Here is a 121,690-nt window from a genome sequence, read left to right as displayed (position 1 = left end):
AGCTGACGTAGTTCATCAGACGACCAGTAAGGCGTGTCTTAGATATAAAGAATGGATCGTCCGTTTTTGATCAGATGCTGTTTAATCCCGGTGTATTCACGTCACAACAAATTAGCCTGTGAGGGTAAGCGTCTCTTTCTTTTTAGCGCTAAAAAGAATAAAATACGTAAAGTCTGATTATTTGTGTTTGGCTGATTTTCTGCACGTGTGATCACATGCTTCCGATTCATCGATAATACATATAGATCAACACTTGTTAGTTTCTTTTCATCCACTTATTAATATGCTTAAATTCTGCGGGTCGTCTCGTCTGATCTGAGGTCGTAGCCGAGTGTGGTGCGGGGCGGAGGAGGGGGGGGACGCGACGGGAGGCGGCTGCGTGCCGGGCCGGTTTCCGCTTTGCATTCTGCTGGAGATGTCTCGATACAGCAGTCCCACCCACTCTACAAACCTCCCGGTGGGGTCTCATAACTAAATATTCATGGCATATATATGTACCCAAAAGGGAGAAGGCAGCTATCAGTAAAATATATTGTAACCTCTGTTAAGGGCTCAATGAAAACACACACACGGTCAGATAGCCAGAACATTCAGAAACTTTAATGGCGAACACACAGGTCTTTTCATTCGGACAGATAGCCTTTTCGCTCATGGTTCGCTCTCTTCTCTGCCGCTAAGCCTCATGGGAAAACACATAACAACATAACAGCACCCTCTAACCGCTACAATATTTTAGTAAATACGCTGAAGAACGGCAAACACTTGGAAGGCGACGCCTAACAGCTAAAGGCACTGGAGCCTCATCATGGTGGGTTCGTCCAGCTGAGTTTTGATATATTCCACTTGTACTTATATGAACTTGTAAATGCTGGGGATATTTGTATAAATATTGTTTATACAGGTAGTATCTCCAGGTAGTATATTTGAGCATTGCACTTTCTTGCACTCAATCTGTTTTATAGTTTGTGTTGAAGTCCAGGCAACAATAACTATTCAGTGATTTTATTTTGTGATGCAAGCATCATATTCTAGTTTCAACCCCAACATGTGGTTTAGTCTTTCTAGAAAAGAGTTCAGAGTTGTTTGTAGTTTGTGACAACTGGCTTATTAAAGTTGTAGGTTGTCAAAACTTACTGTCTGGTCATTTTCTGCTCATCCTCTAAAACAAAACAAAACATATATATATTTATATATATATTTTTTTTTTTTACTCTAGCCCAGGGGCCCCCATCCTGACTCCAGCCCAGGGGCCCCCATCCTCCTAAATCCGGCCCTGGTGTGGGCTGCGTTATATTTATCAATAAATCGTCAGCAAACAAGGATAGTTTTTGCTCCCCAGATGTCGTTGAAACCCCTTTTATATCTGGACTCTGCCTGATAAGTTGACTCATGGGCTCAATATATAAGGCAAAGAGAAGCGGCGACACACAACACCCCTGTCTCGTTCCTCTCTCCAAAGTGAATGAATTGGTCAGATCTCCGTTAATTTTGATTCTAGCTGTTGGTTTATTGTATAAAGATTTAAATGTGTCAATTATCGTTGTATGAAACCCAAATTTTGAAAGCACTTTATATAAGAATGACCACCTCACCGAATCGAATGCTTTCTCTGCATCTAGACTTAATATCAGTGCCTCTAATTTTTGTTGAGTAAGTTCCTTCATAATGTGTAATGTTTTTCTAATGTTATCTTGGGTCCGTCTCTGCCTGACAAAACCAGTCTGGTCTTTATGTATTAAATCTGGTAATATGTTTTCTATTCTTTTAGATAGTATGGAGGTGAAAAGTTTGTAGTCATTGTTTAGAAGACTTACAGGACGGTAGCTCCCACATTCCAATTTGTCTTTTCCTTCCTTGGGTATGACTGAAATCACGGCCTCTTTCCATGAGGGTGGAATAATTTTATTTTCCAAAACCCAGTTGAAGGTTTTCTCTAATGTTGGTATTAGTTGGTCTTTACATATATACTTTAATTTTTTAAAAGATCAAAGTACAGACTAGTGTGCAGCATTTGTGATTCCAAGATTTATTGGAACAATGAAAAGAATCTCAGCAATATCATCAGCCTTAGAATGGTGAAAAGTAAGTTCAAAAACACTTACTTTTCTATTGTGAATAATTATCAGTATATATTTAAAGTATCACCAGCCCACTGTCAATTACATTGTTTAAGATTTAAGATTATGTGTGCAAAATTAAACCATAGCAATCAAGTGGATTCCTGAACAGGAATAGTAAGAAAAGAAAGGAGAAAAGATATATGTATACATATATATATATATATATGTATACATATATGTATACATATATATATATATATTTATATACATATATATATATATATATATATATATATATATATATATATATATATATATATATATATATATATATATATATATATATATATATATATATATATATATATATATATATATATATATATATATATATATATATATATATATATATATACTAGAAAGTATATACTAGTATATACTAGAAAGTATATACTAGAAAGTATATACTTTCTAGTATATATATATATATATATACTAGAAAGAATGGATAGTTTTAAATATTTGGGTCTATTTTATCGTTTGATAAAAGACTCACATGTACCCTTAATATCCTGTTTTGTCACAATGTGAAAATTCAGGTGGAACAACAGTAGCTCTCAAGTGGCTCTTTTACTTCACTTGACCTATTAAATGATGAAATATTGTCCTGTTTTTTGTTAGTTTTGTTTCATTAGTTATTTTTTTCTGTGCCTTGATAAAAAAACAACCACTGGCTCTCCAGGTAAATTTGGTCTAGTGGATTCCTGAACAGGAATAGTAAGAAAAGAAAGGAGAAAAGATATATACATATATATCTTTATATATATATAATTTAGGATCCGATTTTTAAAGATATGTTATTTCAATAAACTAACACTGAATTGACAACAGTTTTTCGAAAAATATTTACCTTGTAGAAATGTGTAGTAGAAGTGTAATGAACATTTGACCCAGGGGAGGCGATAATGCAACAAATTGAATGCAAACTTCCGTAAAGAAGAAGAAGAAGAAGAAGTTGCTTGGTATCTCGCTCTTCACAAGTTTTAGCTGTGATCAATTTGAAAAAATAATATATATTTATAACACTTTTGGCGGCCGACACTGTTTTACTACTTGACTTTTGCACAATTTTTGTGTTTTTGGGTCGGGCTGGTAAGTATTTGTGCGAAGAAAATGCTGCGTCACATTAGCTCTGTTGGTTGGCCTGTGGCTAAACACAAAGGCTAACTCAGGCACAGTCAGGGAATTTCTCGTTCGTAACAGGCTTTCATTACACAGAGTTACCACATACCACATACTCTTAACTCGTCGTATAATGACTTTAGTATACCCAAACTAATGCTATAGCATCGTTTTTTATCATTAGCTGGTGCTAATCAAAAGCGCGGGGAAGCTAACGCGGCCCATATTTAGCCATAGAGGCTCGATAGCTTACTTTATCGAGTAAGCTCGATAGCAATAAGGTTAATACTAAGCACATAATGTGTTCATTATTTGTTTATTCTTTAAAAGAACATACTTTAGAAGGCAGTTCACGTATAAAATGTGACTTTGTGGCATATTAGGGAAAGTTTGCAGAGTTTCCAACGTTGGTACAACGTTAAAGACATGCGTCATTTGTATCACGTGGCCGCGCTAACTGAAAGGTCTAGGTTTCATTTCTTATATAAACCTGTTTAGAGCACTTCATGCAGTTTACAGTCAACGTGTTTATCAAAAACAATATTTTATTGAGGTGATTTTAAAGGCCTTGTTTTAGATTATATGTGCAAGAATTACTAACGTTTTATTGGCAGTATGTAACTGAAAGGCAAAAAATATACAGTTTTTTTATATAGGGAACTGAGGGATTCTAGTTAAACATTTATCCTGTTTTATTGAAAGACCTGGAGATTAAAGAATTGACTGATTGAAAATTGTTTGTAATTCATATCTGCTTTATCTGAGTTTATTTGCAAGATTTAATAATGCAGCGTTTTGTTTCCACAGAGCCTCTTTATTCAACGTCTTTGTGATCTCGTTGGCACAACACGATGATCACAAGGAGAAGAAGCCGTGCCATGGAGATGCCGTCGGTAGACATGGAGGAGGTGGATGTAATGGAAAATGTTCACGATCTCCCCAGCCCTTCTGATGCGCTTGCTGCTGATGACACCGATCCTTCAGGAATCGAGCTAGACGACCTGTTTGAAGATTTAAAATGGACTCTAGAAAAAGATTCTTCCTCTCTGCTCTTTGGCGTCGATCTTGCCAGTCTAGAAGCACACAGCGACATAAACCAAAACTCGGGGTTTGACGCTTCATCCCGCTCATCTCCAGACAGAACGTCTTCTGGCTCCAGGATGAAAAACCGACAAAGCCAGTCAAACCACATCATCAACAAAAACGCCATCGCTGCCAGATTGAACCGTCTCAAGAAGAAGGAGCACGTCAACACCCTGGAGAAGCAGGTTGGCGTTCTGTCAACGGAGAACGCCGTGCTCAAACAAGAGAACTGTCAGTTAACTAAACGGGTGGAAGAATTGGAGGATGAAACCAGGTATCTGAGAGCTGTGCTGGCCAATGAGAGCATGTTAGCCCAGCTCTTGTCCAGACTGAGCGGTGTGAATGGGATGAAATTATCTTCCTCGCTTTTCCAGGGGCCTCGCTCTAACGAGCACGATTATGCGTTGCCCAGGAAGCGGGTGAAGGTGGAGGAGAAGGAGACGTCGGGCGGCGTGTGCCTGCATGTAGACAAGAACCACGTGTCAGTGGAATTCTGCCCAAAGTGTGCAGAGAGCGCGAGCACGTCGCTCAAAATGTAGGGTCAAGTACTTCTGTTTTCTCATATTGAGACTAAAACCGTATGCGACTCTGTACTGAACCTTGTCAGGATGGATGAACACCGAGTTAATTAGAGCTGCCTAAGAGCCGCAGAATGTGCATGTGATTTATGTTTTTTGTGTTCTGGTGGGATAAGTACACGTTACTGCTAAACCTTGTTGACAGTTTCTTCTAGGTAATGGTTGCTCCGCCATGGGGGATGAGTGGCTTTCTGAACTCCCTTTTCCTGCTTGACGCCCTGGTAAGGAATAGACAGAAACTTCTCACTGGCTTCAGCACTCAGCAGCAACATCAGTACTTTTTTTCTTTTTATTTTAATATACCAAATGTTCCCAATTAATGGATGTTGAGCGCTTTGCTCAGTTTTGTTTTTGTTTTGTCATAAGAAATAATTTGATAAACTGTTAGGCTTCAGTTTTCTTAGTGCTTGTTTGATAAGATAATGGTAAAGGTCCACAAAGAGTGATCTGAAATCTGCCAAACTGTAAAGTAATTGATCTTAAAAGGAAAAGAGAAAACAGAAAACGCATCCTACCTATCGGACGAAAGAAAAAAAAATCTCTTTGTGAACCATTACCTGTTTACCGAAGAATACATGTATTTAGCGCCACCTTTTTTCTTTATGCTGAAGTTCTGCTGATGGGAGGTGACGAAGCTGGACACGCAGCTGCAACGTGGGCTGGTATTTTTTTAAAGGTAGTATCGGTAACAAATGGTATATGTAATTTAATTTTTACCCACATTCTGCATCACCTGTAGCTGTTGGTTGTATCAGCAAAGCTCCTACAGCAGCCGGAGCAATTTGTATATTGTTTGTATATTGAAATGTACATTTAAAAAAAAGAAGAAACTGATCACAGTTAATTTTTTAAATCACATCTAATAAACTGTAAATGTTTAATTTTGAATATATTTTCTTTTGAAGTAAATGCTCTGAGAAATGTTGGACAAATAAATCCCATTCTCTGTGTGTAAAATACTAAATATCTGCTGAGTCTTGTTGTGTACTGTTGATATTAATGCATCTCTTTTTTCTTTCTGAACAGCAAGCTCTGCCGATAAAGGTCTTAACTTTTCCTGAACATTGGGTCAAGTCTGGTAATGGTTGTCAGAACAGATAACAGTCCCCATTGGATGGAATTATAAAGCATAGAAAGATTCATTTCATTTATCTGTCCAACTACAGTGCATCCAGAAGGTTTTCCCAGCACTTCACTTTTTCCACATTTTATGTTCCAGCCTTATTAAAACAATCTTCCCTCAAAATTTTACACACAAATACCCCATGAGAGGAGGAATGTGAGAAAAAGTTTGAGATTTTTGATAAATTCTTAAAAATAGAAAACCAAGAAATCACATTTACAGTCTTCTTCCATTGGCTGACGATGGAGGCGGAGTTCATCGGTCCTTCAGAGCACCAGGAGTGTTTCTGGATCCTTCTTCAGATTTCTGCCTCAAGACCATCCGGTCTCTGAGGTCTACAGACCATTCCTTTGATTTCATGTTTGGTGTTTGCACTGTTAACCGTAGGACCATATATAGACAGGTGTGTGCCTTTCCACATCAAGTCCAATCATCTGAATTTACCACAGGAACATTTCATGGATGATCAGTAAAATTCTCAAAAAGTTTTTCCACGTTGTCATAATTTGGTGTCTGTTTTTAGAATTTTGCGGGAAGATTAATTTAAAGGTAGGGTATTATGTAAAATACCTTTAAAAAAAGTTTTACATCATGTTATGTTATTCCCTCATCAAAGACACTCCTTGTAGTGTTGCTTTGAATTTGTCATTCATGTTTGAGAAATTGTAAAATTTCCCCCAGCATTTGGGTGTCCAGAATACGAGTGTGGAACAAGACTTGTAATCACACAGTTCACTGACTTGGTTCAGTCAGTTAACTTATTGTGGAAATAATGAAATAAGTAGAAAAGGTGCTACATATTTCCATAAAGCTTCCACCTGACAGAGCACCCCTCACCTGCAGTTCCCCCACTTGGCTCCTTCTGACTAGCAGCAGCAGCAGCTGTTGGCCAACGCCTGGTGGAACTGCACTTCTGCTGAGCTCACACGAACTACTTAGTCCAACACTTTTCAGAACGGTTGTAAATGGCAGCATGGAGGAGCAGTTTTGTGGCGATGTGGTGGAAAGAGGAGGAGCTTCTTAAAGAAACGGGACAATTTTAAAGTGTCAAATTTCTTTTTTATGTTTCACATCCACAGCAGTTTTATTACTGAAGTTGTAGTTATCAGTGCTGTTTTATAGCACAATGTGCTTGGAAACAACATAATACCACCCTGGCAATGTGGAAAAAGTGAAGAACTTTAAATATTTCTGAATGTACTGTGTTTTAGCTCATTTAGCTGTAAGTGCTTTAGTATTCATTTTGTTTCCTGGGAGAGTGGAGCAGAAAAGTAAACTTACTGCCCCCTGTTGGTATATCGGTTAACCTTCAGATGTTCCCTGTTGTGCTTAAAGCATTCAGTGGTTTGACAAATCCTCTGGTCTGTGCTCCCACCTCAGTAGCTGTTACAGCAAGGCAAGTACATGAGTGGATGACATTCAGCAACATTGTACTTTACAGTGTGGATGCATAAAACCTTACACTGCAGGAGTAAATAAAAGAAAGTAATAAAGAGTTGTAAAATGACAGATTATCCACTTCTTATTAATCAAAAGCAACTCTAAGCAGGTGGGGTTTTAGCCTTGATTTAGTAAACTCAGTGTTTCGGCATCTTTACAGTTTTCTGGAACATTGTTCTAGAGTAGAGCATAAAAACTGAATGCTGCTTCTCAATGTTTGGTTCCGATTCTGGGGGGTAAAGATTGATTAGTTCACTTCCAATATGGTTGAGGATATTTTTATCAGGGTTTGGTGGAATTTAGCATGTATTAAACTTAAGATGCTTTCATTTAGTCAGGCCAATATTTGGCACAAATCAATACATTTAGTCAGTTAACATCATTGTTCCAGACACACACTGGAGCAAGACTCAATAATTTTACAATCTCACTAATGAAGGGAAACCATTTCAGTTTACGGAGAAGAAAAACAGGATTTTGCTTCACTTGGCTCCATCAGTTAAAATGGGCTTTTATTTTGTACTGAGCAATGTACTGCCCCCTATTGGTGTTGCTTGTTCAATGCTTCAGACACTCGGAAGTATTGTCAATTTGTATGGTTTGTCCGTATTGTGAAACTGATTGAAGTCTTGTTTTTACACAGTGCAGGTACTGAATCTTAGCTCAGCATAATAAAGGTCGTCAGATGCGACTACATCTGCCAGACGTGTAGATGTAGTCACAGGTGGACCGTGGTCTGACCAGGAAGTGGACTTTGTCTAGAATCCCCAGACCAGCTCATGGCGCCTCTGGTTTAAATAAGGCTTCTTTTCCATAATGGTTATAACTTTGTAAAATTTGACAGGGTTTCTCAATGAGAAATGAAAACATATGAATAATTTTCCATTAACTCCTTCCAATAAAATAAAATCATTCTATGAATCACATTAATATTCCTATGATTTTAATGTTATTAGACAAATCACACTTATGTTTTAAATTATCAAAGATATTTTAATGTGTTTGATTTATTATAAAACGTTTTCCAAACCAACCTGGTCCTGTTTAAAATTATAACAGCAATTAGCCACATTTTGGATTCGACTTTAGATCTTGACCTCTTGAATCACAAAGATAACTCATCTGACAACATGGAGGTGGTTAAAAACACTCAAAAGCAACACATGAGCTAAAGAAATTATGCTCTGAATGAAGTTAGAGCCATATTTCTAAAGCTTCCACAAGTGAAGAAAACATGGAACAGTGGTGAACCTTTCCAGTAGCGGCCGACCCACCAGAGCACACAAACGACTAACAACCAAACCAATCACTGCAGGTCTCATTTGTCTCGGTTAAAGTCAGTGTTCATGACTCTGCAATAAGAAAGAGACTGAGCAAATATCTATGGAGACATTCAAAGGCAAGGCCAGTGCTGACCAAACGGATTGACAAGGAACATCTCACTTCCAAAAAAACATCCCAACCAGGGCCGGATTTAGGAGGATGGGGGCCCCTGGGCTGGAGTCAGGATGGGGGCCCCTGGGCTAGAGTAAAAAAAAAATATATATATATAAATATATATATGTTTTGTTTTGTTTTAGAGGATGAGCAGAAAATGACCAGACAGTAAGTTTTGACAACCTACAACTTTAATAAGCCAGTTGTCACAAACTACAAACAACTCTGAACTCTTTTCTAGAAAGACTAAACCACATGTTGGGGTTGAAACTAGAATATGATGCTTGCATCACAAAATAAAATCACTGAATAGTTATTGTTGCCTGGACTTCAACACAAACTATAAAACAGATTGAGTGCAAGAAAGTGCAATGCTCAAATATACTTTTACAAAGCAAAGCGAGTAAAACAATATTTATACAAATATCCCCAGCATTTACAAGTTCATATAAGTACAAGTGGAATATATCAAAACTCAAACTGTTTCTTTGGTTTTAAAGTTCTTGGTAAATAGTGGAGGAAATAAATGTCAAAAAAGTGCTTCTCTGCCAGTCAGACAGAACATGGATATAAACAATATCTTCTAGAAAAAAGAGATCAGGCATACTGTAGTTTTCAGAAAATATCCTGACCCAGGTAAGTCCAAAGTGCTGCCCTCTGAAGGATTTTTAAAGTTTAGGCATTTGCTTTCAGTTGCGTGCTTCCAGTCACTGAAACCAGTTTCAAAGTTTGACTGAGTATTAGCATTGCTGAAAATGCGCATGCAAAACAAAATGCAGCTCCGGTGGATGGAGAGTAGAGCAGCCACGGTCTTCGATATACTCACCATTTAACATCTTGCGTTTAAAGTGAGATTTGGAGAAGTGACGCTTTTGATGCTTGTACACCCGTTCTGATGCTTGAAAGCCAACATTCATATTTTGACAGCTCTCCGGTCCTCGCTCAGCCCAGTAAGCTCGCACGGACTCGTCAATTTCCCCCCAATGCGCCGGATCGGTACTGTATGCGGATCCACAGTCGCCTTTCCATCTGCGGAAGAAGATCCGCTTCCACCGACTCTGACTCCACAGACGCCAGTCCAGCCACCGACTCAGTCACGGTTAAAGGTTCTGGCGGGATCTTAGTGCCGGTGTTAGCATAGCTAAGGGTTTGAGGAGCGGGGATAATGAGGTTTCTGCTCCATCTCCGCTAACAGGTTTAAAAAAGCCTGTCAGTTTAGGCATTTTGATTGTCGCCTCTTTGGCGCGATGCTCTTTTTCTTTTCTCTTCCTTCTTTTCTGCGCTCCGCTGTCATATTTTCGGTTGTCCGCCATTGTAAAATAATATTCCCTTGACGCTCCTCCTCCCCAATGCGTAAGATGCGTCAAAAGTGGACCAATAACAAGCAAGCATTCAAGACGGACGTTTGCCAGAACAAATTGGAACATTTTTCATCGGTGCTGTCAAAATCATGCAGTGATTGATTAAATTCTGACACTATCCATTCACAAAATATAAAACATCCTTCGGGCCCCGAAATGCCGGGGCCCCGGGCTGCAGCCCCGGTAAGCCCCTGCTAAAATCCGGCCCAGCATATATATATGTATATATCAGACCATAGACCAAACGTCTGACAAGCATTTGGTCAGACCAAACAAGCTTGTGTGCTTTCTTTGTTTGTGCCTTTAGTAAACTGGAAATAAAAGTATTGTAATTTGTAGGTTTTTAGGAGTACATTGGCTCATTAGTCATTAGAAGTGAAAGCTTAAAAAATTGAATGATGAAAATGAAAATAAAGTGGTTATGGTTCTCATGCAACTGAAACTGAAACACCAAACTTTGGTTTCAGAAATAGTTGAAGTCAAATCTGTCTGGTTGTTCTGAATACTGGACTGTAGTTCTTTGGAAATGAAATTCTTGTGATGTGAAAGCAGCAAAGAAAATGTAATGCTGAAAAAATTCCTTCCTCTTCCCACTTAATTTGTTTCACTTTAGAGGCACAACCTTTTTTTATTATTTATTTATTTATTTATTTATTTATTTATTTATTTATTTATTTATTTATTTATTTATTTATTTATTTATTTATTTATTTATTTATTTATTTATTTATTTATGTTAACGGGCTCCGGCCCGGTTTCCACCACAACCGGAAACCGGTTGTGCAACTGTGCGGAAACCGGAGCCAGTTTCCGCACAGCCGCCCTCCCGTCGCGTCCCCCCTCCTCCGCCCGCACCACACTCGGCTACGACCTCAGATCAGACGAGACGACCCGCAGAATTTAAGCATATTAATAAGTGGATGAAAAGAAACTAACAAGGATTCTTACTGAAGTCCTTACTCCTGTCAGGGAGCAACACGAGCAAAATCAAGACACATTTTTTACAACAGACAGAGATGCTGCTGCGGAAACAATAATTCCAGAAGAAGAGACTGCTGTCATTGAGGCAGAGAATCGTGACATCAATCGTGAATTTTATAACATCTCTTTTGGCCAATCTGAGGAAACTGATGAGGTAACAGAGAGTACATCATTGGGCTTGTCATTCTCAGAAACTGAGGACGATGTGTTTGACAAATATCGGCAAGACCAACGGATCCCTTCTGAGCCTATTTGTTCGACTTGTTTATTAGAGAGATCAAGTTCTTCAGATGAATTAAGACAAGATGATAGAGTCCAGGAGACCCAACAGGTCAGGCGGCGGACCATGCGTTTTGGAAGTCACTCAGCTGGACGAACCCACCATGATGAGGCTCCAGTGCCTTTAGCTGTTAGGCGTCGCCTTCCAAGTGTTTGCCGTTCTTCAGCGTATTTACTAAAATATTGTAGCGGTTAGAGGGTGCTGTTATGTTGTTATGTGTTTTCCCATGAGGCTTAGCGGCAGAGAAGAGAGCGAACCATGAGCGAAAAGGCTATCTGTCCGAATGAAAAGACCTGTGTGTTCGCCATTATATTTTACTGATAGCTGCCTTCTCTCTTTTGGGAACATATATATGCCATGCATATTCAATTATGACACCCCACCGGGAGGTAGAGTGGGTGGGACTGCTGTATCGAGACATCTCCAGCAGAATTATGGTTAACGGCAGGGCCGGATTTAGGAGGATGGGGGCCCCTGGGCTGGAGTCAGGATGGGGGACCCTGTGCTAGAGTAAAAACAAAATATATATATATAAATATATATATGTTTTTTTGTTTTAGAGGATGAGCAGAAAATGACCAGACAGTAAGTTTTGACAACCTACAACTTTAATAAGCCAGTTGTCACAAACTACAAACAACTCTGAACTCTTTTCTAGAAAGACTAAACCACATGTTGGGGTTGAAACTAGAATATGATGCTTGCATCACAAAATAAAATCACTGAATAGTTATTGTTGCCTGGACTTCAACACAAACTATAAAACAGATTGAGTGCAAGAAAGTGCAATGCTCAAATATACTTTTACAAAGCAAAGCGAGTAAAACAATATTTATACAAATATCCCCAGCATTTACAAGTTCATATAAGTACAAGTGGAATATATCAAAACTCAAACTGTTTCTTTGGTTTTAAAGTTCTTGGTAAATAGTGGAGGAAATAAATGTCAAAAAAGTGCTTCTCTGCCAGTCAGACAGAACATGGATATAAACAATATCTTCTAGAAAAAAGAGATCAGGCATACTGTAGTTTTCAGAAAATATCCTGACCCAGGTAAGTCCAAAGTGCTGCCCTCTGAAGGATTTTTTAAAGTTTAGGCATTTGCTTTCAGTTGTGCTTCCAGTCACTGAAACCAGTTTCAAAGTTTGACTGAGTATTAGCATTGCTGAAAATGCGGCATGCAAAACAAAATGCAGCTCCGGTGGATGGAGAGTAGAGCAGCCACGGTCTTTCGATATACTCACCATTTAACATCTTGCGTTTAAAGTGAGATTTGGAGAAGTGACGCTTTTGATGCTTGTACACCCGTTCTGATGCTTGAAAGCCAACATTCATATTTTGACAGCTCTCCGGTCCTCGCTCAGCCCAGTAAGCTCGCACGGACTCGTCAATTTCCCCCCAATGCGCCGGATCGGTACTGTACGGATCCACAGTCGTCTTTCCATCTGCGGAAGAAGATCCGCTTCCACCGACTCTGACTCCACAGACGCCAGTCCAGCCACCGACTCAGTCACGGTTAAAGGTTCTGGCGGGATCTTAGTGCCGGTGTTAGCATAGCTAAGGGTTTGAGGAGCGGGATAATGAGGTTTCTGCTCCATCTCCGCTAACAGGTTTAAAAAGCCTGTCAGTTTAGGCATTTTGATTGTCGCCTCTTTGGCGCGATGCTCTTTTCTTTTCTCTTCCTTCTTTTCTGCGCTCCGCTGTCATATTTTCGGTTGTCCGCCATTGTAAAATAATATTCCCTTGACGCTCCTCCTCCCCAATGCGTAAGATGCGTCAAAAGTGGACCAATAACAAGCAAGCATTCAAGACGGACGTTTGCCAGAACAAATTGGAACATTTTTCATCGGTGCTGTCAAAATCATGCAGTGATTGATTAAATTCTGACACTATCCATTCACAAAAATATAAAACATCCTTCGCCTCAAATGCCGGGGCCCCGGCTGCAGCCCCGTAAGCCCCTGCTAAAATCCGGCCCAGCATATATATATGTATATATCAGACCATAGACCAAACGTCTGACAAGCATTTGGTCTGACGCTTGTCAGACCAAACAAGCTTGTGTGCTTTCTTTGTTTGTGCCTTTAGTAAACTGGAAATAAAAGTATTGTAATTTGTAGGTTTTTAGGAGTACATTGGCTCATTAGTCATTAGAAGTGAAAGCTTAAAAAATTGAATGATGAAAATGAAAATAAAGTGGTTATGGTTCTCATGCAACTGAAACTGAAACACCAAACTTTGGTTTCAGAAATAGTTGAAGTCAAATCTGTCTGGTTGTTCTGAATACTGGACTGTAGTTCTTTGGAAATGAAATTCTTGTGATGTGAAAGCAGCAAAGAAAATGTAATGCTGAAAAAATTCCTTCCTCTTCCCACTTAATTTGTTTCACTTTAGAGGCACAACCTTTTTTTATTATTTATTTATTTATTTATTTATTTATTTATTTATTTATTTATTTATTTATTTATTTATTTATTTATTTATTTATTTATTTATTTATTTATTTATTTATTAATGTTAACGGGCTCCGGCCCGGTTTCCGCACAGCCGGAAACCGGTTGTGCGGCTGTGCGGAAACCGGAGCCCGGTTTCCGCACAGCCGCCCTCCCGTCGCGTCCCCCCCCTCCTCCGCCCCGCACCACACTCGGCTACGACCTCAGATCAGACGAGACGACCCGCAGAATTTAAGCATATTAATAAGTGGATGAAAAGAAACTAACAAGGATTCTTACTGAAGTCCTTACTCCTGTCAGGGAGCAACACGAGCAAAATCAAGACACATTTTTTACAACAGACAGAGATGCTGCTGCGGAAACAATAATTCCAGAAGAAGAGACTGCTGTCATTGAGGCAGAGAATCGTGACATCAATCGTGAATTTTATAACATCTCTTTTGGCCAATCTGAGGAAACTGATGAGGTAACAGAGAGTACATCATTGGGCTTGTCATTCTCAGAAACTGAGGACGATGTGTTTGACAAATATCGGCAAGACCAACGGATCCCTTCTGAGCCTATTTGTTCGACTTGTTTATTAGAGATCAAGTTCTTCAGATGAATTAAGACAAGATGATAGAGTCCAGGAGACCCAACAGGTCAGGCGGCGGACCATGCGTTTTGGAAGTCACTCAGCTGGACGAACCCACCATGATGAGGCTCCAGTGCCTTTAGCTGTTAGGCGTCGCCTTCCAAGTGTTTGCCGTTCTTCAGCGTATTTACTAAAATATTGTAGCGGTTAGAGGGTGCTGTTATGTTGTTATGTGTTTTCCCATGAGGCTTAGCGGCAGAGAAGAGAGCGAACCATGAGCGAAAAGGCTATCTGTCCGAATGAAAAGACCTGTGTGTTCGCCATTATATTTTACTGATAGCTGCCTTCTCCCTTTTGGGAACATATATATGCCATGCATATTCAATTATGACACCCCACCGGGAGGTAGAGTGGGTGGGACTGCTGTATCGAGACATCTCCAGCAGAATTATGGTTAACGGCAGGGCCGGATTTAGGAGGATGGGGGCCCCTGGGCTGGAGTCAGGATGGGGGCCCCTGGGCTAGAGTAAAAAAAAAATATATATATATAAATATATATATGTTTTGTTTTGTTTTAGAGGATGAGCAGAAAATGACCAGACAGTAAGTTTTGACAACCTACAACTTTAATAAGCCAGTTGTCACAAACTACAAACAACTCTGAACTCTTTTCTAGAAAGACTAAACCACATGTTGGGGTTGAAACTAGAATATGATGCTTGCATCACAAAATAAAATCACTGAATAGTTATTGTTGCCTGGACTTCAACACAAACTATAAAACAGATTGAGTGCAAGAAAGTGCAATGCTCAAATATACTTTTACAAAGCAAAGCGAGTAAAACAATATTTATACAAATATCCCCAGCATTTACAAGTTCATATAAGTACAAGTGGAATATATCAAAACTCAAACTGTTTCTTTGGTTTTAAAGTTCTTGGTAAATAGTGGAGGAAATAAATGTCAAAAAAGTGCTTCTCTGCCAGTCAGACAGAACATGGATATAAACAATATCTTCTAGAAAAAGAGAGATCAGGCATACTGTAGTTTTCAGAAAATATCCTGACCCAGGTAAGTCCAAAGTGCTGCCCTCTGAAGGATTTTTTAAAGTTTAGGCATTTGCTTTCAGTTGCGTGCTTCCAGTCACTGAAACCAGTTTCAAAGTTTGACTGAGTATTAGCATTGCTGAAAATGCGGCATGCAAAACAAAATGCAGCTCCGGTGGATGGAGAGTAGAGCAGCCACGGTCTTCGATATACTCACCATTTAACATCTTGCGTTTAAAGTGAGATTTGGAGAAGTGACGCTTTTGATGCTTGTACACCCGTTCTGATGCTTGAAAGCCAACATTCATATTTTGACAGCTCTCCGGTCCTCGCTCAGCCCAGTAAGCTCGCACGGACTCGTCAATTTCCCCCCAAATGCGCCGGATCGGTACTGTACGGATCCACAGTCGACTTTCCATCTGCGGAAGAAGATCCCGCTTCCACCGACTCTGACTCCACAGACGCCAGTCCAGCCACCGACTCAGTCACGGTTAAAGGTTCTGGCGGGATCTTAGTGCCGGTGTTAGCATAGCTAAGGGTTTGAGGAGCGGGGATAATGAGGTTTCTGCTCCATCTCCGCTAACAGGTTTAAAAAAGCCTGTCAGTTTAGGCATTTTGATTGTCGCCTCTTTGGCGCGATGCTCTTTTTCTTTTCTCTTCCTTCTTTTCTGCGCTCCGCTGTCATATTTTCGGTTGTCCGCCATTGTAAAATAATATTCCCTTGACGCTCCTCCTCCCCAATGCGTAAGATGCGTCAAAAGTGGACCAATAACAAGCAAGCATTCAAGACGGACGTTTGCCAGAACAAATTGGAACATTTTTCATCGGTGCTGTCAAAATCATGCAGTGATTGATTAAATTCTGACACTATCCATTCACAAAAATATAAAACATCCTTCGGGGCCCCCGAAATGCCGGGGCCCCGGGCTGCAGCCCCGGTAAGCCCCTGCTAAAATCCGGCCCAGATCCCAACACTTTGGTTAAGTTTTCCATGGATTCATGAAGATTGTTGCATCTTTAGCAACTACATTTAAGTAAAACCTTAAAGCATTCAGAAAGGAACGCTACACCAACAGGCAAACATGAGATCCTCAGGAACTTGTTTTCATTGCTTTTTGTCTGATCTCTCTTCCTGAAGTTGAATATCTGCCCGTCAGTCTATGACCTTGAACTTAGCAGCCTGATGATCTAAAGCAAACCAGCGAGTCCACCTCGAAAAGGCTCAGATAAAAGGTAATTGAAGGTTTTGCAGAAGTCTAGTTATAGTTGGGACTCAAATCTTTCAAAATCCTCTAAATTAGATGAACTGAAACAAGTATGCCAAGAAAAGACACCCAAAAGATGTAAAAGACTTTCTGCTGCTTACCGCAAACATTGGATGGGAGTTTTTGCTGCAAAGTGTGGCAAAAACTGTTTTTCGGTTCAGGAGTAATACGTTTTTCACATTTTGAATATACTCAAAAATCATTTGAAAATGCTTCTTGTATTTACTCAGATTATCTTTGTAATCTGAGTAATGTATTAACATTTTGTTCGAATTTAAGAAACATTTACGTGTGACTTAGAATAAATCTCTAAGGAAGCAATTGGTTTTTCACAGTGCTGCATCTTCCCAGGCTGACAAAACAACTGAATCTTTACAGCAGGCGACCAAAAGCAAGAATATATATAGATATAAAAAATATTATTCAGGTTGTTTTGGTTCAGGGGAAGGAGTCACTGTGTTACCTGAACAAACAACACAAGACCAAACAGAGTTTGTCAAAGTTATTATTGTAGAATACTTTGATGGATTTTTTTTTCTTTCATACAGACAAAAGGTGTTGGACTTATTTCCCAGTAAATTCTCTTAGATTTCAATACAGATTTAGTCTACAGTATACAGGTGTGTTCTTTCTCATATATAGATATTTATTCGCTTAAATAACAGGCAGGTAACTCTTTAATATATTCAATAGTCTTTAGATTTTTTTTGTTTTGCTTTTGATCTTGTTTTTTTTTTTTTTTGTATATTTTTTTGCAACTTTTTTTTTGCTCTTTAAATGTCATTTCAGCACAGTTAAGGCTGTGGTTTCTGTCCGCCAAACGGCACTGCCGTTGTGCAAGAAGTGAGGGGGGCGGAGGGGAACCGTTCTACACAGAATATTTACAGCAATATGTATAATGAATAATGTAAAACTTTAACTCTGACCCCCGCGTACCATGGCAGTAAACACTGGTGGCAGATCTAAGAGAGCAGCCTAAACAATGCGAGGACGCAGTGCACTTCTGCAGACTCTAGCTCTGCATGGCGCCTCCCGTTCCTCTGTACGGACCCCCCCTCTAAACCGCCCCGTCCCCAAGTTTTTGTCAGATCCCTCAGGTCGTAATGAGGTACATTTCTGTCTCCAGTTCTCTTATTTACAGAGTCGGTGTCTTAAAAGACCTGAAGTTCCTCTGCGCACCTCAGGGAGCTGTTCAGTGGACAGAAAACACAGCCCTCAGAATATGCTCAGGAGAATGTGCAACTGTCTTGTTCCATCAGTGGGAGCACCGGTGGAGAAAAATTAATAATAATAATTAATAATAATAATAATAATAATAATAATAATAATATAATACAAGCGCTTCCATGTTGTTGTTCCTCTCTTTATGAAAAGCAATAGGATTTTAAAGAAAGAAACAACTTAAAAAAAAGTGTAACAGGAACATGGTACCTGTAAAATCAAAGATGCACATTTGGGCGATCTGTACAGTTGTGGTGCAGTCGTACACTTCATGATTTCAATAAATAGACTATTTTTTCCTTCATCTTCTTCTTCTTCTTCACATTGTGGTTTTCGCCTTCTGTGAAACTGTCTCACAACATCATGTGACGTGGCTGGATGGACGCTTGGATCCGACGGCCGAACGGAGAAGCCCGGAGCTGCACAGTCACATTACACACACCCACCCCCTCTGCACATTCTCCCCCGTTCAATCGGCGCGCTGCACGTTTCCTACAAAAAGCACTGATGTCGCTGTGCTCAGAGGTGCTGGAACAGATTAAACTCCAAATGGGATGTAAGGATGTGTGTGTGTGTGTGCGTGTATGCGTGTGTGTATGTGTGTGTGTGTGTGTGTTTTTGCGTGAGAGGTAAAGAGGAAGAAAGCAGATGTGGAGAGATAATAGCACACAGAAGTGACAAGTAGCCTAAATGATTTACCAACACATAGAGTGACATTAATGATACCAAATGCATGCTTCAAAACAGACTGACCAATACAGAGTCGCCACCGCTGTTCGGCGGGTCGGGCGATGATGATGAGGATGAGCATTCAAGAAGACAAAGAGTTCTTTACAGGTAAGGGTGTTTCCCAGAGAGCTCTGCGAACATCCTGGAAACACAACAGGCAGGACAGACGTGTGACTCGCTGTGTCTGAGTGTGCTGACATGGCAGTCTGTTGCATATTGTCTGCCTTGCTCTTGTGGAGTGATCAGGTCAGGAGGCAGGAGGGTTGGTGGAGGGGTGGGGGAGAGTCAACGGAAGCGGGAAGCAAAGGGAGGACCGTTAGGGAATGCTTGCATTGTTTAGCCAAGTCCTGCTCTGAGGCAACATGAACTAAGCTTTGTACTCACACCATGTGCTGCATGGTGTGAGTGTGTGTTGGGGGGGGGGGAAGATGAAGCGGGGTGACCTCAACATCTGGCATGGAATGCTGTTTGGAATGTTTAATGGGAATGTTAACTGGTGACGGTGCCACAGGCTCTGCACCGGTACCTTGCGTAGGTGTCTGTCTGCTGACTGGCTGTCCAGCACGTTGAGCCCTTTTACACTGGACAGCTTTGACAGAGATGTGTCACAAAGGGAATATTTGGGAAAATATTTTTGCTTTTATGCAAGAAGTTGGATAGAAGTCTTTTCATTTACGAGAGACAAAACTAACCCGGCAACACTTTTCAGATGTTGTCTGGACACTAGCATCAGTTTAGAGGGTAAAGTGTGTGAAGAGTGTGTTGGGCTTCTTGGTATCCTCCGTAATGTCTGTATTTATAGCAGAAGGACCCTGTACACACAGAGATGAGTGCTGCAATTCTTTTGCAAGATTTAAAAAAAAAAAGCGTGTCCACACCAATGGTGCAAAAAGTGGGTGTGTACTATAGAGGCATAGGGGTGCTATGTCAGAAGGGGCGCCAATATAAAGGCAGAAATGTTTTTCCTAGAGGAGAAAGCACTGGGGTGCAATTTCCCTCCATTTGAATTGCATTGTTGTCTGATGACAGGGAGCTAAAGATAGAGAGGCAGAAAAGAAAGATCTCTGCAGAAAAACAAAAAAGAAAGAAAGGGATGACAAAAGCTTTTCAAAGTGGTTGACAGACAAGTAGGTAAGTTATTTCAGTCTTTAAAGAGAGAATGTACCTGTGCCCCTCGTCCACACAGCAGGTTGCAGAAAATGATGGAAATTCAACTAAAATCGTCTCTGTGTGGACAAGCTCCTAAATATGACATTTCTTTTCAAGAGTTAACAATGTTGAACTTAACATTTTGACACACAAGCTCCCACTGGTTGGATCTGATTGAACCGAGCGAACTCTGAGCCTGAAGATAAAACCGGTAACTGACTTTGGATTTGGGCCCGATGTGCTCTGGGAGCTGAGGGAGAACTTGGACTTCCCTTCTGCGGAAAACAACTGGATCAAAGATCCGACAGATCAAATTAAACAACGTGTCAGAGCGGGAGCGGAAGTAGGTACAAGTGAGTCTTAAAGGGACGTCGCCTGTGAATCGTGCATGTTTAATGGCGTTTTAAAGGGTTAATGCTTCACTAGCGATCAGCTTCTTCCTCAGAAAGGAAAAAAGCCCTCTTACGTATTTCCATCACAAAAGTAGCGAGAGGGACGACACAAAATGAGCAAAGGAGGAACAGCAAGAGAGAAGATCATGAGACAAAACAGAAATATGTGGACATGGGGGGAGATCCCGTAGGATTTATGAGTCATGGAGAAATCCCTATGAGGTCATGTGACGAACATGAAGAGTGTTGGGGGGTTGTGGGGTGACCCTAACCTGCTTCCCAAACATGGAAATTACTTGTCCACACTCTGTATACATTTGTGATACCCCCACCTAGTTCTGCATCCAGTCAGTTTACTTATAGATTTAAGTAAATAGCTTTTTTTTTTCTCTGCAATTTCTGTTCTTGTCAGTTTTTTTTTTTTCATAAGTAGAGAAAAGAGAACACACGTACACAGACTGAAAAACAGAGGGGCGAACGAAATCTGTTAAGTAAGGAAACAAATGAACACCAGCATGGGGGGAAATAAATGCAGGCGAGATGGAAGTGACTGAGGTCTAGGTAAAGCTTCAACAAAGCGCTTCACATATATCGCAAGCAGAGCAGTGACCTTAGAGTGGCTGTATCCAGAGAGGTGTGGGTGGGTGGGTGGGTGGTGGGTAAGTAGGTGGCAACGACACTAAGAATGAACACTGTTAGAATCAGAGTGAGTCAGCCCCCGAAGTCACATGACCGGTCGTGTAAAAGCTTTTATGGTTTTTTTTTGTGGGTGTCCCACCTGCCCCCCCAACCCCAATGCCCCGGCAACACAACCACCTTCCCTCCCCATCCGAACCGTTGCTCAGGACGACACGGTGAGTATGACAAGACTGGGAGGGGCCCGGGGGTATCGAGGTGGAAAATCAATCAAACTGAGGGCCGGAGAGAGGAAAAGGGAGGAAAAGTTGTTCTCAGAGAGCTGCGAGCAGAAGTCTCCAGCCATTCTCCACCCCCCGCCTCTCCGCCCGTCCTCTTTTCTGTGAGCTTGTTTTGAGGGAGACTGGATGAAAATGTCACTGTGTTCTCAGCCCTCTCTCATGCTCAACCCTTTCATCCCTCCCCTCATCTTAGTGGGGTTTGGGATTCCCTTTCTCCCAGTTATAAGGACGTCTCCACGCAGAAGAGATGTGCTGGGTGGGGGGCGGGGGCTTTCACGGGCCTGGGCCTGCCGTGATGGCTGTGGTGATGTTTGTGATGGTGACTCTGGTTGTCAGGGGAAACTTTGATGTTGTTCTTGTTGCTGACCGTGGAGCTGCTGCTGCTGTTGTTGTTGTTGTTACGGTTACACGGGGTCACTGGAAGGCTGTACTGGCGATAGGGCCGGGTCGGCCTGGTGCGGGCCGGGGGCTGGGCCGGGGGGGGCGGCGGCTTGCGGAGGGCCGGGTGCAGGTGCTGGTATCTGCTGAGCTCTGATTCGTCGTCCACGTCAGTGTCGTCGATCAGTGGGATGTTGTGGATGAGGTCGTTGATGAGGAACTCTGGGTGGGCCATGAAGTTGTGGATGGAGTTGCGGGATTCTGGTCTCTCCCGGCCCTCGTACAGCGAGCTACGGAATGCTTTCACCACTCGCATCTGCCAAGGCGAAGGAAGACGAGGGAGAGACCACAAGAGAGGAAAAAGAAGGACAAAGTCAGAGATAAGAACTGGAGGAAGGAGGCAGGGGAAGACCCAGAAACAGACTCGTACCCTCCAGAGGACAGAAAGAGACAGACTGACAGATGGAAACTCAGGACCAGGTGGATAAAGTTCAGCATTGCTCAGAGTTATTTTCTTATTTCTTCTGATTTTAAAATAGCCTCACAAGAGTTTCTTAGAAGAAGAAGGAAGAGGCCATTGTTTCTAGCTTTATTCAACATTAAATATGGAGTTAAAATGCTTTCCCCAGCTGGATTCATCTATGAAAGCAGGTAATCCTGACAGACTAATAAATACATATTTACAATAACTATATTTTAAAGTAAACTCATCAACGGATGTGCCACAATCGGTGGTGTGCTTCATTAGTCATACTAATAAACTCATAGAAAATGAAGCTGTCTCCACAATAATCATCATTTTAACATTCTTTATTTCATATAACTAGGTTTTCTACATCCAATACTTGAAATCCATTAGCTAAATCTTATTCTAATATATGACATAACCAACGCTATCCACAAAATATGCCATTAAGTTATGCGTCATGAAACTATCTATCTATCTATATATATATAGATTCCTCTTTTCATCTGTAAACATCAACAAGTTATAAGTTTTATAGCCATCAGATAAATGGCTACAAAGCTTCACCTGATACCTATAAATCACAACATTAATATATCTTCATAGATTTTAAAAACGTTGTGATTCCTTGATTATCTATTAAGGTTGATCAATTAAATTAACTCAAGTAGTATACATAACATTTTTATTCAATTTAATTCACAAATTATAGCAACATTTACCAACATGAGTGATAGTTGGAATTAGTTAACATGACAATCAAAAACTAGAAATATTGCTAGCAAAGTCTTAAAAATATTCTATGTGGCTCACAGGCAGTAAATATGATCTGACTTCGCAATGAACAAGAAGCTTTTTCTCCACATATCTCATTATATCCCAAAAGCAACATTACGATTATTGCAAACAAGTAGCTGCTGCACAAGCTGGCGCCAGAAGAATAGAGCTGAACAGCTAGTGCTAATGCTAATAAAATTTAGAAGAAAAATCATGCTATGCTATCTTTTCTTTCTTTATTTCCTGTTTTTTTTTACTACTTATTTCTAATGTGAATGTATCAATGGCACCTGAAGCTATTGCTGGGGATTTTGGGTTGGAACTATGTGGAACGTTCTTTCATTATAGCTAGGGTGACCAGATTTGGGTTTCTGAAAAGTAGGACACTTCTTTTTGTGTTGGGGGCGGTGGGGCGGGGGTAGAATCGGCGGACACACATGCTACCGACTTCTTTGCCATACAAAGAAACCTGGAATGGAGTAGTGGAACGGAGTGGCAATGTAATCACAATGCACTGTAAGCTATGTAATGTGTTTTGAGGCAGTTGACCAAAATCCCGGACGATTTTTAAATTCCCCCCGGACATTCTTTTAGGTCTGAAAAGTAGGACATGTCCGGGAAAAAGAGGACGTCTGGTCACCCCAATTATAGCCGATAGACTAATACTAAGCTAAATAAAAGTCAGCTAAAATTATGTTTCCTTTTTGAAGTGTTTAAGTTCACAATACACATTTTCTTTACATTTTATTTTGCAGTATTTCTCAGTAACATTTCATTTATTTCCAGGGTGTTTCCTTTTGTTTTTGGTCTTTATGATGTAGCTTGCTCTCAATTGAGGTTTGTAACTTTATAGACATTCCAGAAAACATATATGCTCATTAATAAAGACACTTTTTTGTGTGTCTCTTTTTGGAAGTAGCCTTATGATTGGATTTTTTATTTTTATTTTTATTTTTTAAAGAAACACACAGAAACTAATCTTGAATTGCAATGTGAGGTTTTCAGTGTCCATCTAAAGCAACTACAGTGTAAATAAGTGGGAATAAAATCATCATGATTCTGTTTACGTGAGTTTTAAATGTTATTAATAAATGCAACATAAATAAACTGTTTATTGAATATACAAGTGGACATGTCTCAAAATGTGCATGTTAATAACTTTGACCTTGACAGCAAACATATGTTGCTGAATGCCAGCACAACATCCACCTGATCGTGTCCCAAAAGTGGCAAAAATAAAAATGAATAAATAAACAAATGTATTTCAAAATTAGTTGGATGATGATAGGTTTGTCAGTTCTCACACATCAATCAGACATCAAAAGACAAAACGACTCAGTTGCCACTACCACAAAAACCACAGAAGCATCATACGCCCAAGGGTAATGTGTGTGAGTGTGAGTGTGAGTGTGTGTGTGTGTTGGGGTGGTAATACAGTCACACCACTGCATCATATGCATGCACAAAGAGATGGTTGTTAGGCACTAATGGAGAAAAGCAGGATGGTCAGTGTGTTAGTTTCACATAGAGTGACAAAACAAAACAAATAAATAAACAAAGCTAGCAAGAACCTATGGCAATTAACACACACAACGACACGCAAACGAACACACGCATACATGGAGAGAACACAGAAAGACGCATGCAGCAGAAGTGAGTAACCAGAAGCTGAAGACGTCTCCGGATTGTAAAGCTCGGTGGCTGATGTCTGCATGCATCACGCAGTTTGTCTGTCATTTAGGCTGTTTGTGAAAGAGAGTTGGTTCAAACACGCACAACACATGGAGAGCCAAACAGTGAGTCAGTCAGTTATGCAGTCAGCATCTTTTCTTGCTCACACGCACGCATGCACATGTGCAAACTGTTCTGCAGCCATGCAAGCGTCGAGAACCAGAGGAGAGCGGAGTGACTTAAATGATGAGGATGATGCTGATGATAAGGTTGCTGCAGGATAATAATAATAATTACAAAAAAAATTAAATACACTGCAAAACAGAAGAGTGACCATCACAGAGATTCAGCGGGTTAGAAGAGTGTGTGATTCGCTAGATCACTAGAAACAGAAGGAGATTGGTTCAAAGGCCGGAGTGCAGCTCGGGCGTCAGCCCTGTCACATACAGAGAGGCAGCCAGGTCATGCTGAATCAGAGCCGTGTCACGAATGCTCTTTTCCACTCTCCTACACACACACACAAACACACACAAACACACACCAGAGCGAGTTTCATGAGTATACTTTAAAGTACGTTATGCAGTTTATGGTGGCTGCGTGCAGGAACGTGTTCCTTTGCCATGGCAGTTGGTCCATGCAACCATCCCTCAAACCCAAACAGAGGAGAAGAAGCAGCATGAGCTCAAAAGAAATCAAGACAGGTCAGTGCAGATATACAGACAGACAGACAGACAAACAGAGGCAGGCAGAACCCTACATAGAGACAGTTTGGCCAAAAGAGCTCGAAATAATGAAGCTTTATGTTGACCGCAACACTGACTGGAGTCCAAACGTGGTTATGAGAGGTGGATGGTTAGACAGCTCAATGGAGATCAGTGCTGCAGTTGACGTCTCTATATATGACTCTGGCTCATGTATACAGACAGACAGACAGACAGACAGACGGTCAAGCAGTAGGTTCAGTGCTTATCTGTATTTTCCAAAGAGCCTTTCAGACGGTAGAGAAACACCTCATGCAGACTGACGAGGGTTCCGAATGTTACTGCCTCACTTCTTCAGCGCTCGCGTGTTTTCATTTTGTCTTCATGGAAAGAGTAAACATTCGAGTATATGACGCCCACAATGTGACCGGAGAGGTCAGAAGGTCAGGGCACTGCTGGGTTACGTATTTTTCTCACACATCTCCGTTTCCTTTCTCTCTCTCTTTCTCCCTGTTGGCTCTTTCAGCGGCGCTTGATGGAAAAACAACGGTGGTCAAAGATCGAGGAGGAAACGGGTTCTGCAACATGAGAGGCTGCAAAACAACTGCAACACAAACACAGGGAGAAGCTTTGAGGTAGATGACTGGTTGATGGAGCAAGTTCCCCCACAGCGTCGCCTCGCTTCAGGATCTAATGACTGAGCTGCCATCCACTGAAACGCCCTCGCTGACTCTCCTCGTCCTCCCCAGCTGAAGGCGGACACCAGTTCAGATCTGAACATCAAACTCATTCACTGTCTTTCCTGTCCAAAAACAGTCAACAGTCTGCATTTGGTTAGCAGCCTGAAACGATCAGCTCCACAGATTCAAAATGACCAACAGATGGAGACATGAAACGGTCGACCTTGTACGTCTACCTGCATCGAACATCAACATCTTCCTCAAACGTCACAAACCTCCTCTTCCTCTACCGACTAACATCAACAGAACCACAAAGACCGCAAAGCTAAGGATTTCATAGCCACATGTTTTCTTGTTAAAACGTAATGCATATGAAATATGATTTAACAGAAATCAAATGTGAATAGTTCTTTTTGAGTTTCCTCTTTTCTGGTGTTGCAGGGTTTTCCCTTGTGTTTATTTAAATCACTGTTGGTTTAACTTCTGACCTGCTTGGCACCTGGTTCCTGTTTGCTGATGACTTCCTCTACAGCACATAATGTCATTTACTGCCATCAGTGGATCTCCTTACAGGTATGCTGATGCTTCCTGTCAGATGCACATCCTCATCCATCCATCCATCCATCCATCCATCCATCCATCCATCCATCCATCCATCCATCCATCCATCCATCCATCCATCCATCCATCCATCCATCCATCCATCCATCCATCCATCCATCCATCCATCCATCCATCCATCCATCCATCCATCCATCCATCCATCCATCCATCCATCCATCCATCCATCCACTGTCCATATCTGCTTGTCCTTTCAGGGTTGGGGGAGCTGGTGCCTCTCTCCAGTTGTCAAGAGGCAGGATACACAAAGGACATTCATTGTATTAAACAGTTTCTTAGTTACATTACCTATATGTATTTGGTTCCTTAACTTTTCCAAAAAGCAAAAAACAAACAAACAAAAAACAAACAAACAAAAAAAGGCAACTGATTAGACTACAGTAAATTTTTTACTTATGGCATACTTAGTTTACAACCTATAAGGGTTTTTAACTAGTCGAGATCCTGGTTTCTCTAGAATCAATAAATTAACTGCTGACCTGTGGGAGTGTCAGAGCTGGACATTAAACAAACCCTCACCACAGGCGAATCTTTTCAAACAACTTGTTTGGTGGAACCATGAATCTGAAACAGTGAGTGAAAGCTCTGTTCTAAAGAATCACTTCCTGAAGCACAATAGTAAATTTGACACATATGACACACGGTGGGTACCAACTTGGTTGACTTTTGCGCTTTAGCATTAGCTTCTGATGAACACCATGGTGATGAAGAGCTTTAACCTCAGTTAGAGTTAGCACAACCAATTTTTTAGGGCATCACAAAAGAGGATGACTGCAAACAAAGTATCAAACTCTCTATCAATACATTTCGGTTAATATTTTTGAAAGTCATGTTCTGAAAGTTTAGCTTTCACAACAGCATAAAAGCTAACATAAATGAATTCCTAGAAAGTTGTGCACCTCCTTCAGGTTTGACTGTCACAAAGAAAATATTTGACTCAGTACTGAGCTGAAGATAAGCTAATGTTTACTGTGAAAAAAGTCATAAAAGATTCCCCACCATTTATTCACTACTAATTACAGTGCAGGGATACAGAGTACATCACACTCTTACTACTGCGGCAGTATTAAGGATGGCAGAAAATGAACTTGGCCTTCACAGTTTCTTTAGCTGGACTCAAACATTATGTGTTTAAACAGAATTAAAATCAGCTCACAGAGATAGAGAGGCTGAATTTATTTTCTTGTGTTAAACTGGAAGTGTAAAACATGTTGTACCTGTGATCTTATAAATCAGTTCACACATTCACAGATTTTATCTCCTTATTTTTCAGCCTTTCTCCTGCTATTTCATTGTGATTGGCTCTATGAAACCAGCTCCAGCCAGTAAGCACCCATTCAGAGACAGAAACGCTGGGCTAACGTCCCAGGATGATTGTCAGACTAGAAGCAACACCATTTTTATGGTTTAGTCAAGTTACGGGCAACTTGAACTAAATGACCGCACTTTGCAGCATATCCAAATTTGACCAAACATGAAAACCTGGAATATCAGGTAATGAAGCCCTGATAGTGACCAGAAGTTCAGAAACTGAAAACATGATCTTCAGATCAATTAGCGCAACATCAGGACTATCACAATAGCAAATTTTACTAGACGATAAATTGTCCAAGACACTATTATGATAAACAGTAATATTGTTGTTTTGAGATCGTTCAAAACAACAGATCAGTCCAAAATAGCAGCTGGTTGTCTTTGACATCCTCCATCGTAAACCTGATGTTATTCTCCACTGAGTTCAGTCAAGGTTTCCATTTCTTCGGATTGGATTTTCACCCATGTGTTGTCCACATGTTTAGGCATTTTCATCCAAAGCTACTTACAAATGAGGATATAACAGTTTAGCTAATATGAAAGCAGTTTCTCTCTGACTAAACCATAGGCTTGATGTCGTAGGATACCGATGCTCTGCTTTCTACTTCCTCCATACAGAGCTTTAGGTTACAAAGGATGAAACTCTCAGACAGAAACTGTTCTTGTATTCTGACTACATTAAGACGCTTACATGCACTGAGCTGTTGCTATGTGATTGGCTGATTTGCTCTTCACGCTAACAGTCAGTTTGAACAGGTGCATTGTTATTTGAATTGAAATTATTAAAATAACCTAAACAACTGTAAGATCCAACGTTTGGTGAAAACCCTTTATATAAAGATCAAATACTTTCATGAGAAATGTTTCTGTAATTTCCAGCAGGATTTTTATTGCCAGTGTTAATTAAAGCAGGACTTAACAAACAGCTTTAGCTTTAAACGTGAGGCTCTGGGGGCTGTAAGCGTGTTTGCATGCTGACCTGAGCATTAAGCATGAATCAGAAAGCTCTCAGAGCTGCCGCATGGCTGCAGACTCGCCGTTCGGATAAGAGTTTTCTATCCAGAACCTATAAATGAATAAAACAAGAGGGCTGCACAAACAGCACGATGCTCGTCACCAGCAGGAAGTCCTCTCCCTCTAAGCCCCGCTCTTTGAAAGGGATTTGTTGATCATAGCAAATTATCACAATCTCAACTGAAGATATTGTTTAAAGATAATCGAGACTGATCAGCATACATAGATGTCCAGCTACCCTCCTTTTCAAACCACAAAATAAATCTGTGTTTTACTCGGCCGTGGGCTGCCTGGCAACATGATTCAGAGAGAAGCAAACCTGCGTCACGTAAAACACAAATTTAGTGCTTGCTCCTTCGCGTTCCCCTCCTTGTTTGTTTGTCTGAGTACGGGACTGAACCACAAGACGGAGGCTGTAAACTATGTCGCAGTCCAGAACTGAGTAAAACAATCGGAACCAAGCCTTTTGAAAACACACTCAAAGAATTAAAACAGCAAGCAATGAGCTGGCAGAGGCCCGACCTGAGGCTAAGCTCCACGCGTTGACTGAACATCCCTACTTCAACGTTTCTTGTATTTTCTTTCATTCGGCAGCCAATTTTTTACAAATCTGAACCCATTTGTTGTTTATGATATTACAAAGGGCTGAAGTGAAGGATGTTTAATCTGAACATGAAGCCCAGGTGTGTCCTCATGACTGTGCAGGATGACAACAATCGACCCGGGCCTTTCTATTTCTACCACCGCAGGTGATGAAGGGAGGAGGGGTATGGGTGGTGGAGGGTCAGCGTGGGGTAGAATGGGGTGGGGAGGGGGGATGTGACGAAGAGGAGCAAGGAAGGTAAGGATAAGCAACTGAGAAGGCAGATGAAGACAACCAAATGAAGAGACAGCACACATGCATGCACACACTTATTCACAGGCATACAAGCACTACTAAGGCAACTGCACGGGTCAAGCTGCGGCTTGCCGACATGTCTGCATATGCACGCACATCTTAGCACTCTTCCAAACAGACGCACGCGGAACTGACATTCAAAAATAATAATAAAAAAAAAAAATTAAGAGGAAAAAAAAGATGAGGTGTGGTAGCTATATTACTAAGAACAAGGGAGGATGACAAAAGGGATGAGGTGAGATCCAAAAAAACGGATGGGGAGGGGGAAACAGGATGGAAAAAGGAAGGAAAGTGGACTAAATAAATCTTATCAGTATGCTACACATAAGAGCCTGCATTTAGATCCGTTACAATCTAAATAGCTCTACAACAGAACAGCTCTACGTATGAAGAACAATCAGAAGACATTTCGAGGAGTGCTTTTCCGCAAACGGGGAACCTGTATCTTTTCATGGACAGAGAACAAAGAAGAAAGAGAGCTGTGATGGTGAGAAAGAGAGGGAGTGTGAAACCCCCCCCCCCCCAACAAAACAGATTGGGACAGAGAGGAAGCAGTCGGGGCTTTCTGAAGACATCGGGGCAGGGTTGGGGGGCGCGGGGTACCCAAACGTGTGGCGTCAGAGCTGGAAATACTGTTACATAATTAACCAGTTGAAAACATTGCAGAACCAAACAAAAGAGAGCAGCAGAGGAAGGACAGAGGAAGCAAGAGTGAGAGAGGAAAAGGGAAGTGCTCCTTACGTTTACTCTTAGAAACCGCAGCGAAGCATGGGCTTTTATACTCGAAGGTTTACAGCTTAACACAAGCCATATGGAAGCCATTTGGTGAAGAATATGAATTGAATGCAGTGAGATATAATGTACCATTATTAAAATGTCATCACATGATTGTTACAGTATACTGTCTTATTTTCTTGTTTAAGAGTAAAGAAATGACACCACTTGTTAGAGATGTTAGGAGTAAACAAAACCAAAAGAACTACGCTTGACCTCATATGCAAACAGAAGAACAGGTGGTGCAGGAGGAGCTGCTGCTCACTCCCTGAACTTCAGGACGCCTGGTGACATCTGAAAATCAACCGTCTTCTTCTTCTTTTAATTTTTATTAATGATCAGTCCCAATCCGTGTTTGAAGATTGTGTCACGGGACGCCTCGTACAGAGAGAAAGAGCGAGAGAGTGAGCGGTCAGCCGCCTCCTGCACGAACCAACACTCAACGACAAAACAAACTCTGGCCTGAGAGCCACACTGGGATTGGACCAGTCCAGATCAGACCAGAACCACACAGCCGGTCGGGACTGAGTGCTGTTCCAACGGGAGAGTAAGAAGGAAAAAAACCAAAAAAACAGAGGAGACATTGCACACACACGAGCAGCGAGCGAGCCGGAGGGGACACAACCAGAGAGAGTAAAAATACCGCAGTCCACGTGCCGTGCAGCAGTGTGTATACATGTGTTTCTGTCTGTGGATGAGCGTGTGCAAGTACGTGTGTGTGCGTGTGTGTGTGGGAGATGTGTGTACATGCTTTCGGCGAACTCACTCCCAGGGGCTGGGCTGGTATTGGCTGTTGCGGTGGAGAGAGCTACGTGAGAGGGGGTAGAGATAGTGTTTACGTCGTGGAGCTGACTGAGCACGGAGGAGCGCCGTCTCACCGCTCCCTGAAACGAACCGCTTCGCTTGAATGTGCTCACTACCTCCATCTGCAGGACAGAGACAAAACAGCAGCATCACTCGGTGAGGGCAGGAGGGCCCGGCCTGCGAGTGTGTTCGTGACTAGGGAAATGTTTTATGGGGCCTTGGTTTTTCCCTAACCTCTCTAAAAATACTGCTGCGCAAAAGTCTTGGGTCATCTCTTGTTTGATTATATTTTCCTGCCAAGCAGCTGCACTTTCTTCAAATCTTCAAAAGTGGTCTTCATCAATAGTTCTCCAAGTTTTTAGACGATAAAAAATAAATAAATAAATAAATAAATAATAATAATAATAATAAATATATATATATATATATATATATATATATATAAATATATATATATATATATATATATATATATATATATATATATATATATATATATATATTGTTTGGAATCTTTTTTTTTTTATTCATTAATTTTCAGCTTATTCATTGTTTTATTCATTTAATTCATTAATTTTCTGACCATAATCAAATAAGAATAAAATGGCTCCTTCTTAAAAATATGGCTGTTAGATTGAAGTCAGGTAACTTATTTGGTGTCAAATATCTGAGAAAAAAAATATCAATATCTTGATCAAACAGTTTAATTAAAACTTCCAATAAAGAACAAACCAAAACTGAAAAGTTAAAGGATTGTGAAAAACTCCTGGCTGGGAAAGAAGCTGATGCCATGAGAGCTTTTATTCGGCTTCAGAGAAAATTATTTTTCGCACTGATTCAAAACATTTTATCTGCAAAAAAAAAAAAAAAAAATCTCCACCCACTGATTTGGGTGGAGAAATACGTTCTCTCAAATATGTTCTCTTATATTTAAAAGACATCTAGAGATAGTGCACCGAAGATGCATTTATTCTCTTTTAAAAGATGCGGGCCAATGGCAGACACACCCAGCATGTCTGAAGAACTATTGAGGCCTCTTTACAAGATTACAAGAAAATCTAGCTGCTCAAGTGGAAAATATCAAAGACTTGGTTTAAGGCGGTATATTTGCATACTTCTGTGTTCAGACCAAACACTCTCATTGACGACTGAGCACATATAAGGGAGGCACTTGAGAAGCTCTGAGAAGAGCTCGCATTCATGCAGGTCAATGTTCATCTTCACATAAAACAGTGAGATAATTATATTAAAAACTCAAGCACCTTGGAGACTAAGAATTGTCCTTTCCACACACACACATGCACACACCCAACATTACCCCCCCACCCCCCTCTCTCTCTCTCTCTCTCACACACACACACACACACAGGAACACATATAAACATCCACAGCATTTATCCCCCTCATGGTGACCATGTGCTTCTACGGTTCCACTTCCAAGATAGAGAAAGCCATTTCGAGAGGATTTAGGTAGAACAGAAATGTCAACTGTGTCGGAGAGAAAAGAAATTATTATGTTTGGCACAATACAGAAGAACAGCAGAGACTGGATGAGATAGACTGACTTTTGAAGAGTAAGAACAAGTCAGATAAAGACCATAAAGTTTTCTAAAATTGCTCAAAAATAAAGAGAAGTTCTAAGGAGTTCTTTATCTCTTTACAAAAGTCTGCTTCGTTAGCATGAGAAGACCATGATACTGGCAGTTTATTTGGGTTAGTGCTGCATTACACAAATAATGCTGAATGATTTGCATTCATTTTTTAACAACTTGATGAAAGTAGTGCAAACATCATGCCCAATAAATTGCTTTGGCGCGGACTTCCTTTTTCGGTAAACCTCCTCAAACAAACTGCACACGTGTCATGACCGAGTGAAGGTTCAGGTTGAAATGTCTGGGTGTCCGTGTGTGCTCCTGTGACAAAGTAATGGTTACGGCTTGAACTGGAGGCCCGGTCATGTGGTACCTGAGTCTGGATACGGTTGAGCCCTCTGAACCACAGGATCTGTCCGCGACGCAGCTCTCGCTCAGCGCAGTCAATCTCCTCCTCATCCTCCGCCAGCTCCTCCCCTTCCTCCTCCCCAGGCTCCAGGCCAAGCCCAGCCTCTTTCAGACATGGCAGCCGCTCCGTTGGCACGGTGGCAATCACCTGGGAAACACGTTTGTTGGTATTAACACAGTCAGTTTGGGGATTATCAAGGAGAAACGAAGCAGTTTTAGATAAAGCCAAATTATGGTCCTGCCAATTTCAGAATAAATATTCAAGGTTCAGTATTTGTGTATTCAACTATTTGTGGATTTTTGTGTGGAGCACAACTGCAAATTAAATGTGAAAAATTTGTCAAAAACAAATGCAGATTGGGGAGTATAACCAATCTTGCGCTTGCAGAGTAGCCGGGAGTGAAAATAAGGAAGACCGTGAATGTTAGCTGCTTGGCTAAAACAGTTTCCATTGCATGTATGAATGCATATTAAGGTATCTTCGATGTTTGAAACAATAAAAGAGTTAGAAGTATTTTTAGTGGCGGTCTCAAGTGTCAGCAGGTTTTAGTTAATCGGGGGCAATTCTGGTATCTAATCACAGATACCAGAGATTTTCTGTACTTGGGTTCAAACGATGAAGTTTATGAAAGAGAAGATTGAAAATATCAATGTGTGGGAAAATAGTCAAAACTTTGTTTATCTTATTATATTTTTTCTGATCGCTGACTCTGGTTAAAGTGCTTCACATCTCCAAATTTGAGAGACCAACAGAAAAGACTATTTGTGTCACTGTTTTGAATACCTACAAAATGCAGTTTATGAATAATGCCTGTAATATTAATGCCTGAATGTGAATGTATTTCTGCAATGACCTTTGAAATTTTATGCTTATGGTAGTTTAAATGTATTTTTAAGTGCCCTTTTTGTGGTTGAAGGACTTTGGAGGCATCTCTGGGGGCTGGGATGAAAAACGTTTCCTCCTTGCTGAAATGTGGTTAGTGTGAGAGAGTCAGAAAACACATTCCTGCTTGTAGCATGACGTGCCATCCACCTGGTCCCAGTCCGGAGTCTATTGGGTCAAATCCTTCATTTATCTCATTGTATCTGTTCCTGCAACACCTGAGAAGAAGACCTTTTCTGCAAAACCCCTTGGAAACAGTGTTTCCGTACACAAGGCAAGTATCGTCTGTTTGTATTTCTGTTCATCAGATCTAGATCCATCCAAACACTCGACTGTGCACAGAACTGCGTTGCCAGGGGCGGGAAGTATGAAATCTATTTTGATGATCCGAGATGCGGAAATGGCAGATTCTGACCCAATTAACAAATGTCAAAACTCAATTATCTTAATGTTAATTCATGACCTAATTTTTAGTAATGCAGATGGCAGAACTCAGTAGCCAGACAGTTCATATACGCAGGATCCTGTTTCCTCTGCACGAAGGAGAAAATGACGTGGAGAAAAGCCACACCACATGCAGGCTATGCAAACTAAAAGGAACATTTCAGAACACAAGTATACGGGACTTTATAAAAAGTTTCAAACAGCTGAACCAACCTGAGGCAGTAAACTGGAAGACCATTGAACTAGCCATGTCAAAGTTCCCCTTAATGCAGCGTGTCGATATAATAAGCAGGTAAGATGGATATACTGTGTTGGCTCTTGACACAGAATGCTTTGACACTATAACTGGTGAGGAAAAGACTCCAGCAACACTTGACATACTGGGAAAACAATTTGATGTAGATAAAGTCAGAGTCGAGGTTTTAAAGATGCCAGGTTCAGGTTCTGGTTCTGGTTCTGCAGGAGGTTTCTTCTTGTCAAAGAGAAGTCATTCCTCTCCACCAGATTCTCTGGTGGATTTCAGTAGTTTAAAAAGTTTGAACTTTTGAAACTAATAAACTAAACTCAATGAACTGTTTGATAACTAGGACTAATTTGAATGTATGTGTAATTGCTTGGAAATATATATTTTTTAAATAATTTGTACTAGTTTCAGTTGTTTTTCTCACACTAGGGACTCACATTACAGCACATATGTCTTCTTCTTATATTATATTTTTTTAAAGATGTGTGAGAAATTCTAAAAGAGTTTAGGAAAAGACAAGTTGACCAACTGGACAAAATTTTCTAACTCAGGCCATCACACTGGGACTGAATCCGTCTGGCTGCTTGCGAGAAGACTCTAAGATTAGTTTATGAATATTTCCTCTGAGGGAAACCCAGGCTGACCACTACTGACTGATAAAACACAGCAGGCTGAGAAGCTTCCTACCTGCCCCCACAGCAGCTCTCCAACACCCACAAACAGACACCAGAGCCACTGCTCCACATTGAGAGGGGCGCAGCTGAAGGGCTTCCCTCCCCACTGCACGATCACAATCTGCAGCAGAAGCACAAGGAAGGAGAATGTCATCACTCTGACACATGGAAGCACACAGCAGAGCTGCACACAGCAGAGCTGCACACAGCAGAGCTGCACACAGCAGAGCTGCACACAGCAGAGCTGCACACAGCAGAGCTGCACACAGCAGAGCTGCACACAGCAGAGCTGCACACAGCAGAGCTGCACACAGCAGAGCTGCACAGCAGAGCTGCACACAGCAGAGCTGCACACAGCAGAGCTGCACACAGCAGAGCTGCACACAGCAGAGCTGCACACAGCAGAGCTGCACACAGCAGAGCTGCACACAGCAGAGCTGCACACAGCAGCCGTTCCCGTAATAATTATGAAACACAAAATGCCTCGTCTGCTTTGCTTGTTTTAGACCCTGTAGATTTCTGACAGTATTTGTCAAGTGTGTCACTACAGACAGACAAAATGTTGTTCTCTGAGCTGCATGTAATACTGTAAGGTGAAGAGAAGTTTAAATATTTTCCTATTGCAGAAAAGGAGCAATTATTCCAACTGAAGCTAAAATAATATTTATAATATTGTCACAATAATTTTTATACTGTAGCAAACATTTGTTATTTAAAAATTCAGTACGTCTTCAAACTCAAATTTCCAGCATTTTTAAGTCCTTGAGATTCCTTTTAAAGCATGAGAGTAGCACTGAGTACCTGGCAGATATTTCTACAAATATTTCTTAAAATATAGCCAAAACTAGGAAGAGAAAGGACGCAAAGAAGTAATGAGGAAAGAGTGATAGGAAGGTAGCAAAGGAAAAAAAAAACACGAGGAAGGAAAGAAGAAGGCTCACAAGAAACGAATTAAGGAAGGTGAGATATAAGGATGGAAAGGAAGAAATAATTTGGACGTTCAACACAAGAAGTGAAGAACAGTTGAAAGGAAGAAAGAAAGGGGAGTAGAAGAAAGACAAGGAAGTGAGACAAGACTCAGGAAGTGGAAAAGAAAGGGGTACATTGCCTTGAGACAGTAAGTGCTGTGAATTGGGGTCATAAATAAACTGCATTAAAATTGAATTGAATATCACAAAAAAGCAAAACATTATACAACAAACAGAGCATTGCAACATCTCTTTTTCTGACCATTGAATGTGAGTCAAAGGGTTAATATGACCTGCACTGCAAAGGTCCCCAAAACAATGGAGCAGAAGATGGGATTGCCAAATATGCCGTCAAAGACATTTCTCTCTCCGTGGATCTTGCGAGCGTTGATCTCGTTGAAAAGCTGCATGAGGACGAAGGTGTTGAAGATGATTGTGTAGTGCTCGGAGGGCGGGGAGTGGAGCGGCGCGTTGCGACCGCTGTCGATGTTAAACATGCGCTCGCCTGGTGGGTGAGAGAGAGGAAACATTGTGCTGCGATTGTCTGATTTTTGCCACATCTAGAAGTGGTTTGCAGTTCAACACTTTATTTTGCATAAAAATTGTCCTTAGACAGAAAACGTCTTACACTGATTTAAACAAGGAACTGAACTTAATACACTGTTTGATATCTATCATTTGGATCGTTTGTATAATTGTACCGAAGGGATTATTTTTGATGTATTTAGATGACGTGTTGTGAATTAGTGCTATATAAATAAACTGAAAGGAAACTTAAACTGAACAAATGAACTAGTATTGGCGACCAAGCAAATCAGTTCAGTTTTAAACTGGATCTATAGGTGCTTCTTTTTACCAGCTGCCTCCCAGAATTAATTATGTCAAAACACACAAATACAATTTTAATAAGATTTTAATATTTTATATTTTACTTGAAAATATGTTATCCAGTAGATGATCAACAGAATGAGCTTATTAAGATATTAAATAGCTTCTGTGTCCAGTTGTTTTTCTAAATCGTAAAAACATGATTTATTTGCTCATTTGCTGTAAAAACATTTTTCACACACAATGCAGAGAAATGCATTCAGCTAAAGGCTAACCTAGTGTTATAAAAAAAATACTAACCTGGAATACAATGTTTTCTAAAAGCAGCTTAATTCTCAGAAGGCTTTAGGAAGCCTAGATAACTACTCTAGAGGTCACTTTGAAATCCTGACTCCTCTAAAAAAACCCACAGAGTTTGCTGCACTAATAAAGGACATAACTCTTTATTTTTATTTTCCTGTAGTCCTTGGACATCTATCGTCCTTGAAGTTACACATCCAGAAAAGGACCTTTATGCTCACTTGAAGAGAAGTCGAATAAAAACAGCCATGTTGCCTGTAGCTGTTCGTTTGAGCATTCTCAAACAAGTGTAACCAGGCCAATTACCAACAGCAGACATCCGGTGAGTCAGACAACTGCTTGGCTGGCTGGCTATTTGTGTGTGTGTGTGTCTCTACTAGGGCAGAATTATGTTCTGTTGCTTTCTTTGACAAAAGTAATCTGACATTTTCAGTTGCACAAACAACATCCATGTTTGAACTTGTAAATATGTCTTTTCGTGGACCAACTTTAGCTTGAGCGGGGAAATTGTTTCTCCCATTTGGCCAGTTACTGTCACTTTCAGTACTCCCAGGATAACTTTCTATGAACTGCAAGAAGGTTTAGATTTGCTACGTGCTTAGATAGATAGATAGTTAGAGTGGATTAGGAATTTGGTAGAAAATGCATTCGGTTGAATACGTACCTATAAACAGCAGAGTAAAGATGATAACCAGTTGATACACGCCGTGGCCGAGGATGTTCTTCATCATGGTGAGAGAGATGAGCGGGTTGTTTCGACCGTAGGGTTTTCGTAGCAACAGGGCTTCAGTCGGGGGCTCGGTGGCCAAAGCGAGCGAGGCAAACGTGTCCATGATCAAATTCACCCAAAGCATCTGCACCGCCTTCAGAGGAGAATCCTGCAGAGACATTTTCCTGTTTCATAAACCGTGATGATGACACAGAGATCTGTGGCTGTTGGACTCATTGTTTACAGGCAAACTACACGAGTTTAATGTAGGGGTGAAATGATCAATAGAATTAATCGGGATTAATTGATTATTCAAATGATCACTAAATAATTTAGGAATCAATCATAAAATGGAGTATTCATACTTTAAATTTGTTTTAAATATTGGGCCTTTGTCTTTGTTTTGGAGACTTCATGGAAAAAGGGACGGTGACAGAGCACTGAGAATCTCACTGTCTCCTTCCTGGAAATGCTTTCAAAAACCACTCCCTCAAAATCTACTTAGACTGATCAAACCTCGGCCAGATTATTCTGCACTGAGCAGCAATTCCTTCAAATACAATTTCAGATTATTGTGAAACCTTTTTCTTTTAATATTTGTGAAAGTACACAAACTTTGGCATTAAAACCAACTCTGAATTAGACAAGCGTAGAAATGTAAAAATATGGACTGGACAAACCTGGAGCTGATGGCAGTTAATTAAACACACAACTTGTAAAGTTTGAGACATTTACTCTAAAAGTCTTGATTAAAATCTGTATTGCCTCGTGTCCCACATTACCACATACAGGTTGCTCTGTTATGTTGCTTCTGTCACATATTCAGGGGTTTTCACTGGTTTATTTGGGATATACCTGTCATCTAACTTTATTTCAATCATAGTTATGTGAAGAAAAGTCTATGCATTTTTAACAAATACATCCATGTGTGCAGTTTGACATTCCTTTCAAATGAATGAATGTGATTCGCTGCAAGTGCCAGGACATCTCTGCTTACACAGGGTGGTTTAAAAATGCAATAAAAGCATTTCCTGCTTTGCCTTGTCATCCCAGATATAAGGTGAGTGAATCTTCCAGAAGTGACAATTATGTGTCCGCATTATGTATAGGTGTGTGTGTGTGTGGTGGGGGGGGGGGGGGTGTTGGCGTGCGCGTGTGTGTCTTTGCATGTGTGTGGAAATTTGTCAGCATGTTTAAGTGTTAAGAAATGTGTCCACCTGAGTGATGCATGCCCCGGTGAAGGCCACGATGACAGCCACTACGTTGACCGTGAGCTGGAACTGCAGGAACTTGGAGATGCTATCGTAGACGTTTCGTCCCCACATCACGGCCTTGACAATGCTGCTGAAGTTGTCATCAGTCAAGATGATGTCGGATGCCTCTTTAGCCACGTCTGTCCCGGCGATACCCTGGCAGAGATGGAGACGGAGTGAGAGGAACGCGACTCATGACATGATTCATGCGAGCGTTCAAGCATCCAAATTACTTTGGAATGCCACTGTCTCGATATCGTGTCGTTCTGCCTCTGAGCGCTGCCACTTGGCGTGAGTAAGAGCATTGACTGTAGAACCGGCCGGGCCGGGAGGACCCACGACCTCATGTGTGTTTCAGCCTCTTGTGTAAAATATAAACATGCAACAGAGAACAACACCACTGTAAAGGCAGTAGCCTCTTTTAGCCACTGACAGCACCAGTGGCTCTAAACCACCTACCAAATTTAACCAACAAGTCATTTCAGAAATCCATTGTCTGACAGAGGGATGTGACAGGAGTCAAGGGTCACTTCAGTCAATGTGGAGGTCTTCCTCAGACAGCAATCAGCTGGTTTACAAAATGTGTAGAGGACAGAGAGATAAACCCTCCAATTTCTAAAACTTTTATCCAAAAAAAGCTCAAGTCTGATCTCTGAGTGCTGGTTGACGCTGGATGTTTTAGAAGTGACTATCAAGGAGAAAGAGGTCTTTTACGCTGCAAAGACAACTTTTTACCAAGCATTGTGATTCATCTTGATTGTTTTTGCTGATACCAAATCATGGAAGGCCCTAAATTGTTTTTAGGGCCTTCCTTTTTGGGACTGAATAAAACATTTTATTTTATTCAGTCCCAAAATCTTCCCCCCTGAGCTGATCTCTCTATTTTGATCCCTCATTTGGAGATTGTCGTCGCCAACTTAGGTATTAAGATAGTTGCCTCTAGGTTTGATAACAACATCAATGCTGTGGTAAAATCATCCTATTTCATTCGTAATCCATCCTTTCAAAACCTTCCAGTTGGATTATTGCTACTCTTCTTATTAAGAGAAATTAGCGAGGTCACTTCCAATCCAGCAGCATGATTTTTAACGGGTGCAAACATACAGGAGAACATCAGTCCGGTGTTAGCCTCTTTGCACTGGCTGCTTGTAAATCTGAAGGTCAGTTATAAAGCTCTTTTACTTGTTTCTTAATTCTCTTAACGCACCAGCATGTTTTCCCAGTCTGCTGCACCCCTAAGCCTCCTGCCTGGGGTTACCTGACCGGATTCTGCTGGAGGTTCTTAAATCACAGAGGAAACTGAGACGTGATCAGTTTTTCTCTCCCAAAGCTCTGACGCGGGATGCCTCGACACATAAGACAAGCTCCCTCAATTTAAAATCTCGCCTGAAAACTTACTTTTAACTATTTAGCTTTTAACATAATGTCAATCTGGTATTGATTGCACTGTTTATTTAGATTTGATTGTGCTATGTTAGAGTTATCACGATTTTAATTGTGTTTGCGCAAAAGTACTATTTTGCAGGACTTTGGCCAACCATGTGTCCTTTTTTCAAAAGTGTTACATAATAAACATTAGCATGGTAAAGTTTTACAAAACCTCCAGTGCAGAAAATCAGCTGCAAAATTATAATTGTTGCATCTCCAGATTTTAGATGAAAAAACAATATAAAATAAACAATATTTTGTATAATTTACATAGATTATATATGCATTTCTATATTTAAAAAATGCAAAGTTCATATGTATATAAAAAAGGCAGAAGTAATGTTTTCCTTCACATTTTTGTAAATGAATAACCTGATTTTCTGAGTTTGAAACAAATTAACCACATAATTTGAGTTTTGTAACTTAGAAAAGGAACATAAGGACGACTGCCATTCTGCTGTGGCAATTCTATGCACATTTGCAGGAAAAGCCATTTTTCCTGTCCACAAAATGCCAAATCCACATCAGGCTGGCGCAGCACATAAAGAGCCACTTAAAGCTTCAGCTGTAAACACACCAACACAAATGGAGGCATAGTGGGCCTTTAGCAGCTCATAAACATTATAGGTGAATAATTATGGATCAGCTTACCATGGCAAAGCCCACATCAGCCTTCTTCAAAGCTGGTCCGTCATTAGTCCCGTCTCCTGTTACCGCGACAACCTGCCTCTGTTCCATGATGCTGCTGTCAATGATGCCTAGAGGAGGGCAAAAAAGGCTCAAAATGTTCTTGTGATGTCTAAACACACTCGCGCTTCAGTGAGCAAACCCTGGAGCCTCACCTTTAACCAGTGTGTGCTTGTCTGTCGGCGAGGACCGAGCCAACACGCGCAGCTTGGGCCAGATTTTATCTATACGTTCCTGTTCAATCTGCAGACGAGAAGGAAGCGCGTGTGATGAAGATTAACACAGAAGAACCAACTCAGCAGTGCTTCGCTAGATGTCACTGTTAATCCTGGGCTCTTTGGAGGAGCCAGGATCAGAGAGACACTGTGCTCTGCGCTCCCATTCAATCAGCCGCAGACTGCTGGCATAATTAGGATTTACACCTACGTTTTAGGGAGTATATTTAAATTCACACTCCTTAGAAAAGCAAAGCCACAGCACTAATCAGCTAGCTATCTCATTAAGCATTCTGCTAAATTCAAATTATACAGCGAAACGGGCTGGATGAAAGTATTCTGAATGAATGTTGTTTTTTTTTATTCTGTGCTCTGACCTCAGTGGATTCAACCACTTCAGGACAAAGGTGCAATAGAAAACCTCATCATGGTGAATATTTCATTCTATTTCCATTTCCGTTTCTTAGAGTAATCAGTCTGTCTTTGTGCTGCCACCGTTTATACATTTTTCAATAGAAAAAGAAATGAAAAGCTGTAAATTTAAATGCCTTTATTCATAATAACATTTTAAGAGAATCACTTTCCCAGAGCACCAATATACAGACAAAAAATGGCTAACATCTACCGATACTGACGCTAATGCCGATAAAACCATTTTCTTTGTCTGGCGACTGACTGGTCATCAGAATCTCTTACTGAAGAGATTCTGTAGGAGCTGTCAAGTACAGTCTTTTGTGTATATCTTGTTACAAATAGAAGAAATCTTTAAGTTATAAATTGTGAAGGTTATTTTGTTTGAAGTTTTAAAGACGAAGCACTGATTTGTCAGAAGTTGTTTAAACATGTTGTCCTCAACGTGAAATGTTTGGAGTTTATTCAGTGAGACTTTCCGCTGACACAAGAATGCTGGTTTGGTTTATGTTTTATGTTATCAATTCACAATCAATCTGAGGATGTTTTAAAATAATCTTTGAGTCCTATTTTACAAATCCCATCCCCCACACAGTGTGACGTCGCCTCTGCTTCTAATACGAAGGACTAAAGACCGCTCAGAGGACGAAGGCTAGAAAAAGCTTTTGAATGTTGTTCTGGTATCTTCTTATGTCATATTTTTTTAAAACTAGAGCATCAAAATCAGCTAAATTCAGCAACAAGAGGCCAAAACTAAATGTAAAACTTCTCACTGGCGAAATGGCAAATTACAATGAAGAGACACTTCTAGTTGTTTTTAAATTAAGCTTCATATCAGTCAGACTTTCTTAAATGATTTCAATCAACAGTCAATCAATCGAAAAATTGTTTTTCTTCGGCTGCTATTTTTTCCGTTGCAAATTTTGATTATTATAAGAAGTCATACAAACTATATACTGGCAATTTATATCTATCAGAAATTTAATTTGAATTTATTTAATAAGTGACAGTGTTTATTAATCAACATGAGTCCATTAGAACAACCTTGTAAATATGCCAGATTTAGCTACAAGATATAATTTTCATCTGCAGTCCCCTGGTGGTTTGGTATTAATATAAATAGAATCTACCTGTAATTACTTTAAGTAAAAGGAAACAAATCTAGTTACGTCCTGAAAGAGGAGCTGAGAGGAGCTTCATCCTGCATCTCCAACAGCTAAAAATGAGCTTTGAAACATCAGAAAGGACATGATTGATCTGAGCAAATTATGAAGAAACTAGGATTGTTTTTAAAACGTTTGTATTGTACAAACAGAATGAAATGCTGAACATGAATGAAATTTTTGGAACATTGAAGTTCCTTTTAACTTGACGGAGACCCAAACTTGCCTCCCCCTTCTCGTTCCTGATTCGCCGGTTAAACTCTTTTCCATCCAGACAGATGAAATCGTCTCCAGGGTGTATGATGCCGCACTTGGCAGCGATGGCCCTCGCTGTATTAATGTTGTCACCAGTTACCATCCGCACTGTGATGCCCGCGCGCTGACACTTCCGGATGGCTTCCGGCACCTCGAAAAGGTCAAAGGAATTTATTTACACAGAAACAAAATGCCAATCACGCTTCAGATGGACGGTGTAAAAGATTTCATGTACTGCAAAGCTTCAGCATCCCTTCAAAGCCGCATACCTCGGGCCGAACAGGGTCCTCTATTCCAACCACAGTGATGCAGGTCAGTTCTGTCACTATTTCCGCCTCGTTGTCCCATTCTGGCTCCGGATTTGGCTGCAGATCACGGTAGGCGATGCAGATGGTCCTCAAGCCCTCACAGGCCATTGGTTCAATCACCTAGCAGTCAATTAATAAAACACATCACAATGCTGACTACACCAGTCATTTGGATTCCGATATGTAAAGCAGAAATGAGGTCTGAGGTGAATTCATGATGGATCCAATGTGACGCCGCTGAAGGGAAAGACCCCCGGCCTGCCGCAGACGGCGCAGCGTGACACAGAAACGAGGTGACATGAAGCTGCCACAACGCAAACTCAACTACTGAGCTGGAATCAAGTTGTGGAAGGAGCAGTTATTTTTCTCACGGCACAAGCTGTGTTTATCACGAGCCAAATTTAGATCTGTCCGCCCGTCAGTCAATTACACCGCGCTTAGGCTGCAAACTCTCAGAAAATTCACAAATACATAAGTTTGTTTGCTAACGTTTGTATTGCAGTAGAGCTGATAGAGCTATTTGCACGTCACAAGTTTGTAAAAATGTAAGTCTGCCAAAGCTGATGTCACATTTTTGTTTAAATGTCATGCTTGTGGAGGGTTGAAAAACTTAGTGTAAAATTTAAAGCATAAACTGTTAATGTGGACAATAATTTTGATCAAGGTAATCAGACGGAGTCAGCAGCAGTGCACTCTTTACAACATTATCTTCATGTTGTTCCAATGGCAGCTCACTTAACAGATCCTAATTACACAGTAAATGTGCATGAAAACATGGGAGCTTATCTTGATATTTTAACTTTATCAGCAGTCTGTGTATTTAGAAGGATTTTTAATGACTGGCTGTCTTATAAGAACTACCATTACTCATGTTTCTAGCATAAAATATCAACGCTGGGGATGAAAATCATAATATATGCCTCATAAAACAGTAATTGTACAGCAGAGGAGGAAGAATTTGTTCACACGATGAAAAAACTTGAATCTAAGCAGAATACAGACTAGAAGAACAAATCCAAATCCATAACAGCAGCATTATGGGTTTTAACAATAAACTATTTACTTTTTTTATTTTTTTTTTATTTAACCAGAAAAGTTCCATTGAGATTAAAAACCTCATTTTGAAGGAAGTCCTGGGAGATTGTTTTCTGCTTTTGGTTTTTTGTTGCATTTAAATATTTTGGATCAATGTGGATTAATATAAGACAGTTATAAATTAACACAATTATAAATTATGTGATTAATTGTTTAGGTTCAATTTGACCTAAACAATTCTAAACGATTCAGACACAGATTAGAAACTAAGTCACAGACTCAAACTAGAAATGGTTACAGAACCGTTTGGCTCGGGGAATCCAGTGAAGCACAGAGGAATTATCTACAAATGGTGAAAACATTGAAAACATTCCTAGAAGTGGCTGACGTACCAAAATTACTCCAAGAGCGAATCAGTGACTCATTCATTAGTTCATTCTGAAGGTCACAGAAGAAGTCAACATCTACAGCTCTGTAGGCCTCACCTATCCGACCTCAGTTAGTTTATGATTCAGCTATAAGAATGAGACTTGACAAAAATGGGATCCGAGTTTTAAGGTGACGAGAAAAAAGAGCAAAACAACCGTTAACGATTACTAAAAGAAACATGTTGGTGTGATTCCCAAGAGTTTTCATAAAAAAACAATCTAGTAGACTGATGAGACAAACGACTTTGGAAGGAGTTCATGCTGTTGCATCTGGTAGAACCCAAACACAGCATTTGATGGGTTGAAAGACAAGACTGCTTTTATGCTATTCAAGCAATCATTAGAACCATAAATGTGCTACCAAATTTGTATTTGCTATGTTGCTAAGTTTAAGCTGAGAAGATCAAGCTGTTCATCTTTCCAGGAACTTAATTTAAAAAGAAAAATGAAATCTAGTTAAAATGTAGCAGCAATGTGGAATTCTGAGTCACAGCATTTCTTTGAAATTATTAATATGATCTGCAGAGCCTCTCACCTGCTTCCCCACTAAACAACTTTTGATCAAAGTTCAGCTAGGGTTTACCACCATGAGATTCACTTTTACTGTTCATCATTGTCTCCATCTCCAGAACTATTGTCTCTGATTATAGAGTCAAATCATCAAATATGCACCCATGAATCAGCCTCACCTGTTTGATCATCTCATCTCTGTCGCGTGGACGAAAACTGCGAGGTTCTCCATTGGCATCCAGGACGTAGGAACACCTGAGAGGGAAAACAAAGAATGACATCTTTGGTGCTGCATTAAAACTTGAACACAATCTGCTTTTATTCACTGCTTTTGGACGTCTTTGATTGATGGGAAAGCATATCAGTGAGACTGAATTTTAAAACAGCTGCAATAAAAAGGAAATACTTGAATTGAAAGCACGACTCACTTTTTCAACATGATCTCAGAGGCTCCTTTGCTGTAAAGGCGGAAGGTGCCATCAGGCAGCTTGATCACAGTACTCATAGATTTGCGCACTGAGTTGAATGTGTACACCTGAGAGAGAGAGAGAAAGATGAGTGATAAAGAGGAACACCAACTAAATCTGCACATAGTATCAAATTATAATTATTATTTTATGTGTCAATATCTACGTGTCACATTTTCAAAAGACCACTTGGGCGTAATAAGATATATTTCAAACACCAGGCGATAATATATTTAGGCCTGTTGGATGAGGGTTTCCTGCCGTTGATCCCACACATTATGTAGTTTTCTTTTTTTGTGGCTGGGATGCTAAAGCTAACAAACAGAGGTGGGGACATGGTGAAGAAGGAAATGAAAGAAAAGAACCTGGAAAACGTGGGAAAATCAGTATTATCATTTAGCAACTACATGGCCAAATACTGCAATACATTATATTATGGTGTTCCTCATAATCTGAAAAATACAGATTTTTCATGGAGCCATAATACAAACTACTTTAAACATCCCAGAATGAGATAAGTTTGGGGATAAATCTGTTCACAACTACATAAAAACTACTTTTTTCTTCAGATGCAACAGGTTTTAGTTAAAGAGTTTTTCTTCCATTTTCATTTTAGTTGTTTGAGTCAAAAACAAGACATAAGTTTGCATGGTGTGAGGAAACTGGAGATGTTCTGATGAAGCGGAGCATAATTTATGGTGCATTCTAAAACTGAATACTGCTTAAAAGTCCTGCAAATGAAAAAGGAGGGCGCAAAAAGAAAAATCTAGAAGAAAATCAAATGCTTTTTCCATCTACTGGATGTCTTACATACTTGTTATCTAAGGGAAAATGTTAAAAACTGAATTTGGTTTGTGATTTTCTACCTTGTAGAGTTTCTCCTCAGGGACCTGCTCTCTTACAGGGGCGTAGTCCCGCTGAAGGCCTAAGACAAGTCCCAGCAGGCCGCACTCTGTTTTGTTGCCCACCTGCTTGGCTAGACCCCCCTCCACGTCCGGTGGCTGTTAAAGAACAGGGGTGATACAAATTAGCATGATAGAGGTGGAGAGGAAGATACAGAAAAGAAAGGAAGGATGAGTGAAACAGCAAATGATTTAAAGGTGAGCAGTTATGCTTCCTTGAACATGTTAGGATGTGAAAATGGCCGCAAAATGAAACTATTATAGAAACTTTGAAAAGCAAAGGTGGAGCCTCCAGCACAACCAGCCATAATGAAGCAAGTGGTTACAGGTATGTCAACAATAAAACACTTGTCTTTAACCATCAGTTATTGTACAGTGCATACAGTGGTAAAACCAGCTGACCAAATGTGTTGGAGCTCTGCTTGGGTTGCTAGGTGACAGGCAACATGCGCTGGGGTTGCGAGGTGAGGGAGAGTGCCTGCTGATTTCCATAGGTTTTTGAAATGGCTCATAACTTATTGCTAATAACTGTCTGGGTGGGTTTTTTAAGTAGTTGGGTTGTTTTCAGAAGCAGTAGAAACCCAAGTGGAAATATAGAAACATGCAAAATGTGAATTTTAGATAATTCCCTTTTAAAGAAGACATCATTATTCCCAGGATCTGATTAATTTTTTTTTTTTAAATGCTGCTTTAAAGAACAAATGTTTGTATTTGTTTGAGGATTACTCACTAAGATCTTGGAGGTGTAGGCGCTGTTGATGGCGATTGCATTGACTAGCAGATCCAGCGTCTGAGGATTGACCAGTCCAGGATCTGGGATCACACGATGGTGCACGTCGCCTGAAACAATAGTCACACTTTCATCACCTTGAATGATAACCTCTAAACTAAACCCTCCAGGGTCACTCTGTATGACAATTGCTTGTTTGAAAAGCAAAGGTGGAGCCTCCTGCACAACCAACCATAATGAAGCAAGTGGTTAAAGGTATGTATGTATTTATGTTAACAAGTTATATTGCTTGTTAACATAAATACAATCAGTTAGTGACAAGGCAGGAACTCCGTACATTGAGGCATATCAGCATGATAAAGAAGACTTACTGGAGTCCAAAACAAGTGTTAAAATGGAGGAAAAAAATTGGAATTTGGTGACTTTAGCCTGGTTTTTGGTGCCAGACATAAATGTCTGACTGTTTCACAACATTGTTGGTCTACAGAGAGCCTTATGCACCACCATCTCATGTGTTTGGAAAGTATGGTCAGAGAAAGACATAAACTATCCAATAAGCAGCAGTTGTGTGAAGAGAATGGAAACCACTCATAGCCACTCACTACACAGTAGGGGACACTAGTATCCACATGACAGTTCAGAGGTTGAACATCCCAGCATACTTGCTGGGAAGGAAATGGTCAACCGTACTTGACCATTTCCTTCTTACAGCCACAGTGAGCCCATCTTCTTTTGGTTATTTCCAGCTTAACAATGCATCTTTCTGACACGAAGCTGTTCCTTTTAATGTGCCAGATATCAAACATGACTAAAAATAAATTTAACTTAATAATTTAATGCCTTGAAATTGGGCTTCTGTCCCTTAAAACCTATCTGTCCCTAAAAACTCATACTCTCTCTGAAACTCTGCCATCAGGAAGTCTGTATTAATGCACTCAGATCAGAAAATTCAGAGCCACATAAAGATGGTTACAAAGTTGGCCTTCTATCACCTGAAGATCATTTCAAGGATTAAAGGACTAATGTCTCAGCAAGATCTAGACAAACTCATGGATGAGTTTATCTAGATGAGATTATGGATGAGATCTAGACAAACTCTAGATAAAAAAGATAATATGACTTTATCTTTAGTCATATTGATTACATCAACAGCGTCTTCACAAGTTTGCCTAAAAAATCAACCAGACAGCTGCAGCTGATCCAGAACGCTGCTGCTCACCTTAAAACCAGTGGAAGTTCTAAAGTCCTTCCACCGGCTCCGTGAAACTCAGAAAATAGACTTTAAAATACTGTTGGTCTATAAATCACTGAATGGTTGAGACCAACAGCAGCAGATTAAAGATCTGCTGTTGTTATATCAACCTTCCAGACCCCTCAGGTCTTCTGGTTCTGTCCTGCTCTGTATCCCCAGAACCAGAACCAAACATGGAGAAGCAGCTCCATTAAATCAAGACTCAAAACCCCACCTGTTTATAGTTGCTTTTCACTCATGGTTACTGAACATTAATCAGCATATTTTATGTGTACTGATGACTTCAATGATGGCATTTGACAAAATGTAATATCTGTTACTGGTTTTCACAACTGTTGACTGTGTAATACTTTTATGATGTTTTTATGTTTTCATGATGTAAAGCACTTTGAACTGCTTTGTTGGCTATAAACATGATTGAGTGATAAAGAACCCAGTTATTTCAAGACTGGTCATGAATCTTTACCAGAGTTGCCAGTAGGTATGGACGGCAATTTGTGTAGCAAAAAAAAGAAAAAGAAATTAGCTCAAAGGACACAGATTTGTAGAAAAATTATCCACCCTTTGGAAAAAACCCCAATAAGCTTAGAAATAACAATTGTTTAAATGCAACAGGAGTTATCTTCTGTCTAACCCAGCACATGCAGCTTTAATCTTTGACCTGCACTTTCTTCTGTCTCACCAATGTAAGTCTGCACTACAGTCATCCGGTTGGTGGTGAGCGTGCCGGTCTTGTCGGAGCAGATGGCCGTGGCATTCCCCATGGTCTCACATGCATCCAGATGCCGTACAAGGTTGTTGTCCTTCATCATTTTCTGGTCATGAGATATCAAGGGAAAACAGTGGGGTGGATGAGGAGGAGGCAGTGAATGATGATGGATGGTTTGTGCATCAGTGCACGGAGAGATGTGATGTTGGACAGGACAAAGATGAGGAAAAGAGCAAAGTTTTTTTTTTTTTATAACTTTAAACACAAACAGACTTCTAGAAGGACTAATTCAATGGCTTTAAAAAATATTTTGACAAACTATCCTGAATGTTTTTAACTGGAACACTAACCGGCACAGTGAGATTTTCAATACAACACCAGAATGAATTTTAAACATCACACTGATTACTTCAGACAGTGTCTGCACCTGGAGTAAAACTGAAGTGAAGGCTGACTACATGAACCAGGTGTGTTGGCTATACCTTCACAGAATAGGCCAGAGAAATAGTGACAGCAAGAGGTAAGCCTTCTGGGACAGCCACCACCAGCACAGTGACTCCGATTATGAAAAACTTGACAAAATACTGGACGTATATCGGAGTGCATTCTGTTAGCCATGTATGACCTGCAACACAAACCGGAGATCATGTTTAGCCAAACAGTTTCATTTCCAGTTTGCTCCCTAGAGTAGCCAGCGTTCAGCATTGCTCTGCTAAAATGGTTCATGCACACAAACCTTTAACGACAAATGTGTTTATGACAAAGTACAGCACCAGAATGATGACAGTGATGGCTGACATCACCAAACCTGGAGGGAGAAAAGAGACGTGAAATTAAAAACAGCAAGTTACAAAGCACTCTGCTTAGAGCTGTACTATTATATATTTATTATATATATATAATATAAAATAATAGGCGTCTTCTGCTTTATGTCAGCTACAAGAGAATTTTTAAAATGTACTTTTATTTATGCTATTTTCGTATTGTCAGTTCTATTAGACACTCAAACCACAAGACAAGTTCTCTTCCAGGATTGGAAGCCATCCTGAGCAGAAAAAGTCTTACAAAACTGGCCGTAAATATTATATGCAACATATTTAAGGTAAAAACAACAAAAACACAATCCATCCTAATAAGTGTGCAAGAGGATTGGAGAATCAAAGAAAACTATGAAGGAACGATACTAACGAGGATACAAGAGGAGCCACTTTTCATCATCTTCATCAGTTCAAACTCATAATAGTTTCAACAAATGTCACATTAGCAGCCGACAATTATTTGATCCAATCATATTTTTTTATGTATTCATTTTTATTGATGTTTTTATAAAATAAACAGTGGGGGAAAAAAAATCTGCAAAAGCACCAATCTCTGTTCAGCGTTTGCAAATATCAGTTTTTATCATCATTAATAGAAATTATTATCCATGTTGCAACTGATTCCCCCCCAGTAATAATTAATAATATAATTATTGCCCATCCCACCTGCTCCCACACAACACAGTAAAAAATAAGATTTTCTGCTCTCTGGCCTTTTAGCAGGAATCACAGACTTCAGTTTCATCGTCCTGTTTCTACTTTGAAGTGAGGGTTCCTGGTGGTTCATATTTATTAACCAATTGACAAACAGCTGTACCACATCTATTTGCGAAACTGTTTACTTACTTTTTAAACACACTCCTGTGTATGACCATGAGCCCATATTTTCTGAAGACTTAGAACTGAATGATGCCATTTTAAACAGCTCTTTTATCAACACTGTTTGTGGGTGAATGAAAGATTCAGAGCCTTTTTTAGGTCAAAGTTTAAATATTTCACAGAGAAAGAGCTGCAGCATTTTCTCTGAAGGCATGCATGATGTTTTACCTTAGTGTGCATGTGTGCGTGTGTGTGTTTGCATGTGCGTGGCAGCAGACTTATACTGGTCATTTATGTCTCTCCCCTCATTTTAAACGTGATTATGCTTCGACTTTCCTTTCCACGTAATGCTCAAGCTTCAACCCGTAAAACTATCGGGTTACACTGAGGAGATTGTTGTTGCCCAGTTGTTATTGGTTTGTTTGTTTATGGATGGAGCAAAGAGGCCTAGCCCAGAGTGAAGCCCAACAGAGATATGTGTAGTTTACATGATCGAAGACTTTGTCGGCTAATGTGCTAAAACAGAACTGAAATTTTATTTGAAAGAGGAGCATCATACGGACAAAATTATAAAAAGACAATGAGAATCTATTTTCATGTTATTGGAGCAAAATTCAGTATTTGGAAGTCAATCGGTATTACTATGTCTTTTTCATTGCATAATAATAGTTTCAAACGCAAGAAAAAAAAAATCCCATGTGTTCCGACTTGATGGTAATGAAGAGGGTTAAAAGTGGCTGCAGCTACAAAAATAGCTAAAATTGGGTCAGAATTTCACCTCTCTTCTCAGTTTATTTAAGCATCAAAATATGTGAATAATTGTTTTGGGAAATCAGGCAATATAAAATACCATTTGCAAAATATCAGGAGACAGTAACGCTAGGTAATGTGATAATACATACGCCAATGTGCAAGCTTCCCCCTAAAAAACAAGCTAAGGGTGGAGGTGGAAGTGGTGGGGCAGCCCACCATGTTTATGCGTATAAAAATGGTCAAAATTGACAGGAAATTTTTTATGTTATATTATGTTATGTTATGTTATGTTATGTTATGTTATGTTATGTTATGTTATGTTATGTTATGTTATGTTATGTTATGTAAGTACATACGGCATGTACTCTGGTTTACGTCTCATTAATTGTACCAAATGCTTTATAAAACATTTACCTTCCTTAACTAGTGAACATTTAACCGACCAGGATTGTAAATGAAGTTGGAATTTATTCTTGTATGTACTGACGCTCCTTTACATATTATTAATTAGCACTTTATAAATACCCTGAATTGACTTAATAAGCACCGTTCAGCCACACATAAACACATAAACATATTAAAGGCTGATTTTTGCACCTGCTTTGCCGATTTGCACAGCCAGTTTGGTGAGCTTTCCCTGCAAAACGCTCTTCTCTTTCTTTGGGACACTTGTCTTCTTCTTCTCTCTGTCCTCCACTTCTCCTCCCTCTGCACTCTTTAAGGGCTGCATCTCCATAGCAACACCACCATCCTGCTTCTTGGCTAGAAAAAAAAAACACGTCAAAAGAAAACATTTAATAAACCTTTACACATTAAGATGAAGTAGGTCAGTGCCACAGCCATATTCATCTCGAAAACTGAAATCTGAAGTAGCAACTTTAAAAAAAAAAAAGAGTACTTTAAAAAATTGACTTACAACCTAAAGCTCGGTTACAGTGTATTGTCAAAGCATTCGTAGCCCTGGACATTTTCTCATTTTGTCCTCTTACAACCAAAAACCTCAATCTACTTTTTTGAGAAATGATTTGATAGACCAGCACCATAAAGTGCATACTTGTACAGTGGAAGGCAAAAGTTGCAAGGTTCTTAAACTAGTGCTTCAAATAAAATTGTAGGTCTTTTGAGGTGTCTCCACCAGGCTTACAGACAACACAATTTTCAATGTTACTTATCAAAAAAGTTAATTGTTATGCTGACGATTGCCTACTATAGTAAATCCAGGAAGTCTGATAATCCAATAATTTTAACCAAAAGCTTGTCTTAAAGGCAACTTTTATTTCATCCTTTAAAAGCTGCAGTATGTAACTTTTATAAAAAATATATTATTTTTACATATTTGCTAAAACTGTCACTATGTTGTAGTATGAAACTGACAATCTGTGAAAAAAATTGAAATCTTCTTCTTGTGCTAAGTAGAAATAATCAGTCAGAGGCAGGAGGCAGGTCTTGGCGCTGTCAATCACCCTCCGTGTGGCGCTGCTCATTCCACCCTCTCTCTCTCTCATCCTTCCTCTTTGCTGTGCTGCAACTAACATAACCTGTCATAAATGTAAAGGCTAATCAGCATGGCCACCCGGTGGATAAATGGTTTTCCAGAAACGGTAAGTTGTTTCTCCTCTATCAGCGCACTGAGCAGGGAAAACATGCAGGTGACTGACAGAGCTAATACTCTCCTCCTGGCTCTGATTGGTTGTCTTTGGATGAGAGTGGTGCAATAGTATCTCAGGGAGGAGATGGAGGACATCCATCTTTTCTTAGATTATTTGTCTTATGTTATACTGTTACGATATAGAGACAGTTTTAACAAATGTTTAAAGTTTTTTTTTTTTATAAAAGTTACATACTGCTGCTTTAACAAAGACAAATGTATTCTGTTGTGTAATAAACTGAACTTGACTGCATTGATTGATAACTAGGATCAACTAGTATCTGACTTGGAACCTGTCTGTATGATTGGATTGGATTGAATTTAATTTTTTGTTTTGTTTTTGTAAAGCGCCTTGAGATTACATATTGCTGGACTTTACACTGGATTTAACCGAATTGCCCCAAACACCTACCTTTATTCTGATTGTTCTCCACAGCTCCATCAGCTTGTTTTCCTGAGGGAAAAAGAAAAAAGAAAGCTGAGTTAAACAGAAGTGTATTTAGACTCAAACATATCATATTTCTGATTTTGGGGACAATCACACACTTCCAGATTCAGAAAATGAACACACAGAAACAATACCAAAGGAAAGAGAAAGCAAAGTGCACTCATCTTGCTACAGTCGATCAGGAAACTGAAAGACATTGTTAAATGCCCATCATATTGTCCCTGTCACTGCACAGTGCGGGGTCCATTCACTGACTGAGGAAAGGGACAGGGCAGATAACTTTATGCTCACATACCATTGGTGACTGTGCTGTTAGTGGCATCTGCAGAGATGAGCAACTGAGTACTGTCCTCTGTGAGAAAGAAAGGTTTTGGGAGGAAATTTGGCCAAAAAGGAGAAAAATAAAGAAGAAACTCAAGCAATGAATGTGATCATAATTACAAGTGAGTATTTGTTCAAATGACTGCAACGAATGAAAGATGTCATATGATATTCCCTCAGCATGAAAATGAACGACACAATTATAAAAGAAAACAAATGTGGTGAAAGGAAAAGCTGGCATATTACGGTATTTAAATCATTTATCAGCCTGAACGATCCAGCTCATGATAAACACCGCAGATACATATCTGAGAGCAGAGTGAGGAGTCACGAGAGTATTTCGTTCAGAAACTGGCCATCGTCAGCCAGTCTGTTGCTGCGGTCCAGGATGATGTTTTCTCTTTTCGAAGATGCCAATGATGGCACATACATTCCTGTGCAGAAGCCAGAGCAGCAGTGGAAGCTGCTAATGACGTTAACTATAAGTGCTTCTGAAAGTCTGTGCAGCCTGCGTTTCCTGAACGCAGGGCACTTCCAAAACAGATTTGAGAATAGACTAATGCTTTGAGCACTGACCAAACAACGCTTTACCCTCAATCTCTTCCTTGCCATCCCCCCTTCCAACCACCCTCCCCTTCTGCTCTTTCAATAATTGATTGAATGTACAGCCTCTCTTTCGCTCAAATTAAGGGAGGAGAAGGAGAAACAGGGGAGTGCAAAGAGGGGCAGAACAACGGGGTAAACAAGGAGTGAGAGGTGTGGATAAGCAGAGAAAAGACAGGGAAGAAGCTGAGAGGAGGTGTGATAAAAGTGTGAAACATACAAAAAAACAGAGAGAGAGAGAGGGGATGGTGAGGACGTTGGTTAAATGATCTATTAGTGTAAACGGGCGTGCTTCCTGTCAGATTTGTTATCTGAAATCAGCAAGGCATCTGACTAACTGCAGCACCAGCACACACACGTGGAGCAACGTGAGAGTGTGCATGGATTATGAAAACAACACGCCTCAGGGCACTAAAGTGACAACTTGTTCCCATCCCCTTATCCAAGAGGCAGGACTCCCAAGAGGGAAGGAAAAACACAAAATATGATGGCCTGCTACTCATTGATACTTTTTTTAAAATAATTATGTTATCTTCTAACATTTCATTTTAGACCAATAAAAGAATTTATGTGTGTGTGGCCACTGTGAGGTTAGTCACAAAAGATCACTACCAAAAAAGCTAACTGTTTACACAATGCCGAGGTATTAATTGGGAGGAAAAACAATAGTAGAAAAAGAAATGGCAACAATGAAGCAAGCAATAACTACAAGCTGCGTTTCCATTGACCATATGACTGTGCAATGTGACATTTCAAAAATAAATTTACTTAATGGAAACATGCCATTTTAGAACAAAACTCCTATGTTTTGCTAAAAAGTTTTGATGCTAGGATGAGGTGGCTTTTCAGTCGCATGAAAATTGGTTTATTGCGTAAAACTGCGACGCAAACACTTTGTCCACGTTACACGAGTCACACGATCAACAACCAGATGCTGCCACTGGCACAAACCATGAAGAAGAAGAAGACAGGAAGTAGTTGGAGGATCATGGTGTGATTTATTTTTTAATGACTTATTGCGGGGAGTTGCATCTGATGGAGCCCTTTTTGGATTTGTTTATGGTCATTATATGATGGCCTGCTTTTAGCAAATACATAAAGCAAAGATGATCATCTAGCTTTATGTATCAAAGATGATTGCTTTATGCGTCATCGTTTTGCTTTTTAGTTGTTATTACTATTGGAATGCTCTGCGGTTCTGGTCGCTTTTGTGTTGTTCTTTTCTTCTTAATTGTCATATTTTATGTAGCTTAATCTTCAAGTCAAACTTTTCTGTAAATTCACACCGAACACAATTGAAGAATAGCTTCTTACCAATGAAGCAGTCTTTCTTTGTTTTTGCATTTCGTAGTAAGTTGTTACTTAGTCATGCTAAAGTTGCACCTTTAGACAAACACTCTTCCCAAGGAAAGGCCTTAGGTTAAAACATCATAGTTTTCACAAGTGGTGGCCACATTGCCACTAACAAATTTTTATGGATAATTTCTTAAGCGTTAATTTACTCGGCTTTGTTTTAAACTTTCAGTCGAATAGTGCTCGACATCTGTTTTGAAGTTTTGGTTATCAAAATTAAATTGGTGCTTGAGGGTTGTAGTTTTCAAGGGCAGAAATAATTTGAATTGAGCGCTTTAGCACTTAAGCATTCGCTTAAGGTGCTAATTGCTTTAGGGCTGCTAATTTTTTAGTTAGTGGTGCACACCACAAGTTTTCACTGTATTTTCTTCCTTATGTTTTTTTACTGAGACTTTCGGTAGAGTCTACTGTACTTGTGTAACGACATTTTAAAAAAATGTATATACATGTAAGACCCTGCACTTCACACCTCATTACTCAGTTGTGTTTTTGTCACTGTTGCACTGAAGTTAGTGGAAAGAATACACCTCTGGATTATAACTTTAGGCTCCTTATACCAAAGTTCTTCAGATCATCATCAGGCTCAGTCATTAACAGGACTCTTGCTTTAGGCATGAGTGGGCTAATTCTGTGGTTGGTTCATTAATTCATTTATGTGGGTGTGTTGTAGTCATACTTACTCATTTAGGACCAGTTTAAAATAATCATGACTAGAAATTAATTTGCACAAATAAAAACTGATAAAAGCACGCAAAACTACAAATAAGTGGAACAGCACCTCCAGAAGAAAAGTTTTCATGTTTTGACTGTAAACCGCTGTTTTAGTCGTGTGTTTCACCGCCGGGTAGATTACCTTTCTTTTCTTTTCCATCCTCCTCCATGTCTCCTGCACCAAGGAGGGTGAAGATGATGCCCGTCTGGGAGTTGACACCTACGGCTGTCACCAGCATCCTACCTGAGCCCTCCATCACATGGGTTCCTTCACAGGAAAACACTTTGGGTTGGCTTTCATTCACAGACAGGAGATATTTATGAAGTTTTGCTATAAAAGCATAACAGTAACAAGGTGTAATCTTGCATTTATATGTTCTTCCTTTTTTTTTTTTTGCAGTGCCTTGCATAAAAAAATATTCAGACCACTTGGACTTTTTCACATTTTCTTATGTCATCACAAGTTTCAGTGTGTTCTATTGAGATCTTATGTCTCAGACCAACACAAAATAGCATAACTGATCCATGGTTTTAGTTACAACCAGATTTTTTGCTTTGTCTCCACTAGCTTTGCACATCTAGAGACTGAAATTTTTACCCACTCTCTTAAAAAGAGTAGAGCTCCAGCTCAGTCAGAATGAATAGAGAGCAAGTGCGAACGGTTGTTTTCAAGTTTCTGATTCTCAGTTGTATTTAGGTTGAGACTTTGACTGGGCCATTGTCCCACTTGAATATGCTTTGATCTAAGTCATTCCATTGTAGCTGTGGCTCTATGCTTGGAGTTTTCCTGCAGGAAGCTGAACCTCCATCACCTCACAGCATTATGGGTCCAAACTAATGCAGTGCTTTGTGGAGAAAAACATAAATTAGGATATAAAAAGTTTTTCAATTCAACTGTAATTTTAAGCAATAAAATGGAAGCTCACTTTAACAAAGTCATTAACACACACTAGAAGAAAACCGTGAAGAGAGAAGTTTCTTAAAGGGGCGGTATCATGTAGTTTCCATGCATATAGTGCCATTTTATAACACAGCTAAGTAAGTTTATTACCTTCAGTAATAAAAATGCTGTATATATCAAAAGTAACTTTAAAAATTTAGATTTTGCAATTTAACATCTTAAAATTGACCTCTGTCTCTTTAAGAGACTCCTGCTCTTTCGGACACTCTGCCTTCAGTATGTCACCACAAAAATGCTTCTCTACCATTCTTAAGAGTATTGCACTAAAAAGTTGTTCCTATGATGAGCTCAGCAGACTCATCATAGAAAGTCTTAGTTCCACCAGTTGTTTGCTAATTGCTGCTGCCGCTAGTCTGGAGGAGTTGAGTGGGGGAGCTGTGAGCGAGGGGTACTCTGTGAGGCACAAGCTCAGAGGAGGATCTTTCTGGAAGTAGGTGGAGCTTTGTTAGCGTTTGTTGAATGGTTGCCGTGGGAGATTAAAGGATTTCTCAAACCTCCATTAAAGATTGACAGCAACACTCCCGGCATGTTTTTGATGAGGGAACAAGATTATAACATGATGCAGAACTTATAAAAGTTGATTTTACATAACACTGCCCCTTTAAGGCCAGAAGGTTTCCAGGCAGGGTGTCTGAATTTATCGTTCTGCAAGAGCAGCTTGTTGCTGTGGTTCTGAAATGACTCCTTCTCATTTCCTGGTGTTATTCGCAACCCTACCTAGAGTGGATGAACAATAAGTGACTTCCTAGGAAATGTACCAACAAATCTGACCTCAATCACTGTTGCTGCTTCCTGTGCCGCCAAGGAACTCTTTAAATAAAAAGTGGTAGAGCTGCATGCCCAGCACTTTCCATCAACTTAAATCCAAACCTTTTTAGTTGACAATGTGAGTTGGGATTCTAATTAATTCAATGACCTACGTTTGTATTTGCAACTATGCCCTTTAAAAACAATCAAATCATGTAGTGCAGATATAAATCATATAGTTGAAGCTAGCTTGATCATAAGAGTAGCAAGAAGTCAGAACCAACCTGAGAGGAGCATGGGGTCCTTGTCCACAGATTTGCGCACGTGGTCAGACTCTCCTGTCAGGGAGCTCTCGTCTATCTTCAGATCATTGCATTGGACCAAGATACCGTCAGCTGGAAGCAGGTCACCTGGAGCACAAAGCCCATCTCAATCACCTTTGTATGCTTGTCTTTTTTGTTCAAATGATTTCAAGCACGCGCTTATTGTTTCAATATACAGTATCTTGTTCCTGCGTTAAGAAGTGGATACCATTACATATTACAGGGACCAGCAGTCCATTGATAGACTGAATAATTAATGAGGAAATGGGCAAAGAGTCAGAGGGAAGGAGGAAAAGAACTAAACCTTCACAGGAGACTCACATAGATGTTTATGTTTAAAGAACATGACTTTACCAAAGTGAAAAAATAAGTCAATGTAAAAACATATAGAAGAGGAAAGTTTTTGGCTAATCTGAATATTTACAAATACTGTAACATTGGGTGACTGACCAGGAATATAATTTATTTATTAACTATTTAAATAATATTACAGGGAAAACGTGTAAGTTTGATGAACAAAGGAGAAAAATTCTGAACAGAAGCCAAAGAATTGCACTAAATTCACTCATACTGCTGCCAGTATGAGTTAGTTGTTTCAAAAAAAGAGTCAGAAGCTGAAGGAGGATATTTAAATGAATAGTTTTTCAATTTTAAATATGTACATGGTTCTTTCACACTGTGAGAGCACAAGAGAGAGCAAGATTGTCAGACGATGACAGGGAGGAAAGCAGTGGCGTTTAGCCTCTCTGTCCTGGAGCAAGCTGGACTTGGAAACGTTGGCAGATAGAGATCAATGTAATAGTGATGCTACACCTAATAACCACAACTATAAAGCTGTCTAAAATATCAAATCCATGACCATTTTGTCTTTCTTTTAAAATATCGGTGAAACACTTTCATAGAAACTCTCCACTCCCACAAACACATCATGGCGTCACATTTGCTTCTAAGATAAATAATTAATGAACTCTCACTGAAGCAAGGCTAGAAAAATAAATTTTATAGACTGTTATTGTGTCTTTATGTCATAGCTCTTAAAGAGAAATTGAAATTGGTTAAAATTGATAATGGCAGGTCAAAGTTTCTCAAAAAATGCAGATCAGAACTTGGTCACATAGATCTGATCAGCGTAACTCAACTTAATGAGACAAAATAACATGACTTTAATGCAACTTCTTTTAAAGAAGTTCACATATTTTTTCATTCAAATGCATGAAAAATTATGAAACATGATGTTTTTAACTTGTTTATCAGGGTTCTTTTTCTGTGACGTCATATTGAAGCAGAAAAAGAGTCATAAGTTCCATAAACGTTTAAACACCAAACTCACGTAATTTTAATTACATGATTTTCCTACATCATTTGCATAACTTTTTTATCTTATACCTTCTTTGCAACTTTTCAATGTGAGGGAAACAGTAAGCTTATGCAGGATGGTGCAGTTCCCCTACCGTATTTGACCTGAGCCATGTCCCCCACCACCATGTCCGACACGGGAATTTGGATGACGTTTCCTTTCCGAACCACCGCAAACCTCTGCTCCTGCTCGATCCGACTCTGCAGACCCCGGAACTGTTTTTCTTTGGACCAGTCATTAAACGCCGTCACCAGGACGACGCACACAACAGAAAGCAAGATGGCAGCGCCCTCGATCCAGCCTGTGTCAGCCTCCCCTTCATCCTCCGCTCCGCCACTCACTTCCCCGCACACTGAAGAGAGGAGTTGTAGACGTTAGGTTGCACATTTCAATCAAACTCTACTAACTGACCAACTAGTGTAACATTTCCACTGGTGGCTCCTTAAATTGACCCACATTTACTTAATTTTAGGAGATAGGGTTAGTAAAATTGTACAGTATACAGTAAAATTGTGAAAGGAAAAATCCACAAACTATAAAGCAATTCAAAACTACAAATTTGATATGAAGTTACCTTGAATAAATTCATTGGTGAAAACAGTAATTTGTACATTCATTTTATAAGTTGTTTTCATGTTCATTTTTGAAAAAACATAATTTTTCTTAAGTTAAAACATTTTGTCTTACAGTAAAACGTTGACCCGCCGCATCATTTCTAACAACGATAATGCCACGTGACCATGAAAGAAAAAAATATTTCACCCACAATTTTACAGTGTAATTGTAGTTTACATTGTACATAGAAACCGATCTTATCCACCAATGTTAACAGCCTCAAAAAAGGTCTGAAAATCAGCCACTGTCCCATTGTGCTTTGCCGTTGGAGAGCCTGGCTGACAGACCTGCATACAGGTCACATCTGTATGAGGAAGGTTGACAGCAATCACCCTACTATTGTTGCCAATTTAGCAACTTTGTCGCTATATTACTTTCCCAATGTTTCAAGAAAATCAATATCCAAAATCCCAATCAGCAGGTCAGGCTTTTAAACAAGATCCGTGATCAGATAGACGACTGCAGTTGGTTTACGTCTACTAGTTACCATTTTAATGAAATAAAGATCATAATATCTCTGATACCTGCGATGGACTGGCGGCTTGTCCAGGGTGACCCCGCCTCCCGCCCAAAATGTCTCTCTGGAGATAGACCCCAGCAACCCTCCCAAAGCCGATAGGGACAAGGGTGTAAGAAAGTGGATGGACGGATTTATCTGATACATTTTCTACACTGAGCTTTAATTTCTGTAAAATTTAGACATTAATTTCTTAAAAAGGTTAATAAATGTTGCTAAATGATGCCATGGTTATGGCCTTGTTCGGTTCATGATTTCATTGAATTTAAATTACGAACCATCATCCTTTTACATCTATATGACTTCATCCTATTTTCTGTACTTTCACACTGTATGCTAAAATGACCTAATTTCCAGCATAAGTGCTTTCATGTGTTGGTAACCCAAAAAATTATTCACAGCCTAGGAAAATGTACAACATTTTTTGGTTGAATTTGCTTCTGATAGGGGCGTCTCTGTTTTCATCTACATTTCAATAAATTTGTCTTGTTATACATGTTTTACACCCTTCGCAAACAAAATTTTGGCAATTCAACAATCAAACACTTCCTATATCTGTTGGCGAGTATTCAACACGTTTCCACTGATATTTCTGATATGTGTTTTGCTAAAAGCACCAACTCTGAGGCTGGATGTGCTCCTTGCCATCACCCTAATCTCTAACTCCCTCTACGGATTCCGGGATGTGGTCAGATTTAAGTCAGGATTGTAGTTGGCCCACTTCAAAATATTAATATTTCTAATAAGAAGAAACATTAGTCAATTTAAAATATATATATATGTTTTTCAGGGGTGTGAATAATTTCAGGCTTAACTGCACATATTTTTCCAAACAGTCTCAAAAACCAGCCCACTACTGTTCCTGAAGACATTAAATGCGATTCATGGTTGATGCTCTGCTCTTATATAATTTCATCTCAAGCGCAGCATAATCGTTTATGTAAGTTCAACACATTTGTACAATTATTCATCTTAGAGAAGGTCAGAAGAGAGAGAATGTCTCACAGCTTTTTTTAAATTTTTTTTTTTTTTTAAGATGCTGCTCTCCTCTCCTTCTCTGGGATCTGAATTTCCTCTGCGGCCGGATCCGGCATCGCCATGCCCTGCCAGGTATGCAGGCACATTCTGGTATTACTGTTCATTAATGTCACCTAGTTTCAGAAGAAAGGTTTTACCTAAAGCAAGGAAGAACAACATTTCACCAGTAGAAGTTTCCCACAAAAAGCCGTGTTGTTTTCTTACTCAGTTGATCGCATGGCAACCTCACAAGAGGCAAATTATTCTCCTTATGCTATTAATATATCAGCTCTGTTCTGCATGAACTTGCTGGTGTTTTTTTTTTTTTCTAAAGGTTCCCAGCAGCCATTCACTGTCAAAAGAAGCAGAGCTGCTTGTTCAGTTTAGATTTAACTTGACAGTTTAAATCCATCCAGATCCAGCTTGCTTCAACATGCTTGCTTCATGCACAGCGCTGGCTGTGCAGCACCAGTTCGCGGCTTGCTACCAAGTGCACACTCTGAGGTTTCAGACTGAACCACATTGTCCCATATCTGCATTCTCTGTTCACTCAGACCACTTCCTTTTCACCAGGATACCGCAGTTGAAACTTTCTTTCTTTTTAGGCCTTTTGTCTCTCCTCAACATTGTTTAAATTTCTTCTTATTTCTTACTTATTTCTACTTATACAGAAAAACAAAATAGATAACAACCAAAAACAAAATTACCTCCAGAATTGCTACGTAATAACATAAGACAAATGCCTCAGCCTTGGTTTATTCTACTTTTTTGTTTTATTGGATACAATTTGTTTAACCACGACGTCACCAGAAGGTCAGCATATAGATTCTGTCAAACACAAACATGATCTATAATCTGGATTAATAACCTAGCTGTAAATTTTATGAAATAGTTTAGAATTAACTATTATTTCCCCATTGACTGTGAAAGTAAGCCTTGTCCATATTTAGCTGTTTGTGTGATCACTTTTACGTATTTTCTGCGACTGATTGGTCAATTAGTTCCCAACCGGCTGATCCATCTTTGGAAGTGGAATCTTCATTGAAACTGAGACTTTGTTCACACAGCAGGTGAATGCAACCCAAACCCAAATCTTTCACCGCAATCTGCCAACGCCTCAATTTCAATCTTTTCATCCCCCAAAACATCCAATCTGCGGCACTTTCATATATGGTACTAAATGAAATCTGATTATTTTTTAAGCATCTGCAATCAGAATGCTCTTATCGCATTTTATCTGACTTTTATGTCATGATGTGAGACATGAATCATAATCCTGCAACAGAAGAAGCCAGGTCAGGTAAGTCAAGATGTAAGCAAAGGCTGAACACTACATTATGAAATTATGAAAGAAGTCTGTGTCAATTAACATCACAGTCTCACCACTCATGGCTCTGACTCCACATCCACACAGACTTCCCTACAGAAGCTGCGGTCAGCGCTCCGCTAACGGCCGGCGCCATTAGTTGTGCTTTCTTTTTATGAGCTTCCTTCATCTTACTATAATCTTGTGACAATACTCTCGGCTCCCAAAGCTGAAAAGGCTGTTAACTGTTCACACACAAGTCTGATTGTCGTCAGGGTTCATTATATTCTAATCTTTGGGATCAATCTTGCAAAGTCATGATGAGACTGATTGATTTATGAACATCAATATGATTTGATGTAGTTTTCGTTCACTACAACCAGATATGACAAGACAAAAATTAAAGCACAGTAAAATATTACTTTCAGGATAAGGCAAAGATTGCAGGCCCAAACAAGAAGTTAGACTAATTAGTTAGACAAATTAAAATAAACTATACAATTTACAATATGCAACTTGAATTTTTTTATGTCTTCTAAATTGTAAGCACGACTCATTTACTGTTTGAGAAACCATTGCTATTACTGATACTTCATACTTTGGTATGCAGTATTAAATTTTAGATTTCAGTCATTTGCTAAATTTCCAAATAGAACAAAACAGTTTTGGATTATTTTGAAATTTTGTGAGTTCTAGCAATCTCTTTAAGCTAAAGTTGAAAGCGATTGCTGCATTCAAACATCTTAATATTTCTGTAACCTTTCAGCTCGATCCCTCCAGCCCTGCTCTCTAACGCAAGAATGCGAGCAGAATTCATTTAAACCCTTTTATTAAACCACAGTTACCAACCAAAGTGTCTCACACTGAGGTTCTCTAATTTCCACTGTGAATAAATGGAAGCAAAATAGATCTTCTGGCCACTTTGCACAGCTGCTGGCTGCTCACAATCTACCTCCAGCTGTGTGTAGCCGAGTTCTGTTGTCCATTCAATACTTATTAAATATTTTTCTCGGCAATGCCTCTTTGTGGTGAAATGCCCTTCTTTGCTTGTATGTGTTGTTACCTCATGTAAAAACCTTGCAATATAAAGATGACCTTTGTCAAACCAACCCACATCTCCCAACACCACCCTTCTCCTTACGTTCACTTTCCTTCCCAGGCGGCTGGTAGAAGGAGAGGCCGAGTGAAATGATGGCGGCAGCCTCCAAGATGATGAGGGTGACATCTTGTAGAGCCTCCCACACTAGTTCCAGGAATGTCTTGGGCTTCTTCGGGGGAATGAAGTTCCGGCCGAAAGCTTGACATCGACGTTCCAAATCTGCTGGGTCGCCGCTGACACCTGAAAGATCCAAAGTGTTTGGTCAGAACAAAAATTAGAGCAAGGTGCAATCACATCCAACATTCGACTGAAAGTCTAATGCCAGTGAGATTTTAGTAATTAGTGATCTAAAATAATCCAAATTTCATCTTAACCCTTTCATGCATAGTGGTCACTACAGTGGACAGCTATCTAGAAGCCATTTTCTTGTGCTTCTTGTGGATTTGTATGTTATAAATGCACACAGACCACTGAAGTGGACACTGATGCATCATAAAATACACTATCAACTACTGGCCATCAGCTGCAAATGCAAGAAATTACTTTTGTTAAATCCAATATGGCTGACAGCAGGGCCGGATTTAGGAGGATGGGGGCCCCTGGGCTGGAGTCAGGATGGGGGCCCCTGGGCTAGAGTAAAAAAAAAAAATATATATATAAATATATATATGTTTTGTTTTGTTTTAGAGGATGAGCAGAAAATGACCAGACAGTAAGTTTTGACAACCTACAACTTTAATAAGCCAGTTGTCACAAACTACAAACAACTCTGAACTCTTTTCTAGAAAGACTAAACCACATGTTGGGGTTGAAACTAGAATATGATGCTTGCATCACAAAATAAAATCACTGAATAGTTATTGTTGCCTGGACTTCAACACAAACTATAAAACAGATTGAGTGCAAGAAAGTGCAATGCTCAAATATACTTTTACAAAGCAAAGCGAGTAAAACAATATTTATACAAATATCCCCAGCATTTACAAGTTCATATAAGTACAAGTGGAATATATCAAAACTCAGCTGGACGAACCCACCATGATGAGGCTCCAGTGCCTTTAGCTGTTAGGCGTAGCCTTCCAAGTGTTGGCTGTCTTCAATTTATTAAAATATTGGCAATGCGGTTAGAGGGTGCTGTTATGTTGTTATGTGTTTTCCCATGAGGCTTAGCGGCAGAGAAGAGAGCGAACCATGATAAAAGGCTATCTGTCAATGAAAAGACCTGTGTGTACATCAGCCATTATATTTTACTGATACCTGCCTTCCCTTTTGGGAATATATATATGCCATGCATATTTAAATATGACAGCCTCCAGGTTTGATGAGTGGGTGGGACTGCTGTATCGAGACATCTCCAGCAGAATTATGGTTAACAGCAGGGCCGGATTTAGGAGGATGGGGGCCCCTGGGCTGGAGTCAGGATGGGGGCCCTGGGCTAGAAAGTAAAAAAAAAATATATATATAAATATATATATGTTTTGTTTTGTTTTAGAGGATGAGCAGAAAATGACCAGACAGTAAGTTTTGACAACCTACAACTTTAATAAGCCAGTTGTCACAAACTACAAACAACTCTGAACTCTTTTCTAGAAAGACTAAACCACATGTTGGGGTTGAAACTAGAATATGATGCTTGCATCACAAAATAAAATCACTGAATAGTTATTGTTGCCTGGACTTCAACACAAACTATAAAACAGATTGAGTGCAAGAAAGTGCAATGCTCAAATATACTTTTACAAAGCAAAGCGAGTAAAACAATATTTATACAAATATCCCCAGCATTTACAAGTTCATATAAGTACAAGTGGAATATATCAAAACTCAAACTGTTTCTTTGGTTTTAAAGTTCTTGGTAAATAGTGGAGGAAATAAATGTCAAAAAAGTGCTTCTCTGCCAGTCAGACAGAACATGGATATAAACAATATCTTCTAGAAAAAAGAGATCAGGCATACTGTAGTTTTCAGAAAATATCCTGACCCAGGTAAGTCCAAAGTGCTGCCCTCTGAAGGATTTTTAAAGTTTAGGCATTTGCTTTCAGTTGTGCTTCCAGTCACTGAAACCAGTTTCAAAGTTTGACTGAGTATTAGCATTGCTGAAAATGCGGCATGCAAAACAAAATGCAGCTCCGTGGATGGAGAGTAGAGCAGCCACGGTCTTTCGATATACTCACCATTTAACATCTTGCGTTTAAAGTGAGATTTGGAGAAGTGACGCTTTTGATGCTTGTACACCCGTTCTGATGCTTGAAAGCCAACATTCATATTTTGACAGCTCTCCGGTCCTCGCTCAGCCCAGTAAGCTCGCACGGACTCGTCAATTTCCCCAAATGCGCCGGATCGGTACTGTGCGGATCCACAGTCGTCTTTCCATCTGCGGAAGAAGATCCGCTTCCACCGACTCTGACTCCACAGACGCCAGTCCAGCCACCGACTCAGTCACGGTTAAAGGTTCTGGCGGGATCTTAGTGCCGGTGTTAGCATAGCTAAGGGTTTGAGGAGCGGGGATAATGAGGTTTCTGCTCCATCTCCGCTAACAGGTTTAAAAAAGCCTGTCAGTTTAGGCATTTTGATTGTCGCCTCTTTGGCGCGATGCTCTTTTTCTTTTCTCTTCCTTCTTTTCTGCGCTCCGCTGTCATATTTTCGGTTGTCCGCCATTGTAAAATAATATTCCCTTGACGCTCCTCCTCCCCAATGCGTAAGATGCGTCAAAAGTGGACCAATAACAAGCAAGCATTCAAGACGGACGTTTGCCAGAACAAATTGGAACATTTTTCATCGGTGCTGTCAAAATCATGCAGTGATTGATTAAATTCTGACACTATCCATTCACAAAAATATAAAACATCCTTCGGGGCCCCCGAAATGCCGGGGCCCCGGGCTGCAGCCCCGGTAAGCCCCTGCTAAAATCCGGCCCAGGCTGACAGACAAAAAGGCATGCCGACCGACCCGGTCCCTCCTTCTCCTGCAGACGACTCTTGCAGGTAAAAAAATATTGTGACATCAGATAACCCCTAAATAACAATACTACTGATGTATTTTTCAAATAACAACTTTGTATTTAGAGAAAATTACAATTGCTCACCTAAAAAACATAAAATAAAACATTTTTTACAAACTTTTTTTCCTACTTTTTTATGCCTTGAGAAAATCAAAGAAAATTGGAAAAACAATCCTGACACAAAGGATTATAATCATGCATGAAAGGGTTAATTGTTGTAAGTACAGCAGAAAAAGACAAAGACCCCGCAGTGGCTGGTAGCTAGTCCTCAGGACACATGCAGGAAAGAGAAAACCAACAGGAAGTCAGCAAAAAGGTCAAAGCATTCTCCACCTGAATCCGATATAGGCAACAGTTTATTTCTAAATAAATAAATGAAGAAATCAGGGGACCACACTAAATACAAAACACTGACAGAGATCAATTGATCAGTTGACAGTATTAACGCATTCTAAGATTTTAAAAAGTTTTTTTAAAAAAAGGTCCATTAAACCAGTCACTAAGTTTAAACACCTTTTGAAGGAGTTTAAAGGAGACACACCTGAATTTCTTCCAGCTGCGTAGAGCCCTGCCCTTCCCCCACCTGTTGCTTTGCTTTTACGGTCAGCAGCCAAAAGACATTGGCCATACGTTTCACTTGAATTAAAGAGGACCAGATGTTCTCGGGTCCCATGTGGGGTCTCATTTCAATAGTTACACAGGCAAAATTAATAATTAGCAGCAATAATTTGGGCTATTTAGCCTGACATACGAGAAAAATGGGGGATGGGGGAGCATTTCTCAAAGTTAAATTTTTAACAGCAATGGTTTTTCATGCTAGGTGCTGTCACAGAAACGCCACATATTCCCTCCAATACATATTGGTACTTTTAGGGACCATCAACAAATTACACTCGGCTGAAACATGTAAACAAATAGACCGCCAAAAATCAAAGGCTTCCATGGGATCCAAACACTGAGAATCAATACTAAATTATTGCTGCACTTGATTTCATGAGATTGTCATTGCTTCAATTTTAATATTTGTGTGCAAAATTGTGGATCATACTTTAATGGCATCCAGGTCGTATGACAAAAACACTTCAAATCAATACTGAATTGTGTTATCATACTGTATGAGCTCGAACTGCATACTTAGTTTGGAGATTGCTAATTAAATATCTACCTTAGAGATAAATATTTAGCTGGCTAACTAAATATATAGCTTGGAACCGGATGTATGGATAAATATAACTTCAAAAACGAAACCCGTTTTTTAAAAATAACCCAAGTTAGTGATGTTAATATTTGACTGTGTAACAAACAGCACTCCACACTTGGTCGCACAGAGACACCACCCAACACTCTTGACTTAACACTGCTCTAAAACTATATTTACCAAGTTAAGCAGGTGGCTGCCGATTGTACCTGAGCAGATAGGCTGACCAATCAAAATCATCTTTCTCTAATCCATCATTTTTCAGACAAAAACATCCAGAATGCTCGGCTCTTAAAATGTAATAGCAAGGTTACTTCTGAAGTTATTTCTACAGAGGTCAGGCTTTGAAAATGAAACCTGAAAAAAGACTGAGGGGCAGAAGGGAGATAGATGATTGGTATAAGGACAAACCGATAGATGGATGGATGGATGGATGGATGGATGGATGGATGGATGGATGGATGGATGGATGGATGGATGGATGGATGGATGGATGGATGGGTGGATGATGGATGGATGGATGGATGGATGGATGGATGGATGGGTGGATGGGTGGATGGATGGGTGGATGATGGATGGATGGATGGATGGATGGATGGGTGGATGGGTGGATGGATGGGTGGATGATGGATGGATGGATGGATGGATGGATGGATGGATGGATGGATGGATGGATGGATGGATGGGTGGATGGGTGGATGGATGGGTGGATGGATGGATGGATGGATGGATGGATGGATGGATGGATGGATGGATGGGTGGATGGATGGATGGATGGATGGATGGATGGATGGATGGATGGATGGGTGGATGGATGGGTGGATGCTGGATGGATGGATGGATGGATGGATGGACAGTGGATGGATGGGTGGGTGGATGAATGGATGGATGGATGGATGGGTGGATGGATGGATAGATGGATGGGTGGATGGATGGATGGATGGATGGGTGGATGGATGGGTGGATGGATGGATAGATGGATGGATAGATGGATGGATGGATGGATGGATGGATGGGTGGATGGATGGATGGATGGGTGGATGGATGGATGGATGGGTGGATGGATGGATGGATGGATGGATGGATGGGTGGATGGATGGATGGATGGATGGATGGATGGATGGATGGGTGGATGGATGGATGGATGGATGGATGGATGGATGGATGGATGGATGGATGGGTGGATGGATGGATGGATGGGTGGATGGATGGATGGGTGGATGGATGGATGGGTGGATGATGGATGGATGAATGGGTGGATGGATGGATGGGTGGATGGATGGATGGGTGGATGGATGGATGGGTGGATGGATGGATGGATGGATGGATGGGTGGATGGATGGATGGATGGATGGATGGATGGATGGGTGGATGGATGGATGGGTGGATGGGTGGATGGATGGATGGGTGGATGGATGGATGGATGGATGGGTGGATGGATGGATGGATGGATGGATGGATGGATGGATGGGTGGATGGATGGATGGGTGGATGGATGGATGGATGGGTGGATGGGTGGATGGATGGATGGATGGATGGATGGATGGGTGGATGGATAGATGGATGGGTGGATGGATGGATGGGTGGATGGATGGATGGATGGGTGGATGGATGGATAGATGGATGGGTGGAATTTTTTAACAAAAAAAAACGTAATAAAGTCTGAAAATGTCAATGTTTTTGGCTTATATTGATTTTTTTGTCTAAAAAGTTGCTGAGTTGGCAACAGTGGGGAAAGCATCGATGCCTATTTAGCGTTAAGAACCCTTTACTACAAATCAGTGTTTTATGGTGTTACAGTAGCGGTGATAATAACTGCTGCAGATCTGTTTATATGTAAAAAGTTAGACCATTTTATACATTCTTCTTAGAAGTTGTTGTGTAAAGGTGAAACAGTGATATTTTATCTCTGGGTTATCATATCGTGAGAGTCTTTTATAAGTTTATGTTCAGCTGTTTTAATTTCCATTGGCTCCTGTTTCTATTTCCTTTCTGCAACAGAAACAATTGTGACAGCATAATGAGGCCAGTACACCCACTCAAAGATCAATACAAATTAAGTTTTAACAAACATTTAACACTGGACCTGAATACATTCTAAATATCTAAAATAAATGAACCAAACAACTCAAAACAATAAATAAAATGGATACGGAAGTCTCTGTAAACAATACTATTCTTCAAAAAAGAATATTGCCTAGATGGGTAAACTGTGCTCACCAGACTGTCGACTTTTGTTTTTCCTTTGGTAGAAAGAGAGAGAGAAAATAGAAAAAAAACAATCATGCAAATAGAAATTATTGAGCTTGTTTTAATTTGTCATTATGTGATTAATTGATTTATTGCTTACTGCACTAGATCCTTTGCTACCCTAAAAATGACTAAGTGGCTCTATAAAATGGATTAATTAATTTCTTCAACTAAATCAGAGTCAGGCCAAGAGCTCTTCCTGTACTTCAAGTGTATTTTGCTCATGTGTTAATCTAAATAAATATTTTGAGAGCATGTATGTTTTTGCAAAGTCTACCTCAATCTGCAGCCTCCTCAACTTCCTCTCCCCTTCAGCCTCAGCAGTTTCCAAGGTGACCGGGATATTAGGTCCAGGGCTTCCTGTGTCTAACAGGTTTCTGCCCAGCAACAGGTGATGTCATTGCTCCAGTGTGTATGTTTTGAGAGGAGTTTTTCTTTCTTTTCTCTTTTTTCCAATTGGTTACCAGCACCGAGGAAGGCGGGGATTTGTGAGCTGCGGTTGGCTGATTCGGTCGGCTGTCTTTCCATCCTGGATGAAACATGCTTGCTGCAGGGATTCGCATGCAGCAGAGCAGCTGCGTGTAATTCTGACACTCAACAGGGTTCAGGCCGAGGCAAAGAGAGGAGCGACACAAAACAAGTGACCCAGTGCTGAGTAATCGCAGAGAGCTGTATCCTCCTTTCATTAGCTCTCTTTCTTCTCCTCTCTTCCGTCTCATCCCTCTTCCATAGCTCTCTTCCCTCTCTCTCAATCTCTCCTTGATGTGTCCTTGACAATGCGGCAAGCTGTTCAAGCTCTCCCTCCTCACCCCTTAGCTTTCTCCTCTTAAAACACATACAGTCTCTCACTCCCTCTTCCAAATTGCTGTCCCTCCTACATTCTGGCTGTCTGCTGAGGATGTAATGCTCTCACACCGCAGTGCTGGTGCATCCATATGTGTCAGAGAGAGGGAATGGGACTTCACTCTGTTGGTTTAAGACCCATCCTGCTTTACGTGTCACATTACAGATCATGTACAGGACCAAGTGCAATGTAACGTATCCATGCATGTCTATGCATTTGCCCATATTTCACCGTCGGATCTGCCAAATCCAGCCCTCAGGTTTTTGTTTTTTGGACTCAGGGAGGCAGAGGATGCAGCCGATCAGCAGCAGATTAAAATGCTTTGGGTTCTGACTCGAGTTCATACAGGCAGCTTTTGAGCTGTGGCTCCAAAGAAGTTACCAGAGAGCAGCATTTATGCGTATTTGTGGGTAAACTGTGCTCAGTAGGTGGTTCTGCCGAAACACGTCCGTGTGTGTGTGTGTGTTTGTGATGGGTTTGTTGGGACCTGCTGCACTGATTCCTGACCAACTCACAGTATCAAATTAGCAACACTCAACACAGACTTACTGTAACTCAACACCAGCAGCCCCTTACACTTTTCCTCCACCTCCCTTGTTCACTCACAGAAATACACACACACACACACACGCACGCACACAAACCTCGCAGATGCTGCAGTTAAACACACACTTTCACTCAGCCTCCTTTATTCATCCATCTCTATTTCTCTCTATTTGACAGTTCGACATTATTCTTCTTTCTGTTGCTGACTTTGTGAGCCAACTTGTCGCCGCTGTTGTGTTGCTAGGTTACAACTAGTTGAAGTAGTGGGCGTAGCGTGTTACCACACCCCTGTTAGAACCACTGTGCTCATTTACAGTACAGGAACAGGCAAAGACAGGAAATGATTGTATCTTTATCATTTCTCATGAAAAATTCTTGTCATAAGAATGTAAATTTATGCTTGTCAGTGTAAAAAAAGAATAAAATATTAATTTTACTATTCTTGCCCCACAAAAGCATCAATAAATATCAGTAAATTCATAAGTATGATTAAGTGAAGTCTGAAGTGTGCAGCTACGTGATATAAATCATATCTTTAATAGGAATGTTTTTCGAGACCAGTCTTCATGTGTGGCATTAGGAAGCTGAGCCATGCAGCTACCTAAAAGGAAGTAATCTGTTTATTTTTTTTAAATCAATTTCATTATTATCACAATGATACAAAATATTGTGATAAAACTCTAAACCAGACCCTTGTGTTTATGGGAATTTTAACATATTGTCCCAGAAGTGTATTTATGGATTTTATGAGAGAAGGTCTGGGTCCCTTCAGTGCTACGTCTGGGATTTCTCCCATTGAAATGGATTTCTCAGGATTCATTTCAACCGGGCCAATCAGCAAACTGAAGGAGGAGTTGTGAACTACGACGACGACAATAGCAGTAGAGGAGGTGAACGAAGCAGTTCACTCACATTGGCCACGCTTCCAAATATTGCACAGTTAAACTTGGAGCAAGGGGAACGTTTAAGAGATTTTATTGCTGCCAATATGTGTGTTTGACTCAGCTCTTCTCAGGAAATGTTGCTTACAGCGCAAGCAATTTCCAGTAAGCTTCATAGTGCAGCTTCCCTCACAAGCACATTACATATGTCAGCCAAACATCAGCGAATGGGTAAAACCAGATCCAATTCAGCAACCGAATCCACGCCTCTTTTTCAGAGTTTACGCTGTTGTGAAGCAATTATTTCACAACACTCAAAGATCCAAACTCTCTGGGGAAAGGAAAGCGTAGAACAAGGGGCTGGTTTTTACCAGGCAAGGGAACTGCCTTACCCATCTGGTGTAGTCCATTTACTGGTGTAAGACGTGCTCAGGAATGGAAACCAGTTCCATTAAGCTCTCTACACGTGAGAGACCTGAAGCGAAGGCACCAGAAGGCAACATGAAGAGGAGTTATGTTGCTATCAATTCTGCAGAAAGTTGGTGCCCTCTGAACACTATTATGTGTCTGATCCCAACGCTGTGATTTCACATGAGCAACCACTGTTTTGACGTTCAGTCCTCGTCGCTTCCTCTTTGTATTGATAATAGCTGGATGTGAATTATTTAGTTGCAAGGAAATCTTTCAACTGGACTTGCTTACATCGTGTCATGGTGCAACACTGGAATTCACTCAACTCTTTGACAGTGATCCAGTCTTAAATAAATGTTGGTAGGAGTAATCTGCATTCACAGCTGATGGGATCAATGCACCAAGGTCTTTAAAATCTAGCCTCAAGTGTACATTATATAGTTCAATTTTCAAATATTTTAAAGTGAAATTGTTTCAACTTGGAAACATTTTCTACCATCCATTCATTTGCTACTCCTAGGATAACCTGGTTCCTGCTGCCAGTTTATCTATCTACAGCTGTCAATAGGTGAGAGGCTACATACACAGTAGAGACCACGGTGGCGATCGTGTTAGAAATTCAGTGGGCCGCGAGTTCAATTCTCACTCTACCTGCCTTTGTCCTTTGTGTCCTTTCAGAATGACACTTCATCCACCTTGTCTGCTAGAATGGCCAAGCCAGTCTCCAGACCTGAAACCTTAAAGATGTATGTGGAGGAGTGGACCAAAATCCCTGCAGCAGTGTCTGCAAACCTGGTCAAAAAACAGGAAATGTTTGACCTAGTTGAGGTGCACTTATGATGAAAATGACCGATCTCTCCATTCGTTGGAAGTGGAAAAACTTCCAGTATACCAAATACTTACTTTCTACACTATATGTTAAAGACAGACTGACAAGATTCTTAACACACAGTGGCCTCCAGCTGAAGCTCAACTTTGGCTAATCAGCAAACACAGCAGCAAATGTTGAACAGCATGATAGAAATGTTGCCCTGGGACTTTAAGTGAGCTGTGCAGAAAAGATTCTCAGAAATAACTTTAAGATATATGTCCAGAAATGTGGCTAAAATTGATTCACAATCATTTTTTGCATGCCTAAGAAAAGTGTTCAGAAAAGGCTTTTAAAGGCTCTACAAGCTGTGGAATCACAGGACCCACATAGTTTTTCATAAACTGCTTTCCAGTTTGGCTTCATCTTTGTTTAGTAAATAGTGACAAGGTGGAGCATGTTGTGTGGTGAAAGATCATATTATGTAGACATTACAACTCCAGTGCTATGAGTCTGACTCTTCTTTTATCGTAACTCTACATTTCTACTGAGTTGGTACATAAGAAAAATATTAATATGCTTTTATCATTCGGTTTTTTTAGTTGTTATACTGTTACATTAAAGTGAAAGTCTATATGAAGGGGATCACCAAAAAACAGAAGAAGGTGTAAGTCCTTGGAATAAATGAAACCATGCAGTAGGTTAAATATAGCCTTACACTGTGCAATTAGCTTTTTTCTCTTTATTGACTTGCAATGAGAATGCATCCACAAAAGTGTCTCAGCGTTCGGCTTTACAACTAAATCCATGATGTTAATGTTGGTGGATGCTTAATGAAATGTGGCTGGGCCAATACAAGCTGTAAAGCACCTAAGTCAGCTGGCCTCAGTAAATCTCTGCACATTTCAACTACAGTTGAGGAAAGAAGAGCTGCCACAATCAAGCAGCCTTCAGCTGAGGGTCAATATCAGGTTCACTCGACCAGTGAAAATCAACATGCTTTATAGATTTCACTCTGAATTCAGATTTTTCCTCTCGTTTGTCATACAAAGTAAATGTCTGCGTCACAACTGTGGACGACCAAGCAGGTTCAATAGCAAAAAAAACTAGGGACCTCTCTGCCCACCAATCTACAAACAATAAAAATATCTTCTCTCCTTTGAATATTTGAAGATTCACTGTACAAACAGAAAACCACCGGAGGAAAACTAGGGGTGTTTTCACACCTGATAGACTGGTAGACAATTTTGGTTCGATTGAGAACCAAGATTGCAGCATTTGTTACATTTTCAGTTGTGGTGATTCTGTTTCACACTGTCAAACAAGCCGGTTCCCCTCTCGCCTCTGGAGGCACTGCACCATCATTGAAGGAAATTAAACAAAACGTCTGAAGAAGACACTCAGCGCAACCTTTTATTTTTTCACAAAATGGAAACAAAAATGGAGTAGCATCATATTTTAGCAAATGTAAGATTTTCTCTTTTGTCTTTGGCAAAAGACGATGAGCTTTTTCTCCTGCTAGTGCTAGACATGCACATTTGTTTTGATTGTATTTTCCCAGAATGCCTTGCACTACAGTCCACTCGGTGTTCACATTTGCATTCGAACCACACCAGACTTCACTTCAACCGAACTGACACCTGGGTTTTCAGACAGACCGGAGTTAAATTGTTTGGTCTAGTCAAAGTTCAATTATGCATTCACACCTCTGCAAAAAAAACAGAATTTATAGGCAAATGAACTATAGTTCAGCAAAAGCAACAGGACTGGTATGAATATGAACTAAGGCTATGTACATAGTGCAGGTTTTGTAGCTAAATTCAGATTTTTTGCTGAAATCCTTTTTTTTTTTTTTTTTTTTGCCATGGTCGTTCATACCGAAGCACATCTGCAGGTTGGAGCTGTCTGAGATTCCTGGTTAATCCCACAGTAACACACTTTTACTTCATTCACCCATTGATTTTTTTTTTTTTTTTGCTCTCAGCTTTTCCTTCATTCATCCACCATAATCCTGTCATCCACTCATCAATCAGTCCATCCACCCGTATGCATGCCTCCCATGACCAGGATTACCCGGCCGAAGTGAAGTGTATTTCTACAGTTTTGTCCTAAGTGCTTTCATTCTGCAGGATGCACTGAAGTTAATTCAGTTTGCTTGAGCAGGAATAACCCGGGCCTGAAACGACATTAATGCTCATTTCCAGTCTGAGTTTTTAGTGTGTTGTGTTTACTGTCTGTGCCGTTCACTTGAGCCAAATGTTGATACCAGCAGAGATCAAATAACTTGGATGCAGCTTTCACCGTTGTACTATCGTTTCAGCTCATGCTGCTGCGCTTTCATTCAGCACAGACGTGCCCGTCGAAACAATTCACTCACCCATTTGTGAATGCAATGTCAAACATTTTACGTGGAATTTAAAGACTTTTCCAGGCACATTTAAGCGCCAGTCTGTGCTCTTAACAAGCCATCAATCTAGTTCAGCATCCATTCATGTTTGTCTGCCAGCCCATTCAGGCCCCGTGTGTGCTCACCCTCAGTGGTGCTGGACTGTAATCTCTGGCAGAGGCCCTCTGTGTCTCCATAGCCATCCTGGATTTTCTGTAGGGCTTCAGTTCCTCTCAGCTCCATCAGCTCCCTCAGCTCTTTCACCGTGACCCCAAAGTCTCCCCCTGTGAGGCTGCCATCTGCCCTTCCTCCTCCTCCGCCTCGAGTCCCTTTGGGATAAAACTCCACAGCGCTGTTAGCCATTTCCTCCATGGTTGCTGTTGTTGACATGTCAGTAAGATAACTTGGATGTGTTTTTTGTCCGTTCTCTCCGTAGTCTACTCAGCTCCTCCTTCGTCTGGCAGGTGAAGGGTTTTTCATGTGCGCTTATTTTTTTTCTTTGTTATTGTTATTTAAACTGAGTGACTGAATTAATCTTCCTCTCTCTATTTTTCTTCTTCGCAAGGGGTGGTGGTTGTGTTTTTTCCCCTCCTATCTACCTTGACCTAACCTCCCACTGCTCCTTTAAATCTCCATAACAGAGGGAGGAGGGTGAGGAGGATGAAGGAAAGCAAGCAGGAGCACTTCAGAGACGTGACGTCTGAATGAATCCAGCTTTCTTCTCCTCCGTCTCCCCAGCGACTCCACTCTTTCCTCGTCTCTGTCCCCCTCCCTCCAGGGTCACGGCAGGTCCGTGGACAAACGGACAGACATGCTGGTGGACTCGCAGACAGGAGTGAAGCGATGATGGACAGATGGAAAGAGGTCAAAGGTGGCTGATAAATCGCAGGCAGGAAGCAGATCCAGTTTAGAGGTAGCTAGTGCTACACCACCAGGACCTGCAAGAGAGCACAGCACACACCAAACACGTCAATGCTGACTTTTATTGATCTGTTTTTTTAAGCGAGAATAAAATCATAACAGCATCCATCCTCATCTAAATAAATACACAAACTAGCACATTGTGAGCCCTGAAGCACCCTTCCACAGATCACCGCGTGTGATATTTAAACCGACATCTATTGATTCTTTTTGGAACCATAACAAGGTGTAAACACAATAATGAAACATTATCTTCAAAATAAAATTCTAAGTGTACACAAAACAGCATGTTTATTTATCCAAGCAGATGAGAAGCAGCAGAATACAATTGTTTTTTGGGGGGTTTTTTTAGTTAATATTCAATATTCAGTCCAGCAAAGGGTCCATGAGGTTCTCAAGCGACGTTACTCTGTCGGCTTTTTCAAGTGAAACAGTTTGTCGAATTAAAAAGGGAGCAAAAGTAAAGTCATCAACTAATTGAACAACATTTTTTTTCCAAAATCTAAAGACGGTTTAAAAAAATTAAATATACATCAGTTCAAAAAGCTCCAAGTCAGAGAGAGAGCTTGTGATCCACTGAGGACACTGAGTAGCATGAAACTGTGGGGTGTTTTTTGAACAGATGCATGGTCCAACATTAGCAATAATTTGGATTATTTAGCCAGACATAAGAGAGGAAAATAGGGATTAAATTTTTCAGTCATATTTTCACCATGCTAAATAAACTAAGTCATTTATTGCAGTAACTCCTGGGTCAATTTGTCATTCAGCAAAATTTGTTATTGAGACAGGCCTATTCAGACACTGATCTGGTTTGTTGTGGTGAGTCAAAAAGTAAAGCTCTCCATTTTCCAGTCCACCCATGTTCCGACCCTCGCCTATAATCATGAGGCATGGATCAAGACCAAAAGAACAAGATCCTGGATCCCAGCGGCTAAAATGAACTTCCTCTGCAGGGTGCCTGGACTCAGCCTTAGAGATAGGCTGAGGAGCGCCATCATTCACAGGGAGCTAGCAGAGCTGCTGCTTCCCCACATCGAAAGGACTCATTTCAGGTGGTCTGGGAACCTCATCAGGATGCCTCCTGGCCTCCTTCCTTTGGAGGTTTTTCTGGCATGTCACACTGGGAGGAGGCCCTGGGAAGACCCAGAACTCACTGTGGGGGCTATCTACCCCATTTGGACTGGGAATGCCTTGGGACACCCAGAATGAACCAGAGGATGTCACTGGGAAGAGGGATGTTAGCAGTTCCTCCTGGACCTGTTAACCCAAAGACTGATCTCAGATAAGTGGAAGATGGATGGATGGATGGATGGATGGATGGATGGATGGATGGATGGATGGATGGAATGTGGTTTAGTGGATGGTAGCTTCTAATACTTTGCTTCACTTAGCGTCTAAAACTGGATCTTGTAATGTTTGGGAACAACATGAAATCTAACCAGGACCCGTCCCAGTTCAAAATCTAAAACCAACTGGTTTTCCTAATTAGCATTTTCCTAACTAATACCAGCAATATAAGCTAATAATGCGTTTCTCTTCAAGAGAAGAAAAGACAGATGAACTCTGGCTAAAATAAAAGCTGGACAGCGTCTTTCACCCCATGCAAGAAGCAATGGCTGACCTGTAGAACTCCTTGAGTGACAGACTGCTGCATCCTCAGTGCACAAACGAGCTCTATCACTGATCCCAGCAGCTGCTACACTCTACCACCATCGTTGCTCCAACAAACTCAATAGAATAAATGACATTGTCCTGATGGGAAGTCAGAACTCATAGCATCCAAATATATTCTAGAGTCTGTGTGGATGGTGATGGTGTAGACAGGAAGGATCTCCAGGAGCAGTCAATGAATCTAAAGAATCCTCTGAATGAAGACAGTTTGACAGTTAGCAACATGCTAACAGCAGAGATTATATTTCACAATAACATTCTGGATGACCCCATCAATTGTTAGTAATAACTGCTAATTCACCTCATTTGCATCTACTTTAAATCTGAGTCTGGCCGTACGGTTAGAGAGATGTTGGAGTAGGGGATATCATCCTTGTCCGCTGTGATCAGAGGAAGTGATGGTTTGAACTCGCTCCTTCTCTCTCTGCTCTTTGGTCCTGCTCTGCATTCATGAAGCAAAAAAAAAAATTTGGCTTTTACTTTTGGACAATGGTTATAATGTGTAACCATGGCAACAAGGTGTTTTAGCATCTCATAAGCTCAAATAATACCTGAACTACAACCTCAAGAGCAAAAATCCTTCCAACTGCACAGGATCCAAAACCAGAGCTCTCAACAAAATAAAAGGACAAACAAAAGTCTAAAAAAAGAATAAATCAGAACGTAACAGAAATACTTTAACATGCTGTCACCATTAGCAGCACAATTCCAGAAAATTCCTAGCTTTTCCAGCTTTAATCTTGAAAATTAATGGAGAAGCGAGATAGTGCCAATCGGAAAGAAGCTGGTTTTTCTTCCATTTGCGTTTCAGCACAAGTCTCACTGTCATGGTTTTAAAGTCTCTAGAGATGTTTGTGTACTTGAAAAACTTGTGTTTTTTCTGACATGGCACTTGAGAATATAAATGGAGACTGCTGTTTCCAGTTAGAGATGCTAAGTCCCACCACGGTAATAACTAACGGAAAATGTGGAAGCCAGTTTGAAAGGCCAACTCTATAATGATTTTGTCTTGTTTTTAAAACAGCAAAACCCTTCCTTAAAGCTCCTGATCTCAGAAACACGCTGTTTGACGCCGTTTCGTTTCATACTGTAAATAATTAATGACTGCTCAAGGCAGGAAGGCTAGACAAGATATCTTCAATGCTGTCGTCATAACTTCATGTGTTACGAAAATCAGGAATCGATCCAAACAAATTCCAGTTGGTGCATTTCTAGTGAAAACCGAAGCAGAGAGCATAGCCGTCTTCGTTGCACCTGCTGCAAAGCCTTCCATTTGATCCTGGCTCGGGAACCCGTCCTAATAAACCAAACCCAACCCTGGTCCCTTCAACTTGCTTTCACATAAAGCTTTCATTACACCGGCAGGTGTAAATATTCTTAGCAAAACGCATGACAAAACGTATTCTGATCAAGGTGTTTTACATAAGGATGAGCAGGGAAACGAAAAGAAAGAAACTAGCAGAAGCTCATCATGAATTCCTTTTCTTCTCCCTGCTCTCCCTCAGCTCCCTCTGCCTCTTGCATCTTCTCCCTCCCTTCTCCTCTCTGCCCTGCCATGCTTCCATCCTGACTGAGAGTGTTAGTTTATGACTGAGTCACCCTGCTCCAGCTTCCTTTGAAGACCCCCTCTCCCTCTGTTTTTTGCTCTCCATCTTCTTTGCCTTCCCTTCTCTACCATATATTTATCTGTATATCCAACCCTAATATGTCGCCTTCCTCTCTTTTTTTTTCTTTCATTTTGTTTCCCTACCTTTGAGTCTGCTTCCTGTTACTGCAATTATTTATTTACCCAGTCAGTTGTACTTTTTCCTAACCTGCTTGATCTCTCACTCACTGATTCTGTCTGATACTATAACACTCATGCAGGAAAATCCTCCTCTGTTTACCCCCTCCTCCACACACACACACACACACACACACACACACACACACACACACACCCAACTACTGCAGCCACGACTCAGTCTGTCCTGTCTGTTCCCCTCAAAGATTTGATGCTCGCCTGTGAGTCTGTTATGCATAATGCAAAAAACGTTATTACTTCATTTGTTCTGCATCCCTAACTCAATAATATGCAGGCCTTTATCTATAGGATGCAAGGGGAAATGGACAGCAGACACACAAAGACGTGAGCACTCATGCCCAGAGACATGAGTTCTATGATCTCTGTCATGACACACACTAGTGTGTCACCAGGGCAGCACTTTTGGAATAAGAAAGGGGGGCTGGAGGGCTGAGGGGGGGTGGGGGGGTTAACATGAAAAGAATCAGACAAAAGGTCAGCACAGTCCTCAGCCGGCTGCCCATTTATCCTGAAAGCTCGTCCGCACACTGTCCCCTGAAGGGGACGGGTAATTTGCTTATTTTTATTTTCATTTTTAATAAAAAGCGGCCACTCTTCCTCCCCTCAGGACGTTCTCTCTTCATCGCTACAGAAAGAACGTCAAGAATGGTACAAAGCAGAGGAGAGGCTCCTCACGGGATTTCATTCCAGGCCAGAGGGGTCGGAGACTCAACTCGACTTGACTCGACTCGGCACAGCAGATCCACACTGTGAGCACATGTGACTGAACGCCGTGTTGCTCCCGTCCCCACTGTGACTCCCCTGTGCAGCTGAAGCACCTGATTTCCAGCAGAGAGGTTTGAAGGGTCACCTCTAGCAGAGGACCCTCCGGTGTGTGCGGCCGCCTGGCCCACCTAGCCCGGCGCCACTCACACTTCTATGGGGCCCAGTGGGAACAAGCACACTTGGGATGCAATGCAGGCTGTGCCATTAAAGGTGAGCTGCTAATAGGACACAGGCATCTGCATCATCATAGAGGATGGATGGAAGAGAAAGAAAGAATAAAAGAAAGGAAGGAAGAAAGAAACAAAGAAGTTAAGAGCTGAGCTCAAACTCGGCTCTCTCCAGGTATCCCAGGTCCTTCTCTTCCCCAACTCCACCCAAAGCAACACCTGAATCATTTTCTCCCTGCAGGAATGGAACAGTGAGTATTCCACTCATTAAACGACCTTTGCTGGTCACCTTCAGACGTGCTTGATCTTCATTCCACTGCTCAAGCTCAACAGCAACAAGAGGATGAAAGACAAAACCCAAGAAGAAGAGGAGGAGGAAGATGAGGAGGAGGAGGAGAAAGCGCAGCCGATGGAGTGCTGCTTGTCTCCAACCAATGTCCCTCCGCAAGGTTACCGGCCACCGGCCTTCCACCTGCCAAACTCTCTCTCCCCCGCCATCCTGTGCCGGGGCTACATGTTTGGGTCCCTTTTGCCCGCCGGATCGAACCGAAGCCCCGCAGCTCGGCTTCCCTCGGCTCGGCGCTGCAGGTGCACCGGAACCGAGACAAACAGCGCGTCTGATGTCCGACAAAAACGGAGGCGAGCGGGGGGTGGAGAACAGCGAGTGCTGATCGGTGAAAATGTTATGGCAGCTCATCCACTGACACAGGACACGCAGGGATGGATGCGCACAAACACACACGCATACACACTCACAGACACACACATTTTCTCCTAATGTCATAACGTTGTCTGCATGCAGGTTGTTGTGTTTTGCTCTACTGTATGGCCAGTTCTGACAGCTGTAAAAGAAAAAAAAAAGGCCTATGATGAGAACATTAGGCCGAGCACATTCTGCAAGTCCGTCCGACATGCTACTAATAAGCAACACATCCTCCCTCCATTAATACAGGGCGCCCGGGGTAAATAACAGTCACGCACGCAGCCACGCACGGACTCTCCGACTCACCGTGCAGGCCGAGCTCAAGGACATCAGCATCAGTGTTCGGGCGGGGAGGCAGAATCCCCGTTAATCTGCGTGTGCGTGGAGCGGAGAATGTCCCGAACCGGATGAGAGGATACAGCGCAGGGGGGAGAGGGTGCGGGGCGAGGGGAGGAAGGATGCAGGGATGCGGCAGCTCCGGTCCCTCTGGAGTCCGAAGGAGCGGAGGGATGAAAGACGACGACGCTGGCGGTGCTGATGAATATTCCGCTCCGCGCAGTCACCTGGTGGACGGTCGGCGGAGTTCTGCGGCGGTTTCAGGAGAGAGAGACACCGACAATGACAGAGAGAGATGAAGAGAGAGAGAGAGAGAGAGAGAGAAACAGAGAGAGAGAGCGAGAGAGAGAGAGGGAGAGGGCGGGAGAGGATGCGCCGGGCTGAGGGTTTAAACACCTCAGAGGTGGGGAGGGGAAAAGGGCCGGTTCGTACGTCCGGGTGAAGCTCGCTGTTTCCGGCTGTGACAGCTGCAAATTCGGTGGGGTTTTAGGGGCGCTGGGAGAAAAAGAAAAGAGGGAAAGAAAAGAAGCGCCGCGGCGAGAGGAGAAGCTCCTGCGACATTTTTGGAGGAGGAGGAGGAGCTGCTGCTGCTACAGCTCGCGCGCACAGGAGAGTTGGTCGCAGCATCCGCGGGTATGGCAAGCAAACTGGTCATAAAATACTCAGGCCGTCAACCCCACATCATGGATAGATGGATAGCAGTGGTGACACCAGATTTTTCTTATAGGGGCGGCCAGCAAAGAAAATAGATAATTTTCCTTCAGGGACTAACGTATATCTCTCAGGAACTTGTCAAATAATTTGGAGTCTTATAAATATATAAAATTGAGAGCAGACCAAAGGCATTTGGTGAAGAAGAAAAATGGAAAGCAAAACATGGGGTCAGTGAGGGAGAGAATAGACTAACTCCGACTTTGACGTGACTTAACACAAAAGTGTGAACTTTGACAGTTCACACTATCACACTTTGGTCCATATGGATCTAATTACATCAAATATCTCCATCTCTCTTGGTGATCTGGTGGCTTTGGAGCCCATCTGAATGCAGTAAACTTTTTCACATGTTCAAGAAACCAGTTTGACTTGATCTGACATAACCTGGCAGTAGATGTCAGGAGGGCACACTGTTGTCGTAAAGGGATGGATGAACGCTTTCAGCAGCGACACTCAGGTAGGCCGTGGTAAGTGAATGATACCAAGGGGCCCTAAAATGTGTCGAGAAGCCTTTTCTCACACTGTCAGCAGCCTGAATCATTAATAAAAGGCACAACAGATTTGTACTTTCATGTTGTTTACACCAAACTCTGACCCTGCCATCTGAAAGTCACACCTGAACTTCAGACTCATTGGACCAGGCAGCGTTTTCGCCAGTCTATTGTCATCAAGCGCTGCTGAGCTTGTGTGAATTGTACCTTCAGTTTCCTGTTCTGAGCCCAAAGGAGTGGCAGGTGGCGTTAAACGCACTAACCATTTCATCCATTCCCATCAGCAAGGTGTTTTCCTTCCACACAAATTGATGCTCCCTGGATATGTTCTAAGAGATTCCCAGTAGATCGCTAGCATCCAAACTAGTCAGATTCACATTCACAGTCACTTAAACCTTCCTGTTTCCCCTATTCTGATGCTTGCTTTGAGCTTCATCAAATGTGCTAAGTTTCTGCAATGGGACTGGAAATGGAGTTTCTGTTTGCAAGCACAGGTGTACAGGTGTACCTAAAAAAGTGGCCAGCTTGTAAGATTGTTTGTGATTCCAGTTTCTGGGAATAACCGAAAGCCTTTAACTAAAACTAATCTCTGGACAAATATATCTAAACCAAAGTGACTGTTGATTTATAGACAACTCTGGAAACCTTAGCATTTTATTTTAAATAAATAAACAAACAATAAGAAGAAAGAGGAAGCACTACTTATTACTTATTTACTTTTATTGGAGTGTTTTCTTCCTGGAATTTTAATATAAGTAAGAAAAATAAAATCAATTCAGCGGAAACAAAATCCTGATACTAAAAATAAATATGTGATTTGTGAAATAGGCTATACACAGAATAATGCTCCATAACCTTACATAGCTTAGTCTTCCTAGTCGCTTCCAGGTGTTTTTCTTTGACTAACAGTTTCTCCAACTCCAGCCTGTAAAGACTTTCCTTTTGAGCATTTGTGTGGTATTGCCTAACAACAAAGTTTCAAAATCACTGTAGACCAAACACCAGGAAAATAACGAAAGCCTACATCTGGGAAAATAAACTGAAGTATGAACCAGAAAAGAAAAGCAAAAACGTTAGTAGTGTTCTTAAAGCGACAGCTCCTTTATTCACTTGAGCAGCTCATATCAGCTCCAAGATGGCCGACGAAGACGTGCTGGTGCAACTCTGCAATAAAAGCCTGCTTTTATGACTATAATGAAGCCGTTTTCCCACGTTTTCCTTCCTTTTCCTCTTTGTTCTGACTGTGTGACCAATAAACTCCAGATTTACATTGATTGTAAAGAAGCTACAACCATTTGCAGAAAAACTCTTTCTTTTCTTCTATGACGTGTTATTGACGTCACTATTATTGCCAGTCAGGATCAGGATAGAGCCTGATCTTGTTGGAAATTTTGCAAATCATGTCAATGAGACTTTGTTTTCCAAATGACAGAAAAAAACATTTGAAAACAATAATCAACAAAAGTTTTAATTGAATCTTTATTCAAAACAAAGTTTCACTCGTTCAAAATTCTCCCTGTCCATATTTAAAATATAACTTTTTATTCTTTACTGTGTCCAAGTTTCACTGTAAATATATGAATGATTTTGAAAATGTACTTTTCGTTCACTTTCACAACTATCTAATTTATGTCCAATTTACCATGTTTCCATATTCTAAGATTAAATTAAAGTGTGGCGTCTTGGGAAAGATATTTATATTTCTGTTTCAAACAGCAGATTAATAAATTACATGATACAATTGCCTGCCATAAAGGAGAGGCCTGGTCCAAATCATCCCCGCCTATAAATTGCGTGATGACGACACCACCTGCCGTCATCCTTTTTTAGAAAATCCTGAAATGTATCAAATAAGTTTGGTAAAAATATTTTTGAAGGAGTTGTTATCAACACAAGGCGGTGATTTATTGCTAATAAATGATGCATTTTATGTCGCAGTTCTCCCAATCAACAATGTACACAATCCTAAATTTAAGAAGATATTAGTTCATTTTCCCATTGTTTAATTTTCTGGGTGAATTATGCAGATGAATTGTGACACCTCCTCTTTGTGTTGACAAAAAATATCCTATAGAAACTAAATACTAACCTTTAGTATAAACAAAAACATGAATTTGTAACTATAAAAAGAAATCCTCTTCTTAGCATGTCCAACTTTTCATTTGCTGCGTTGCTAAGGCAACCTTCACTTCACAGCAAACAATCCTGCGGTCACTGCGGTTTTCCGATTCTGAACTTGAATTTTGTCAGATTCAGTTTCATTAATCTAGTCATGCTTGTTGCTTGTTGCTTAGAGCCTAAATTCTATAAATATTTTACTTTCTAATCCATTCCCTGGTTTACGTTTGATGTCCTAATGTGTTAAACATCAGCCCATTTATTAAAATTAGTTTGTAGATCAGAAACATGTAAATGAGAAAAGAGAGGAAAAAATAAAGAGAAGGAATCTGTAAAAGGAGCAAATACATTTTCACAGCGCTGCATTGTGTTTTTCACACTTAAAAGTTAAGGTGGTTTAATCACAAAAGAGCACTGTAAATTATTTGTTGTGGGGGAGTGTTATTTGTATGATATATATATTTTTTAAATATACTGTATTTAAAACCTCACTTACAGGGGTGTTCTGGTCCAGATGCCAGGGGTTCAAGACAAAAGTGCAGTCCAGGATAAACAGGAACATTTACACATAAATCCTGGAGGGTCAATAAAATACAGATGTGGGCAGATTGTCAAATAACGTACACAAGTATGAATCACAATAATTTAATATAATCAAACTCAAATGTAACAATGTTAATTAGAATGTTTCTTTTAATCACTGTGCATGTAAAAAGAATTAATATTTCACAATAGATTTCCATTCATAGACATGAAATTTAGCCTCCAAACAACAGGATTAACAGGTTATAAATTGACTGCAGAAAGTACAGAGAGAGAGAGAGAGAGAGAGAGAGAGAGAGAGAGAGAGAGAGAGAGAGAGAAGATCTCAAAGGTACAAATATTTTATACCTTGTGTGTAAATGCACAAAGTGTCTGAAAGGTGATGTAGTCATTGACTCCACCTCCGTTCAGGGTCCAAACCATTTGTGCCGCTGTGGTTCTGGGAAACGTAGGCCGGTTGCAGAAGCGGCAGCAGCAGAAAAAATGGCTGCCGGCCTCTGCAGGTTCACTGCCACCAGCATGCAGCCAGAGGTGAAAGCACCTGGCGTTTCCCAGCATTCCCTGTGAATGTCAGGAGGATCAGGGTCTCTTCACGCAGATAACAAATCACACGGAGAGGTCCTGCAAACATCCCCCACTCTGCCAAGTTACACACTCACCAACTCACCCCCCACCCCCCACAGACCCCACTGAGTGTCAGAAGTACTTAAATAGTGAGTCTGTGTGAGGAACAGGAGGAGAAATGTATTTATAGATAAATCAGACAAACTTATTAATAGATGTCTTCTACACTAGAGGAAGATGGGCTGCAGACTCGCTCGCCTGTCCAGATGCTGACACACTCACATGCGCGTGCGCACACACACATGGTGATGAAAAGCTTTGTTGCCGATTTTATCTTTCTCTGCTCTTATCTTTAACTCTTCCTCTCCATCTCCCACAGGCAAATACAGAGAAAAAAAAAACAGAAACTTTCTCTAATCCTGGTTGCTGAATGTTGAAGAAGTTGTGCAAAAACACCCATTTGCTTCTGAGGGCAGCCTGTTAGCTTAAAGTCAAAACTCTGCGAATTAATGCGCAAAGATCAGTAAATGAGACGTAGGCAGTGGAGGAGCCAGACAGCCAGGTGTTTCTCCTGCTGCCACAGCCTAAACGACATCAGCATCGACCTGAGCTGATCAGAGACGACTGCAGTGCTGAGGGTGGAGTTCAGGGCTGTTCCCGAGTCAGTTCGTCCTGCTACGCCAGACCCACCCATCCTGACAGCCGTCAAACGGTTTCAGTTTTTATTTTAGTCCAGTGAGCCTGCATTAATGACGCTACACACTGTATCAGTGAAACCTAGCAGCAGAACTCATAAACAGACTGTTTCCCAACCTCTCTGTTTTCATCCCCTAAATCAAATCCAATTCGACCCATCAGCTTCTGGAATCACCTAATTACTTATAAAAGGCATAAATCAAGTATTGCAAGTTGCTTAGTAAAATAATCACAGTCTGAACTAAGACAAGAGATGTCTTGTGACCCTGTTGACTATTTGCAACAAGACAGTTAGTGGTTCTGTGACCACATCCCAAAATCTTAGCAATTTTATGAATGCTGAATCCTTCTGGGACTTTTGGTCTTTTTTTTTTGGACTTTCAGAGTCAGTTAAAAGCTCAGTTGTTTTGTTTTTTGTTTTTGTTTTGGCCCATTTTGCCAAAACAAAAGAAGCTGATCACTTGGTGATTTAGTAAAATTCCTATTTACTCAGAGGATGCATTTGTTTGCAAATGGAAAACTGTCCTTATGGTGCACAAATGAAAACGACCATTTGATGATTGGAGAACATTTTGTGTGACTGAACCACTTCAAATGGATGTTGGAAACAATTTCCTTTGTAGCATGGACAAAAAGCATTTCACAGACGACATGTCTAAATATTGTTTTTGAAAAATCTGCACATTCTGCAAATTTATCATTTAAGATTTGAGTTTAGCCTGCATGGTGTTTTTTTTCTACACTGAACTGTTTTCAGTCTTTTGTTCTGTCCACTTTCTGCCATGGCAGCTTAAATTTCCCTCTTGTGTGAGTAAGAAAGGATTACCTTACCTCATCTTCTCATCTCTTATCTTATCTTTAATCACACAAGCCTTTACGTATACAGTATTGGAAATACATTGAACGATACAAGTAAACCAATAATTCAATTCCCTTTTTTAAATAAGAAGGTAGAAATTTTGTTTCCTAAAAAGCTGCGACAACCTTGATGATTTGCGGTTAAAAAGTCCTTCTAAAGTCCACATGTGAGAAGCTCAGACCTTCCTGCTGGACTAACGTCAGACAGATCTGGTGATTATTTATTGGATCAACCGACGGATAATAACAAAAGGAGATTATAGGAGATTTTCTTTGTTCGTTTTTACAGAATTTGAACCAGGTGAGTTTTGAGTAGAGCACAAAATGCATATCTTTTTTTGTCAATTATTTCTCTGAATATGTCGTTCTTTTAGCAAATGGCCTGAATTCGCATTTAATCGATCACTAAATTAGTTAACGATTATTTTAAAAAATCATCACAGTTAATCGTTTCAGCTCTCATCGGGAGGGATAAACGAATTGATCCCACTGACTCATAAACAAATAAATACTTTCAAAGATACTTTCTCAAAATGGTTTTTCTTCATTTTTACCGACGTTTAAAGTTCAAACACCCTGATAGAGGCAGATGATCTGTTCCGCCTGCCGACTCCTCCATCTTTCCTTCGTGTTCCTGTTTACATGGACAATAAGCCAAGAAGGCAGCTCTTTCTTCCCCTTCTCTCAACCCCGACACACACACACACACGCGCGCACACACACACACACACACACACACACACACACACATCTGAGTTCAACCCATTGTCCATTATGCATTAGGCGCTTACACTGTTTACAAGTGCTCGGCTGATGTCTAATCAGTCTGAAGGCTGCTGAGCTTTTATCAGTTCAAGGGCGCTCTGCTCTCAGACTGCGGGGCCTGATGTAACGTTAACATCCCAAACTGTCATTTTGATATAAACACACATGCACGTGCCTATGCACGCAGCTGCTTGTGTGTGTGTGTGTGTGTGTGTGTGTGTGTGACCTTCTGACTTCCCCTCCAGCCCAGAGTAAAAGGCTGAAGTGATGTGTAAGCAGATCAGAGGCACGCAGAGGAGAGGCGATCGGAACGGGGTGAAGGGTGTCGAAGTGTGATACAAAGATAAGCTAATCTTCCCCCACCCATCCATCCATCCATCCATCCATCCATCCATCCATCCATCCATCCATCCACCCACCCACCCATCCATCCCATCCATCCACCCACCCACCCATCCGTCCGTCCGCCCGTCCGCGTTAGCACTCCTCTTCTTCTCTCCTCTGACTCCTTCCCAGCTGATGGTTAATTCATGGAGTCTGGCTGAACACGCGCCCTCCATTATTAATATAACATTAGGGAGACAAGGGAGCGGAGGCAAGAGGAGGAAGGGAAAGAAATGTGGAAGACACAGAGAGAGGGACAGATGGCAACATAAGAAAGAGAGGAAAGAAGCGAAGGTATCAGTCAAAAGAGATGGAGAGACGAGGGGAAAAAATAGAGCAGGAGAGGACTGGAGCAAATGAAGTGAGAGTCAGGCAGATCTCTCCCCCCCCCCTAGAAGTGTGTATGGGGGCGATAAACTGGAAGAATCAAGATGGGGAATATTGTGCGACATGTGAAGAACAGGGAACACACACGCACAGCGCTTCTTGTCCCGGGAAGAGACACGATAGGGAGTGGAGGGGAGGGGAAGGGGGGGGGCTCACATGTGTCACAACTGATCATGTGACGTCTTCATCCTGGACTAAACAGACACACAGACCTGCCTGCACACACCTAAAAGTAGCCCAGCACTCCACCGCTAAAAATATCACTTCTTTAGAAGCTTGTTGCGATAAGAAGGAGGAAATGAAGACGGACTTCAACAGTATTCAGGCTCAGCAGAGTCACAGAGAGGCTTGGTACAGTAGAAACAGACGGATCTGCTCCATCCGTATCTCCCTGCAACATGTCAGGACCTTGACATGAACTGTTCAGGATCAGATATCCAAAGGTAGTCTGAGATGAGAAGCATGCTGCATATGCAGTAAACACATACAGCTGATATTTACAGTATTGACAGGGAATCAGACTGAACGCTTCCTTTTTACATCAGGAAGGATCACCAAAATCTGGAGCTGTTTGCTCTGTCAAAATAATAGGCTGATTTATTTTTTATTTTTTAACTTTTTTAGTTTATATACATTCGTTTAGTATTTGCCATAGTTGTCTAATAAACAACTATGTCCAGGCATGTGAGACCTGAGAGATCAGTGGTTTCCTTTCACAAGCGTCTCGCAACATTTTGCTGGGATTCTGGCCGTCAGTCCAAACAGAACCAGAGGAAGTGAATCAGATTTGTAACTCACTTCACCTTCACACGTCTTTCCAGCTCCGTCCACACAGAGCTGTGAGGCTCACATCAGGACTTGGTGATGGTGGTCACTCCAGAACACTGTCTTTGGAACAATCCTGGTGCTTAGGGTCATTATTCGTTTAGAAGACCCGTTTGAGCCTGAGCTTTAACTTCCATGCTGATGTCTTTCTTTTTTTTTTCTTTTCATGCAATAATAAATATGAATAGTTCATAAAACAAGTAAAATCAACATGAACGAAAAGGAGCAGATGTTGTTTAGATGTCGCTTCAGTACTGCTGCATGACGGTCTTTCAGTGCGATATCATCTACTTTGTGATGTGCAGCAGCTCCTCCTGCGGCAAAACCCACCTCTCTAGGTCACAGTTGGGATGGAGGTCTGACGTTTGGAAAGGGGCTTCATTTTTCCTCCAAATGTAGCAGTTTTGTTATTTTCTGAAGACTCAACTCGAGTGTATCCGAAGGCTGTTTACTGGATTTTCATGCTGCTTTTGAAAGAATTGGTTCTTCCCCTCAGAGCGTTTTTTTTTTCCAGTATGTCTGTTAGCATATAATGATGAACCTCTAGTGAGATCATATCCATACAGTGATAATATAAACTTCTGTATTTGAAGAAAATAACATTCAGTAAAACCAACCCTCATCATTCTGGCTTATAGCAAATAGAAATAAATTAATTAATCCTAAATTAAACCAATTAAAAAAAATATGATTTAAAACAGTGAACAAAATCTATTTTATTTGTACAGATTTCATCTGTATGGATAAATTATAGACTTTCAATATTATTCTACAGGATTTTGGAAACCTGCGACGTGTCCATTGGATGGGTGAGGATAACACCAGGCGTAACCTAACCTAACCTGAACAAAAGTACAGACACATTTTAGACCTGTAAAACAAGTCTTAAACAAATGTAAATAATGACATCTGTTTATGCTTTCCTGACCAGGTTCATATCATCTTCCAACATTAACTTACAAAACACCTTTGAGGCACAGCGCCTCCTCAGAGCTGCAGTTTCCAAGCCTCAGAGCTTCTGTCTCACAGAGCAGCCCTCCCCACCGGTACCCCACTCAGCTCCTTCAGACTAGCCAGCAGCAATTAGTTAGCACCTGGTGGAACCGCAGAGCTCATTATATGAGCCACTTCTCAGCGCGACGCTGGTAAAAACATTGTGAAAGGGTTAATAGAGGAGCCATGTTGTGATGACTTCCGGAGGGTGGAGATTTAGAAAGGACAGGAGACTTTAAAGAGACAGAGGCCCAATTTCATACTGTTAAATAAGGAAGTAAAATTTCTTTTCAGCTATATTTGATAAATGCAGCATTTTGTAACAACTTGAAGTAGCACAGTTACTTGGCTATGCGATAAAATGGTGCACTATCCCTGTAATAAATGAAGTGGAAAAGCAGAGCAATAGAAGCATTTATTGCACCCCTCATTTCAAAAGACTTGTTAATAATAAATGGTCTCAGAAATTAATTCTGGATTTCAAATATATGAATACATTTTGGTTTGTATTTGGTGAAAAAAAACATTTGGAAATGCAGACATGTGCCGTGATGCAGCTCAACAAGAAAAGCCCACCTTCGTTCACAATTCCATAAAATTTTTATTTATTCTCTGTTATTACAAACCAACGTACCAATAATTACACAGAGAGGTCTAGGACTTCCCACTCTGGTATCTGAACTACAAACCTGTCTCATGTAGTGTTGAGACACCCAAAAGTGAGACATGTCTCCCCCTAGTGGCAGACAGCGGTATTGCAGGTACAATTTTCTCAGCTCCACAGGGTAACTGGGGCAAAAACAAAGTCTTCTCTGCCTCAGATGCACACATATTCAAACGCACCTGAACCCCAGCCGTCCACTGCACAGATCAGAGGATGTTCACGTTCTTCCCACACCGACACCAACAGAACCTCCACGTGGCTCTCCAGTCCACCGCTTCGTCCTTCAGATACACTTGGCCTCCATGTCATACAGCCGGAGAAGGTCTGAGATCACAGCGTTGATGTCTGCTTTGGTCACGTCCTCGCACAGCACCTACACACATGCACAAACACACAGCACAGACGTTCAGCTCCACACCTGGCCTCACTGAACAGGAGAGGACATCAAAGGTGCACACGCCATTTGAAACGACCCAGATTCAGAGGCCTTCAGGGACGGAGCAGGAGGTCTGAACCCAAACGAGACTTTTCTCTGTTTCAATCGGAATCGGATGACTTGCTAAATAAAACCTGCGACAAAAGAGATCTCATTTAGGAAATTGTGTGAATAGGGGGCGCAAAAAAAACAACAAAAAACTAGAATTGCAGCCAACAATAAATGAATGCAGAACAGTTACATAAGCCGTCTGTGCCGTTGAAGACAGCAGTAATGAAATCCAGCTGAAGAGCGCTAGGAAACAGTCTGCATGACAGCACAAGCATCTTTGGACTAAATATTTTTTTTGAAGTGGTAGCACAGAAAACCTCCATACTCACACATCAGTGTAATCATTACCTACATTTGTATGTTGATGCATTTTAAGGCCTGCTGTGTTATGGCCCACAATGATCAGGGTCATATGTATATATAATACATATGACATATAGTCATATGACAATACAATACAATATAGTCTGAACAATTGCAACAGTGAACCAGTCTGCCTAAACCAACTTTGCTCCTCCAGTTAATTGCAGTGTTTTACTGCGATCGGATGTGAATCACACAGTGGTGTGTAATCAGGGCATGGAAGGAAAATGAAATAAGGTTTTAATTTTATAATAATTGTACTGAAATGTGAATTTCCCTCTGGGATTAATAACGTATATTCATTAAAACTATTAGAAACCTATTCAGTAATTTAGAACATTAAAATGCCCATTTATTTCAGGAATGTTATCACTAAGTGACATAACAGATTAATTATACACAGATGGATGCTTATTTCTGTTAATTAAGTTTATTTTCTGCTTACAGCTAGCGAAGACATTTCAAATTAGAATATTACATCAGACCAATAACAAAAATACATTTAGATATAGAAATGTGGCCTTAATAAAAAGTTTAACCACATTATAAGTGTTCATGGTGAGTCTAATATACCACTTACTCTCTGGAGGATATCAACATGTGCATCTCCTGAAACTTCTGTCACTTTTTGTTTGACTTCATAATCTGAAAACTTTTGAGTTTTTGTCTTACAAATTTCTGACTTTATAATTTGTGTTTAGCATTGTAAATGTATGCTTTAAAATGTGGAGGATTTTTAAAAATTAAAAAAAATCTTTTTCAACAGAATTTCAATGTTTTTTTCCTCAAAAATAATGTGAAATTAATCTCACATTTTTCAGGGGGGTTTTTTTGTGCTTTTTTTATTTTAGCAAAAATGTACTACTCCTTGGTCTATATTTTGTTTTCTTCTATATACAATAACCCCGACTCTTCATCATAGACAGCCCTCTGACATGTGATGCACCTAAATACAATGCAGTGCTAACAGCTGTCCTAATAGAGTCTGGCTGTGTGTAACTTCATTTGCATAAGTCCAGATTTTCTGTTTCTGGCCTCAGAGGTTTGTTGAACAACCAGCATCGTGAAGACCAACGAGTGGAGCAGACGGGTCAGGGACGAAGTTTTGAGCCATTTAGAGCAGAGTTAGGTCTAAAAACCATGACATGGTTTGGGATGGAGCTAAATAAAAGACAATCATGGACAATAACTCAGGTGCTGCAGAGGACTTGCTGCAGATGTTCTCCTTTTAAAAGGACAAACAATGATACACATGTAGCCAGAGCTGCAAGGGAATGATTTCGTCAGCATATTCATAGTTAGAACAACCTAGTCAAAGTACAGACCTAAAGCCACCTGAGAAACTGCAGCAAAACTTGAAAACAGATGTTCCCAGATGTTAGTTTCCATGAGGAATGTTGAGGTCTGCTGATTGAGTTGGTCCTCTAAGTCTTGCAGCTGTAGCTGCAGAAAAACAATGGTTCTAGAAATAATCGACTCAGAGGGCCTGAATACAAATACGCATCAAGTTTGTTAAAATGGAGTACCAGGTTTTATTTTCCTTCCACTTCACAATAGACACTATTTGGTGTTGCTCTGTCATACATTGTGGTCCCAGTAGAAAAACGTTCAAGCTCTTTGATGCTTTTAAGGCGCTAAAAATAAACTACATTGTGGCACCTAAACATCAAAGCCTGCAGAACAAAGAACAAACTGCTTCCCTCAAGTACTTCTGGATCAACATTTGTACCAACTGGAATGTCCCGCATCAGTATTTGCCCAGCTCCAACAGCTTGTGATAAAACCCAGATCTGGCTGAGAGCAGACCAACCCCTGGTTGGAGCCTGCCGGCTTCCTGAAAGCTCTTTCAGTCTTCGTCTGACAGCTTAACTGCCTCTACACATCATCTTACACTTCAATTAATTTTTACTGTGACTGTTTAACAGCTTCCAGCTATCTGACGTTTCAGCAGCTTCCACATGGACTGGTGCTTTGGCTCGTTCCAGCCCACACGCCTTGCAGCCGCCTGAGATCTCAATAGCTTTTATGGTTTACAATTTACTGCCTTCCTGAGCTCTTAAAATGACACGCTAACTGCTTTCATCGACTTATGTCTCAGAAAGACACATTCCCATATGAGATGTGTTGGGTTATCCTGTCTGATTTGAAGGGTTTGTATTAATGTGAGATCTAGGTTTTACTTTTAGAGATACAAACAAACATAAAACTTAGCAAATGACTGAAATTAGAAAATGTTACCCTTAAAACTCCAATCTTCCATCACATCAGTGAACACACCGTATCTAATAAGGGCTTTAAGAATAAAGAAAGAACAAGATGGGCAACAAGCACCTAAAAGGAAAGCTGCATTTTATTTGGTACATTCAAGCTTATTTCTGGGAAGTTGTTCTGTTTCATCCTGTTCAGTAGTCCGAATGAGTGTTTTGATCATCTAAGTTTAGAGAATGATGCTGTTCGTAATGCTAATAATTCTAATTTTGCTCACCACTAACATTAGATGCTGAAGACTCAACCCTTGAATCAGGTTGTCTTTGTTTTGTAGTATTAGTCAAATCCTGTTAAACTGTAGAGCAGTGTCAGAGCTGCTTCTCTCTGCCTCACACACACAGTGTGACAATGCCTCTGGTCCTATTATTGCTAATGAATACTACTCATGGTGACAGCATGTTGAAGAAGCTGTTACTGTGTAGCTCTAATTTGATCTTTTTGTAGATTTGTGTTCATAATTTTCTGATTGAGGTGATGCATATCTGGACAATTATTTCCTCTGGTTTTGGCTGCTGTGCAGCTGCAAGGATATTTGACCTTACATTTGACTTTTATGATGCGTAACCGTGGGAACAAAGCCTTGTTTTCACAAGCTGCATACACCATGTTCCAGATTATTATGCAAGTGATACTTTCCCAGATTTTCTTAAATGGTTAATGCAAATGATGGTCAATGCCATTTTCAAGTCATGAACTACTACAGTATAAATAAAATTTTACTGAACAAAGTTCCCAATAACAACAGTAATTATTTCAAAAATAAAAAACTCAAAGTGCACTGTTCCAAATTACTTTGCACAGACATTTTATGGATTATAAAGAACTGCAAACGGTCATTCTTTGAATGTGCAGCATTAAGTGTTCACATGTACTAAAATCAAAAGCTGTTTCAATCAAAAACATCTTAACAGACGAGTTACATGTTAACATAGAACCTTCTTTGGTATCACAACACAATTCTTGATCCATTGAACTTGTGAGTTTGTGGAAAGTTTCTGTTTGAATTTCTCTACAGGATGTCAGAAAACCTTCCTAGAGCTGTTTTAATATGAACTGGATCCACCCTCAGATCTTCTGCTTGAGGAAACTCCAAAGGTTCTCAATAGGGTTGAGGTCAGAGGTCAGAGGAGGATGGTGACCCGACCATGAGTTTCTCCCCTTTTATGCCAATAGCAGCCAATGACACAGTGGGATTCCTTGCAGCATGAGATGGTTCATTGTCATGATGAAGATGATTTTGCTACTGAAGGTTCAGCTCGTCTTTTAGAACCATGAAAGAAAGTGATCAGTCAGAAAGTCCATAAACTTTGGTGAGGTCGTTTTCAGACCTTCATGGACTCTGAAGGGGTCGACCAATGATTCTCTCCTCATGACTTCAGCCCAAAGCATGACTCCACCACCTCCTTGCTGACGTCACAGCCGTGTTGGGACGTGGTGTCCATCCACCACCAATCCACTACTGGATCCATCTGGACCATCCAGGGTTGGACAGCAGTCATCAGTGAACAAGTCTGTTTGAAAATGAATCTTCATGTACGGCTGGGTCCACTGAGACTGTTTCTGCTTGTGAGCTCTGGTTAGGGGCCCAATAGTAGGTTCATGTACCACAAGCCTCTGGAGGATCCATCAACCATTTCTTCCATCCATCATAATGATCCACAATCATATCCTGACTCCAACGTCTCTCTGCTCGACTTTCTAACCAAATGGCCAGACATAGAGTGAAAGAGGAGCAGCAGAAGCAAACAAACTGGATTAGCAGAACTGCTAACAATTGATGTCATCAGGTCATGTTGCTCATGTTGCTGTGGAATATCGTCTTTGCTGCCCTGATAGTGACCTGCTCGCCTGTTATGAGAGTCATACAACTGCTGTGCAGCAATGTTCTTCAGTGAGAGGCTTCTTCATACTTGCTGCAAGACTGACTGCTACTGGAGATTCCTTCCCATCCAAAATGACTCTAGATGATGAGTTATGACAGCATTTAATTTCCCCATATGATAAGAAAAGTGTTTTGGATTCAATCTAAATTTGAATTGAATGATTGAACAAAGAATGTTCTTATAGTTATAGTTACTGAAGTTATAATTGATGAATAAATGACTCAACAGCAAAACAAATAGCAGCAGATGGGAGGCTGTACCTATAAAATTGGGCCAAACTGTTATCACTTATTTTACAGTACATGTGGATTTTTCAGGCATGTACAAAATAAGAAAATATTAGTCAGCTATAACCTGTTTTACAGAGGAGTAAATGTAGCGATCATTCATTTAGTTGAGTTTTATATGAAGACATGCTCTAGAGCAGGGGTTTTCAAAGTATGAAAGGGTGAGCCCCCCTCCAAGGAGCACAATGCCTGCTGCGCCCCTCCTCCCCCATTTGAAAAAGTAACTTTAATCGGACTACTGATTACTCCTTGAAAAAGTAACTTAGTTATATTACTGACTACTTGACTTGGAAAGTAACTAAGTTACATTAAAAGTAACTTTTTAGTTACTTTCAGCAGCTGCTAACAACAACGCTCTGCCTCCTGTGAAAATCACATTGATCTTTGCTAATACTTAATTGTCAGCTATTTTATAATGGTAACATCAACAATGTGTCTCCACTGATAAGGTTGAACTGAAGAGGAGATTGTACAAAAAACAGTACAAAAAATAAAAAACAGGGGGGCTTTGTGTGGTCCACTGTTGTCTGGAAAACTCCAAGAAGGATTTTAAAGCCCCCCCTCCCCCAGCCTCCAGATTCTGCGTTACGCCCCTGAGTTTGATGTCAGCGCAGCGCACAGAGCTCCTCCTGCAGCTCCACAGCTCAGATGGCTGCGACACTTACCGTAATATTAATAATTATAACGGTGCTAACTTGCCATTATAATTATTGCCAACTACGGACACGTTTATTCGTGGCTGTTTTCACGTTTATTGCGCTGTTCATATTGGTCTCGATGTTTGCAGTTTTCTGGAGCGCAACGCGAAGCTCGACGTCATTCAGAGGTAATACATTAACTTGACATTAACAAAGACACAGCGGGACGGATCATCCGGGAAATGATGGACAGGGAGAGACTGAATAAAACTACCTTAATGACGGACAAATTCTGGGATTTATTATGAGTCTCTGCTTATTCCCAACCACAAATGAGTAACTTCACGTTCAAAAACGAGCCCAAAAAGGCGCAACCAGCAACTCGTTAAATTTTCAAGCGACTTTTAAAAAAAATGAAGCCCAAAGCCGCTTATAATAATCGGACTTGGCGACAAAAACTCAAAATAGTTCCAGTTTTTCCACCAACAAAATGCGCATCTCCACTCCATTGTTTACATTTCTGTCGCATAGAGACGTCGGTCACGCGACAAGACGCGTAGAGGAAATACGATTAAATAACAATAGAAGATAGTAACGCACAGTGATTTTGATAAGTAACTGTAGTCTGACTACTCGATTTGAAATAGCAACGCGTTAGATTACTCGTTACTGAAAAAAGTGGTCCGACGTCAGTAACGTTACTGACATCACTGGCCAAAACATCCTCTAAGGTGGGAAACATTTCCACTGATCCCGCTCCACGCGCACCCACAGTACCAACTTTTTCCTAAATCAACAGAGTTGATCGTTTTCGTAAAAGACTTTTCTATAACATCAGTAGACAGCAAGCAGATAGCTTTTCCGGTTTACTTTTTCCCGCACCGCGCCTCCCCAAAAGTGCTCTGGCGCCCCCCTGGGGAGGCGCGCCTCACACTTTGAAAACCGCCGCTCTAGAGTCTAGACCATAATCTGGAAATTCTGGTATTAAGTGAGTAAAATGTTCAATTTACCGAGGAAGCAGAAAATAACATAATCATTTTGTTGCCATCTATAGTTCTTAAAGAGAAAGTGGAATTGTGGAGAATATCCATCAGTAGACAGAGTTCTGCAAAACCAGAGATCAGAAACTGGAAAATTTCCAATCAAAACAGTCGGGCCCATTAAATTATCCTCTCTCTGCCACTCATACTCACACACACACACACACACACACACGTTCTCACTGTTAACACACCTGCCACCACTCCTTCTCTCCAGCGGGCAGCTCCACTCCATAGCTGCTCATAGCCAGGTAGAGTGCAGCTACCGCGATGTGTTGCGGTGTGTGGCGGATGCACATGTCTCCATGGTAACAGTCCCTCAGCAATGCCCAGGAAGTCTCAGCCATGGGGGTTCGAGACCAAGCGTGCCGGTTCACCAGTGATTTCACAGAAAGCAGGTAGTGGAGCAAATACTGCAGAGAGGGGCAGAGCGGAAAACACACTTTGCATTGAACACTAGGAAGCAACAGAACACACACTCTGTTTTTACCTTTTAACTTGTCTCTCCTTCTTTATTCTTTCCTTCTAGATTTTTGTAATCTTTTTGATGAAATAGTTACATGCATTAGGGTGTAACATCTCAGCCACTAGATGGCATTGTTTGTCAATTTTCACACCACTAGAAATTTATTTAAACCCAATTATGCAGTTTCCTTTTAACAAGCTTCATTTATGTTGAAAGATGTAAAACTTTTATGAATTTCATGCAAACAGAAACAGACATCAGTAGCAGCACTGGGCAATAACAGTGGCTGAAAACTAGATGAGGAAGACAGGGATACGTGGATGTTTGCACACACACACACCTTGTGAGGATGTTCAAAGGAGACGTGGAAGTTGAGCTGTCGTAGGATGAGGAGCTCACACTGCACCACACTGTCCCTTAGGTCCCAGAACTCCTTATTACATTCGAGAGGAGCACTGCCTTTGCTAAAGTACCTGAGAGACACAAACAGACAGAATGGAAAGGCTTTTTATTTATATTTAAATTCAGCTTTCAAGTTTTTTCTCCAGGGGGCCTACAGATTGTGGGAAATATCCAGCACTTCCATAGTTTCTGGACAGAACAGAAAGTCCTGTAACCTGGACAGCGTGACGACAGAAGCATGTTGCAGCCATTGCGTTGACAATGACGTCTCACAAAGCCCAACCCCACACATTTACTAGCTTATTGTCCTTTTAAGGACATTTTGAAGTTGTTAAGTTTTAGGTTGTTACCCTTAGTTATTGTATGTATCACATAAAAGCTTCTTTTTTTTTTAAAATAAGACCAATAGAGAAACTCTATATATACAAAGAGAGTTTCTCTTTGTATATAGAGAAACTCCCCAAAGGGGGAAAGAGGGAAAAATATATAAATAACTTTAAAAAAAATATTCCAACTCACATTTAGACATTTCTCTCTAAATGTGTTATATGTTATGCGACATATAACCTTAAAGATGAAGGTTACATGTCGCATTAGGCCAGAGGTCAGCAACCTGAGGTTCAGGAGGCAGAAGTGGCTCTTCAGAGTGTCATGGCTCTTAATGCGATAATAATAACAATATTATTATTATTACTATTAATAACAATGATAATATTATAATAATAGTATTATTATATATTAATTATTAATAATAATAATAAGTGATCACATTTATTATTCCGATAATAATAATAATAATAATAATATTTTTTAATATTCAGTTGAATTCAGTTTTCAGTAGTTTTGTTTTGCCATTGAATAAGCGCATTGAAATTCCACAACAGAAAATTTTTATAGATCTATTTTTTAGGTTGGAAACTTTTTTCTTTCTTTCTTCATTTTTTTACTTTTTTCAACAAATAACATTACACAGAAGAAAGCGTATAACCGCAGTGGTTGGAGTGGGCTACAGAACTCCAGGCAGTTGTCCAAAGTTTGAGTCCTGTCCTCTGCACCTTTGTTGCATGACTTCTCTTCCTGTTGGCATACTTTCAAAATAATGGACGCTAGTGCCAAAGAATTCTTTAAAAATAGAAATAAAACGGTGGTTCTTTAAAAATAACAACAAAATTCCAGTAGTATATCTTTATCTTTTTTTTTTAAAAGGTCAAATAACATTGGTGGCTCTTTGGAATATAAAGACTCCAGAGATCTCCATTAGGCAAAAGTCCCACTCCTTTATCAACAGTCAATATATTGAAGGATCTGGTTTCGAAGTTATGAAAATAAAAATATGGTACAGATGCCTCATATATTTCTCACCATTAACCCCTGTAACGACGCCAAGCATTAACTGTCCAACAAAGTATGATTTCACAGCTCTTTTCAAATCACACAAATATTGCCTTTAGTCAATATCATCTCAGGAGTAGGTTTTCAATCTGCCAGTGTATTATTCAATCTTATCCACGTGTATTACCTGTGGCTCACATTGATGATGTCCCGGGTCCGGATGTGTTGCTCCTCCACTTTTCCAGCCAAGTACAAGCAGCTCATGGCCACCAGGTAGGGTTCATAAACACGGGATGTGACCCGCTGGAAGAAACGATGGTACAACACACAGGCCGTTGCCACGGGTACTGAGCGCATACAGAGCTTCACTCCTGGGCAACAAGAAGCCAAGCAGAGAAGATTAGAAGGTTTTCCATCTTACCTCCTTACAACTGAGTCACACACAGTGTGAAACGGCTCACTATGTATAACTACAAAGCTGCACATTGAATGAGAGAGAAGGCTTTATTCTGGTCATAACTTAATAATTACTGCTGGATATCTTTAACCTGGTTCAGGACAGAGACTTTTCTACTGGAAATGGGAATTTGCCTCATGAAGTAAAAGGTCATGAGGCAAATTCCAATACACCAATTCGATACTAATATCTCTATCAGTCCTGATATTGAAAAGAAATTCCAGATCGGGTATAGGTGACAATGTGCCTGATTCACAAGGGCCTATCTATTCAGTCTAACTCTATGCTCATGCCTTATTATTTATTTTACATTATATTTAGAATTACTAATGGAACTTTGTGAGCGCATTTAGTAATTGAACCATTTGAAGGAAAATTTGTTGGATTTTAAATTTTTTTTACATGTTGACCAAGGCAGTCAGCCTATTGTTTTTAACATTTTCAGTTTCTTCATCATTGTCTGTTCTACTCCTAATTGTACTAACTGAACAAATTGAAGTTATGTTGTTTTTCCTATGTTTGACAGAGCTTGTGAAGCTATTGGTGTATGAAAGTGTGCTGTACTGGTGCAAAGTTTAAGTCATTTCAGCGCTGTTGCTCTGTATTGGATGAGACCAAACCTCATATTTGTATCGGTATCGGAAGTGAAAAAATTAGATCGGTGCAACCATAAAACTGTAACTTTTAAAAGAATAGAATTTCAATCAAAATACTTGTTCTTATTAAGTGGCCATTTTACACTATATTAGCTAAGTTTGCATCTGAATATGCAGAGGGAAAGAGGGTTTTTCTAACACATTCCCCCCATATGTATATACCTTATATAAACTCTAGTTTAAAATCTTTAATGCTTTGCTCTCTCACAGATAGACTGCATGGTCCTAAATTATGTTAAATGACAAGGGTCAAACCTTGGCCCACCTCCTCACCTGTTTCCATTATGAAGCGACACACACGAAAGTGAGTCTTCGTGTCCCACGTGGGCTCCGATCCAGAGTCCCTCCTGCCCGACGGCCGGGGTTCTTCTGCCTCAGCAGATAACCGACAGGACGGACCCTCCATGACACCTGGGCCAGAGAGAAAACCACAAAACCCAAACTGTCTCTGAGAGCCTAAAGAACAACGTTAACTGTTCCTCTCCGTTAATTCCTTCACACTTTAAGGAAGCCCCTAAATTAATTTAAACATTTTTTAGAGAAAAAACTGGGAGGGTGGGAAAATGAGAAGTTGCTAAACATTTATCGTTTCATTTAGCTAGCTCTGTTGTATCACGCTACGTTCATTCTGACACCGGAAGAAAAATATATAAGCTTCCGGCCAATGATTTCAAAATAAAACTAACTTGAAGTTTGACCTTTGAACTGCATTATCAAGAATTAAGTATAATTAAATACGGAAATTTCCTTTGTTTGACATTGCTTGCAGGTTTTAATTATTTTGGTTTGGTCGAACAGCAAAGACAAGAAATGCCCCACACTTGACGCTTGAAACTACACAGTTTTTCACAGACTACAATGCGAATATTTTTCATAAGTGTATGTGTTCATATGAATTGTCCTGAAGATGTGTGTGCGATAACATTTATTCATATATTTATTCTTTCACGAACAATGACAGTTTATGTACTTTCCCCCATATTGTTTTTATTTTTGCGTTGGCTCTGTGAGTTCTCTAGAAACATCTCGAATACTAAAGGTTTTTTATCTGCTACAATATTGTTTTTGTAAGATTTTACATTTTACGTTGTATGTTAATGTCTCGTTTGAGATATCTGAAGTTTCAAACTTGTTTTCTTAAATGCACAAAGGGCCATCCCTCATAAACATAACAGAAACATCCTGTAAAAAAGAGAAAAAGACATCCAAAGTACTTGGACTATTTTTCAGTTATTTTCAGGCAAACATAAACACACGTTAAAAAACATTTTGCGTGGCTAAACTTAACGTTGTACATATGTGACATTTTAAACTAATATGTATTGTCATCTCTCTGACTATATGAGAGAAATAAGCGTAGGCTATATGCAAATTTATTGAGGGCCCGTTTAAGGGGTAGTACAAAAATAACAATGATAAAATCTCCCTTGTCCTAGATGGTTTCCGTAGTTTTCTTTTCAGCAGCATTCAGGCGAAACAGAGTTGCTAAGCGACCAGTCATAACACAACAGATTCGGACGTTAGCAGATGTAGCAATGTCTTCCAATTACTCAGCCAACCAGGTAAACTCACTTCGTGTAAACGGCAAGAAATTACATATTGTTTTTCTAACTTCGTAAAGTAATTTCTTATATATATATATATTTTTTTTAAATAAAAGTATGAGGGCACCTTCGGATCCAAGAGGCTGCAGAACTGGTGCACATCTAAAGGCTTTAAAGAGGTAGTTATGGAAATCAACAGCCTGTTCCTGCTATGATTATCTGTAGATATCGTCGCCTTACTAAAGTAAAGGTATAGGTAATCATTTCCTAAAAGTGTCTTTTGGCAAAAATGAGGTGGTGATTTTTCTTTATTCATTCATGTATTTATATCGCCAAAAAGTGGTGTTGCCAAAAAAAAGAAAAAGAAAGAAAGAAAGGAATAAAAGAAAAATATTATTTTCGGAAGGTGACGATGTTGTGGGTTTCCCTGTTTGCAGCGACCCAGTGCTCATGTGGGTCACACTTCCTTCATTGTGAACAGCAGGGGTCATCTGCTCCCAACGGTGAAGGTCTGCGCACTAAACTATTGACTTGTTCTGTTTTTATTTGAGGCAGTCTCTTATTGGAACCATTCTGCATGTCTCTAATGCGGTTTGCAGAAAGGCGTAACCTGGCCAGATTTTAAGGGCACTTGGGATTTGCCTACTCGTATCCCAGCCAACCACATCAACCCAACTGCCCGGTCAAAGGATGGTCTCAGGAGACTCAAGTTGTGGGGAATCTGCCCACCGGAGGAGGGGAAATCCCAATCAGGCAGAGGCAGCAGAAACACAGATGTTGACAAGCAGGTCAGGTCCACACAAACACTTTGATAGGTTCACCTCCTCCTTTCAGTTCCCTTACTGAAGGATCTCCACAACAGATTACCTCCCTCCATCTTGTAGCGATCAAGATCCCTACTCTTTCCTCATCCAGCATTTTGAGGAATGTGAAAATCGTAACAATTTACTAACAATCTTGCTGCAGCCAGAATGAATCAGTCTGAATCTCATAAATCAAGCCAAACCAAAGTAAATTTTATGTGCTGTGTTAAAATTGATTTTCATGAGGTGTTCGTGATTTGCTGCTTTTACATTTCGTTTTTAATCTATTTATTTTGGTCGTGGGCAAGACACTGTGTCAGAGGGGTTAACAGTAGGCAAAGATGCAGAGAGGTGTGTAATGACTCTGCTTCCTGGTCTGGAACCTTTTATGTCCATGGTGTCTACTCTGACACATACCGAGGCCTGCAGGCTTCATTCAGACTCACTTTCCCACCTATCTCCCCCCCTCACTTTCATGCACATGACTTCTATCTTGCTTCTAGTGGTGAACATTCACCTTCACCAGGTTCTCTTCCACCAACTTCCTCTAACCACAGTTCATGTTGTTGCCTGGTAACCTCATAGTCTGCTGCATCGTTGAACATTCTGTATCTATTATTGTTCTAAATCAGTGGCTCTACAACCTGTCAGCCTCTTTAACCCACAAAACAGGCTCAAAGTTTGAATATATTCGCATCTGTTGCTGCCTCAAATGCACAAACATGTCTTAGAACCTAATTAAATGTGGCTTTAAGGACTATGCAATTTATAATAACTATATATATTTGTTTTCAAAAATACTGTAGGAGTAAAATTATCTCAATAAATTTTTTTGTCATATTTTAGTACTTTTACATTGAATCCTATTGAATCCTAGTTCACAATCCCTCCCCCCCCCCAGTGGAGACCCAGCTCCATCACTGTTCTAAAGTGTCCCTATCAAGATAAATTAATAAATGTCATTTCTGTTGTAACAGTTTGGACGCTTCAGGTTGTGTCAATAGAGTTGCTATGTTGCACATCTATGCAACATGCAGTAAAAAGAACAGCTGCTTCCTGACCAGGTTACTTACCTGAGTTAACTCTCACAGTACTGGACTGTGTAGAAGTGATCCTTAGCCAAATCACTGCAGGGGGAGAGTAATCGAACAGCAAAGTGCTTCCAACACATTTTTTTTACCCTTTTTATTTAAAAGAAAAACAGAGTACATAAAGCATTACATGGTCACAAAATTCCCTCTTGTTAGCTAGTAGTCCCTGAGATTGCTTAACAATTTAAACAGCATGTCGTAAATTCTACGTTGTAAAAACCCCTGTTGAGGTCACACTGCAAGTGTGTTAATCCAACAAATCTGTAATTTTATGGCAGGAATAACATAGTAATGTCCGAACATCAGCACACTTATCTGTGAATGTCAGTTTTTCCTTCCTTGTTTCGCATGACTTACCACCATAAAGAACTGAAATAAAGAATCTTCCAATATTCCAGACCATAAGACGAATCCATTATTCCAAATTAAAGGCAATGACTAAGTCCTGATTTGCTAAAATAGAAAAACTGCAAAATATTATTTCAGGCTTTGTTTTAAAGATATGTAATGATTATTAAACTCCAGTTAGTGGCTAAAGATACCCTCATGCTCTAGATCTCATGTGGACTAAATGTTAGCTAGGTGAAGCATTTAGAGCACATGTGTCAAACTCAAGGCTCAGAGGCAAAATCCAGCCCACCATAAATGATATAGCCACATAAAAACAACTTCCACAATTGCAGTTATGGTTTAAATATTATTTTATCAATCAAATCAAGGCTGTTTTTATCTGCATTCCACCAAATTAAAATCAATGTGAAAAGATGTCCTGTAATATAAGTATTATAGAACAAACTCCTTCTGGCATCGCCGCCAGATGTTTGCTTTTATGCTAATTTGGGACAACTTTATATTGACTTTTTTATTTCTGATCATGAGAAGCTACATATAGGAGATGTGGTTGGTTTAATTATTACAAAAAATCAATTAGAAATCTATAAAAATACTCAATAATAACAAATTTATTGATTACAGCATTTTTCATGTTTAAGGTTTCTCTATGTACGTCCAGGGCTCGGTGGCCCCAGGTGCCTTATTAATGGTGCTTTTTGTCTTTTCCTGGTAGATGTTTCACCTGTCATTCAAAAGGTTTTTTTAACCCCCAGTTTGACCCAGAATATGTAACTTACCACATGCAGGAAGTAAAAATCCTAACAGATTAAGTTCTGCCAGTAGACGATTTTCCTTGGGGACTGCCAGACGGAAAGTGTCAGAGGTGTTCCTTGAGTCACTGATCGTTTTGTTGTGACTGTGAGTCATTTAGGTTGTTTTCACCTCGGAGGTTTTTATCAACCCAAGCAACATGAGGCGTTTCCGTCCCAATTCAGCTCTGAATGGTTCTGAAACTGCCCTGCCCTGCCCTGCAGTAGTACAGATGTTCTCTCTCTTCTGTTCGTGACACTATTGTACACTGTAATTGGAGAGTAACTGGAACACTTTTGAGCTGAGTTCTGAGGTACACTAGACAACTTTTATAGTCGTCAGAGATTCTGAAAGGACTTGGTGTGCACCCTGTCAGCTAGGGCATCACAGACTGCAGGGTTTTCCACAACAACTTAAGCCACATTTGGATAGAAGCATAACTATTGTTTGGGATGTTCAAAAACAAATAAATAAATATATATGTATATGCTTGTGGGCCTGAATTTCACAGCGGTTAGTAATGTAAGTCCCATCTGTGTTGTAGTAGGTTTGTCTTTCACTGCCGTTTCCTGCTGCTGCAAATATTTGCACTGCATCCTTTGACTGAGTCTTGCGGTTCATTTCAAAAAGGGAAGCAGAGCTAAGTGCTCTCTGCACACATCATCATAGTTGCAGGCCTTGCATGGGCTGATGCAGAAAAAAAGTGAGGTTGTTTTGATGAAGTCTTCCCTAATCCGAATGCAAAACACAGAAAATATTTGTGGAAAACCCCATATGCCACACATATATGAGGGGGTCAGAAATAATTAAGTCAAAGCTTCCCAAACTGATGATATTTACACTCAGAATTAAGAAACGGTTCCCCGATGTCTTTGACCTTCGGAAGGTCATTTAAAGATAAAAATTGTCGGTTTGGGAAGGCTGCTGCACATCCACGTTTTGGGAGTGTGTAGTTAAAGAGATAAGAGAAATTGTAAACAATAAACTTTTTGAACATTGAGTGCAATTTGTATTGGTGCTGCTTTCCCCCAGATAAAGGGATAAAAAGTTAATAACTAGAGTTAATTAACAGACTACACTCTTCTTAATTTTCCCTTGTATTCTGCGAAACTGGATTGGTTGTTTTGTCCTCTACTTGTTCTACTTTAAAAATAAATAAGTGTTAAAACAAAAAAGGTCAATAACAGTGTTCTAATCATGTGCAATCAGGGTTTTTTTGTTTCAGTTTCTTACTTTAATCTTCTTTCTTTTTTTTCTTTTTTTAAAAAAAGAAGGTAAAATCAGTGTTTTTTAATGTTAAAAAGAAACTCCGCTCTCATGAGGTACCCTAATTTATTTTTACAACTGTACATCTTCAGGCCTAGATTTGGTTTTAAAAAAATTTGCTTTCTGTGTCCCTAAATAACAGGCCACCAATATAAGAAAACCATTTTAAGAACATTTCTTCAGTAATGACTTGAAGAAGATACATTTCTAATGTTGTGTCTTCTGTAGAAGCAGATTGTGCACATTTGAACTGAGAGAAAAGTGAATCACATTTCTTTCTTTTTTTCTTCTTTCCAAGTAACACGAGCCCCAGTAGAGTAATTAAATCACTTTGGAGAGCTTTGGGAATAAACAACTTCCCTTCTCCCCTTGGGAAATTAATACCAATATAAAATGTAAAGTACTAAACGCTGTGTCTTCTGGTGATACATTAGATTCTTCCCCTGAATCCCATATAAATAAAACACTATATGTAAGTTAAAAATTAATTCATTTGTGGGGATTTGCCTAATGCGGAAAATATATATATATAAAACTAACAAAATAAGGAAGCAAAAACTAAGCAAATGCCAAGAAGTGTGTGTTTTTTAAAAAAAGTGTTTCCCGTTAGATGTAGCCTGCAGAACATAAAAAGCAAGTCAGAAATCTAAAATTCACACAAACACTGATTTCTCAATGATCTATGAGTAAGAGAAAAAAAAAAAACTCTCGAATTATTGTGCAAATTTTAAGTAATTTTTTGATTTCCACTATTTTTACTTTTGGAAAGACAAACAGCTTCAACTATGACTTATGACAATAATGCAAATGATTTTTTATGCGAAGTCGGACCTTCAGTCTGTTGTGCCAGAACTGAAACCTTTTTACTTCCACGTCAGCGAACCAGTATGACTGGCTGCTTGGGATGTAAATATTAGTAGGAATACAAGCTGATAACAACTTATTTGTCTCTATGTTGTGCCTTCAAACATTAATGGTTATAAACAGACATTGTACAGTAAATAGCTGCTCAACGATCTCTAACTTTTCCTATCTGAATTCCAACATCAGGGTATTTCTCCTTGTATTTCCTCCTGGGATCTTGGTCAAACTGAACGCACCGTAAATGTTAACACAAACTCTGCTTCTATGTTGAGGTTTTCTCCCAGACACCAAATTAAAATATACATAAAATGTTTACTTGAGAACTATGTATATAATGAACGTGAAAGAAATACGTAAATAAAGAAAATACACGTTAAAAAATGCAATAATTTTTCTACTGGCTTTTATCCTTTTCTGTATAAAAAAGAATAGTGTAGTTGGCAAACAGGAACTTGTTTTATAAGTTCTCATACCTGAGCAAATAAGAGCAGCAGTGAAACTGTAAACCTGACAAACCAAAAGAATTCCTTATCTTTAATTGTTGTGTGTGTGTGTGTGTGTGTGTGTGTGTGTGTGTGTGTGTGTGTGTGTGTGTGTGTGTGTGTGTGTGCGTGTGTGTGTGTGTGTGTGTGTGTGTGGCCTTCTTTGGTATCTTCTTCCATTGTTCTTTTTTAACTTTGATAACCCATTGTTTTTCAAGAATAATATTCAGTAAACTCTCTTTCAGACCAGTGAGGATGCACCTCAGCAGGCTGCTGACCCGCCTAAAGAAGCTGAAGTCCGGTCGGAGTCTCAGAACCGCTCCGTCGCTGGGAGTGGGAGCCAGGGCTCACAGAGAGGTGAGCGTGGATCTCCTGCTCAAGAAGACCTTCAAGCCACACAGCAGGACAAGCCAACAAGTGCAACTGAAAAGAGTCCGCCTGTGACAAGTAGAGTTGGCAGTGACGCCCAAGACATACCGGAGTCCATATTGGAAACACCCCACACAATGATAAGGTACACCAAGGCAACTGTAATGAATAAAGAGTGACATTATAAAACATGGTTTTCAGGAAGTCAGAGTACAACTTATTGCAGAATATTGAGGCATTTGGAGTCCAATACCTTTGGGAATATGTGATGATACTGTACCTGACTTAATCTGTTTGCAAAGTTTCTCTTTTTTTTTTTCAAATAAAGTGTGATTATTAATAGATTTTTGGTACCTAATATCTAAAGGCAACCTTCTACAAATGTTTGATGGTTTCTAAATAATCTGAACTGTCACTTTATAAAAAATTATGTTTTGGGTTTTTCATCATACCACAATCTCACTACCTCATTAACAAAATACCTGGAGTGTTCTTTGGTTCTTTTATGCATGATTGTGAAATCCTCGACCATTCAGGGCTCCCTAACTGTTTGCTCATGCAAAGAACCGCCTATTTAACCGAAGCTCCTCCCCCAGAGCTGGGGTCTCCAGCCGAGCCTTGGCCTCACAGATCAGTCCCCATGGAAACACAAGAGGACCCGCCCCCAGGCCAGAGAGGCGCTAGCTAGAAGAATTTGAACTAAAAGGTAAAAACTGATAACAGAAGCTGTTCAGCAGTTTTATTAGTAACAAACACATTTGAAGCAAATGAAACATGTTTAAGATTTGGACAGAAGCTGCCGTCCCGGCTCTGTGTGTCTCATTGTTCTGTCAGCTGATTGGCGTTATGAGTTCCAGCGTCACTGAGCGCAACAGAAGAAAAAGGGATTGTTCTTTCCTCCAACTCATCCACCATGCATATCTCTGGCAGATAATGCATGTCAGCCTCAGTTTTGATCAAAAGATTTGAATTTTGATCAAAGATGTTTATATCAAGATGCTGTGGAATTCAGGTTAACACGTTAAAACCCCTTAAATGTCACCCTCAAAATGCTTACATGAGTCAGTGGGTCCATGAGGACACTGGTGTCATCATGACATTTCAATTCCTAGACCCGACGACATTTGCCGCATGTCTTCCCCCCTCTCCTTCCCCCTTTCCTGTCAGCCTACTGTGGTATAAGGGACACTAGAGCCCACAAAAAGACCCCCTGGTGGGGGCGGGGGGGGAATAACTTCATATATATATATTTTTGCCCCATTTCTACTTCTATTTTCCATTCACTTAAGCTGGTTTCATAGTGAGGAGACAAACGATATTATAGTTGCTCAATGGAAAGGGATTAGCATATTGAAATGATGTTAATAGAGAGCTGCAATAATGACAGCTGGATAAGCCAAAGGCCATTTTGTACCTGGTGTGTACTGTAAACGTTCACAGGACACAGCAGGGATTATCAGATTAACTGCTGCGACTGATGGACTCCCTCTTTCTGAGATTTTGTCCTATTTTCTTTTTTTTTACCAACATCAGAGCAAAAACATGCGTTCCAACCAGTTCATATTGTGTTATTGACTTATAAATGTATCCGTCTGCAGTTTTAACCAAATAAATACTTGTTGAGTAAAATTTATTTCTGCTCATGCCAGATTAGGAATTAGGTTTAGAAGATCTTCTGTTCTTTCACACTTTTGAAAACAATTTTAACTGACTGCCACACATGCACAGGCAGATATAACCTTCAGTAAATGAAGATATAATGATAGATTTATCTGAAACAAAGTCAGTAACAGTTGCCTTGAAACAGTTCAGATAAACGATAACAGTTCATTTGTCTGGAAAACCCCCCACTATTCATAGCCTGACAATAGCTGTGTTTCCATTAGAAATGTGCGCAATACCTAGTCAATATTCCACTAATATTGAAAACAAGACAATTTTGCAATTGCAGTGTTTCTACTAAATAAGAAACACAACTAAAATTACACATGAGCATTGCCTTATCCTCCCACCACTTCTTGTTTTCTTTGCAGTTTCCGCCAATGGTGATATCCACTTATTGACCATGTGACTTGTGTGATGCAAAAAAATGGTTTTCTATTAACCAAAAAGATTGGTGATAAGCCTGTATTTCTGAAGCAGCAAATTTATTTTTGAAATGTCAAATTGCGCAGTTATATCGTCAATGGAAACGCAGTTACTCTGATAGATATTACGAGCAGACAGAGCTGAGGATTTTATAGATAAATAAAGACTGATGTACACAAGCCTTGGTCCAATAAAATGACACATTTGATGTGTGAGGTAGAACAGGTTTCCTTCTAGAAAATGTGATGCAAGAAAACATTTGCCAAAAGTGATTTATACTTCAAGTGAAAAGGCACAAATACATAGTTTAGAGGAAAATGGAGCATAAAAAAAAAATAACAAAAAATGCTCCAGAGTCCCACAATAAGAAACAAAGACCAAATGGATTTGCTTGCTTATCTGCTATGGCTTATCTAATAACTACATCATTTGCTTTGGTCAAACATCTCCAGGTTGGAAGCAGCTCCACTGATGCATGTTTCCTCCAACTGGAAAGCCAAATGTTAGACAGGCTGGAAGACAGACAAACCAGCTATGTTTGGCGTCAGGATGCGCTGGACGTCGTCGTGATTCTTATTTTCTGAATGATCACCCAGTCTTTCTGCTCGGCTGTCACCGATATCCTCAGACATGAAGAGGCAGAGCCGCGCAGTTTGTCTACCTCTCGCATCTCAAATTTTCCATTCATAAAAGCTCCTAGAGACTGGAAGGTTTTACAGGTCTTTATCGCTGCAGTGAGTACGTCTTGGCCTAGCTCCACCTGACCGGAGTCCAGGAGGTCCTTTCCTTCTGATCCCGTTTCCACCAGTATTCCCGTCACCACCACAGGCTCCTGGAACACCACCGTCAAATGATCCCCTCTTTCTGGAGAGCGTCCCCAGAAGTAGCCCTCCCCAGGAGCCCAGGCCAGTTTGGGGTAGTACTTCTGGTAGGTGGAAATGTTCGAATAAACTTCAGCTGAGGGATTGGTGTAAAGCCCCTCTTCAAAGTTCTTATCCTTCAGCTTGTTGTATGTTCCCTGGAATGACGAAAAAGTGCCCATGTGTTGGAACAGCGAGGGTTTAAAGAGGATGGTCTCTCTTTGGGTCATCAGCTGTCGGAAATGAGACATCAGCCAGTCACAAGGCATTTCTTGGTAAAAGAGAAAAAGGAAGCGAGCCAGAAGAGGAAGGTCGGAGGACTTGTAGAGTTTCCCGATGTAACCAAGGGCTGAAAACTCCAACATCGCCCAGGTGCCCTTTTTTGCGTTTTGCTCCTCAATGTGCTTCCGAATCGTTGTGAGAAAGTTCTGTGCTGAAAGGACGTCGTCTTCCAGCTGGAGGTAGTACTGGCCCAGACCTACACTGTAGTGGATCAAGAAGGAGTAATCCACATTCTGCTTGGAGCGGAACGACACCCGGTCGGGAGCGTCGTTGTAGTTCCTCTTCAAGCCTTCGAGAAGAAGCAGAGAGACTTGCATGAATAAACCACCGGCAAAAACTTTACTCAAGCTTCCTGCCTGGCTGGAATTCATCTGCTGCACCTGTCAGAGGAGGGTACCACTTCTGGGACACGTGGATGACTAAAAGCTGGCCTCGGTCCAGGTCAGAGGCAAACGTTGAGTTGATTTCCCTGACGGTACTGGCTACCCAGTGAAGGTCGAAGTCTGCGATCAGCACCACCACCACCATGGAGGAGCGCTCCTCAGGAGACGACTGAGAGAAGAGCGACTTCAGCGTGGGAACCAGGTAGCTGCCCTTCTTCCGCTTGACTGACGACATGCCGATGGTCAGGAACTCTGAAATGTATCCAGACAGGAATGAAAATCTACATACAGTCATATTGATGAACATGAGTCCTGAAACTTACTTTTTGAAAATAACTTATTACATTTTAATTCTGCAGTATGTAACTTTTATGAAATGTATGTATTGAATTTTTACATATTTGTTAAAACATGCCGTGACAGTATGGTACAAGATAGATAATATGTGGGACATTTTTAGTTAAAATTGACATCCTCTGCTCTTTGCTACACTGCTAACTAGCATGGATGCTCAGGCAAGTTAGCATGGCCACAGATGATGGCGGATAAACTGGTTTCCTGTAACAGGAAAAACGTTGTTCCTCCACCATTAATACATTGAGCAGTGAGTACATGAGGATGACTGACAGCACTAAGCCCCTCCTCCTGGCTCTGATTGGTTGTTTTTGGTCAGTAGTTGTGCATTTCTTCAAATGGCAATAGCAGCTCTGGGAGGAGTTGGGGAGATTGATCTTTTCACAGATTATCCGTCTCGTAACATGCTGTCACGACATGCAGACAGCTGCAGCGTTTTTCATTAAGTTCACATGATTTCTCTATTAAAAATTTAATGACTGATGTAATTCTAAATATCATTTTCATCAACTGTAAGTAGAAAATTATTATAACATAAATAAAAGCCAGAGTTACTGAAATAAATGGTCTGTATCAATATTATAACTTATCGAATACAATCCTAGGCAGACTAATATAATGTTTTATAAATAGTGAGACAGAGGAGTTTATGAGGTACTTCTTTTTATAATCTGATATTCTAAACCCAATAAATGTTCATCTTTTGCTTTTAATAAAACACACAACCCCTCAAATTATTGATACACTTAAAATGACTACTGCTGTAATTAAATTGGAAAAAACACATGAATGGATTTGTCGCTTTATTTCATGCATTTTTAATAATGGAGTGTTTTTAAAGGCATTAGTTGATGGACAGAGGCTGACTGTAATCTGCTTTACAGTTTTTTTTTAGTTTTTTTGTTTTTTACAAAGTGTGTTGCTACAGAGAAGAGGAGGGTGAGGGATGCTGATGGGTTTTTATACAATAAGGGTTATAATGAGGTTTAGAGGGCCAGAACACTCACTTTGTTAATGGTGTCATTTAGAGTTCATTTAATTGTTCTAAAACAACTGAATTGATTGTTTATTAATACTAACTTAATAAAAACGTTATGTTTTAAAAGAGAAGAGCCAATCTTAACCGACCTTGTTGTATAGCAGCAACAACTGGCTTCAAGTGTTTGTGGAGCCATTGTAGCCCATTCTTCCCATTGCAGAGTTTTCGGACATGGACGGCCTATTTACAGTCACGACATAGAATTTCAATCAGATTTAACCGTGGGCTTTTTCCAGGCCACTCTAAAACCTTCCTTTAGTTTTGGTTTTTCTGAGATATCCAGAGGTGGGCTTGGTGGTTTGCTTCATCTTCGTTCTGCTTCTTAAAACAAGTGAATGAGCTTTAGGTCACAAACTGATAGACGGTCATTTTACGAGACATGAATTCACAGTTCCATCAATAGAGCGAGGTCCTGAATCAGTAAATCAGCCCCCAATCACCACTCACCCACCACCATGTCTGACTGCAGGTATGTTGTTTTATTGTGAAGAGCTAAATTCAGCTTTTGTCTCTTCAGTCCTCAAGACACTGCAGCAACACAAAATCTTACCCAGGGTTTTTGGTCCAGTTCATAGTGCAGATATCTCAGCACACTTCAAATAAGACAAACCTAACTTACAAGTAACTTTTCAACAAGATATAGGAGCTTGTTTGAAAAAAGCACTAATTCCTTTGATAGATTATTTGGAAAAAATGTACTGTTATAAGTGAAATAATCTGATACTTTTTATCAATACTGAGGAATTATTGTCTAAAAATTAAAAACGCAGCTCAGGGAGGAATTGTTGATCGAACTGTTGATCCTATATCTTGCAGAAAAGTTTGTTTGGTCTTAATTCAAGTTAACCAAGATATTTTCACTAGAAACTAGACCAAAAACATACTTGGTAAGATTTTGTGTTTTTGCAGTGAATATTTTCCAAACGTCTCATCAGTGTGTTCTTGACCAGTGTGAGCTGAAGGCTTGGTGTAATTTTTAGTCAGTCAGCAGCGGTTTCTTCCTGACTATTGGGTCAGGATCACTACCTTTTACTGAGACCAACAATGTTATGTGGAGATTTTGATATTAAAGGCCTATAAATAACATATCTATAAAATAAACTCAGGCAAAAAAAACCAAATCAAATTCTTTCGATGTGAAACTTGTAAAACTTTAACATGAACTGCAGGTGTGGGTGTGTGTGTGTGTGTGTGTGGGGTGAAGTTTTGGTTAAAACAAGTTTGTTCTTCATTCAGTGGAGTTATTCTCAGAGGATCCAGGAATTTTACTCAGAGTAGTGACACATAATATAATTACTCAAGTAAAAGTAAAAAGCACAGCACAGTAAAAATACTCCTAAAAGAAGATTTTTTTTCCCCCATAATTTTACTCAACTAAGTGTAATTGAGTAAATGTAACCAGTTACTTGCCAACTGTGGGAGGAACTCACTCTGCTGAGTCGACGGCGTTCCTGCCAGCAGCTGATAGGACACATTGAGATGCAGATAGCCTCCCTGCTCCGCCCAGGACTCCTTACTGACGAGCCTCTCCAGCTGCCAGCTCAGTTGCTTTGGAGGCGATCTAGTCAAACCCTGAAAGACACAAACGACCAGCGATTGCTTGTTCGGTGGAACCACATCTGGAGAGGAAAACGGAGAACAAACACTTCCAGGTGTCATTTCCTGTTGCTTAGCTCGGGGTCTCACCGTGAGGAGGAATTCGAACGGATAGTAGTAGTACAGGACAGTGACGAGAAGCAGAACTCCCAGAACTGCATTCTTCTTTCTGGAACGCCGTCGCATTTCCTGTCAAACACATCGACGTTTGTGTTGAGGTGAAACCAAGTCAGTGCAACAGTAAATAATTTAGCTGTGAGAGGATGAATAATTCAGAAGGCTCACAGACAGAAAACACTGGGCTGTGTGTGTCTAGACTGAGATAAACTCACTTTGTTTTCTGGAGATCTGAACTCCAAAGATTGTTCTCCAGCTAACTTAAAGGGGCGGTACTATGCAAAAATCAACTATTTAGACCTTTAAATCATGTTATAATGTTTTTCCTTAATCAAAAACATACCAGGAGTGTTGCTTTGATTCTTTCATGCAAGTCTGAGAAATCCTTTAACCTTCATGGCAACCATTCAGTTGTCCAAGACGCCTGGGTGGACCTAGCACCGCCTTCGACACGCAGTTCCTCCTCAGAGCTACAGTTTCCAAGCTTCTGGCTCACAGAGCAGCCCTCCTCCACGACTCCCTCACTCAGCTCCTTCAGACTAGCCAGCAGCAATTAGCAAACACCTGGTGAAACAACACATCTGCTGAGCTGTTTATGCGAGCTGCTCCTCAGTGAAATCCTGGTAAAAACGCAGCTAAAGGTTTAATAAAAGAGAGACGTTATGATGGCTTCCTGAAGGTCTGAGTTTCAGAAAGAGAAGGAATTTTTAAAGAGACAGAGGCCCAATTTCAACACGTTAAATAACAGTGAGATTTATTTTAAGTCATATTAGTTATACAGAGCATTTTTATGACCACTGAAGGCAACGTAGTTACTTGATTCTGCTATAAAATAATACTATGTGGCCGGAAAACACGTAATACTGCCCCTTTAAAACTAAGATATTGCATTGTCAGAGCGGTACATTGAACTTGAGGCCGGTGTTAATCTAATGTGCTGGAACAGATTGTGAGGAGCATTTTGTTGCGTTTAGACTTGACAGCAGGTTTCTCTGAAACCCTCTGCTGGACTCAGACCTGACAGGCCTGGCACAACAAGGCTGCAGCTGCAGCTTTCCGACCTACATTTATGCTTTTGTTGACTTTAGCTTACACCGCATTTCCCCCGGATTAATCACTGTTCATTCCCAGCTTTTGTGTTCAGAAGTGTTTCCGACTATACGTAAAGTCTCTGTTGTGTTAACTTGGGGTATAAAAAGAAAAGAAAAAGAACGCTGTTCAGATATTGCCGTTTTAGGGATGTATACAGAATCTTCAGGTGTTGAACTTTTGTCCTTTCCAGTAATGTTTTTATTATTTATAAGCAATTACAAAATGTTTAAAGCATAAATAAAAAAAATAATATAACTGCACTTTTAAAAACAGTCACGTTAGATTCCAAATTAAAGTTACCCATTAGAAGAAAAACATTTGTATGTGTGGAGAAGTTGGTATTCTTCTCCAACAGTGCATCTGATTTCCAATCCAAATCCTGGGTTCTGCCTCCATCCTAGGCAAACCACGAGAACAGCCTGCGTCCTCCGATTGTTTAGTTTCCGCCACGTCTTCGGATCTTACACCCAATCAACGTTTTACCAATTTATGGCTGACACAAACCCATAAACCTTCTCAGGCACAATATATAATTTCTTTAACTTTAGGCGACACATTCATGTCATTACTTCAGTTGGAGGTGTAAAATGTATGAAAGAATCGAAAAGCAGCACTCCAGATTTGTTTTTAGTGAGAGGGAATAACATTCTAACATGATGTAAAGCTCAAAAATGTTGATTTTGCATCGTAGCTACTTTTTATTTTATCACTTTGCTAAAAATAAATTATATATATATATATATATATATATATATATATATATATATATATATATATATTGTCATTTGTTTTAATCAAAGTGCGTTACAGCAGATTTAAAAGTAAACATAGATGAGTGTTGTGTTTTCTTGCACTTAAACCTGCAGGGCCCTGTGTGTCCTCAGCAGCCTTTCAATTCTTTGGCAAAGGCCTGAACAATTTCTTTAATGTTTAGATTAAAAAACAAAATGACAAAAACTAGTTCCACCATTTTCTATGTTTTTATCCAATAGTTGCATAAATTTCACACACTATTCCAACACTGATGGTATGATGTTTTTCTTTGCTTGTTCAGTTCTCAATTTTGTCATTTAGCTACAAGCAACATGCTTTTTTTTTTTGGTTATTTTTCATATATATATATATATGAAATGTTTCACTCAAGAAAATGTCTATTATTGTTGTTTTGAAACCTAAAATTCATAAAAAAAAGTTATTTAACTATAAAATATAAAAAGGATTTGTACATTAAGTGTACATAAAAAAAGAGGGGATTAATTCAGATTTACGGCTCTAAACACATTTTGTTTGTAGGGAAAAGGGGAAAAACTGGTTCTAGATTATAAAAGCTGCCGACTCCTGATTTAAACCATTTTGCACTTTGTCTTGAGGTCTATGCAACAACAAGACACTTAGGGAGTTCAAATTGTGATGAAGAGAGCATATTTTGTTTTGAAAACCTAAGTTTCAGTTTTCTATTTTTCTATGAACTGAAAAGCGATTTGGGCCATTTGGTACAGTAAATTGTGAGCATGTTCACAGCTGACATTGTTGCACTCATCCAGGTGATAAATGTCACACAAACTGCAGGAAGCACTAAGATAGGAGTCAGAAAAATGTGGATTTGTTGTGGTTAATATTGTGATATTGTCAGCAATAAATTGAAATTGTTGTGATATTGTAGGACTTTTTAAAATTTAGTGCAGGTCTAGTTTTTTAATAATACATGGTGACAAATAAAGCACAAAAATCACAGATATATAATGCTGTAGA

General features: G+C 40.3%; 5 protein-coding genes across 9 annotated transcripts; 2 read left to right on the top strand and 3 right to left on the bottom strand.

The window, feature by feature from the left end:
* The first annotated feature begins 3,029 nt into the window (after positions 1–3,029).
* LOC122831619 (CREB/ATF bZIP transcription factor-like) lies at positions 3,030–5,867 on the top strand. 3 transcript variants are annotated; one of them, XM_044117960.1, is made up of 5 exons: positions 3,030–3,212; positions 4,050–4,599; positions 4,700–4,860; positions 5,049–5,124; positions 5,515–5,867. In XM_044117960.1, the coding sequence occupies exons 2-3, from the start codon at positions 4,094–4,096 to the stop codon at positions 4,746–4,748; spliced, it is 555 nt and encodes a 184-aa protein (XP_043973895.1). In that variant the 5' UTR covers positions 3,030–3,212; positions 4,050–4,093; the 3' UTR covers positions 4,749–4,860; positions 5,049–5,124; positions 5,515–5,867. The 3 variants fall into 3 exon arrangements, with proteins under 3 accessions (XP_043973895.1, XP_043973886.1, XP_043973876.1); XM_044117951.1 differs by having other exon boundaries at positions 4,700–5,124; XM_044117941.1 differs by having other exon boundaries at positions 4,050–5,124.
* A 14,442-nt stretch (positions 5,868–20,309) lies between these two features.
* Positions 20,310–84,878, bottom strand: atp2b3b (ATPase plasma membrane Ca2+ transporting 3b). Of its 3 annotated transcripts, none has more exons than XM_044117928.1 (26): positions 84,255–84,878; positions 78,061–78,852; positions 65,632–65,829; positions 61,130–61,387; positions 59,640–59,765; positions 57,790–57,915; positions 54,624–54,665; positions 53,161–53,325; positions 50,910–50,981; positions 50,656–50,798; positions 50,147–50,279; positions 48,213–48,322; positions 47,447–47,581; positions 46,542–46,648; positions 46,293–46,368; positions 44,102–44,260; positions 43,804–43,983; positions 41,944–42,031; positions 41,753–41,859; positions 39,638–39,829; positions 38,376–38,589; positions 36,877–37,088; positions 35,629–35,736; positions 33,336–33,518; positions 31,379–31,492; positions 20,310–21,966 (listed from the first exon to the last, which is right to left on the bottom strand). In XM_044117928.1, the coding sequence occupies exons 2-26, from the start codon at positions 78,302–78,304 to the stop codon at positions 21,493–21,495; spliced, it is 3,966 nt and encodes a 1,321-aa protein (XP_043973863.1). In that variant the 5' UTR covers positions 78,305–78,852; positions 84,255–84,878; the 3' UTR covers positions 20,310–21,492. The 3 variants fall into 3 exon arrangements, with proteins under 3 accessions (XP_043973863.1, XP_043973853.1, XP_043973845.1); XM_044117918.1 differs by having other exon boundaries at positions 31,333–31,492; positions 84,255–84,877; XM_044117910.1 differs by lacking the exon at positions 31,379–31,492.
* A 7,521-nt stretch (positions 84,879–92,399) lies between these two features.
* ccnq (cyclin Q) lies at positions 92,400–105,219 on the bottom strand. Its single transcript, XM_044117886.1, has 5 exons — positions 104,839–105,219; positions 103,640–103,823; positions 102,059–102,191; positions 101,447–101,665; positions 92,400–94,659 (listed from the first exon to the last, which is right to left on the bottom strand). Exons 1-5 carry the CDS (start codon positions 104,969–104,971, stop codon positions 94,570–94,572), a joined length of 759 nt encoding a protein of 252 aa, XP_043973821.1. The 5' UTR covers positions 104,972–105,219; the 3' UTR covers positions 92,400–94,569.
* An 804-nt stretch (positions 105,220–106,023) lies between these two features.
* cfap126 (cilia and flagella associated protein 126) lies at positions 106,024–112,320 on the top strand. Its single transcript, XM_044117897.1, has 5 exons — positions 106,024–106,127; positions 106,226–106,288; positions 106,547–106,618; positions 106,709–106,897; positions 112,004–112,320. Exons 1-5 carry the CDS (start codon positions 106,101–106,103, stop codon positions 112,304–112,306), a joined length of 654 nt encoding a protein of 217 aa, XP_043973832.1. The 5' UTR covers positions 106,024–106,100; the 3' UTR covers positions 112,307–112,320.
* A 1,937-nt stretch (positions 112,321–114,257) lies between these two features.
* LOC122831579 (alpha-1,3-mannosyl-glycoprotein 4-beta-N-acetylglucosaminyltransferase C-like) lies at positions 114,258–120,541 on the bottom strand. The gene is made up of 5 exons (XM_044117876.1): positions 119,190–120,541; positions 118,820–118,918; positions 118,564–118,705; positions 115,738–115,992; positions 114,258–115,646 (listed from the first exon to the last, which is right to left on the bottom strand). Exons 2-5 carry the CDS (start codon positions 118,913–118,915, stop codon positions 114,760–114,762), a joined length of 1,380 nt encoding a protein of 459 aa, XP_043973811.1. The 5' UTR covers positions 118,916–118,918; positions 119,190–120,541; the 3' UTR covers positions 114,258–114,759.
* Between the last annotated feature and the right edge of the window lie 1,149 nt (positions 120,542–121,690).

This window comes from Gambusia affinis, linkage group LG01 (assembly GCF_019740435.1).
Source record: "Gambusia affinis linkage group LG01, SWU_Gaff_1.0, whole genome shotgun sequence".
Lineage (NCBI taxonomy): Eukaryota > Metazoa > Chordata > Actinopteri > Cyprinodontiformes > Poeciliidae > Gambusia > Gambusia affinis.
Note: the sequence above shows the minus strand (reverse complement) of the source record. Positions and strands in the feature narration are given on the sequence as shown.

What these genes read in the sequence shown, in the direction of transcription:
- ccnq (XM_044117886.1), bottom strand. Translation starts at nt 104,971, where the DNA reads ATGGAGGGTCCGTCCTGTCGGTTATCTGCTGAGGCAGAAGAACCCCGG. An exon ending in ATCATCAATGTGAGCCACAG is followed by an intron (nt 102,192 to 103,639) that starts GTAATACACGTG and finishes TGTGTCTCTCAG; the next exon opens with GTACTTTAGCAAAGGCAGTG. An exon ending in CCTTTGAACATCCTCACAAG is followed by an intron (nt 101,666 to 102,058) that starts GTGTGTGTGTGT and finishes CCCTCTCTGCAG; the next exon opens with TATTTGCTCCACTACCTGCT.
- LOC122831619 (XM_044117941.1), top strand. Translation starts at nt 4,094, where the DNA reads ATGATCACAAGGAGAAGAAGCCGTGCCATGGAGATGCCGTCGGTAGAC.
- cfap126 (XM_044117897.1), top strand. Translation starts at nt 106,101, where the DNA reads ATGTCTTCCAATTACTCAGCCAACCAG. An exon ending in ATCTGCTCCCAACGGTGAAG is followed by an intron (nt 106,619 to 106,708) that starts GTCTGCGCACTA and finishes TGCGGTTTGCAG; the next exon opens with AAAGGCGTAACCTGGCCAGA. An exon ending in ACACAGATGTTGACAAGCAG is followed by an intron (nt 106,898 to 112,003) that starts GTCAGGTCCACA and finishes ACTCTCTTTCAG; the next exon opens with ACCAGTGAGGATGCACCTCA.
- LOC122831579 (XM_044117876.1), bottom strand. Translation starts at nt 118,915, where the DNA reads ATGCGACGGCGTTCCAGAAAGAAGAATGCAGTTCTGGGAGTTCTGCTT. An exon ending in AACGCCGTCGACTCAGCAGA is followed by an intron (nt 115,993 to 118,563) that starts GTGAGTTCCTCC and finishes GATACATTTCAG; the next exon opens with AGTTCCTGACCATCGGCATG. An exon ending in GTGGTACCCTCCTCTGACAG is followed by an intron (nt 115,647 to 115,737) that starts GTGCAGCAGATG and finishes TTCTTCTCGAAG; the next exon opens with GCTTGAAGAGGAACTACAAC.
- atp2b3b (XM_044117928.1), bottom strand. Translation starts at nt 78,304, where the DNA reads ATGTCAACAACAGCAACCATGGAGGAAATGGCTAACAGCGCTGTGGAG. An exon ending in TGTAGTGCAGACTTACATTG is followed by an intron (nt 48,323 to 50,146) that starts GTGAGACAGAAG and finishes CTATTGTTTCAG; the next exon opens with GCGACGTGCACCATCGTGTG. An exon ending in TGGGGACCTTTGCAGTGCAG is followed by an intron (nt 35,737 to 36,876) that starts GTCATATTAACC and finishes CTTCTGCTGCAG; the next exon opens with ATTGTGATCGTGCAGTGGGG.